Raw genomic sequence first — 121896 nt, 5'->3', positions numbered from 1 at the left:
ATACACAGTCTCTCCAATGTTGGAGCTGATTAATCTCCAGTTCAATCCCAAAACATAGCATGTGCTTTCTCTCAATAAGAGGTACAGACAATAGTACAGGCAATATTCTTTTTTGACCCCTTAGTGTTTCAGTAAAAGGAAAATATAAAATATAATAAATTAAATGAATGACAAATCCATATTTCATATCTGGAAGCCGGGTTAAGTGAGCAAACACTGTTTCTGCACTCCTGGCATGTTATGTGTAATGCCTCCAAAATCCAAACACACGACGCCTTCAAGTGTTTTAGTGACACATCACACATCTCTAGGCCAGACCCTCAGTCACTCCTCAGAGACCAAATACACACTTTAGAAAACAAGAAACAATCAGTGGTTCTCTTAGGCAAAATCATAACTGGAAAGAAGCATTATAATAATATAGGAAGGTAAATATTGATTAAGGCTTTGATTATGAATTTAATTAGGGTATATATATATATATTAGGGTATGTATATAGGTATATATATTTATTATATATATATATTTAATTAGGGTATATATACATACACACACACACACAGGTATATTGCATTTTTCAAAATACCCCCTTTTAATTCATAATCTTGTAAAACATAATATTGTACTTTTTACAGCACTACGTTCCATATTGAATATGATTTAATACTTAATGACATACAAAACGTAGTGCTGTATACTTTTACTCAAATTTAGAAAGTACTAGTTAACATTTTAACAAGTTAATTTTTATTTATGACATGTAGTGCAGTAAAAAGTATGCCATTGTGTATTATGCTTTGGAATGTAGAGAAGTAAACGTTTTCCAAAGAAAAACACGGATAAAGTATATACTTGAAAAATGTACTTGAGTAGAAAGTAAAAATACTCCACTACTGTCCACCTCTGTTCAGGAGTCTAGTGGAGTCCATGCCTCGACGGGTCAGGGCTGGCAGCAAAAGGATATATATCAAGTCATATATCCAACATATATGTTGCCAACACAATATTATGTCATAATGTTATGCCTGATTGGTATATTTTCTTATTCTTTTCATTCTCTTGGTTTCATCCCCTTATTTGTTATGTACAGTCTTGTTCAAAATAATAGCAGTACAATGTGACTAACCAGAATAATCAAGGTTTTTAGTATATTTTTTATTGCTACGTGGCAAACAAGTTACCAGTAGGTTCAGTAGATTGTCAGAAAACAAACAAGACCCAGCATTCATGATATGCACGCTCTTAAGGCTGTGCAATTGGGCAATTAGTTGAAAGGGGTGTGTTCAAAAAAATAGCAGTGTCTACCTTTGACTGTACAAACTCAAAACTATTTGTACAAACATTTTTTTTTTCTGGGATTTAGCAATTCTGTGAATCACTAAACTAATATTTAGTTGTATGACCACAGTTTTTTAAAACTGCTTGACATCTGTGTGGCATGGAGTCAACCAACTTGTGGCACCTCTCAGCTGTTATTCCACTCCATGATTCTTTAACAACATTCCACAATTCATTCACATTTCTTGGTTTTGCTTCAGAAACAGCATTTTTGATATCACCCCACAAGTTCTCAATTGGATTAAGGTCTGGAGATTGGGCTGGCCACTCCATAACATTAATTTTGTTGGTTTGGAACAAAGACTTTGCCCGTTTACTAGTGTGTTTTGGGTCATTGTCTTGTTGAAACAACCGTTTCAAGGGCATGTCCTCTTCAGCATAGGGCAACATGACCTCTTCAAGTATTTTAACATATGCAAACTGATCCATGATCCCTGGTATGCGATAAATAGGCCCAACACCATAGTAGGAGAAACATGCCCATATCATGATGCTTGCACCTCCATGCTTCACTGTCTTCACTGTGTACTGTGGCTTGAATTCAGAGTTTGGGGGTCGTCTCACAAACTGCCTGTGGCCCTTGGACCCAAAAAGAACAATTTTACTCTCATCAGTCCACAAAATGTTCCTCCATTTCTCTTTAGGCCAGTTGATGTGTTCTTTGGCAAATTGTAACCTCTTCTGCACATGCCTTTTTTTTAACAGAAGGACTTTGCGGGGGATTCTTAAAAATAGATTAGCTTCACACAGACGTCTTCTAACTGTCACAGTACTTACAGGTAACTCCAGACTGTCTTTGATCATCCTGGAGGTGATCATTGGCTGAGCCTTTGCCATTCTGGTTATTCTCCTATCCATTTTGATGGTTGTCTTCCGTTTTCTTCCACGTCTCTCTGGTTTTGCTCTCCATTTTAAGGCATTGGAGATCATTTTAGCTGAACAGCCTATCATTTTTTGCACCTCTTTATAGGTTTTCCCCTCTCTAATCAACTTTTTAATCAAAGTACGCTGTTCTTCTGAACAATGTCTTGAACAACCCATTTTCCTCAGCTTTCAAATGCATGTTCAACAAGTGTTGGCTTCATCCTTAAATAGGGGCCATCTGATTCACACCTGTTTCTTCACAAAATTGATGACCTCAGTGATTGAATGCCACACTGCTATTTTTTTGAACACACCCCTTTCAACTAATTCAACTAATTGCCCAATTGCACAGCCTTAGGAGCGTGCATATCATGAATGCTGGGTCTCATTTGTTTTCTGAGAATCTACTGAACCTACTGGTAACTTGTTTGCCACGTAGCAATAAAAAAATATACGAAAAACCTTGATTATTCTGGTTAGTCACATTGTACTGCTATTATTTTGACTGTATGTGTCGTGTATCATAAGCACTGATGAACAGACACTAGCAAGAATCAAAGGCTCAAAATTGTCTTTAATCTCATATGTACACATTTATAAAAGAAAACAGAAAATCCACATCCCATTAGCATTTTTACAGTAAGATACATTCAAGTAAATGACCCGATATTCAAATAACTTTCCCTCAACATCCTATAGATTGCATTGGATTGACCCAAATAAAGCTGAACCGTTCGTGGTGTAATAATGTAGCTTCTGCTCCCATGCAAATGAGCTTGTATCATATTTACTGTAAATGTATTAAGAAAAGATCTGTCTCAATACATTAATATTTATGACTTCTTGAATTAGGCTCAGCTTGATATCTGTACAGTTGTGGTTTATAATGATTCTCAAATAGTTTCTTCTCGGTTTTCTATTGATTATATCAGTAATCAGATTCATTTTCAATATTTGTTTACTTCACACAAATAAACAACAACAAACTTTTAAAAAAAAATGGCAAAATTATAGAAAGAGTGCTTCAATCTTTGGCAAAATTGTTTCCTTAAAACTGACTGTGACTGTGCACGGAGCGTTTCACGTTTTGTGGTTGTGAAAGATAAAAATCGTGTCTATATTCACATTTGCATTCTACAGTGTCACAGCGTAGTGTATATAAATGATGTTTCATTGCTCAGTGATTTATTGCAATGCACTAAGACTTATGGAAGCTTGTTTCCTCCACAGATTTTTTTTTTTAATGTTAATTTTGACATCTGACAATTCTGACTTCGAGTTTATATCTCTCAATTCGAACCGTATTTCTCAGATTTGAAACTTTATTTCTTGCAGTTGTGATATCTCGCAATTGCGAGGTTTAAAGTCAAAATTGGGGGGGGGGGGGGGGGTTCTCGTTTATATCTCGAAATTTTACAGAAATCCGCATATGACATGCAGTAAAAGTATTTGTTCCCTCGTTGTACTAAATTGTGGCCACATTTTAATTATATATTCCCTTGTTTCAGTAATAAATTAAAACGAGGGAACAAATTAGTACAACAATGTGAGCACGATTTACAAAAACGAGAGAAAAAATTATTAATCTGTGGCATATTTGTCCACATCATGTGCGAGGCTTCGTACAATTTTGACTTTAAAACTCATAATGTACAATATAAACTTATCTATACTTTTTTTTCCTCATAACTGCAAGTTAATATTCCTCAATCATAACTTTTTTTCTCATAATTGTGAAAAACTCCAATTAAATGATAAAGACAAGAGTTATAAAGTCCGAATTGAGACAGTAAAAAAATAATAATTTTACGTTATAATAATATATTCCATTGATTCAGTTACAAATTAGTACAATGTGCCCAAGATTCAGAGAACAAATTCCTAATGTCACCACTTTATTTCTCCATATTCGCCACCATATTTCTCAATTCGGACCGTATCGCAGTTTTGGCTTTTTCTTTATTGTGAGTTTTTATTCCCTGGCGGAAAACAATCTTCCATAGACTTCTACATCTACTTAAAGGAGTAGTTCACCTAAAATACTGTAAAACTTCTGTCTTCATTTACATATCCTCATTTTTGTTTTTCAGTGAAAAGCTTTCCCAACACAATTCACAGTGACCACATCGTTCCGGCTCCAACATTGACAAAGCGCAGTGTCTAAAGCACTCTATCCTAAGACTGTTGATGTCATATGAACATTTTCTGTGAGCATCCGATGGTAATTTAGGACAATTTAGGTAGCAGCTCACAAATCCCATTCCCTGTATTCAAACTGGCAAGTTGCGCTCGCTTACCAAACGAAAACCAATAGTGTTTGGACAAACCTCGTGCAAAGAAAGCGGCATCATTGAATCCTAAATTTAAATTTTAGAGGATTGTTCTGAGATGAAGCAAACGCATGGCCTGGGAAAACTTGAAATATAGTGCATGATTCGTGTGGAGCTATTATGTGACACTTTCATGCTTGTTTTAGGAGCTTTGATCACTATCTTTGTGGTGAAATGAACAGCACGGTTCTTATTGTGTTCCCCGAAACAATCAATAGCAAACCTGAGGGGTGAGTAAATCATGACAGAAGTTTCATTTTTGGGTGAATTGTGTCTTTAGTCACACTTGTTCAGTGTGGTTAAGAAAATGTTGACGATGAGACCATATATTGTAGATGGTCGTTGGCATTGCACGTAAAAGTGTGAACAAACTGTTTATTATTGCATTCCAGCACTTGACCCTTGATCCCATCTGGGGAGTAAACGTATTTTATGTGCAAGTAAAGAAACAAGTCTATAAAGTTGATGGGTTTGAAAAGGAGAATGGATACATGGTTTAGGTGCTCCCGCAGCTGAAGGTTTAGAAGGAAAAAAAAGAGCATTGCAGATGTGCTCACTGAGGCTGATGGCTGGAGATGAGACGCTAGTTCTGGCACTTCAGTCCTTCTGACCGCTCCTATCAGATACTGTCATAGTCTGAGTCCCGTCGACTGCTGATAGCAGCCCACTCCACCAGAAAGAAGGTCCCGGTGCCCAGGAAGCCCACCAGCACCATGATGAGCAGCTGCCACTGCAGGAGAAGGTAGTTGCTGTAGAAGAAGGCCACCGCAGCTGTGATGGACTGCAGAGACACCAGGAAGAAACACAACTTCACATTCCACACAAGACACAGATCTGAAGTCAATAAATGTGGGTTTTTGTTGACTAGTTCTTATACTAGGCCTACTACACATGCAAATATATTAAATATTTTTTAGGATGACGTAAATTAAAATGGCAAATTAAAATATAATCCTGCAATGGATATATTAATTTACTTTAGGCCCCGTTTACACGTACATGGCTATTTTTTTTAAACGGAGACATTTCCCTTTGTTTGCACCCTTCGTTGACACGCAAACGGAGAATTCACCTCTGAAAACGAGTCTTTCTAAAATCTCCGGCCAGAGTGGAGATTTTGAAAATCTTTGTTTGCACGTTTGTATGTAAACTGAGCTCGCACCTACGTCAAAAGTGCGACCTATGATCATGGAAGCGTTCAGAGTAGCAGTCACATTTATATTGGTGCAAACTCTTATTGTTTGTTTGCATTTGCAAATACAACTGCTCCATTATGTTGAGGAGCAGAGACGAATGAGTGCTCGGAGGTCAGCAATTTTGCAACAACTTCTGATTGTGTTTCTGATTCGCTTACATGGGGGCTTGAGCTTCTTGTTACACCGCCACCTACAGGTTTGGCAAGCTCTTGACCACATATATACACAGGTACGTGTGCACAATGCTATTATTTAAAAGGTTGAAAATGTCAGTTTATGAAAATAGCTGCCCAAGTGTAAACAAAGCTTTAATGATGGACTTAAAAAAGTTATTTTTAGAACCATTCTTTCCATGCCACAAAAAAAAAAAAAAATTATATATATATACATACATACACAAACACACCTAAAAGATTATTAGGAACACCATACTAATACTGTATTTGACCCCTTTTTCCTTTAGACCTGCCTTAATTCTATGTGGCATTGACTCAACAAGGTGCTGAAAGCTTTCTTTAGAAATGTTGGCCCATATTGATAGGATAGCATCTTGCAGTTGATGGAGATTTGTGGGATGCACATCCAGAGCACGAAGCTCCCGTTCCACCACATCCCAAAGATGCTCTATTGGGTTGAGATCTGGTGACTGTGGGGGCCATTTTAGTACAGTCAACTCATTGTTCACTGTACAAGAAACCAATTTGAAATCATTCAAGCTTTGTGACATGGTGGAAGTAGCCATCAGAGGATGGGTACATGGTGGTCATAAAGGGATGGACATGGTCAGAAACAATGCCCAACTGGCACTAAGGGGCCTAAAGTGTGCCAAGAAAACATCCCACACCATTACACCACCGCCACCAGCCTGCACAGTGGTAACAAGGCATGATGGATCCATGTTCTCATTCTGTTTATGCCAAATTCTGACTCTACCATCTGAATGTCTCAACAGAAATCGAGACTCATCAGACCAGGCAACATTTTTCCAGTCTTCAACTGTCCAATTTTAGTGATCTCAATTGTAGCCTCTTTTTCCTATTTGTAGTGGAGCGGAGTGGTACCCGGTGGGGTCTTCTGCTGCTGTAGCCCATCCGCCTCAAGGTTGTGCGTGTTGTGGCTTCACAAAAGCTTTGCTGCATACCTTGGTTGTAACGAGTGGTTATTTCAGTCAAAGTTGCTCTTCTATCAGCTTGAATCAGTCGGCCCATTCTCCTCTGACCTCTAGCATCAACAAGGCATTTTCGCCCACAGGACTGCTGCATACTGGATGTTTTTCCCTTTTCACACCATTCTTTGTTAACCCTAGAAATGGTTGTGTGTGAAAATCCCAGTAACTGAGCAGATTGTGAAATACTCAGACCGGCCCGTCTGGCACCAACAACCATGCCACGCTCAAAATTGCTTAAATCACCTTTCTTTCCCATTCTGACATTCAGTTTGGAGTTCAGGAGATTGTCTTGACCAAGACCACACCCCTAAATGCATTGAAGCAACTGCCATGTGATTGGTTGATTAGATAATTGCATTAATGAGAAACTGAACAGGTGTTCCTAATAATCCTTTAGGTGAGTGTGTATAGGTATATATACACACATTTTGTGGCATGGAAAAATGGCTCCAGTCGCTATCATTTAATCATATTATACTACCTTTAATTTATTCCGATTTTAATACTAAAATACCAAAGAAAAACATTTTACTGTTAAATGTAAAATGGAGAGCTAAATAAATATACATAACCATACGTTTTTTATATTGGGTTGACATATGACGCGGCTGTGTTTTCATAAGTTTTTACCCAAACATATAATTATTGCATTGTCTTTTTATATTAAACAATTTAATGACTTTACATATACATATAGAGTTGCATTATATATAGAGTTGATGGCTACACATTAGTACTTTAATAAAAGGAAGGCTCAAACCTGTACAAATTTAAAGACTGCAAACGCTGGGGCACTGTCGTCCCGGAACAACAGCCCCACAATGCTGATGAGCTGAGTGTTGAAGCAACTATCACCCAAACCCAGCAAGAAACTGCATATCAGCGCCACAGGCACACTGTCACAACACATGAACAATAAAATAAATCAATACAAAGTTGCGAGAAACATGTCTGCCTCAATTCTCAATCCCCATGCTTGTTGGACAGTCTAGTACTACAGTCGTCTCTTACCTGGGTTGGATAAAAGCCTGCATTTTTGTGCCTTCCTCTGGGGCCACAGGAGCATCATTGGCTATGTTGAGGAAGATGAGGTAGAATGCCACAATATGGGTAACCAGCCCCAAAAAGACTACCGGGTTTCTGCCAAAACGGTGACACTTATCCATGATCCCAAACACTCCCCCTCCTGGATAAACAAAGAAATCGTCTTATTACATTTGTTTTGCCATGTTCACCGAGAGGCACACTATTTGTAACGCACTTACCAAGTATTTCACCAACACCGATCAAAATTCCAGATAGGCCGATAAGACCCTTGGTGCCTTCTCCAAATTGAGTCATGGCCCCTAAACATGTCCCATACACCCCACTGTAAAATGTGAGCTCGAGACCTGTAGAGATAGGCAGCCACATCATCTCAACATCATACATCTGATATTCATTTACAGAACTGAGACAGCTCTCCAAAAGATAGTCAGTGGGGTGGACAGTAGGTCTGAAATCCTACATGACATTATGAATTCTTTTATATCACTGTAATGGTATAGAGTATATCACAATTTAGTTACTTTTTAATCCATGTGGTAATAACGGATTTTGGATAATCCAGTTTACAAAAGGAAAAGGTACTTATTATTTTGTATTTAGGGGTTTAAGTGCGTAGCTGGAGGCAGACCAAACCGTAAGTCGTAGAGACTTGAAACATTGTGGGCTGGTAGTACTCAACTACAACTTCACCAAGGCTCGCCCCGATCAGCCAGAGGGGCAGGGGTGGGTCAAAAGTACGAAATGGCTCATAACTCCTAAACCGTTAGGTGTAGGCTCAAGCGTCTTATATCGTTGGCTCAAGACGGATGAAATGCATTGATTCGATCCTCACCTTTTTCGTCACTAAATTTTCAGGTATCTTGGATTTTGTTGCAAACTAGTCCTAGAATTTTGGACCGACCGGAACAAAAAACCAGTGCAGCAAGATTCTCTAAAGTCTGATTGTCCATAATACAAAAAAAGTGACATTTCAATTCACGTCCCCTAAGGACCACCAGAACATTAGAAGAGGGCAAAAAAAAACTTTTTCTAAAATGGCTATAACTTGTGAACGGAATGAGATATTTTCATCAAACTTGGCACACATACACTATATTGCCAAAAGTTGTGGGACGCCTGCGTGTGCATGAATTTAAATGACATCCTATTCTTAATCTGTAGGGTTTAATGTGGAGTTGGCCCACCCTTTGCAGCGATAACAGCTTCAACTCTTCTGGGAAGGCTTTCCACAAGGTTTAGGAGTGTGTTTATGGGAAAATGGATAGGTGGGTGTTTCAGGTACTGATGTTGGACGAGAAGGCCTGGCTCGCAGTCTCTGCTCTAATTCATCCCAAAGGTGATCTATCGGGTTGAGGTCAGGACTCTGTGCAAGCCAGTCAAGTTCCACCACACCAAACTCGCTCATCCATGTCTTAATGGACCTTGCTTTGTGCACTGGTGCGCAGTCATGTTGGAACAGGAAAGGGCCATCCCCAAACTGTTCCCACAATGTTGGGAGCATGAATTTGTCCAAAATGTCTTGGTATACTGAAGCATTAAGAGTTTCTTTTAAACAGAACATGTTCAAACAGAAGACTCAAAACAGTAAAACATTACATATTATATCACCATTATATAGTACTATATGTTTAATTTTATTTTACAGAGTTGTTTACAGGCTCTGGTTCTATTACTGTTGGTTTTTCTTGTTTCCTTTTTTTCTCTAGTTCTAGTCCTAATCAAATCTGGCAAAGGTGCTATCAATAAAAACTAGTCTTCTAATTTGGATACATTTAACTATGAATCATGAACGTTGATTAATGTACACTGTCCCTTTTGGAAATAAATAAATAAATAAGTGCATTATTAGCATCCAATAGAACAAATCCCCCTGCTGCCAAAGGGGTCCCCCAGGGCTCTGTTTTGGGCTCGCTTCTTTTCATAATTTGCTTGCTTTATCATCATGGTCTGATCTACCACTGCTACCACACAGATTTACTTTTAGAGGACTGCACTTACCAGAGTATGCAAAGGGTATGCTCAATAAAAGCATCTCTTTAGTCATAGCCAGCTCTATGGATCTCTCTGTTGATGAGATAAGAGATCTTAGCACGTAACTTTAACAGAACACCATTTTAATTCTGCATACATTCTTAAATATTTTAGTGTTACTTACTGAATGCCTCCAGTGCCTGAGAGCACAGAGTCTGGGATGGACTTTAAAAGAGTAACAAGAATAGGAAGCAAGGCAAAGGAAAAAAGACACAATATGATATGATTAAACTTGTCCAGATTAAGGTCTTGATTTGCAGAAGTGCGTAAAAGTTATGTACTTACACCACCTCACTACTGTCAGAGATGTCTGTTGGCAGAAGTGACTCAGAGGCATCAGAAGGTTCTAGTGCAGGTTCTGGGTCTGGTCGCTGGATCAGGAAAAAGAGGAAGTTGCCCACCAGACTGATGACCGTGAGTGTGATGAAAACTGTCTGGCGGTCCTTATCTGACACCAGCAGAAGACGTTTTTCAGCTTTATTCAACTAGAGACCTCAATTATAATTCTGTCTAACCATTCAGAATTTATTTTGGTCCTTTTACAGTATGTTTTTGTTACATCAAATAAGCAACCGATGTCTTAATTTCAACCAAAATTATATTATGACTCTCCCCCAGTTATGGGGTGATTTCCACCAAAGTGGCCATAGTTGACCAATATTATATATATATATATATATATATATATATATATATATATATATATATATATATATATATATATATATATATATATATATATATATATATATATATATATATATATATATATATATATATAAAATGTACTCACCTGTTATGCGACTCTTGTTATGCCAGGCAAGGTATATGTAGAGATTTCCAAAGAACAGGCTGCAAAAGAGAATAAATAAATATTAGTACCTTATGTTCAATTTTTCCTTCTATACATGCTCAGTGTCAACAAGCAGGACGTACCTAAACTGCATCAACGCCCAAAATATTCCACTGTTCCTCCCAATGGTGGCATCTTTAGAGTTGATGGTGAGCAGATTCCCCTGGGCCGTCCAGAGCACTGCGAGAGACAAAAGTTAGCGGAAAGTTTTAGCGGATGTGTGGCTACTTAGTATGATTCCATAACCGAACAGATAATGATATCGAACCTGCAGCGGCAATTCCAAGCAACACAGATAAAGTGTAGAATGATGCAGTGTACGGATGAATGAAAACAGCAATATAAGCACTAAAAGAGACCAGAGAGCAAACCATGTAATCAAATTCAGTCGTTTTCTCCAGAATTTATGACTGAAAGCCCTTCAGGCACTTACCTGTAAAGAAGTCCACTAAAAAACAAAGACAGCTGAGGTCCAACGACAGCTATCACTGAGGGCGCTATGAGGTTAGAAGCAGAGAATACCGCGTAGATAATCGCCATGCTAGAAGAGAAGGATGGAAAAGACGTGTTACGGGTGGGATTATGCTGGTTAGGAGGATGATTACAGAATGCTAACACCAATATAATAATCATGGATTTCATATTTAATTAAAATAACTCCAATGCCAAAATTGTTATGATGTATTTGCTTTGATGACATTATTATTTATAGCCATTTCAATGCTTTCTATAGAAAAGGCAAAGTGAAAAATAATTATATTGGCTATTTATTTTTATTTACAGAAATCAAGCAAAATATATATATTCTTCCACCACAAGATTTTTGCACACGGTAAAGAGCCCGTGCTGAATAAGTGTCACGACTGTTGGGTCACATGCCACTGCATTCATTTCTCTGTTTCAAAGTTCTGTTTTCTTTGAGAACAGACAGTGCTTCTTCGTTACCTAATCATGGTCAATGTAATTACTGAGGTCAAGAGAGATTCGTTAGCTCACAGCACATGCTTTTCATCTTCGAATCGGTCATCATAAATCTCATTCAGAATGGGTGCAGAGGTCAAAACATGTCACATGATTTTAAGCACAACTGTGGGAATCTGGTAGTAAATGTCCCATCATATTATATGGGTTTTTACAATAAACTAAAAAGTATACGTTTTATGAACGGCCACTTCTTATGTCATGTGCAAAGTTTGTGAACAGTGTGAACAAAGAGACCAAGTACATAGTCTTATGACTTTGACACACACACACACACATATATATATATAAACCTTAATTTGTTTCAGATCAACATTTCTAATGTTGTGATTCATCTGGGAACTGGATGACTCTTTATTTAAGATCTGTCTTTAAAGCTTTTTTAATGGAATATTTAAGTATTTATTATGTGATTGATCCCATGCACATCATTATTTTATCTTAATTCATAATGTGCCTCATGATCTTTATTCAAAAAAGCTTCCCCTGCCTTTTGCACAGACATCTCTTCTCTACTCTGATGATGAGGGCGGTGCAACCTGTCACTCACAGAGATCCACCAATAGCAAACCACAACCATCCAATCACATTTTAGCCACGCCCACAACAGGGTAATGGGTGTGGGGGATCCAACGCTCTCCATTAATTTTTTTATTGCTTGAAGCGGTCACCTTGTCATTTCTGACTTATAACAAAAAACAGAACAATGTCAAAAAAATGATATGACAAGGTGTGCAGCAATCAAGCTAAAAAAAAAAAATAGAACTACGTTTTTATAAGCTGTTGACCCAAAAAAACGAGCGTTTAAGGAGATAAAATTGGATGCAAGGCAATACGTGAAGCTTCAGCAGGAAGAATGGGTCGATTTTGTAATCCTGACACTCAGTATGTCGACGTGTGCAGTAAACATTTTTTTTAATATCTATATATCAGTTTTATATAGTATATTTCCTTTCGCTGATTACGTTCCCCTCCAGGGGGCGTAGTTCTCAGTGTAATATAACATGTTGTGCTCGGTCTCAATTGTCCGTATCCACTGTTGTGTCCTTAAATGGTAATTTTTTGGGTCAACATCTTATAAAAACGTATGTTTTTTTTTGTTCGGAGTTTTAAGTGTTACATATCAGCTTTTAGACATTGTTCTGTTATTTGTTATAAGTCAGAAAAGACAAGGTCACTTCACGCAATAAAAAGTCAAAGGAGAGCGGTGGATTGTTTTTCAGATTATGAGGCATGTCGCTCTATCTTTAAGGGCAAACTCAAGCCCCTCCCTACATTTTTTCTTCTGTGAGAAGCCGTTTCACACAAACTGGAAGAGTGTGTGTGCTCTACAAAGAATGAAACAGAAAAGGAAGAAATTTAGAAAATGAATACCTGGTGTAGCCACTTCCATGAAACTCTGTACTGTTGAAACTCTTTATTACAGTTTGCTGGAGAAAAAAAAGGGATGCAGGTTTGATATTCATACTGGATATTTTCAGTGGGCTTCTACAAGCCTTGTTACATCTGATAATATTATAATATTCATCAAATTGTGGATTTCCAAGTATGAAAAAGTTCAAAACCTACTTCAATATTCCCACAGGTGCCAAAGGCAGTAAACATCACCATGAAGCCCAAGCCCAGGACGATGATGTTGAGCAGGGTCTTTCTCTCCGGAGTCATGTTGGCTTATAGTCTTTAGCTCGATGACAACCTGAGACTAGTGAACACACAAAAGCATGACACCTGGCACAGCACTGCTATTTTCCCCATATGCAGCATAACTGCTTCCTCATGACATCTAACCAAAGAAGCCATTGTGGGATATATGTGTAATGTGAACACATCATCTGATTCACTTAATTATGAGCTATTAATTAACGATTAATGCTATCATTTATTCTTGTGAGTAAATCACCGACTGTGATAATAACTGCGAGAAGTAAAACTTACCGAGTGCTGATGTAAACAGCTAATTCATAATGCAAAAAAAAAAAAAACACTGTTGATCACGACGATTTCCAAATGGATAGAAACATTGTGTACGCTGGAAAACGTAAATATATGTTAGTTTCCTGCTTCCCGATCAGTAGGATCTGCCTGTGCCTGTATGTCTGAAATCGAAAATGTATGTCATGTGACTTCTATCAGCTGACGGTGGCGTCACACTCATCATACACGAACGGATTTTTGGGTAGTGTAGTCATTTTTTAAAAATGTATAATAATAACTAATATTTGTGACCCTGGAGCACAAAACCAGTCATAAGTCTCACGGTTGTATTTGTGGCAATAGCATTACATTGTATTGGACAAAATTATAGATGTTTCCTTTATGCCAAAAATCATTAGAATATCCCTTATGAAAAGGGATATTACTACAAATAAAACCAATTACTACAAATAAAACCAAATAAAACATGGTTACTATACTTTTACTATGATAAAACCATGGTTAATAAGTAAAGATCATGTTCCATGAAGATATATTTATATTTCCTACCATAAATATAAATAAAAAATGTATTGTTAGTAGTGATATGCATTGCTAAGACTTCAGTTGGACAACATTAAAGGCGATTTACACTATATTTAGATTTCCCTTTACTTTCTTTTTTTCTTCCTTTTTTTGAACCCTCAGATTCCATATTTTTCAAGTTCTAGATGTATCTCGACCAAATATTTTCCAATCTAACAAACCATACTTATATTAAAGCTTATTACTATTAAAGCTTACAAAGCTTATTATTCAGCATTATTATACATAAATGAGTGTATATACATAATTATTCACAGTGCACACACTATTGTTGTTTTGCATGGGATTTAAAATATTTGAATCTTTATAGTAATTTTTGTTGTTGTTGTTGTTGTAATAACGTTATAATTTCCCATATCTGAATTTTGATGAAAGTACGTTTATTTTGATGCTAGTTGTCTTCCGGGTTTTAGAACTCGCCATTTTGAGAGCGTGCGCTGCGCATGCGCGAGCTCATTGTTGTTGTGTTCGCGGGGGGGCTAGAAGAGGATCAGGATGGTCGACGGCAACTAGTGTTGGTCTCATACCGACTCAGTTTGTGGACACCGAGCAAAGTAAATTCTGATAGTTTGTTGGAAACATCCATTGAAATGAGTTACGGCAGGCCTCCACCCGATGTAGAGGGCATGACATCGTTAAAAGTGGACAATTTAACGTATCGCACGTCGCCAGAGACGCTGCGGCGCGTCTTTGAAAAGTACGGCCGAGTTGGGGACGTTTATATTCCCCGAGATCGATACACGAAAGAGAGCCGGGGGTTCGCCTTCGTGCGATTTCACGACAAGAGGGATGCCGAGGATGCGATGGACGCGATGGATGGAGCGATTCTGGACGGGCGAGAGCTCCGGGTTCAGATGGCCCGCTATGGCAGGCCGCCCGACTCCTACTACGGCGGGCGTCGCGGCGGGGGAGCCGCTAGAAGACACGGTGGACACGGTCGCCGCAGCCGAAGGTAAACAACACACCAGACAGTTTTTGTTGTCTTTGTTGCGAGCGACTATTGTTTTGTTTTTTCTTTCTATTTTTATTATTATAATACATCAAACAATAACAGATAGAAAATACAGAACATATAGAAAGCTTTACGGGAATTAAATATCATCAAACATTCATGTAAAGTTTTACAAAACACATGAAAAAACAAAAACATTTATATTGTTTTTTCTTTTCATTTATGGTTTGTAAAACACTTACAGAGGAGAACATTATGCATCAGTGCATTACCAAAAAAACTCAAAATATTTTATTTAAGTAGTGGCGTATTAGGTGTCTTTATTAGTCCTGTCAAATCGATTGATTACATCCAAAATAAACGTTTGTGTTTACATAATATTCACTGATCAGATGTAAAATTTTACCAGGTGAAAAGTGAATAACACTGATTGTCTCTTCATCAAGGCACCTGTTAGTGGATGGGATATATTAGACAGTAGTTTTGTCCTCAAAGTTGGTCTGTTAGAATCAGGAAAATGGGCAAGTGTAAGGATTTGAGAGTTTGACAAGGGCAAGATTGTGATGCTAGATGACTGGGTCAGAGCATCTCCAAAACTGCAGCTCTTGTGAGGTGTTCCTGGTCTGCAGTGGTCAGTATCTAACTATCTATCAAAAGTGGCTATGGCTCATTGATGCATTTGGGGAGCGAAGGCTGGCCGTGTGGTCCGATCAAACACGAGATGATGTAGCTCAAACTACTCAAGAAGTTAATGCTGGTTCTGATAGAAAGGTGTCCAAATACACAGTGCATCACACAGTTTGTTGTCCACCGCCGAATGTGCCAACAGTGGCACGTGAGCATCAGAATGGACCATGGAGCAATGGAAGAGGGTGGCCTGGTCTGATTAATCCCATTTTCTTTTACATCACATGGATGGCGTTTATTGACAATATTATAGTTTTTTCTCAATAATTTCTTGGCCAATTGATCGTCCAGCAAAACTTATCGTCTGACGTCTACTTTATCGTTATCGTTCTTGGTGTGAATGTGAATTTTACCAAGTTGAGTGAAAGTGTAGGATTGAAATAATCCATGATTTTTCTTTACCTCCACCCACAGCCCGAGACGTCGAAGACGCAGCCGTTCCAGAAGCAGGAGCCGCTCCCGTTCCCGCAGCCGTTCCCGTTACAGCAGGTCGCGGTCCCGCTCCTATTCCCGCTCTCGCTCCAAGTCACACACTCCCCGCAAGAGGAAGTCCAAGTCTCCGTCCAGGTCTAGGTCACGCTCTCGATCCAAATCCAGGTCCCGTTCCAGAAGCCGCACACCTGCGTCGAACAGAGGGTCTAAGTCCCGCTCGAGGTCCAAAAGCCAGCCGAAGTCTGCTGGGGAGGAAGGGCCTGCATCCTCCTAAAACCCTTCAGTGGTAAGAACTCATCTGTGCTGCAGCGATGCACTGCACTGTAGTTCCTTATTCTTTGCAGATGCATCGCATTGGTAAAAATGTGACTTGCAGAGCAGGTTTTGGTTCTGCTTTGACAATGCTGTTGAACTCAATGTGGAATTGTTTCCTCCAAGCTGCTGAATCCAGTATGGCAATGTAAAAGCAGGGCTGTGTGGTGCAGTTTGAGCTGTTAGAGGTGTGCCTGCTCCTGTTGGGGTTGCTTTCAAGCAGATGGGTGTTTTGGTGGTGCTGAGGTACGTCTACGAGACAACGGAACAGACAGCGTCTCGCCAAATCAAACACAAACTCGCTGCCAGTTGCTTGCTTTAACCTGGAAGTGGGAATAAACAAGTTTATAAACTAGCACTGTTGGGCTGCCACTATTAAGGGAGGATGGCATGACCAAAGTCTTATCTAACCCGTTTGACTTTGAATGCAGAACAACATAGCAGATGAATCAGTGTTAAACCATTACGTAACATCAGTTAAAAACAAAAGTAAACAAACTAACTTTCTAATAAAAGAGGGCTGCACGATTATGAAAAAAATTATAATTGTCGATTATTCCCTTGAAATTGTAATTGCGATTTATTCATTATAATTATCACAATTTACATTGAATCATGTTTTGAATGGCTTTATGCCATTGTTTGAAGCAGCTGCATGCTATATTTTTATATGAAAATAAGCTGAAAAAAATCTTCCTGAAAAACGCATTGCTTTTCTACAGCAATATGCCTCAAATGTCAACTCTACATAGGTTTGATTTCTATTTTAAAGCCGCAATGTCATTTTTTACCACTAGAGGTCGCTTATTTAAAACAAAGGTGTAGCTTGATGCGTGGATTTTGGAGCTTTTATTATGCCTCAGACGACGCTTCCACTTCTTCCGCTCGTGTGTGTGGGGTAACGCAGCTCTGTTTATCATATTAGACTAATTTGAGTGTGTTGAAGGTTGTGTTATAATGCTACTCTGTGCGTTCACTCGGCGGCTGCTATGAGACGTGTTAACATTGCAGTGAGCGAGATAGATATTAGGCATGGTAAAACATGGTACTCACAGTAAATCAAGAAAACCAGATTTAAACAATAAGACTAACTGTGTTGAGCTATAAGACAATGATTAGTTTTCTGTCAATGAATTACCAAACAGTTGCTAACCTGTCTAATAAAACACATTATATATTAAAGCATGTTTGGTATTTCCATGGTTTTTACTAAATAAATGTAGGCGGGTTTGATGTCATTGATAGGCAACGCACGGACATGGTCCGTGTCCTGGTTAAAATTACTTATTTCTCTTGATATAAACATTGAGCACATTTACATGCACATCAGCAAGCTGATAACTCAAAAATATCAGCTTATTGAAATAACCAGTTTCCACGTTTACATGCAAACCAGTAGAATGACAAAGCAAGTAAACCGCGTTTACATGACTTCATTAATAAACCGGGTTATTTCCTTGTAGTGACGTCAAAAATAATAATGTCCATAGCTGACTCTTGTGTATTCCAAATGTTACGTCCATTGTGATGTTAAAAAAAGCGTGCACCATGTCAGCGGGAGATTTACGGCTCATATTATCCCTCACGCAGAGATGCAGTGTTTTTACTGAACCTCTTCTGCTTCTGCTGCATGAGATGAGAACACATCTTTACAATTTTCTGGGTCTTAAAGTCTGCGTTTTTGATATATGTCCTTTTTTTAATGCAAAACGCTCGCTCGCTCTGTCTGGATGCGTTTAAATCTGCTCTAAGTATGCGTTTTTGTCATCTATCAGACATGCGCACATGCCGTCAGAAAGCAGGTTAATGGGTTTACATGCTGCGCAAAATCGTTTTTTGGTTTAATAAATAGAAACAAAATTAGAAAAAAAATTTTTTATCTGAACCACATAAAAAATGTTTCAATGTGTCATCACATAAAACACACAATTATCCAATATGCTTACAAAACCTTTTAATAATATTTAAATAAAGGTTGTCGATTCTCAACCATGTTCATTGTATTAACTCAAATTTTTAAGTTCAATGAACTCAAAATTCAGGCAACCAGGTAAATTATTTTTTTACAGTGTAGTGTACACGAGTCAACAAAATATATAACATGGCTCTAGTGGCTTTTGGATATTTTAATCTAAAAATCTTACATATTGTGCCTTTAAATAAATAATGTAATGTAATGTAAGTTGACTTTTTTTGAAATTGCGCCTTTGAATAATTACATAATTGTGGCATCACGATTAGAAATCCGATTAATTGTGCAGCCCTATTATAAGACCAGTACTATCATTTTGATTGGATGAGACGCATTTTAAGCCATTGTAAAATTACTAATATGAGCACATGCGACCAGACATCATACTGCCCAGACAATACTGTCCGAAATCTAGTCTTTTGAATGGGATGTCATTAACACATCACACATTTTATAATTTTTTTGTGTGTGTATACACATTTATATATAAAATACACGCATTTCTGTACAGTATGTGTAATTTTTTTTAGTGTTACGGTTAACTGTCCATGTCATCTTGATTATTTCCCCACCTTTCATTTCAATGTGTAGGTGCGTTCACGCCATGTCGTAATTACGAGATTCGGCTTGTAAAAAGCGCTCGCGTCCTGGTAGAACTCGTAATTAAACCTTTCGAGAGCTCCGACATGACCGCCACATGTTATCTCGTAACTACGACATGGCGTGAACGCGGCATTTCTATGTGTTTCGCCACACGTCTGACCCCTCTTTTGTGTTCTCAGGTCCGTCTCATCATGGGGCGCTTCTAAAGGTGTGACCTCGGTTGGAGCCTGAGGAATTGAAACCCCCGGATTGAAAACCCTGAAATCTACACAAAGGCTACGTGGGCCTTAAGGTCATTATGACTGATTGGCATATTCAAAATGTTCAAGACTCATACAGCGCTTTTGTTCTTTGCATACATTGTTCCTGTTTTCAGTGAGGTTGTTTTAAATGTGTGTGTCCTTTTGAATTCGTTGAGTAGGACGAGCATCACAATTCTATTGGGCTTTAAGGTAAACCCGTTTCGGTGATGGTTCTGAGCGTGACCCTCACGTGTGTCACTTTTGTAAGACGCTGTTTAGAAATGAATTTAGATTTGGCTTCGTTGTTGTTAAAAATCTGCTTTAATCTGCAAATGCCTAGAAATATTTCTCTGCTTTATTTTGAAATGATTTGGAAAGTATGAATAGCTTTTACAGTGTATTTTAGTTTTTGTTAATAACTGATTTGGCTTTTTGTGTGTGGTTATTTGGATTCTAACCCAATGTCTTGTGTATTTTTTGTGCACTAGGCGCAGTTGTCTAGCTGTTGAGTTTTGCTGGTTAGCTGTTAAGATCCGGTGTTGCAGTGCTGAGTGCTTGGCTGTTTCCGGTTTTCTCCAGTTTGCTGCTGTTGCAGGTGTGGTCGAGGTCAAGCAGCATCTGAAAAAAATATATATAAAAAAATTGGGTGGCAAAAGCACTGTCATCTGTCAAATTGTGTTACACAGTTTGAAAAGTTGGAGTATCTTAACTATAATGATAAACTTTGTTCTGTCCTTTTGATTTTTGGATCTTCAATAAATCAATTATTAAATACTTTTGTCTTGTGTCATAGTAAATTGTGTTTTTGACTGGGTTATTATAGTAAAAAAAAAAATAACTTCACTTGAAATGTAAAAGAATCCTTGAAGGTAGTGTATGTAATATTGTGGCCAAAACTGGTACTGCAATCACTTTTAAATGATTGAAGAGCGGCGTATCCCTCTCCCCGAGGACTCGAGGTTGCCAGATAGGCTACAGGATCAGCAGGAATTAAGGCTGCTAAGAAGCTTCCAATGGCAAGAGAGTAACTAAATACCATTAACAATGGTCATACAGGTCAAGTTGCAGTTTGTGTTTTCCACTGTATGCGAAGAACGAATGAGGAATAATTTTTAAAGAGGCAACGTTAGGCTACCGTCTCAAATAGCCTAAGTTTTCACATTGCCATAATGGGCGTGTATTATGTTGTTTTCCTCAGCGTCTCACCATAATGATAGAGAAATGGGAACTGATAATGGATTACTAATGTTAGCAAGGACAACTCGCTGTTTTTATTTTCCAGACAATTCCTTAACGTTACCTTTTAAATTCAATGACCCACCTCCTCCAGATGCGCTAACCCAACGGTACTTTGCACAAACATGCATAACTTGAATATTTGAAACGTCCATTTACATTAAGTACAAGTAAGCCAAACATAGATGAACCTTACATGTACAGGAGAAAATTAGCAACGTTGACGTCTGTCTTCATTCTTCAAAGTTTTCAGCCGTCTCCATCTTTCAAAGGCATCTCCTATACAAATCCTTGTTTTATTTCAGGACATTGTCACAATGTTTTTCAGATTCATAACAAGGTCTTTTTGGTTTTGTAAAGTTAGAATTTTTTTAAAATCCAAAACATTTGCAGCTGTGGTAACTACAGCAGATCTGGCAACCTGGATGCCCAAACACTACTGACTTCATGAATGGTCGATAGGTGGAGGGCGGAGCTTCAGGCCAAAACACAACATGTCAACATCAGGTGAGGGCTGCAACTTTTAAATGACTATCCTGGCCGGACTACTGTTGTCAGTGATAGAAGTATTTGAAATGAACATGATTCCTTAATGTCTAGTGTAGTGACATATCAGGGCCATTTTATGATGAATTAAAATACATTTCTTACATATAGTTCCTTTAAAGGGATTGTTCACCCAAAAAAGAAAAGGACCCCATGATTTACTCGCCCTCAAGCCATCCTAGGTGTATATGACTTTTTTCTTTCAGACGAATACAATCAAGAGTTATATTAAATGTCCTGACTCTTCCAAGCTTTATAATGGCAGCCCAAAATTTGAAGCCAAAAAAAGTGTATCCATCCATTATAAAATTATTCCACACGACATTGGGGGTTAATAAAGGCCTTCTGAAATGGTTTGTGAGAGATAATATCCATATTTAACACATTTAAAAAAAAAAAAAAAATCTAGCTTCTGGTTCTGCCTTTCATAATCAACTAAAGGTTTTTGTGTGAGTGTGTGTGAACTCTCTTTAAAGGTGACTAGTTTCTGCAACACTAGTGGCACTAAGCGAAAAAAATACAGCATATTTAGTAAGCGTCCATTTTGCCCGTCACGACTCCCCCAAATAAAAATCACAATCTCTTGTGGTAAAATAATGCTTGTGGTAAAAGGGAAGGCAGAAAATAAACAATAAAATCCAGGAAAAACATATTTTATTAAGGTTATAAATGTATTTGCATTTTAGTAAAGGAAACAAATATTTGATCCCCAATCAAAATATGACTTGGTACTTAGTGGACAAACCCTTGTTGGCAAGCACAGAGGCAAGACTTTTCTTGCAGTTGGTCACCAGGTTTGCACACATCTCAGGAGGGATTTTAGTCTACTCCTATTTACGGATCCTTTCTAAATCCTTAAAGGGATACGCCACCGCTTTTTCATATTAAACTGTTATTCCCTTAACTAAGACGAGTTGATACATACCTCTCTCGTCTGAGTGCGTGCTCTTAATCTCTCCGACGCGCGGTGACGATCTGATAGCATTTAGCTTAACCCACTAAGCCCAGTTCATTCACTATGGCAGTGGTTCCCAACCACATTCCTGGAGCCCCCCTAACACTGCACATTTTGCATGTCTCCTCAATCAAACACACCTGATTCAGGTCATCAGCTCATTAGTAGTGACTCAAAGACCTGAAATGGGTGTGTCAGTCAAAGGAGATATGCAAAATGTGTAGTGTTAGGGGGGCTCCAGGAATGTGGTTGGGAACCACTGCACTATGGGACCAAATTTTTACATGTAAACGTGCCTTGTGTGTGTCTTTACAGGTATGTTTGGGCTTTATTTTAAGTCCATATAAGTTTAATTATATGAATAAAATAAGTAGCCTACAAACACTGTATATTTTTTATTTTATTTTATTTTTTTATCAGGGGTGAAAAGGAATAAGAATTCTTTGTGTATATTAATTCATTTTGTAATTAATTAATTGTTAGTGCATCAGTGTCATGACTTTACTTGAGGGGGCACATCATTACTAACTCATGGTTAACTAACCATACACTAACATCAACTCATGGCTTGTTAATGTATGACTATGTCATGACTACTTGAGGGGGCACATCATGATTAATTCATTATTAACTAGCCATGCATTAACATCAACTCATGGCTTGTTAATGCATCATATCATGACTTCATGATTAATTCATTATTAACTAGCCATGCATTAACATCAACTCATGGCTTGTTAATGCATCATATCATGACTTCATGATTAATTCATTATTAACGACCAAATTAAGCTCATGATTTATCATAAACGTATTATAGAATTCACATGTAACTAGTATTCAGCCCAGTTAAGAGAACAGAGGTACCGTATCATCATGGCCTATGTCTGGGTGGAGAGAGAACTGTACGGATCCCAGCAGACGTTCCCTCACTTCCGGACTTAACTGCTTGTTTCCTGTTTGGTTCTTTTTTGGGGACTGATTCCTCAGAAACCGTTATAAGTCACAGTAGGTTCAGTTTGATGGGAAAGAGATCACAAAACAGACTGAGACCTTTTGAGATAAAATATAGCAGATTTAGATGATCGGTGAAAGTAATGAAAAACTAATCTTGGCTTTCAGTAATATTTATGATGAAGCTTCTGATAAAAATGGTTTAAATTATGACAATAATTCATTTGAAAATGTATTTCAGTCAAAATATTTGTTATTCCTTCTTAGAGAGCCTGTTTAATTTAGTTTACCCATACATGTTAATTAATGCATTAATTACCAAACTAACAGGTATTAATACTGCTGTATTCATGCATGAATCATTATGAATCATGTCTTAGTTCAGGATAGCTCCTCATTTGTTCATGGTTAGTTCATATCTTAACTAATCATGAGTTCATGTTGAATTAACTATTAATTCATGTATTAATACATGATTATTCATGTCCTGTTATTGTAAAGTGTTACCGTAATTACTAATGTAGTTGTTAAATATTTGTTTAGTTTTCACCAAAGTGCACTCTATTTTGCTGTAGATCATTAAACTGTTACACTGCCTTAGAAGTCTGTCCAAAATCAGTTTTGTAAGGTGCCTTCATGCATAAAACGCTGCCTTCCAAACCATTCTCACATAAGGCAGCGAGGCAACGAGTCAGCACATACTTCACTTTGAAAAAGTAACTCCGATATTTTGTTGTAAATTTAAAAGTAATGTGTTACTTTTCTAGTAACTTGAAAAAAAGTAATCTGATTACATAACTCACGTTTATTGTAATGAGTGACCCCAAACACTGGTTCCACCTCACCAGCTAAACACCCTCTGGCTCCACGCTCCAAACTCTCGCTACTGGTTGAGCTGTAAAGTGACAGATCTGAGCAAACCACTGTTCAGATGGTGCCTGAGAGGCTCAAGTTTTGGGGGAGATAAACCCATGAATCGCATACTGATAGTAGTCAATGAACAAACTGGGTTAAGAGAATGTATTTTAACAAACATATTTTCATTTAGTTGAAGTTGTACTAAAAAAAGCTAACTGAAATCATTCATAAAAACTATATGGACAAAAAACAAAACAATACAAATCATACGGGTTTGTAATAAAACAGGTTCTTGGACTACAGTTTAGCATGATCTGTATTTATAAACTCATTTTATTTCTGTAATCTGACATTTTGTAAGGAAAGGAGTAAAATGATAGGCATATTATACATTATGTACAAGTTTATCAGTCACAGATATTTTAAAACACATTTCTTGTTATAATTATCATTTGTACAGTATGATTGCCAGGAAGTGTTGATCCAGCAAGATGGTTTTTGTTTGCATCAAATGTTTCTAGTGGAACATTAATGCACTTCAGATCCCACTTGTGTAACAAGGCATCTATGGACCAGTCCGCACTGCAATAAGAGAAATAAAAAGAGTATTCATTTTTAACTAGGCATCTTGGTTTGTGATTACTGAATAATATGAATATTAAATTCAGAACCCTATTTATTCTACATTTGTAATGAGTATGCTGTTCCTAATTGTTGGGGACTAATTTGACAAGATTGCTTTTGGCGGGTTTCCTACAGTTATGAAAATTTTAGAGTATATAAAATAAAATAAAAATCTAATATTAAAGGGTTAGTTCACCCAAAAATGTAAATTTATGTAATTAATGACTCACCCTAATGTCGTTTCACACCCGTAAGACCTCCGTTCATCTTCAGAACACAGTTTAAGATATTTGATATTTAGTCCGAGAGCGTATGGAAGTGTATGCACACTATACTGTCCATGTCCAGAAAGGGAAAAAAAACATCATCAAAGTAGTCCATATGTGACTTCAGTTAGTTAGTTAACATCTCCTGAAGCATCGAAAATACATTTTGGTCCAAAAATGACAAAAACTTTATTCAACATTGTCTTCTCTTCCGTGTTTGTTTTCAATCCTCACATAAAGATTCGAATGGTTATGAATCAGCGGATTGATTAATAATTCAGATAACCAATGTCACATGATTTCAGCAGTTTGACACACGATCCGAATTATGAATCAATTGTCATTTTCGGGTGAACTAACCCTTTAAGGTTGTGGGAATTTCTATAATTTATTGTTTTCTTATGTTCATATTTGTGCTTCAAATTGCTCTTTGTCATCTCTAGCAAACTAATTATAAAACCCTTATCCAAGAATCACACATGTATGGAATTTTGTTTCCGCCATGGAATAAAAAAATGAAAAAAGGTAATTAAAACATTTTATCTCAAAATAAGATTTTTTTTTGTTGTTGCTTTTTAAATTAACATTTTCCTCGCAATAACTCGATTTATATCTCGCAATTCTGAGTTTTCATAGAATCATCAGATATATACTAGCAATTGCAAGAAAATAGTTAACTTTTTTTAATTGCAAATCTATTCTTGCAATAACTCTACATTTATAACTTGCAATTCGGACTTTTCATAGAATTGTCAGACATATACGTGTAATTGCGATAAAAAAGTAAGAATTGCAAGAAAATTGCAATTAACTTTTTCATTTACCGGTATATCTCCCAACTTTATTCTTGCAGTTGCGAGTTTTATTCGCAGTTCTGACTATTTCTCATAATTACGAGATTATAACTTGCAATTCTGACTTTTTTCCTAAAATGATCAGATATACACTCGTAATAGCAGAAAAAGTCGCAATAAACTATTTAAATTGCAAATCTTTCAACTATTCTTGTAATATCTCTAAATTTATAACTCGCAATTCTGACTTTTCTTATAATCGCCAGACATATACTTGCCATTGCAAGAAAAAGGTCAGATTTGTGAGTCACAATTACCTTTTTAATTGCAAGCGACTGATTTTATTCTTACAGTTACTTGCAATTGCAAGTTTATAACTCATTATTCTGACTTTTTTCTTACAATCATCAGATATATACCTGTAATTGCAAGATACTAATTTGAATTAGCTGTTTAATTACAATTTCATATTTCACAGTTCTTGCAATTGCAGGTATACATCTGATTGTTCTAAGAACAATGTCAGAATTACCCTTTTTTTATTCCGTTGCTGAAACAATCTTTCAAACAAATGGACAAGAACTCAGTTAATGGGATTTAAATGTATAGCTGCTTGCTGCATAAGTAATGCATGCTTTTAGATCACCTTCTCTCCTGGTATGTAGTCCAGAATTGAGCATGAGGGTTTCTCCTTACAAGAAAGGAGATGGTCACAAGCACGTCTTCAAAATCTGTCCAAAGCAGTGTTTTGATTAATATTTAGAAACCTGTGTAGCAGTTAAGCATAAGATCAACCCTGGAAACTATCCTCACCTTCCGGTTCATAGAATACGTCTGATCCCAGGATAATATCTACAGGTGGCAGAGAGAGGAGCTCCGGCGATACCCGTCCCCAGGTGAGTCCGACCACAGGCACGCTGGGGAGGTTATTGACATCGCAGGAGCGCCTGCAATTCCTTAGGCAGAGGGGGAGTTCAGCACTGTCTGACAAAATCACATGAGCTCCACACTTGGCAGCCACCACACCAGGCAAACTCACCCCGGCACCGAGCTGCAACACAAGCGGATGTAGTTTAACACCATTCTATTGTTTTGCTATCAGCATGTAATTTTCATCATATGTACACTTCAACTATGAGAGAAAAAAAATCCAGAAAATCACATTGTCTGATCTTTAAATAATTTATTTGCAAATTATGGTGGAAAATAAGTATTTGGTCAGCTAAAAAAGGTTAATCTGTTCTCCACTCATTCCCTGTATCAATTGCACCTGTTTGAACTTGTTATCAGTATAAAAGACACCTGTTCACAACCTCAAACTGTCAGATTCCAAACTCCACTATGGCCAAGACCAAAAAGCTCCCAAAGGACACCAGAAACAAAATTGTAGACCTGCAACATGCTGGGAAGACTAAATCTGCAATAGGTAAGCAGCTTGATGTGAAGAAATCAACTGTGGGAGCAATTATTAGAAAATGGAAGACATACAAGACCACTGATGGTCTCCCTTGATCTGGGGCTCCATGCAAGATCTCATCCCATGGGGTCAAAATTATTACAAGAACGGTGGGCAAAAATCCCAGAACCACACGGGGGACCTAGTGAATGACCTGAAGAGAGCTGAGACCAAAGTAACAAAGGCTACCATCCATAACATACTACGCCGCCAGGGACTCAAATCCTGCAGTGCCAGACGTGTCCCCCTGCTTAAGCCAGTACATGTCCAGGCCCGTCTGAAGTTTGCTAGAGAGCATTTGGATGATCGAGAAGAGGATTGGGAGAATGTCATATGGTCAGATGAAACCATAAAATAACTTTTTGGTAAAGACTCAACTTCTCATGTTTGGAGGAGAAAGAATGCTGAGTTGCACCATGCCTACTGTGAAGCATTGGGGTGGAAACATCATGCTTTGGGGGTTTTCTGCAAAGGGACCAGGATGACTGATCCGTGTAAAGGAAAGAATGAATGGGGCCATTTATCGTGACATTTAGAGTAAAAACCTCCTTCCATCAGCAAGGGCATTGAAGATGAAATGTGGCTGGGTCTTTCAGCATGACAATGATCCCAAACACAGCACCCAGGCAATGAAGGAGTGGCTTCTTAAGAAGCATTTCAAGGTCCTGGAGTGGCCTAGCCTGTCTTCAGATCTCAAACCCATATACAAATTTTGAAAATCTGTGTTGCGTCACCCCCGAAACATCACTGCTCTAGAGGAGATCTGCATGAAGGAATGGGCCAAATTAAGCAACAGTGTGTAAAAACCTTGTGGCGACTTACAGAAATAATTTGACCTCTGTCATTACAAACAAAGGGTATAACAAAGTATTGAGATGAACTTTTGTTATTGACCAAATACTAAATAATAAAATTATTTAAAAATCAAAAAATGTTCCTTCTCATTCTGTCTCTCAAAGTTGAAGTGTACCTATGATGAAAATTACAGACCTCTCTCATCATTTTAAGTGGGAGAACCTCTACAATTGGTGGCGGACTAAATACTTTTTTGCCCCACTGTAATGTTTATTAACATGAACTAACAATGAGCAATATATTTCTTAAAGGAAGTGTATGTAAGATTGTGGCCAAAACTGGTACTGCAATCACTTTCAAATGACATCCCCCCCCCCTCCCCCGCAGGAACGTTAACATGATTTCTTAATGTCTAGTGACATATCAGGGCCATTTTATTATTAATTGAAATAAATTTCTTACATACAGTTCCTGTAAAGTATTTATTATTCTTTGTTAATATTAGTTTATAAAAATACAGTTGTTTGTTGTTTGTTAACAAATACAACATTTGATTTTAATAATGTTTAACAATGGACTGCATTATGCTATGGAAGTGTTGTCCATTCTTTGTTCATGTTAACTAAATTTGTTTACTAATGAAACCTTTTTGTAAAGTGCAAATTATGAGATGCCAAATGCTCTGTATGGCGGTATGACTTTACAGTCCCTGACAAAAGTCTTGTCGCTTATCTATTCTCTAGAAATACCTGATATTAACCTGATTTTAATTAATTCATTGGTGTTAGAAATAGCTCATATGAAAAGCTAAAACCCTCCCAAATGATGTTTAATGCACTGAAATAAATAATTTTCACAGAAAAAATATTTATCATTTAATCAAGACAGAAAGGTCAAATTTTGGCAAGACAAAAGTTTTGTCGCCTATACAGAAATTGAACAAATTTACTGCAAATACAAAAATATGTCAGCAAATTAAGTTGTGGTGCTGTGAGATCCAAATTTAATATCTTGTATGACTTCCATGAGCTTGAAGGACTGCATCCATGCGGTTTGGCAAGGATTCATACAATTTATTGATGAAGTCATCAGGAATAGCTAAGAAAGCAGTCTTGCATGACTCCCAGAGTTCATCAATATTCTTTGGTTTCGTCTTCCATGCGTCCTCTTTCATCCTACCCCACATATGCTCAATGATGTTCATGTCTGGTGACTGGGCTGGCCAATCCTGGAGCATCTTGATCTTCTTTGCCTTGAGGAACTTTGATGTGGAGATGGAAGTATGCGATGGAGCACCGTCCTGCTGCAGAATTTGGCCTCTTTTATGGTTGGGAATAAGAGGTAGCTAAGATTTCTTGGTATTTTAAACTATTGTTGTTGCCTTCCACCCTGCAGATCTCTCGCACACCCCCATACTGGATGTAACCCCAGACCATGATTTTTCCGCCACCAAACTTCACTGTTTTCTGGGTGAATCTCGGATCCATTCAGGCACCAGTAGGTCTCCTGCAATATTTGCGGCGACTGTGGTGTAATTCAACAAAAGATTCATCTGAAAAATCCACCTTCTGCCACTTTTCCTGCGTCCATCCTTTTAGCAGGCTGTGGGCCTTGGCGAATGCCACACGGTTTTTCAATTGTCTTTTGTTTAGTGCTGGCTTCTGGGCACTGATTCGACCATGGAGGCCATTTCGAGACAGAATCCGATAAACTGTTCTGGTTGACACAGGGACTTCAGGTGACCAGGTCTCGTGGAGCTCTGCTGCAGTGGAAAATGGGCTGGCCTTGGATTTTCGAGCCAAACAAACGGTCCTCTCGAGCAGTTGTCTTGCGGGGTCTGCCTGACCTGGGCTTGTCAAAAACGTCTCCAGTCTCTTCAAATCTTTTTTTTATCCTCTATACTTGACGCTGAGACACATTGAAGGTGTCTGCCACATCAGCAGTGGATCTGGTCTTCAGCCTCATGATAATCAAAACTTTAGTCTCAGGGTGAATCTTAGGCATGTTTGCAGAGGTCTAGCTGCAGTTGATGTGAAGGTCCAGCGCAGTGGGGTTCTTTTTATACACACTTGAGACCTAACTGATCCATTATTAGTCACAGGTGAAGCTCATATGACAAGGTGACAACACTTATGTCTTTGCAAAAATTGACTCAATGGGCTATACCAAGCTGTGAATATTAGAATACTTTTTGAAAGTTTAGTTTTTCACTGAAACATCATCACAAAAGCTGGTGGGATTAATATGAGCCATTTCTTGTAAAAAAATCTTGATTAGAAATATATTTCAGCGGCACTTTAGGTCAATTTGTACACAAGCGACAAGACTTTTGTCAGGGACTGTATAGTTTCCCCTATGGTACTGGAAATGGTATCAAATATCAATATGTTTCCATGCATCAAAGCTGGACATTCCAGTATCATGACACTAGAGAACTTACTTTTTCTGCCGAAGGTCATTTTGATTAAACATTGCCAAAATAATAATAATGAATAATAATGAATAAATAAAAAAAGAAACATGCATTGTTCACAAGAAGATCTATAATAAGCAATTAGAAAATAGATTAATTTCATGCCAATTTCAACACAGTAGGACTTGGTTGATTTGCATATCTAATGCATTGGGATCGTGTGACCCATTCAACTCATGAATGTGAACACGAATTGGCCACACTGAGTCAATATACAACAGATCATATGTGTGTATCATGAGTGGGATGCGGTACCTCAAGAACAGCCTTGTTTTGTAGTTCCTCTCTTGCCATCCACACATACTGTGACAGCACCACCGCACAGGGCCACACATACATGCCATATTGTGGATCAAGAACCTGGAATAAATCACAATGTTTACTGTCAAATTATTGACTCGTTAATTATAAGGTGTTACAAACTTTGCTGTACCTCAGGGATAGACACAGTTAGGGACTGCGTGTCTTCACAGTCCTGAAATGTGAATGACTTCTCTATTAATGTGTGAGAAGATTCATTCATTGTCTTTGTTTATGTCTTACCTTGAAGTTACCATATTTTTAGCTTTCCAAAAAAATTCCGGGCATTAAAACAATTTAGCCAACCATACTAGCACATTTAGGCGGTCTATTTCTCTGGTGATGTTCTATTGGATCTTAGTTTGCGCGGACAGTGACTCGCACACTCGACAGCCAATCGGCATTCTAATCGAATGTACAATATGAAACAGACAGCCAATCAGATTCTTAGAAACGCTTACGGGGCGGGATATCAGCTACACAGTTAGATTGCGCCATACGGCGTGAAAGAAGCTTGCTGCTGCCAGGTTATCTAACTTTAGTTTATTACCGAACCCTTCAGTATATCAGACCTCCAGTCTCTCTGAAATAAACACAACTTGATTCCGGTCTCGCGTACACTACTGTCGGCAGCAAAATAATTGCACACACATCTACAAGGCCTACAGCGACTGACTAGCCTCTCCATAGACATCCATTGCGTTTGGACGTAGCAATAGCACGCGGGCTAAAAGCGTCGCCCGAAGACAAGACGTGTCGAAACGCTGAAGAATGAACCATAAGAGTAAGAAACGGATCAAAGAAGCGAAGCGGAGCGCCAGACCCGAGCTGAAGGACTCGAGCGACTGGACCAAGCACGATTACTGCGAGAGCTTTGATCTGTCGCACAGGACCGTGAAGGTAACGCTGCGGTTTATGCTGAGTAACGAGTAGCGCAGGCGTTACAAGTCGCAGACACCACGTCGGTGTTGTCGTTTAGTGTGTTTTTCAAGTTACACACGCATGTGGTCGTATCGCGTGCTTGTATGACGACTGCCAGTGTCTACGTTGGTCGCCGCACGTACACACTTCCTCGTGTAGAAAAGGACACTTTACAAGTTTATTGTTGCTTACATACACAATAAATTACAACGGTATTACCATGTGATACTATTACTGTATTCGCACTGTATCTAGATAGCTATGTTTTAAATATTACAAATTATAACGTTAGTCTGCTTTCATAGTTCACCCAAAAATGAAAACTATCCCACGATTTACTTGCCCCCAATCCATGCTAGGTGTACATGATGACATTCTTCTTTCAGACAAATACAATCAGAGTTATACTTAAATAATATCCTGACTCTTCCAGGCTTTACAATGGAAGTGAATTGAGGATTGGATTTAATTTTAAAGCCCCCCAAAAAAGTGTCTCCATTCTTAAAGTACTCCACACGGTTCTGGGGGTAAATTAAGTACTTTTGAAGCAAAGCCATGCGTTTGTGTAAGAAAAATATATCCATATTTTCAACTTTATAAACTATAATCACTGGCTACCAGTAACGGCCGTACATGAGTCGGTTCCTGACCCGAGGGGCCTCAGCAAACTGTCAAGCAGGGCCTTAAGATGACTTAACAACAATTTTAGTCAAAACAATCTGAGTCTTGAACTGCCTCACAAATCCAGCTTTTCCCATTTTGAAAGTTTCATTTCTAGACCTGTCAATTGTTTAGTATTCGTAAAATACCATAGGAATTTTTATAAAGAATAAAAAAAAATTATAATGATGTCAAGCTCTAAATATCCTTATCCAGTGAAAAGTTGTGTAAATTCATTAGTTAAAAAAGGGTGAACCTTGATGAATGTTCAGTTCTTAAAATGTCAGAAATCCTGAAATCCTCATAATTATTTTAGTTACTCATTTCTATCCATAGGCTCATCTAGTTTCTGTTAAATAAAACCAAAATATCAAAAAGAAAACAAATCAAATGACTTGGAGTCAAAACATCTGAGAACTGTTAAATTTGTTTTACAAGAACATACACTATTGTCTTCATGTAGCCGTTTTCCATGCAACAGTAGTTCAAGTGACCACAGGAAGGAGTCGCTAACAATAATCTCACCAGTTAGACCATCATCATAGATGATAATGAGAGACCCTGTCATCATAGAGACCCTGTAAGGCAAACTGCGTACCGTTTTAGAAACCCGGCCTGGTGCGTGTTTTCTGTAATGAGTTTTGTCAGTAAACATTTTTAGTAAACCTTTCTATGTCATTGATTTGACCCTCTTTTTAATCTGAAGGACATTCAGGAACACCTTTTTCATGCTAGTCTACAGGCCTTCAACTTCACTTTATAAAGAAATATTTCACACAAAAAGGAAAATTAGCCCTTGATTTACTCGCCCTCATGTCATTCTAGGTGTACATGACGGTCTTCTTTCAGATGAACACAATCAGAGTTATATTAATACATGTCCTGGCTCTTCCAAGCTTTATAATGGCAGTGAATTGTTTAGTTTATGAAGTCCATAAAAGTGTATCTATCCATCATATAACTGCTCCACACGGCTCTCGGGGGTTAATAAAGGCCTTCTGAAGCGAAGTGACTCAAGATATCAAAATCCTTCACTATTTGTCTTTAAAAAATCTTGTTTTTGAACATAATTCATGATTCACTATAAAGTGTTAAATATGGATAATTTTCTTACACAAACGTGCCACTTCGCATCAGAAGTTCTGTATTAACCCCTGGAGCTGTGTGGAGCAGTTATATGATGGATAGATGCACTTTTATGGACTTCAAAAATGAGCCAACGATTCACTCGCACTATAAAGCTCGGATGGGCCAGGACACTTTTTTTAATGTAACACTATAATATATCATTAAAAAAAATTTGTCTGAAAGAAGAAAGTTATATACACCTAGGATGGCTTGAGGGTGAGTAAATCATAGGGTCATTTTCATTTTTTGGTGAACTAACCCTTTAAATGCTCTGACATTAATTTATGGTGTTCTGTAAAGCTGCTTTGAAATGACATTTGATAGCGAAGGCTCTATAGAAAATATAACTGACTCGACTGTCTTTGTCCAGGACAACGTGGAGCGAGTGGACACCCAGCGCCTTAGTCCAGAGGAGTTCATCCAGCGCTTTGAGAAGCCATATAAGCCTGTCGTTCTGCTCAACTGCCAGGAGTCGTGGCCCGCGCGAGAAAAATGGACCTTGGAGAGGCTCAAGCGCAAATACCGCAACCAGAAGTTCAAATGCGGCGAGGACAACGATGGCTACTCTGTCAAGATGAAAATGAAGTACTACGTGGAGTATTTGGAATCGACCCGTGATGACAGCCCCCTCTACATCTTTGATAGCAGTTATGGCGAGCACGCCAAGCGCCGCAAGCTTCTGGAGGACTACCAGGTGCCCGTTTTCTTTAGGGACGACCTCTTTCAGTTTGCGGGGGAAAAGAGACGCCCACCATACAGGTAACGCATCCTTTTTATCCATCACTTTTCAGTTTCATCTTTGCTGATTTAATAAAAATGGAAGTTAAACAAGCTGCTAATGGCCACAAATGAGATACACTGTGGTAGCCTGGTTTTACCAGACTCTCGTACATTTCATTTGTACATAGAGTCTGGCCACTCTCCATTGACAAGGGTTTATTTCCACGAAGGCGGGCAACCTGTTGAGGTTTAAAACTATTGGATCTGCCCTGAGCCACTCTGGATCTGCCATAACCAATCGCTAATGTTTGGTCGTGACGTATGTCATGCGCCCTTCGCGTGTTTCACTCACGGAAATCCGACAAAATAAAAGTGCATATGTGCATGCCACCTGAGTAATAAAACTATAGGATAAAACCTAAAACTTGTGCATTCGGATTGTGATTTATTCATTGGAGAGGAGAGTTTTGTTATCGGGAACGCAACGCTCACGTGGTCCGTAACATTGTATGCTGTAAATAAAATGTCATATGCTTGGTATGATAATAAATGCTGCAATAAATAACGGACCAATTCAAATGGTTAAGTGCTTTTATTTTAATTTGTTTGAGCGGTGATGAAATATATTGCTCTTCTAAATACTTGCCAGCATTTTAAGGAAATACAAGTCTATAAATGCATCAAAATAACAGCAAAGCAACCGTATGGTGCTCTGCAGTGGTCAAAAATGATTACAAACAGTGAAGTTTGAAGTGATATATTGTTGAAAACTCAGATGTGGATTTGGACAGCTGTTACATCAACATGACCTTGCGTTTGTCAAAAGCAGTAGGTAACTCGGCTGGGGATTTTTCCGCGGGTGGTGAGAGACAGACGGCAATAAAATCACTGACCAGTCCCTGTAACTTAAATGATGGCAATACCTTCCGACCCCACGAGAAACAGTTACCGTCCGAATTGCTTCAGCCAACTCCTTCATTACTAACGAAGCGATCTGGACAATCAAACTTTTCCCGAATTTACCCTGTTGGAGGGCCACAACGTCATGGCCACAAACAAACCCCAGCAAAGACTGTTATTGCTCCGGCTTTAACTTCTGGATATTCGGCAGCGGTGCCACAATGCAATGAATGGTTTAGTTCGCATCTTTCTCCGCCGCCATTACTGAACTACATCTCAAACTAGCGCTCGACATCAACTTCATCGTTCTCAGCCACTCCCTCTGTTCGCTGATTGGACCGGTAAAAATTTCTTCGGAGAAAACCTAGGAATACACCGCAGTCCCAGACGTAGTACTGAAAGGGATCCCATGGTGTTGAGACTTGTATGTCTTAATATAACATAAACAATGTCTCATAAACAAAGCCCATGAAAGATCTACGTTATTTAAAAAATCGATTTTATATTTGGACCATGGGCGGCGCCAGCTTGTTTGCGTTCTAGGTTGATGACGTAGAATGGTTGCACTACTCAATCAGCTGCCGTTACCCGTAGCTATTTTTAACACAACGCAACTCGAAAATTGTTTCAGAGTTAAACAAAAGCAATGAATTGCTTTGTAATTGTACTTAAAACACACTCAAACATACATGTGCACACAAACTCACCTACACAAGTCACAAACAGATCGACGGGCGCGCGCACACACCTGACAGACTGCGTTGTCTCAATCGAGATGTTGGGCTGCTCAGTCTCCACGACAGGGGCTGAATCTGAAATCAACCCCCTATACCCTGAAATAGGGCATTATTTGAAGGGACGGCCATTTGTAGTGTTGTCCGACACCATAGGGACATGTTCAAGTGCATTCATTCAGTCTCACGTTTCACCGCAATAACGAGTGTACAGCCGATTTACAAACAGCTTTCCGACTTCACGCACTCGTCTTCATTAAATCCTTCAAGTTGTATTAGTGAACAAAAGTAAGGAATGTTATTTGTGTCTTAAAAATGAAAGTTTAAAGATTGAAGTTAATTCACTGAGCTTGTCCTCAAACTATAATGCACAAACCAATCCCATGCATCATCACCAAAACATCCTGCCTCTCTTCCTCACGTTACCCTATCCCATCGTCCTACCTAGATATTTCCCTCTGCTAGTTACATTAGGCATTACAGTTAATCTACTGCATATCAACAGTCTATCTATGATATCAACACAGGGAATAGTGATTGAGGGTTATGTATGCGCGCACGCAGTGCGTGTGTGTGTGTGTTCGCGCCGATCTGTTTGGGGTGTATGTGAGTCTGTGAGAGAGAGAGTTTGTGTGCACATGTTTGAGTGTGTTTTAAGTACAATTACAAAGCAATTCATTGGTTTTGTTTAACGCCCGTTTCACACATACTCCGTCTGCAGTGCGTGTGCGGTGCGTATTTTTGCGTAGGATGACAGCTTTGACACTGCACGCAGATGCGGTCCGTCAGTCCGTTCCAGGTGCGTTGCGTCTGCAGCAGTGCACGGATCGTTTTCGTACCGAGTCTATTTTTTGCTGCGCTGCGTTGCTGCATTAAAGCGACAGAAGATTGTTCGCATTAAAATAAACATGTACTGACGCGAAAATCTAGTCATTTCACCACAGATGCACACGGAACGCAACACGCACCGCACACGCACTGCAGACGGAGTATGTGTGAAACGGGCGTTACTCTGAAACAATTTTCGAGTTGCGTTGTGGTAAAAATAGCTACGGGTAACGGCAGCTGATTGAGGAGTGCAACCATTCTACGTCATCAACCTAGAACGCAAACAAAATGGCGCCGTCCATGGTCCAATTATAAAATCTGTAAATATATAAAATACATAATTCAGTAAGAGACATCATTTATGTTATATTAAGCCATACAAGTCTCAACACCAGGGGATCCCTTGAAGGAAAATGAAAATTGAGCGGAAGTACGTAGGAGGGCAGAGCCAGGGTAACACTGTGGTGTCCAATTCATTTAAAAAACATAAGAGGCACAAATCCTAAGTTTTTTTGTTAGTTTTTCTTTTTTGGGTATTAGAAATTAAATAATTACTTAGAACAACATAACATAGCATAGAAAAATGGTAGTTTAAACATATCAAGTCATATCAAGTTTTTCCTAGAAAATAATTACAATTAATACTCTTTTTAGACCTATTCTTATAATATAATTAGATAAACCTTATTGATCCCCAAAGTGGAAGTTCAAAATAATATAATGTTTGTATTGCACTTGTTGAAAAGGGGAAAACAATATATCATATAGAGTTCGACCAATATTGGATTTTACTGATACCAATTACGAAGTTGGGCAGTAACTTTTTAAAACTTAGGTAGACAGTTATTGGATTTAACAATAACTGATTAATAAACTGAAACTTTTTAAAACTTATACTAAAGGTAGACAGAACTTAACAATAACTATTTGATAAACTGAAACTTTTTAAAACCGAGATTAGAGCTTGACCGATGTTGGATTTTATGATAACCGATTAATTAAGTGATACTTGATTATGATGCATAAAATTAGATGTATCCAAAATGAATCAAAATCACATTACGAACAATCCAAAACATGTTTTAATAATTATTGGCACCCTTTTATTAAATACTTTTTGCCAAGTTAAGGGCTCTGAGTCGTCTTCTCTAATGTCTGATAAGTTTGTTGGAGAACATCTGATCAGAGATCATTCCTCCATACAGACCCTCTCCAGATCCTTCAGATTCTCAGATCCATGTTGGCGCTTCTTCTCTTCAGTTCATCACTCATTCTCTAAAGGGTTCAGGTCAGGGACTGGGACGGCCATGGCAGAAGCTTCATTTTGTGCTCAGTGACAGATTTGTGTGTTGATTTTGATTAGGGATGCACCGAATGTTCGGCAACCGAAATTATTCGGCCGAAAATAGCCAAAAAAAGCACTTTCGGCATTCGGCCGAATAAGTAAAAAGGCCGAATAATTTTGGCCGAACAATGACGTTTTTAATGACGCGATCAAAAAGTAACCCACGTAGAGTGAGAGGGGCGCGCTTTATGCAGCAAGCATGTCAGCAGTGTGGAAGCACTGTTTAGTGCTGGATCTCATGTCATCGATGAGAAGAGGAACTGACTTTCATGTGAGAAAGCAGAGAAGCTACTTTTCATAAAGAAGAACCTGCCACTTTTCCTGAAGAAGTAGGCTAAGTAGGCTTATGTCTAGGACAGTTATTTATTTGTTGTGGGTTCATCCACATTTTTTGCACTATTCAATGCACATTAGTTGTTGTAGACATACAGAGTTACATTCTTTCAGCAGTCAGTTATAGGCCTAACATAGGCTATTCAAGAAGGGGGGCTTCTAAGATGGCCAAATAAAAATATATTTTTTATTGTACTAATTATTTATTTTAAGTTATGTTGTGCTTAGTTTGTATAATATCTGCTGGAATGTTAAAAAAAAATTCAGTGTTAAATAAATATTTTGAAATTGTATTTTTGTTATTTGATTTATTTCTCTGAAAAGCAACACAAAATAGTAAAAAGCAAATTTTTACTATTTAATTATTGTAATGGTAAAAAAAAATTGCCAAATAAATGGAAAAAATGCGAAACACCGCGTTCGGTATTCGGCCTTCGGTCTTCGGCCAAGCATTTCATTATTATTCGGTTTCGACTTCGGCCAAGAATTTCATTTCGGTGCATCCCTAATTTTGATGTTTGTTTTGGATCATTGTCCCGTTGGGAGATCCAGCCACGGCCCATTGTAAGATTTCTAGCAGAAGTTGTCAGGTTTAGATGTTTTATCTGCTGGTATTTGCTAGAATCCATGACACCATGAATGTCCAGGACCTCCAGCAAAAAAACAGACCCAAAACATTAAAGATCCAGCTGTGTTTTTAACCGTGGACATGGGGGACTGATTAAGAGAATGTGGCCTTTGTGGTTCCTCATATTTATACTCCTGATTTATACTTATCATGGCTGGATAGTTTCATGTTCCTTGTCACCCTGGTGTTACTCCAAAACTCCAAACACATCTTCCCTTCTTAAGAATGACTTCAGTGCCGTTCTTTGTTCTTTTCTCAGAGAAAAGCTTAACTCCAAGTTTTTCAGAGTCGCAGTCAAAGCTGATTCGAAAGACCGCCGTTTGCCAGTTTCTGTGTTTACTAGAAGCACGCAAGCGCAACTCTGGCGTCATTATGTTAAGCCCCGCCCACCAACTCTATACACGATGTTATTGGCCCGGCAAGAGGTAGGCGTTTACAGTTCAGAAGGGTATTGAGAATTGCTAGGCAACACTCGCGGGCAGATTAGATTTGCTGCCGCTAGGGTGCGTCTAGATTTCTAGCACTGCATAACAAGAATAGCAATACAAAGTGAGAGATTAACAAGATTATTTACAAGTCATTCCTTTTACTATTAATTTTAACAGCATACATTTAAAAGATGTAAATGAAATTACATATCAGTCGACCTCTAATATAATGTCAAATAATATAATTATTTTTTATATTTATAACATTTGTTGAACAGAGGAAAAACCAAACAAAATAATCAGAATAGGATTTGATAAATTTGATCCCTTAAAGAGGAAAATATAATGTTGTAGTAATAATAATAATAGGCTTTATTACCCTTCCCCCAAAAGAGGAAATGTATTGATAATATTATAATATAATGTAATTAAAAGGTATAATATAATTATTTTTACAACTACATGTGTTGAATAAAGGTAAAAATAATAGAATGGAAGATCAATGTGACTGAGCCCACAAATATGAAATTCACAACAATGTAATATAATTTTTTTTATTTATTATATTTGTTGAAAAGGGAAAATTTATTTTTTGTTTTATATGCGTTTCAGACCCTGATTGTACCCTAATGGTTGACAGTAGCTAACGGTTCATGTGTTTTCAGTCCATTTAGGCTATTTTTCACTGTTCACCCAGGTGGTTTGTGATGGGTCCTTCCCGCTCTGGAACAGGCATCCACATCGACCCGCTCGGCACGAGTGCGTGGAACGCCCTGGTTCAAGGCCACAAGCGCTGGTGCCTGTTCCCCACCCACACGCCCCGTGAGCTTATCAAGGTGACGCGAGAGGATGGGGGCAACCAGCAGGACGAGGCCATCACCTGGTTCAACGTCATCTATCCCCGCACACAGCAGCCCACCTGGCCAGCCGAATTCAGACCCCTGGAGGTGCTGCAGCACCCTGGAGAGACTGTGTTTGTGCCTGGTCAGTTTCTGCATTCAGCACCTACAATGGTCTTTACTAGGAACAATGACTAGTTTTCGCCAATCAGGCATAACATTATGACCTTCCTAATATTTCCTAGACTCTGCTAGACTTTAGCATTAAAGGGTTAGTTCGCTCAAAAATGAAACGTATGTTATTCATGACTCACCCTAATGTCGTTCAACACCCGTAAGACCTCCGTTCATCTTCAGACACAGTTTAAGATATTTTATATTTAGTCCGACAACGTATGCAAGTGTATGCACACTATACTGTTTATGTCCAGAAAGGGAATAAAAACATCATCAAAGTAGTCCATATGTGACATCAGTTAGTTCATTAGAATCTCTTGAAGCATCGAAAATACATTTTGGTCCAAAAATAACAAAAACTACGACTTTATTCAGCACTGTCTTCTCTTCCAGATTTGTTTCAATCCTCAAATAAAGATTCAAACGGTCATGAATCAGCGGATTGATTCATTATTCAGATCACCAATGTCATGTGATTTCAGCAGTTTGGCAGTTTGACACGCAATCCAAATCATGAATCAATCTGCTGATTCATGACCGTTTGAATCTTTATTTAAGGAATCTTTTTTTTTTTTCATTGCTAAATTTGACCAATTTAAGCTACAGTAGCTTGTCTGTTTAATCGGACCACACGGGTCAGCCTTCGCTCCCCACGTGCATTAATGAGCCTTGGCTGGCCATAACCCTGTCACCGGTTCACCACTGTTCCTTCTTTGGTTCACTTTTGATCGATACTGACAACTGCAGACGGGAACACCCCACAAGAGCTGTAGTTTTTGGAGATGCTCTGAACCAGTCTTGCCCTAAATATAAGAAGGGAGTCAAATTGTAAATATTACAGTGTTTAAATTAAAAAGTGTGTTATATAAAACGGTTTATTCAGTTCACTTCTGTAGCTATAGCGGTAAAAGCAGAAATAAAACAAGTAAATATTGGTTCTATATATATCTGTTACCGGGCAAATAATGGGTATCGGTTATAAAAAGTGGAAAGACGTGTCTTTCTTCTGAGCAATGCCTCTACATAAGCCTAAACCACATGGTATTTATCAGTCTGGAAAGGAGCCCATGCCAGCTATTCAGGCTTTGCTAGATTTGTAAAATTAATTAAGGAATTTCACAGACTCCATCAGAGTGCAATTTAGCTGCTAATTTTATTGTAAAACTGAAATTATTAGTGTAAAAGTGGGTGAAGTATAGAAGCCTTCTACTCTTGAGCTATGTTCATTAAAGAGATGGATGAAAATGCAAAAACGACTCAATTGAATGTGACGCCCCATCTGAACAAAACCGATCATTCAGAGGAACACAAAAACCATCTGACAAATGCAAACTTGACTTTCAAAAGTTCAAACTTGCTTAAAATGTTCACATGCCTTTATTTACATTTAGCAGATGCTTTTATCCAAAGGTAGCCATTTTAGAGTCTGGATTACTTTCTACAATATGTAACAGGTTATCAGTGCAAATCATGTAATTTTGCAAATTGCAGTACTAATTATATTATAAAGTTCTAGCTTTTTGATGTTTTTTTTCTTTCATAATTATACCCAGGCAGTAGAGATTTGAAACAGAAATGCTGTTAAAATCCACAGTTTTCACTAAGTTTCAACCACAATTCAGTCATAATTATGTTGTGCCCAATCATGCAGCCCTAATTGGGATTGTTTTGTGTTTTAATAGGTGGATGGTGGCATGTAGTCCTGAACTTGGACACCACTATTGCTGTGACCCAGAATTTTGCAAGCACCACCAACTTCCCCATCGTGTGGCACAAGACAGTACGAGGTCGGCCCAAACTCTCCAGGAAGTGGTACCGGTAAGTAGGGATTGACTAATATCATTTTTTGATATTTTTTTTTTTTAGCTGATGACCAATACGGGCTGCTAATTTTCTTGAGCCAATATTTGGAGCCGATACTGCTTTTTTTTCTCCCTCGATTTATATCATCAAAATGATCATGACAACAACAAATGTCTCAAATTAAAAAAAGGAAAATGTAATATATATTTTCATATATAAGCATTGATAACTTTCCATCACAGTATGGCACATATTTGCCAACTCAATGATTTTAGTTTTTTTCTGTTGTTTTTAACAATGGGTTAATTTTGTTGCAATAGCATATAGCACAAGGAAGCTTGGTTTCAAATGTTAAATTGAATTTAATAAAGACAAGTAAAATGTAGTAAAATAAGAACAAAAACAAAATGACTAGCTATAGTACAAATTAATACAATATAAGAAAGATACAAATCAAATAGACTGTCTTTATTTTTTTAGGTATTGAGGTAAGAAACTAAATAAAGAAACAAGTAATCAAATTTAAAATAACATTGGATAATCTTCATTGTAAAAATGAAATGCAGAATAATAAGTTAATCAGTGAAGAGCAGTAAGTGATTTTCTCCTTGGCTTTTGTTATTTGAGTAACATTACCAACATTAGGAGAGTGGCACGTTTATTAGGCTGCCTGTCCCTTTAAGACCTGATGCACTCACTGATCCAAAACACTGTTCCTGTTGCACATTCTTCCTGAACGGTTTACGACTGTGTTTACGTTAATACTGAAGATGGCCATTGTGACATTGTTTCAGTGTATTTGACCATAAATGAGCTGCGAAAAACCAAATTTGGCTCTTATATTTCGACAGCGGATTTATTATGTGTGAGCGTGACGTCTGCATGAATGACTGGAATTCTGTGTCAAAATTCAGACCCGGTCACACAAGCACACTAGACTGCGTAAACCCAGCCTGATCTGCCGGCGATTTGATTTCGCCAGGCAACCTGTACATGAATGTTGTCTACTGCTTCTGTTATATTTTTGTGGGAACCAATCACGGACTGGCTTATCCACCTGGCGCACTATTGGCGGGTTTAACACGATGATGAATAGATAAGGTGGTTCATCGTTGATCACGCCTCTTGTGCAGTAGGAAAATAAAATGGACTCCCCAGACCAACGTTCAATCTTAAATTGAGCTTGATCTGGTGATCGCCAGACAAACGAGCACTATCTAACCGATGTGAATGAGCAGAGGTGTCAAGTAACGAAGTACAAATACTTCGTTACCTTACTTAAGTAGAAATTTTGGGTATCTATACTTTACTGGAGTAATTATTTTTCGGCCTACTTTTTACTTCTACTCCTTACATTTTCACGCAATTATCTGTACTTTCTACTCCTTACTTTTTAAAAATAGCCTCGTTACTCCTCTTTCATTTCATCTTGTTAAAAAAAAAAAAAAACTATACAGATAAATCGCGTCATCCGGATAGTGTGAATTTGATTGTGGTTGGATGAGAAGTGTAAACATATACCATTCCAACACCCTATTGGTTACTACGCGATCCATCGAGCTTGCACATGACTCAAAGCACAAATCACACACGGTGTTGCCAGATTGGGCGGGTTCCAGCGGACGAGCACGCACTTTCAGTCAGTCAGCGATCAGCAGCAGAGTAGACGCGCTCATTCAAGACAGCCAGTAGTAGTGGGAAGTTCGGATCATTTTACTGACTCGGATCTTTGAGTCTCGTTCAGCAAAATGAACGAATCTTTTTTCGAGTCATTTCGAGTCATTTCGTTCATTTCACCAAAATGACATGTTAAATAGCCCAACACATCTAGTACTTATGAAAATGTTGATTACATTTAAAACTACATACAAATAAACTATAGGGTACAGCAACCAAAGCCAAATTATAAGAAACTGAAATGTTTAATTAATTGATTAGTTGTTGGGTCAGGCTATTGCAGTTTCTCTGTTAGTTCACCTCACCTCCTGATCCAAAACATTCTTTCTCTTGCAACTTCATATTTATCACGTTTGTTTTCCGCCTCTCGTGTCTTCGAGCTCCTCGAGACGTTAGCTGTCGACTCGTCTGTGTCTGACTCTGATCAGATCTGGGGGCTGGGCCGCCCGGACCGTGCGTGACACAGGTCCGGAAACAAAAATGATTAGTTCTTACGAGTCTTTCGGGTTTGAGTCTTTCGTTCTTCCTGTTAGTCCCATAGAGTCTATGCTTTCAATAACGGAAACAGAAAAGATTAGTTCTTTTGATCGAGTCTCGGGTTTGAGTCGTTCGTTCTTTTGTCACGTGACTTGTCACCGTAGAACACAAGTTCACAACCTTTTTAGTAAAAAGCACGTAGTTATTTATTTTATTTTTTATATTATTCTCAGTGAATATCAGACATATACAAATATGGGAAATATATTGACTATTCAAGTCTAACATCACAAATTCAATTAGACTAATTTTGAATATATATATATATATATATATATATATATATACATACATATACACACACACACACACACACACAGCATGTGACTGACAGCAAGAACGAAAGACTCAAACTCGAGACTCAAAAGAACTAATCTTTTCTGTTTCCGTTACTGACAGCATAGACTCTACGGGACTAACAGGAAGAACGAAAGACTCAAACTCGAGACTCAAAAGAACTAATCTTTTCTGTTTCCGTTACTGACAGCATAGACTCTACGGGACTAACAGGAAGAACGAAAGACTCAAACCCGAGACTCGATCAAAAGAACTAATCTTTTCTGTTTCCGTTACTGACAGCATAGACTCTATGGGACTAACAGGAAGAACGAAAGACTCAAACCCGAGACTCAAAAGAACTAATCATTCGGAGATTCAGAGCTGATTCAGAGGCCATATGTTGCGTAATGCGCATGCGCGGTCAACACAAAATGAACAAATCACTATCTGAGACAACTCGGTAGTCCCGAGTCATAATAAAGATTCGTTCAAAATGAACGAATCGTTCATGAACGACACATCACTAACAGCCAGGTTTTTAGCGGGATAACTCGTCGTAGATGTACTACATATTCAAGTGATCGCTATGCTAAAGTGGCATACCGGTACATACAGTATATATATACACAAGCCGTTTCTACAGTAAGGAGTGGGAGAGTGAACCAACTCTCAAACGTGGATTACACCTGTGACTCGAAGACTCTTTATAAGTATAATCATGATTCCTGTCCATCATAATACACACACTCAGGACATCTGCAAGCAACCCCAACAGCTGCTGAAAGAGGTTTGAATCAATGATGAATCAGTTTTGACAGGGCTAAGTGCATGTTCTATGAACTTCACAAGTGTACTGTAGTTTTGTCAGCAAAGCTAAGCGCATTGTTGTTATTTTTTTTGTCGGCGGATTATTGTACAGTATCAATGAATTACGCATTGTGGCAGTGGTGTGCATGGGCATAGATTACGGGACGTGTCCCCCTCACTTTTAATAAAATGTATTTTCGTCCCCCGCACTTTTACTTGGTCTCACCGATCCTAGTCGACCCGCTCCGAGCGGGATTCGTACCAGCGTTACCCTGCGCGGTGGCGGGCAAGTTAACAGTGACGCTAAAAACAACCTTCTCTAATCTCGGTTGATAGCGCGCTTCACGCGTCACGGTCAAATGTATTTACATAGAAACCAACGTGAATACATCAAGATTTAAATTCAGAGACAAAAAATAATCTATGCATGACCTGTCATTTTATTCGCATCTAAATATGAGGAGGCGCTCTCATAGAAAGTCCAAAAGCGGATTCGTAGAAGTAATAGCTACTGTCACGCTGGATCTGCAGCTGAAGGAAAACAATCGTTATGAGAAATGAAACGTGACGACGACAATCAGACGATTGCGACAATATATGCTTTATGTGTGTTTTTCAAGCCATCTCAATGTAGCCTATTTATTGACAATAAAGTATCATATGAATAATGCAGCTTTTTAATGTTTAGTAGGCTATCTTCTGCTCACCACGGCTGCATTTATTTAATCAAAAATAGTTAAACAGTAATATTGTGAAATATTATTACCAATTAAAACAGCTTTTTTCCTATGTGAATATATAGTAATGTATTCCTGTGATCAAAGCTGAATTTATCATTACTCCAGTCTTCAGTGTCACATGATCCTTCACTAATCTCATATGATGATTTTATAATCAAGAAACATTTATGATTATTATCTGTGTTGAAAACAGTTGTGCTGCTTAAAAATGTTGTGGAAACCATGATACATTTTATTTTTCAGGATTCTTTGATGAATAGAAAGTTCAATTGACAGCTTTTATTTGCATTTATTAAATAAATTATCTTTTATAACATAAAAAATATCACTTGTGATCAATTGAATGCATGTCTGATGAATAAAAGTATTCATTTATCTCTTTTTTAAATTGTACCACAAATGTTTAGATGGCTTCCACAAATATTAAGCAGCACCATGAGCAGCACAACTGATAATAATCATAACTGTGTTGATCATCAAATGCTCATATGAGAATGATCAGTGAAGGATCATGTGACACTGAAGACTGGAGTAATGATGATAAATTCAGGAATAAATTACACTTTACTATATATTCACATAGAGAACAGCTGGTTTATATATATTATATAAATATCATATATATATATATATATATATATATATATATATATATATATATATATATATATATATATATATATATATTTTACTTTGCATAAAATCTATGGAGACTTAATGCACAAGTGTTTGTAGTAAACCAATCATAAAATTGGCATAAAATATAGGAGAAAAATATTATAGATATTTGAGGTTATTGTTCAGCAGTGTATTTGATATTTTACCAAATTAAAAGCAAGAGATGCGATAAATTATATCGGTCAAAAAAATGGTATTACGACATTTCTGTCCCCCTCACTCCTGAAAAGATGGCTACGCCCCAGGTGGTGTGTTTTAACATATGAAATGCCTGTTAATTATGTGCTTTTTCTGAACTCTTATATTGGGCACTGTTTGCACTTAAAGTGGCTTATTCAATAAAATGTCATCACATTATTTTTGTAGTTAAAGTTTTGGCCGTGTTTTTTTTTCCGGGGGAGTGGGCTGGTTTTGTTGAGCTTTGAGCCCTGCACAGGCCCTGCACAATCCTATGACACACTCCTGCAGTCATTAAAATAGTTCAGCTTTGTTTCTAATGTCCAAGTAGTTATATTTCGTTTAGTTTCTTTATTAAAGTTAATTTAGAAAAATGTTTGGATCATTTGTTTGTCTGTTAATTTTTTTTAAAGTGACAACCAAGCAGTCAGCGGCCGACAGTGGGTATGAGGTTAGGGGTGTAAAAGTCAGGGCCCGTAGGGCTCTAAAGCGTCGACCCAATCTGGCAACACTGATCACACATGTAGCCTACATTTACATTCCAATAAAGGTTATTGATAAAATTACTTATAGGCAACTAGTCATCATATCTTCCGCTTCAGGAAACATGTTAATGCTCAGCAGTACACATAATGGTATATTTCCATTGTACTAAAATGCATTAATTTTCAATGGGTATATATGCGGCTGAAACAGGTAGCCAGTGCATCCCAAATTTTTCAACATTAACATTTTAATATAACATTATAGTCATTATGGCCTTTAGAAAAATATTTTTGAGGTGGGGTAGTGCGCTATAGGCCCCTGTGGTGTGGCCTAAGCTTTTGTCTTTAATGGAATTTTTTTTCCTTACATTACTTTTACTTTTATACTTTAAGTAGTTTTGAAAACCAGTACTTTTACACTTTTACTTAAGTAAAAAGCCTGAGTTGATACTTCAACTTTTACAGAAGTATTTTTAAACCCTAGTATCTATACTTCCACTTGAGTAATGAATGTGAGTACTTTTGACACCTCTGTGAATGAGAGGAGACGTTGCATGTCCCTGCCGGACAGGAGAGCAAGAAAGTGCAGCTGGGATACTGCAAAAAGGAGTAGTGGAATCGTTTTAAGATATTTCAGTATCGATATATTTTTGACAACACTAGTTTCCACTTAGACAGACACAGGCGAATCATTTTTGTCATTTTCAGTCAAGCTGTAAGTGTGAAAGGATGTCTTTGTAAATGTGATTGATTATTTGAATGGGTTCCTCCTGACGTTGTTTCTCTGTTTGTCTCAGGATACTGAAACAGGAAAGGCCAGATATTGCTGCTCTTGCAGATAAAGTGGATCTGCAGGAATCAACTGGCATCGCTTCGGATAGCTCCAGTGACTCCTCGTCCTCTTCCTCTTCCAGCTCCTCCGACTCCGGTTCAGAGGTACATCATGTTCCTCTAGATCCACACACACAATTATACACTGACTTGAGCTGTTAATGAGCTTTTTTTTTTTCATTAATGTTAATAATTTAATTTTTTTTTTTTTTTTTTTTTAAATGCTTATGAAGTAACCATGCAAGAAGATGGTTAAAACACTGGCTGTACAGTCAGAATACACTAGAGCAGAGGTACTCAACAGGCGGCCCGCGGGCCGCATCCGGCCCGTCGGTATTAATTTTGTGGCCCGCATTATGCTGAAGATGAATGCAATTTAAAAAAAATAAAAAAAAATAAACTCAAATGTTGCACGAATATTAGACAGTTTTACTTATAGGCTATGATAATACCACGGACGCTGCGGAAAATCCACATGTCGGGCAGGTTAAGTAGGCTAATAAAAAAAGAACACTTGTTTTCAGTTTTCAGCTCATTTCACGATCAAAGACCATAATAGGAGAAAGATCGAGCTTGAGCGGAATCAGCACATTTTAGTCTCTCTCTCTCTCTTTTTATGAAGACAGCTGTGTGTTTAACTTCTGGATGCGACACTGAACATTTAAGTTAATAATATTTAATTTTTTTTTTTCATTATCATGAGGTGCGGCGCTCCTCCAAACAAGTTCACGGAATGGAAACCCACGACGGAAAGCAAATCGTGTTTTCTTTATTTTACAATTGCACAATGCAAGTAAACACTTTGCAGTTTTGAACAATGTATTTCTCTTATTATCTGTATGACCAAAATGACAGATTTTATTTGTTTCCTCTGCTCGTTCGCGCGGCCGCCTCGCGCTCGCACATATTCCAGCACTGCAAACATCGCAGTCAGTTCATTATCAAAATAAAATTGCCAACCTAATATATAAGAAGTTACACAGCTCAGTTTAAATAGTCAGTAATAGCCAACATTTCGTGCCATTCAGCGTGAGCACTGCACCACTGTGGTGTTTCCAAGTAGAGACCTGCGTGGGACGGATTTTATGTTATACCTTCTCTTAACCTTCTCCCGCTCCCGCCCGCAACATTCATGTTTTGTCCCGCTCCCGTCCGCATAAAAGTATAAATAGTTTTTCTCTGTACGTCCATGACACTATTTCAAGTAATTTAATGTAAAAGCAAGCGTGTGCATGCGTGGGTTGGCGTGGCAGAATACGGGCAAAGGGTGCCCCCTTCATAATTCCAAAAAAGATATCTCAGTTTATTGCGATCTCACAAAGCTCTGTTATCAATAGAAATGACTGCACAATGAATCTTCCAAAATGTCAACACTTTCTTTGCTATAATCAGACGATTTGTCAGCATATAGAATTCAGCACTGCGCAAAAAACTCCTTTGAGTGGATTCTATCTTAAATACATCTGTTTGGCCATAACGTTCCAGAAATAAACACATATTGGTTCCATTGCACAATGCAGCAAAAACGTGTTATACTCTGCCTGCGTGCGCCTGTAAATCTTTTTTTTTTCGTTTTAGTTGTTCTTTTTGGTTTTGTGCAATAGATGAATAACAATTTATTTGTTTCTAGATGTTTTATTTTTAGATATTTCTATTTTGCGGGAGTCCCGCAAATAGTTTTATTCACCCGCAATCCGCACACACGCGAGTAGCACACACACCTTAACGCCCGCGCTCAGCCAAATCTAGTTAAAAGCATTTATTTCACACTGGTTTTAGTTTTCTTTTTTATAAATCATTACTATGAATTTTATAATTAAATGAAAAGATATATGGATTTTTGTATACATTTTTATTAAATTACATTAGTAAGCTACAGGACATCGTCTTTCAATCCAGCTCAGACATTTATCTGTAGCTTACTTTGTTGTTGCCATTAAACAATGTGTTTTTTCCATCATATTTATGTTTAAATATTATAATATTATTTTTACATTTCATCTGATTATGATGAGTGAAAAGATGCGAGTGGGTCAGAAATGATTTTGGAGGTTATATTTAGTTTAATATTAAGTTTTGTTTTGTAGAAAGCATTCTTTCGTTTTGTTTAAATTGTATCTTAATTTTAAAAAAGGTTTCTAAAGCCAATTGCCTGGATTTAATAAATAAAAAGCAAATAGCAGACTATAATCGTGAGGTGAAGTCGTGGGAGTGATCGCTTTCATTGCTCATGAACTGGAGCGCGCGTCTCATAAATAAACCCAAACTCAGCAGCTACTCGCCTCACAGACATGAGAAATAGAAAGCTTGAAATGTCCAGTTTTAAACGAAACGATTCAAAGATATTTAATTAAGCAAAGTGCAGTGTTCGCGAGCAGCTCTTGACACAGCGTTTCTGTTTATAATGCTGCGCTCCATCAGTGCTCCAGCTGTGAGTTTAACACGCATTTTTACACTAACCCTGACTTGTGCAACTTTGTAGCTTACACATTTGTTTCTTAGTTGTTGTATTAGTTCTTACTTTGCTTGTGTGTACAATTTTTATATATTTTAATATTTTTAATACTCTGAGTATGAGCTCTTTTTTGCATTAATATTGCAAAAAATTGTTAATCCACTTTTTATTCCAGATTTAAATTTACATTTTCATGTTCAGTATTAATTTAAATAGGACAAATACTAGCAAGACTTACATAGCAAGATAAACTGCATTTCTAAAGTAAAAACTGTAAATATTGTTTTAAATAAAGTCGTACGATGCAAATTTGTGGCCCTTCACATTTTGTATGATTTAAATGTGGCCCCCTTGGCCTTTGAACTTGAGTACCCCTGCACTAGAGCATTGGTTCCCAACCTGGGGAGCAGATATGCTTTAAGGTAGTGCTTAGATCGGGATCAAAAAAATCAAGCCCGACCCTACCCGAGCCTGTGCACGTTGGGTCCGAGCCCGGCCCGACACATTAACTGTAATTATGAGCCCCAGAACGATTTAAACCTGACCATTTTTAATACGTGGGCGTTCTGACGAGAACGGGCCTGTAATGAGCCGAGCGCAACGCAGCGGACCGGTGAGAGTCATGTTAAAACTAACATTGATTAACTGAAATTAGTTGAGACATCGCTGTTTTCTCCAGAGCGACTGTACAGCCTAATCAAATTTTGTTGCAATATTTTCCTGTTTAACACTGTTTAGCTGCTTTGAAACAATCTTCATTGAAAAAGCGCTATATAAACAAAGTTGACTTGTCTAAGCTCAGTAATCCGCAGGCGTACGCTCATGAACCGCTCACTGATAAAAAGATGTTCGCTCAAATCCAGCTCAGACATTTATCTGTAGCTTACTTTATTGTAGCCATTAAACAATGTTTTTTTTTCATATTTATGTCTAAATATTATAATATTATTTTTACATTTCATCTGATTATAAGTGCAAAGATGCGAGTCAGTCAGAAATGATTTTGGTGGTTATATTTAGTTTAATATTAAGTTTTGTTTTGTAGAAAGCATTTCTTTCGTTTTGTTTAAATTGTATCTTAATTTTAATAAAGGTTTCTTTGGCCAATTTCCTGGATTTAATAAATAAGTGTATAATAAAAGACTATAATCGTGACGTGAAGGAAGGAAAAAAGGAAAAAGGTTGGGAACCACTGCACTAGAGGGCGCACTCAAATCACATTGTGAACTGTACAGTTCATTATGTAGTTATTATTTGGCAAATTCAGTCAGATATGACACAAAAAGTATAGTATTAATGATTCTGTATCTGTTTTCTTTACACATTGTTATTAATGGTAATAATTGAATACTTATTAAACAGCCTAAGTGTACAAAAGCATTCCAAAAATTTAAAGTTTCTAAAGAAATTAATACTTTTATTCAGCAAGGACACAGTTTTCAACATTGATAATACTCATAAATGTTTCTTGAGGAGCAAATCATCATATTAGAATGATTTCTGAAGGATCATGTGACACTGGAGACTGCAGTAATGATGCTGAAAATTCGAGCCCTGACCACACTATGAAAGTAACTCAGCCAGGCCTCATCCCTTTATTTAGCGTATGCCTTAAAAATGGCAAGGAGGATATTTTCATGTTTTCATGAGATTTTGCCATTTTTTTGTGACCACATTTGTCTTTCGTCCTGAAGGCTGACTCAGGCTCTGAGGCCGACGCCATGACCCATCGCAGAAAGAAGAGGAGAACCTGTAGCCTGATGGGAAACGGAGACATCACAAGCCAGGACGACTGCGTGAGCAAAGAGCGCAGCTCGTCCCGGTGACGTCTCGCGATCAACACCATCGTCATCTCCCGGGCCGTGAAACGTCCGTCACCCTCATGACAACATACTCAGCCTTAGTGCGTTTTTTGAGATAAACGAGAACAAACCATCCAAATATGTGCTTGCTGGAGGAAAGAAGGAAAACCCTTCTCGTGTTGCCTTTGCTGATGTCAGACTCTGGACAGGAAACTTGACGTCCCCTCTTGTCCCAGTGCCAAATTATGCCGTTTTTATATTTCACAAGGGTTATGCTCAGATTCGTATGTCATCTGAGGTAAAACGGTTGGACCTGATGTGTAATGCTGCCTTTAGCTCTTTGAACATAGAAAAGAGATTATTTTATTACTGATTCTAATGTACGTAAACGTGGCTTTCTCTCTCTTGATTAGCAGAAGACTTGCCCGTATGGCTGTGATTTATCCTCCCTTTCTTCACTAAATCATTAAGCCACACAAATTTAGATCCGAATGGTTTCAAATCCTCTAGCTTTCTTCTGTCGTAACTACTATGATTGCGGTGTTTGGCCCGGTTAGACCTGGTTTAGCACTTCACACAGTCCATTAGCGGTGAGTTCAGTGGTTAAGTTAGCACATTTGTGGCATTTGACTGAAATACGAGGTGTTTTTTCTTATATTATAACCCTTCTGCGTATGTGAAACACTTGAGGGCGCTAATGCTTATTTATTATACAGTGCACTATGAGCCACACAGAAGAGGGGAATTTCCTGTGGAAAGGAAAAAAGTGACTAGCCTGTAATGTCTTAAAGTTTTGAATTCATTTTTTAACAGAAGGTTCATGCGTACCATGTTGTGACCTAAATTTGTTTCAGGGCTACAATAATGGACTTTTGTTGTGATGGGCGTGAGGCGTTTAATGGTCTGAGTGAGTGTTGTTGAAATGTTTGTGACCGTAACCACGTATAACGCATCAAGAAGCAAGATGTGGTTTAAAAAGTGCCTATTTTTACCTGATGTTGGTTGTTTTGAGCACTCCTATTTCTCATTCTCATATCTGATTTCTCAGTGCTGCGGTTTTGAATGGCAAATATTACGCTTTAAAACAATGGACTGTACTCTTACATGTCGCTCCAGATCTTCTCATTTCAGCTCCTCATGTTCTGTCTTCAGCACTGGCACGGTCATGTGACGCCTCGATGTTGCTGAGATCAAAACTACATGAATACTGATGATTGTTTAATAAAAGTTTCTATGTATTTGACCTGGTGGAGTGTCTTTGCATGCTGCATATTGTCCAGGGTGTGATCACGTTACCATGGCTGATTGATTACTTTCGAGCCTTACATAATCTTTATTGCTCTTAATGCGTCATTGCGGTTATTTATGAGAAGGTAAATTCAAAAGAAGTGACGCACCAACCATGAAAACAAGTGGAAAATCCACACACTATTACGGTAATATATTTTTCAATAAAATGTATTTTAAAACTTAAAGATTTAAGAAGAAATTATTCATACATTAAAGTGTGCATTTGTGACAGCTTCCATTAAGGATATGACTTTATGTTAAGGATATTAACTTCCACAAGGATGTATTTAGTCACTGTGAAATTAAAATACTTTTTTTTAAAGGTGCAGTGTGTAATATTTATGTGGTTATATTGATGGAAATGCAATATAATATCACCATGTTTTCAGTAGTGTATAAACACCTTTCGTTAGGAACTGTTATGAATGAGCCATTTCTAGCTTTATACACCGCGGGCCCCCTTACATTGAAGTCGCCATTTTGTGCCGTCATGTTTCTACAGTAGTCCTAAAGGGACAAACTGCTCTACAGAGCGCTAGCTACACTTTGCTGTCCCAGACGGCTTCATCTTTGTCCTGTGACGGCCACCGGTGCTTCGAAAGAGAGGGGTGAGCACGACTAGATGCCATTAAAATTTACACACTGCACCTTTAAATTCATGTTTTGTCATAGTCTTTCTATCAAAATATTTTCCCCTCCCTGGGCCTATTGCACAAAACTAGGATAAGGGATTAAGCCGGGATATCTTGGTGATCTTGTCATCTGTATGCAAAATTTAGTACACCGCTGTCGTGTGTCGTGTGTCCTGAAGGCTCACCCACACCAAGAACGATAACAAAAAATAACTGTATATTAGATGATAGTTTTGTGCAATAGATTGCAACTTTTTTTCTATTGCAGCTACATTATATTTGATGATGTGTTTACTGGTGGGTGTGAGGGCGGGGCAACCTGTCACTCACATGAGATCAACCAATAACAAAACATTGTTATTGGTTGATCTCATACAATCCAATCAATTCCTTTTAGACAATCAAGCCCCGCCCTACATTTGTTCTTGTTCAAAAAGCGGTTTCACTCGGATATATGTAGGCCTACGGCATAATAATAGAGATCACTACTTCTGTTTCATGCCAACATTGACTGATTATTAATCACAATTTGAAAACTTGTAAGACAAAACTTTTGTTGAAAAGTTCAGTGGGGAGCATTTATTGGGAATAACAGTTTTTTTTGTCAAGAAAATATAAAATTGTTTATATTAAGATAATCCATGCATGTTAAAGTGACTTATGCAGGTTTAATTATGCAGTTAAAACAATTGTAATAAAATTATCAGTAGAAATATATGCATTAAGTGACTAATGTCCTAGACGTATATAAATATATATTCCTATAGTGTTGTTACATCGTCATGTTCTTTTTCCAAATATAAGAGAAAAGAAGAGCCCAATTTTCTGCCTGGGACTGTAAGTGTTTCGTCAATGCTCCTTTAAAAAGGTGGGCTAGTCTGTCCTGTAGGGAGTGACGCATGAGAGTCATTGGCAGTGTCTCAAATCCCAATAACCTTCCCAAATAGCATTTTTGGCTATCAGCCAGATATTAGAATCTATGATTAAATGTAAATAGCTACTATTAAGTTAATGCCCACTTTTGTTTATTAGCACTATTATATTATACACAAATATTAATGTAACAGTTTCCATGAAAAAAAAAGTTTGAAAATGCATGAAATTGCATTTGTTTTGAGCGTTCGGAACGCTCGGTCGTAATTTAAGGAGCCTCTTGTTCATAGGCTATCCGCCGCAGAATGCTGTCTGTAGGCAGCTCAGCTAGGTTTGAGAACACGGCCATTCTGGCAAGCGTCTTTCGCACATGGGCTTTTTGAGCTCGCTCGCTCAGACGAGCTCTAACGGGACGAGCTGAGGCGGTCACTAATCTGTCCGCTTTACATGCCACAATAAACCGTTCAAAGTTAAATTTTCACCTTAATAACAACACCAGGAGCAAGCAATCATGACTATAGACGCACCCGTTATTTTGTCCGCACTTTTCTTCACGATTATTGCCATTATAGTTGCATCGACGCTCCTGGCGAAGAAACCTGCGCAGAAAAAAGAGCAGAAACAGAAACAACACGAGGAGAGATCAGAGCGGGTTACTGCGTATCAGCAGCCCAGAGTGGAGCATCCTGTCCCGGCTCCAGCTCCTGCTCCTCCAGCTCCCGTACAACAGGAGGTGGTTATTGACAAGAAAAGTGAAGAGCCCGTTCCACTCGCTCCTGTTTTAGAAGCTGAAGTCACTGCAGTGCAACAAACACCTGTACAGGTGAGGTGACGGTGTCTTGTCATTCTTCTGCGCTTTATTTGATTGATTTTATGTAGGTTTAGGTGCACATCTTGGCCTCGAGTCATGACACGGCGTCTTGTCAGCTAACCGAACGTTCCCACAACGCTAACCTTTTGTAAGATAAACCGTTCTTTAAATAACATTTATAGCCTAACGTTCATGCAACTTGATTCATATTTGAAATTAGCTTTAGCTTACGTTGTGGAAAGGAACAAACATTCTTTTATAAAATATTCTTTTATCTTTTATAACACCCTTTAATAAAAAAAATTGCGTTCAAACTTATCTGGTCTTTAATAATGTTCTCAAGAAAATATAGCACCAAACAATTCAGAAATGGGAATGCTCGCAAAACATTCTTAGAACATTTGTTAGCTGGGCTCATGATGTTGAAAAACCGTTCTTAGAACAACTTTATTGAAATGTCTATGGTGTTGTTTGACTTGAGTGTTCTCATAATGTTGAGAGAACGTTCTGAGAATAACATTTTCGAGCGAAACATCCCCTGTTCAATGATTATAATAACTTTTTGGAATGTTTGCAAAATTTTAAAATGGAACGCCCCCTTAACACAATTAAACATTTAAGTGAACATTCTGAAATTCGTAGAACATTTGGCTGGGCTCATAATGTAGGCTAGAGAGAAACGTTCTTAGAACTACGTTCTTGTAGTGTCTTTATGATGTTGTTTTTACTTGAGCTTTAATAATGTCGAGAAAACGTTCTGAGAATACCGGAACATCCTTAGGCCCTGGGCCTATATGTTATTGTTACCAGTTTGTTTACATTAACCTTTTTTGGAATAGTATGAATAAATGTAATGTACAGCACATACTGTAGCATCCATCCATCCATATATCCATCCATCCTGCCATCCATTCACCTATATAGCCATCTATTAATATCTACCCATCCATCCATCCATCCATCCATATCCAACCACCCACCCGTCCTTCCGTCCGTCTGTCTGTCCAGCCAGAAAATTTACTAGTTACATCTTACCATGCACTAACATTAAAATGAAAGCGTCATGTTGAATTTCGCACACTTCTTCTGTGAATGTTAAGCCCGCCTCCTTCTATGCTTTGATTGGACATCTCAGTCATTTTGACAGAAGTGGGGCATGACTTGTCCCCCTCAATGTCTATGGTGGTTGCAGTACAGAATGTTTCTTGTGCTCAACCTCTAAAACATCACACTAGTGGACATTATGGAGTTCAGGAGGGCTTCATGTGAGCATGCGTTTGGTCTCGACTTAGAATGTGCCCACCACTGCAGTAACCAGAGCTTTGGACATGTCGAGCTTCACAGCTCTTCTATATATGGATTCGAACTTATATCCACTATATTTAAGTGTGTATTGTGTAACATGGCTGCTGTCGCGAGCTCAAGGAGTCTTGATCACAGGTGTGTGTGACACACATGATCTTCAGAGAATACTCTTGAGGAACTGACTAAAATGAGCTTCGCGCCTCAGCTGAACCGTTAGTTTACCGTTAATGCAATGTTGACGTTTCTCATTTTGGTGGAATACTTGATGGTCTTTAATGCATTCTTAGATTTATACAATAACCATGTTTACATGGAGTTAATTTTCCAATTAAAGTCCAAACTCTGACTGTAGCTTTATTTTAGCTGCAAAATTGTTTTTCATCAATAGCTTCAATTTTCACCACCTGTCTGTTATTTAATATCACCCATAATTACCGTAGATTGGTCATGCGCATGTGCAACTTAATATTTATGAATAAGGTGTTTATATGACCCAACATTTCTGAATAATACAGGCATATGAGAGATTTCGAAAAAAACATAATATTTGTTTTAAATGGTTTTGGCTGGTTCATGTATTTGCATGACATTACTGGAATATGAACAAATTCTGATTAATACTGGAATATTCTGGTTTGGAGTTTGGTTCCATGTTACTTTTCTCAGAGGTTCAAGCCAAACGGATATAACTCCAGAACAACGGGAGATATTTTTACCAAACTCGGTACACATGAAAAAAAAGTGTGCTAATTGAACACTTGGTGGCGCTATAACATTTAAAAAAAACATAAAAAAATACCTATAATAACCACCAGAAAGTTAGTCCAATTGACTTGAAAATTGACATATTGTCTTTGTCCAAGGTGCCATGATCTTGTATGAGGACATTTCCGTATATCTAAAAAAAACATGGCCGGCATTGGCCAATAAAGTTTGAGCACCTATTAGGCAACGTTATCGGAGGCCGAGCAGAACGAAACTCGGTGGGCATGTTCGACTCATGACTCTAGAGGTCTGTAAGAATTTCGAAAGAAATCAGACTAACAAATTGTATGCCTCTGTAATCAAGGGGTGTTTCACACATCCACACTATATTTATATTATTTGATAGATCTCCTCATACTGAACAACTTTGTCTCAAGAACCACTGCTGAGTCCTGGGTTTTTCACTCAAAACCAGTGCAGTACAATTTTCTGGACTCTCTAGATCAATAATGATAAAAAAAAGTTGAACTTTGCCCTTTGGGTGGCAATAAAGGTGCCATTGACACATAGGGCGTGGCAAAATATAAGCTTATAAACCCTAAATGAAAACTCAGAATATCACGGAAATGGGTGAGCAAATGTGGCATCACATTCTAAACAAGCATGCAAACTTATTTGGAGATCGGTCCATATGTGGCACTATAACTGTAGCTTGTCTGGATGGGCTGTGAATGGTCTTTTCCTTCTATAATTTAAGTGGTGACATACTTTCTAAAGACAACATAATATATTTTTATACATATGTGCTTAAAGGCCATAAATCACTTGAACTATGATAATTGCTGCTCGCAGCTATATTTTAATTTTAATTTTAAAATAATTTAATTTTAATTTAATTTTTTTTTAGTTAAATATTATGGAGTCCCCAATGGGACATGGTGGTAGAGAAAATATATTTCAATAGTTTTGTTCTCTCGCAAAACTTTTATGTGAGAATGCAAAGGTTTTGCATGCGAGCGCAAAGTTTCTTGGGGGAATGCAAAAGCATTGACTTCTATTTTTCCTCCCATCCCTTTAAAGGGTTACTTCAGCGATTTAGCCATTTTTTAAGGATATTTTTTTGTTTTAATGTTTGAAGGAATAAATCCAGGTTTATTATTATATAATTTATTAGGCTATACTATATACATTTACCCGCGGGATTTTGCGGGCGGGAGCGGGACGGAACTTGTAGAAAAATATATACATTAATAATGACCCAGTTTAAATTCAAAGCTTAATGTTAAATCACTGAAGTAACCCTTTAAGGGGCTCCATAAAATGGAACCATTTTTCGGTTCTCTAGTCATGTCATTTGTAACCCGTATGCCACTTTTAATATTAAGTTAGGTACTCATATGCTCCCATAGTGGCTACAGTGTGTATCTATTTTCTGAGCTTCATTCTCTTTGCTCAAATAGGCAGAGATAAAGGCAGAGGAGGAGGCAGCCGTTGAGCCGAAAAAGGAAGAGCCCGCTGCAGTCGCCCCTGTAATTGAGGAAGTTGGGGTCGTAGAGGAACAGCCTGCAGTCGATCCTGAGGTCACCCCTGCTCTGGTCCAGGTAAGATGTGGGATATGATGGATTAGTTTCATGATGCTGTACCATCCAAGATTTATCAGATTTAGGGATAGTTTGCCCTAAAATGAGGATTAAATAAACATGTACTAACCCAAGTGTTGTTCTAATGTCGTATGCCCTTTCTTATATTGACCACAATTTTTACGGACCGCCATTTTTAAAAAGCCATATACACCCACACACAGATTATAGGCTATATATTTACTCTACGAACATAGAAATCCGTGATAGATAGACCTCTCAATTTTTACGCTTAAGATAAAATCCAATGCAACTTTGAGGGGACGAAGTGAAACATGATTATGCATTTCTGCTAAGCTAGAGACATTGGCCATCAACAGCTAACGCTAATACTTTTTCATATTCTGTCTACTTTCTTTGTATAAGAGTTACAGTGAGGAAAATAAGTATTTGAACACCCTTCTATTTTGCAAGTCATCGTAGTTGCATGTCCACTGTGAGAGACATAATCAAAAAAAAAAAATCCAGAAATCACAATATATGATTTTTTAACTATTTATTTGTATGATACAGCTGCAAATACGTATTTGAACACCTGAGAAAATCAATGTTAATATTTGGTACATTAGCCTTTGTTTGCAATTACAGAGGTCAAACATTTTCTGTAGTTTTTCCCCAGGTTTGCACACACTGCAGGAGGGATTTTGGCCCACTCCTCCACACAGATCTTCTCTAGATCAGTCAGGTTTCTGGCCTGTCGCTGAGAAACACAGAGTTTGAGATCCCTCCAAAGATTCTCAATTGGGTTTAGGTCTGGAGACTGGCTAGTTTTCTAAATGGGAGAACTTGCAAAATAGCAGCGTTTTCGAATACTTATTTTCCTCACTGTATATCTAATAACTCATTAGACAGGACTGTTAAACAGATCGTAAACTAGATGAAGACGGAGAATGTGAACGCTGTGTGCTCAGACGCAGGCGTTCTCTGCGCCGTCAAAACAACTGTCCGCCACAGTGTCAAAATAAAAGTCACAACAAGAAGTGCGGCTTGCGTCACTTCAGAGTTCCTACTGGTGGTGTGAATGCAACCAGGAAAATTATCCCAGGGAAACATAAAGTCCCCATTTACACTGCATGGTTCAAGTGACCCAAATCCGATTTATTTATTTTTTTTCCCCGCTCGTGTGGCACAGATCGGATTTGACGTGAACGTGTAAGCAGGAAAAAAACGCATGGATTCCGATATCCTCAAATTGGATTCAGGCCTCGCTCATGTGGTAATAAATCCGATATGAATTGGATAAGTGCATTTGCGTCTGCCATGTAACCGGTCGAATTGGATATTCCCCAGTAAATGCAAGTCAATCGTCATTGAAAAATTGACGGAGGCGAATGACATCAACTCAGGTGGACACGAACTGTGATCAAAGGCTTTCTTCGCCTTACAAGAGCAATGTTTTGATGACTTTTAATAAAGGTTAGAGGGATACTTCACCTCTTTTTCATATTAAACTATGTTATTGACACATACCTCTCTCGTCTCAGTGTGGGCACTTAATCTCTGACGCGCGGTGATTAAGCATTTAGCTTAGCCCACTAAGCCCAGTTCATTCATTATGGTACCAAACAGAGATCAAGTTAGAAGCGACCAAACACCTCCACGTTTTCCCTATTTAAATACAGTTACACGAATAGGTGAACGATCAAGTATGATGACACAAAATAAAATGTGGAGCTTTTCTAAGCGGGTTAAAAAGGAGAACTATAATGTATGGCAGAATAGCACTTCTGAGAGTACTTCGAGTACTTTGTGAGTAAAAGTCACGCCTGAAAAATCCTCTCACATCTCACCCTCTCATTTCTGTCAAAAGGGGGAGAGGATCTTTAATAAAATAAAATAAAAAGATGTGTGGAAAAGAGCGGAAAGCATAACGTTGAATAATCATTTTGTCTGCGTCCATTGCATATCGCGCCGTTTTACTTCCTTTTCTGGTTAAGAACGTCTGGCCTGTTTCGCCAGTGTACAGTGTAAATGCAAATATCAGATACGTATCGCTTTTAAAAGATGATGTAAGCGGGTCGTCCAAAAAATTGGACATATTTACCAAATCGGAATTGTGCATCAAGACCTGCAGTCTAAATGCGGCCTTGGTTCTCGAGGAACCACTCTGGTGGCCAGTTCCTAGAACTATGTTCCCGAAATTACCCAGGAGCTACGTTCCCAGAACTAGTTGGTGTGAAAGCCCCTTTTATTTATATCTGATATAATTTGGTGGATGAGTACAAACTTTCTTTTTCTTTTTGAAATAATGTACATATAAGACCAGTAACATGTATTAAAGGGGTCATGATATGAGAGAAACAATTTTTGTTTTGTTTTTGGATCTTTTGACACTTGGTCTACACAACAATGGTATTTGGTTATAGCACAAATTACTCTTCAACTGAAAAACAGCATTTGTTTATACCAAGCTCAAGCTGATCTTTTTATTTGGAACTTTATGGGTGTGAACCAAGAAGTACTTTATATATGCACATGTAGCTTAATAAAGGCAGTACTAGCATGCCAGTAATGTGTTTCTGTTGATTGCTGTGAAGTTCCACACATGAGAAACATTAGACGTGCTGTCACACCCACTGATCCAATCCCGTCCATTCAGTTCAGCGGGAGACCCTTTGGGATCCATTACATAGTCATGTAACACTACTTTTTCTGCCTCCACTACAGTCTGGCTAATTAACCATGAGAGTGAAACCATTACAGGGAGAGCCAAGCCAGATTTCGACTAACTGCATTTAATCTGGTTCGCATTGCAGCTCGTTCTGGCCAAGAACCATCTGCCAAAAACGACAAGGGGGGCGTTTGTTTACAAGCAAACAATTACTGTTCATTTGGGTTTATCTGAAATGGAGATGCCAAATAAGCACACTATCGGTTTTTGGGATTTATCTCCGCATTTGTTGCAATGTCCCGTTCACACAGCATCTTCAATACCGTCTGTATGAATGCTCAACACAAGTCAAGCGTGTATTCTCTGACCAGAAGTAATAGAAATATTAAAGATGGTGACGGCCATAAAACTGACAATATATCAGAGTTGTATTAAAAATTTTGGCAGGCCAAATTTTGAAGCCCAAAAAAAGCACCAAAGTGAAGTGGGTTTGTGTAAGAAAAATATCCATAGTAGTGGGTGTGTTCTAACAGACCAATCAGAGCGCTTGCGGTCCGCGTAGAATCGACGCGTTGTCACATTTTTGGAGAGTTGGAGGTCAGGCTACGCCACAGGCTACTCGTACAACACACAGCTTACGATGCAGAGGTATAAATCAGCCTTTAATGCGTAAACATTATAGGAAGCACGCTAGCCAGACAGGATTAAACTTTGTCGGCTGGAGACCCAAGTTTGAAGAAGACAAACAGACCAAGCACAATGTTCTCTCATCATTCCTGATTTCTAACACACTCACAGCGTTTGGCTGGTCTTGAGACTGTCAGAGCAGAAACGAAAGCTGCTACTCTGTGTTTTTCCATCGTCTCCGGGCTCGTTCATATGAAAATTGTGTGCGCTTATTTCGTCCATTAGATGGAAAGATCTGAAAAAAACCATCGATTTACCAACCCATAGACCTTCCACTCAAAGAAATCAGGATAGAAGTGGTCTAAAGTTGACAAAAGAGACGGATTAAAATACCAGGTGTAAACGGGAATGTCTCCCTCGTCTACTTGTGATCCGATCGACCGATGCGCATTTTAATACCAGCTGTAAACAGGGCCATAGTTAGTAGAATATGTAAAGTAAACCATCAAAATAGTGTTACCAGTAACCGTGTGTGAACGTAACCATAAAGAAATAATTACAGAACTGACCATCGTATTCATGATTGTACAGAAAACAAGAAATTAGTATCGTGGATTCTTCAACGGTTTTCACTGCATTTGGTGCGTTGATCAGCAGATGTCTTCCATGCAGAAGCTTGGATAATATATAGCTCATTTACTGAGGCTATAAAGCATATTTACATAACCTGGTTCCTCCTGCTGAGTTTTATTTTCAACTCTGATCAAACACCAGGCTGTAATTTTTCAAAGGACCCCCAAGAGCTTGACTGAGACCCAGTTTGGATACTCTCACTGCACACACTGTGCTGTAATCTGTATTTGAAAGGGATGAGCACCTTTGACTTGAGATTAACTAATCTTTAACATGTATTATGCATGTTTATTATTGGGATTGAGGCCTTGATTAGCTGGATCAGGTGTGTTTGGTTGGAGGTGAAACTAAAGTCTTGACGCTGATCTCCTGGGACAAGATTGAGACTTAGGTGTTGATTGGTTTCTAGAGAATAAATGAACTATTGCTGTGTTTGTAACCCCTGGGGCAGTTCTCTGATAGACGTGTGACTTTAGAAGAGCGCTGGAAGATGGATGAACTCCAGCAGGACTTTACATTTCTATAAATAAGTACTTTTTCTCAAAAGGGTGCTATGTTTTATATTGTATACATCATCCATTTCAGATAAACTCATGCTTATGTGACATGTAAAAACGGTTTAGTTTCTCGACATGTTTCTCATCAAACTGTTTCTCTTGCTTTACTTGGACGTTTGCCACGACATTTGCCGTGGAAATAAAATGGGCTGAGCGTGTCGTTTCACGTTGACTTTACACTCAGTAACCCCTGTGGTCCCCCATGACCTTTGGCTCTGTGACCTTTAGACGTGCTGATGTGGCACAGTTCCTTCTTTGGCGCTTTGCGACCCCCCTCTCTCCCTGAAGACATGAGTTAGCATCTGGAAAGAAGGGCTCGAATTTCACCATTCTTTGCACTGATACTTTTGGATCGACTTCAGGTTTAGTGAGTGAGGAATTGGTTCCTAGTGTCAATTGTATAGGGATTTGCATAGATTAATCATAAGCATGCGAATGATGAGTGTGTTTCTGTTATATTTGCATAAACGTAATCAAGATTTAAGAATCTAGACCAGTTAAAGGAATTAAAAAGTAATAATTTATCCAAAATTGCTTTCAATACAACCAAGGGTATACAAAGTGACGCATATGACCTAAATCACAAAGATTAATTTCATCGTCTATAGGTTTATCTTTCTGCCCAGTTCCTGTTCTGGCCCTTTCTCCCACAATCCCAGCTCCCAGCTCCTCAAGTTTCCTTTGTTCGGGGTGTTTTACCTTCCTTACATGGCAATGTGTATTCAGAGGTAAAAACCTCAAAGAGGAAAGCTGCACCAATCTGCTCTGAGGTGCCGCCAACAAGAATTCAACAGTGGATGATGTCAGCGAACAATTGTCCTCCAACTCTGAGCTTGTTGCTGTTATTTCGGCGGGATTTCTGGACGCATAACATGTCTAAAGTGTGAGAGTGGCTGAACGGCAGGGCTTATTTAAACTTGAAGACGTCAGTGTTGAATGTGCAGACCACGAGCGCTGAAGAACATTCCTCAACACTTTGTTTCTGTCTCCAGGCCAGTCGGTGTCCGAACAGCAGTCTGCTGTGGAATCTGTGCGTCTGGCTGCTGATTGGTCGGCTTTTCTCTGACTTTGCTGGTTTGGAATTTCAGCCTGTTCCCGTTAACTTCCTTTTTCAGTTTGATCAGTTTAGCCGATATCAGTGCAGTCTCCTAAGACTGTCCTAAGGTTTTATGTGCTCTGTGGTCTCTTTGGGCCATGATATTTATTATGCTATTTACAGGTTCCTGATTTTGTTTTGGAGTCTTCTACAATAGGTTTACATGCATCGAAGTTCAAAAGCAATTTATCACCTTTTTTCTCACAGTGTCTGAAATGGGTTGACAAAGGATTCAGTCTCTCTAGTCCCCTCCTTTCCAAGAGCCTTAATTGTCTGATTGGTCAGATGACACACAATTTCTTGTGATTTGATGATCTCTGCTCTGATTGGTCAGATGGCCCAGTCTGTTCGGGTTGGTCTACTCTGCTCTGATTGGTCAGATGGCCCAGTCTGTTGTGATTGGTCTACTCTGCTCTGATTGGTCAGATGACCCAGTCTGTTGTGATTGGTCTACTCTGCTCTGATTGGTCAGATGACCCAGTCTGTTGGGATTGGTCTACTCTGCTCTGATTGGTCAGGTGGCCCAGTCTGTTGGGATTGGTCTACTCTGCTCTGATTGGTCAGGTGGCCCAGTCTGTTGGGATTGGTCTACTCTGCTCTGATTGGTCAGGTGGCCCAGTCTGTTGGGATTGGTCTACTCTGCTCTGATTGGTCAGATGACCCAGTCTGTTGGGATTGGTCTACTCTGCTCTGATTGGTCAGATGACCCAGTCTGTTGGGATTGGTCTACTCTGCTCTGATTGGTCAGATGACCCAGTCTGTTGGGATTGGTCTACTCTGCTCTGATTGGTCAGGTGGCCCAGTCTGTTGGGATTGGTCTACTCTGCTCTGATTGGTCAGATGGTCCAGTCTGTTGGGATTGACCTGCTCTGATTGGTCAGATTGCCCAGTCTGTTGGGATTGGTCTACTCTGCTCTGATTGGTCAAATGGTCCAGTCTGTTGTGATTGGTCTACTCTGCTCTGATAGGTCAAATGACCCAGTCTGTTGGGATTGGTCTACTCTGCTCTGATTGGTCAGATGGTCCAGTCTGTTGGGATTGACCTGCTCTGATTGGTCAGGTGGCCCAGTCTGTTGGGATTGGTCTACTCTGCTCTGATTGGTCAGTTGGCTCAGTCTGTTGTGATTGGTCTACTCTGCTCTGATTGGTGCACACAGAAGGCTTCTCGAATTTGAGTATTCCATGTTCAAGACATTGCTGTCTGAAATGAGGAAAGTTAAGACCAACTGATCAACACGATTGACTTAAAATAGGAAGTAAGTTCTGCTTTTCTTATATTTTGTATATCTTTATTTCGGAATCTCTTTTTGAAAGACGAATACAGACCACTGCCACCGGCTGGTATGGAGAGTTGTTTCTTCTCATGCAGGCACAGAACTGTAGTCTTAGTCACTGGCTGTAGTTTTGCAGTGTGTTCAAACACACGTCTTTGAGTCACAAGTGGTGATGTCCCTAATCTAAACAATGGTGCAATGCAGTACAGTATGCTAGTAGGCAGACACTGACTGTACATGACGACTATTGGCCTTATGAGACAATGGCCTTTTTTATAAGAATTCAAGGGTTTTGTGGAGAATTTATTTTGTGCAAATGCTTTCCATAAATGAATGAAACAAATGAGAGCTTATTCGAGATGCTTTGGCCCACTGCCTTAAACAAGATTCAAAAGTTATAAAATCATTACTTACTTTCTAGAAATAAGGATGTGAATAATATTTAAATAAGATCTTTACATTAATAACTGACATTTAAAGGGGAAAAAGTGTTTATTTGAAGAATATCTTGACAATCTTGCCCATCACTGTCGCTCTCAATTTATATATATATATATATAATATATATAATGTGTGTGTATGTATGTATGTATGTATGTATGTATGTATGTATGTATGTTACTCCAGGGACAAGTAAAAAAAGCATGGGCTTCACATATATTCTCAGCCAGACCTCTCCCATATGGTTGTGGCAGTATGTAGATTTTCCCGAGGATCTGAGATGACAGTTAAGCCTAAAATGACATCCTATGCCATCTGACATCCTCACAGGTTGTTCACGCCTCCTAAGAGCATCAGGTCTAATGGACTGTTGGCAGTCATCACCGTGAGGGAGAATCCGTCTCAAGCTGCCCTAATTCCCTCACTGCCTTTCATGTGTTGGAACAGACTGGGACAGAGTGCTGTGGGACATTAGTTTACTTTATTTTGGTGTTGGATGAAAAGGAAGAAACATTGTGAGATATTCATAGCATATTGTAAAATAGACAGTTCTGGCTCCTAAACATATCAACTGAAATTTCTGTTATCTCTAGTGTCAGAATTCGTTATGCTCTTAAATACAACAACAGATAATATCCCACCATATCTATAAAAAACAAAACAAGAAAAAGTTTTCAATTGTATATTTTAGTGTATATCCATAGACTTTCTGATTGTTTCCTGAAACTTGCTTACTGTAGTAATCAACAGCATGTCTTTAATGCTGACGCTAGAGCTTAGCTTGAACCTGGAATGTTCCTTTTAATGTGCCAAGTTCCTACGTTGCTTGTCAACAATAAACAATCTACCGTTGATCTAATGAACTATATCACTTGGCAGATTTATTATTACCTTCTTATGGCTAATTGCTTTAGTATCCCATCATTTAAAAACGGCACTAAAATGTGTTTTTAAAGGTGCAATTCACACTCTTTATCACATTCTCATAAACAATGTGGGATTTTTTTCAACCAATGTTTGGGTCAAGTATGGACAACAGTTAATAAAATGCAGTAAAAAAACAAAAAAGTCTATTGAAATTAGAGCTACCTGAGTTCAAGTTCAAGAGTTTTTTTGTCACATACACAGTTATACAGAATACAACCGGCAGTGAAATGTAAACAGGTCCGCTCCATGGACAGCAAATAACGTGACAGCGTTCAGGAGTCTGATGGCCTGTGGGAAGAAACTCCTCCTGAGTCTCTCAGGTTTGGCCATCAGGCTATGGAAGCGCTTACCAGAAGGCAGCCGGGTGAAGTGGGGGTTGGCCGGGTGATTAATGTCCTTGATGATTTTTGTAGCTCTACCTCTGCATCGTTTGATGTAGATGTCCTGCAGAGACGGGAGAGCTGACCCTGAGATGCGCTCGGACAAGCGCACCACTCTTTGCAGGGCTTTGCAGTCGTGACTGGTGCTGTTACCATACCACGCTGTGATGCACTGAGTCAGTAAACTTTCTATGAAAAGAGTCAAAGAAGTCAAAGAGTTGACTTCTCTTTTGCTAAATAAACATGGATTCCTGGTCCAGTTAACAGAGAAAGACACTGTTCATTTACATATACTAGCCACATTTTAACAATACAAAACGGGTTGAGAATCAGTGAACTCACGCTGAGTATTGTTAACAAAGTTTAATGAATGGCCTTTTCGATTTGATTCTGCTGTGTTCGGTGCATTTGACTAATTTCTCTGCTCTGGAATCTGGTAGCAGACTAAAAGATCTCTATTTCAGCAGTTTGTCAGTGGGATTTGAGGGTTTACCCTCACACATGAGAAATAATTTTGTGCGAGATGGAATGCACCATCTGCTGGTGGGTCAGTGGATGCCCAAAATTCTTGAAGCGATAAAGTTTGGTTTCAAGGAGGGAATAGGGTTGCTATTCTGGTAGCAGCTGTCTTGTCATGTTTAGTCATGCATTATTTTCATTTGGTCCACAATGAAATTCACAAAAACAATCCCTCAGACTTAAATCTGAAGGAGGGACCAGTCATATCTACAACACTCAATATACCTCAACAATGCATAGCAACACCCTGGCAACCTCTCAAAACACACTAGCAACAGCATGGTGTTGCTAATCTTAACTTAGAATACCTTAGCAATGCATAGCAACACCCTGGCAATCACTCAAAACACACTAGCAACAGCATGGTGTTGCTAGAATATCTCAACTTAGAATACCTTAGCAATACATAGCAACACCCTGGCAACCACTCAGAACACCCTAGCAACTTTGCAGCAGTACTAATGATCACTTAAAATTCCTTAATGCATAGCAACACCCTGGCAACCACTCAGAACAATCTAGCAACTGTGCAACAGCGCTATCTACAACTCAAAATACCTCAACAATGCATAGCAACACCCTGGTAACCACTCAGAACACCCTAGCAACTTTGCAGAAGTACTAATGATCACTTTAAATTCCTTAATGCATAGCAACACCCTGGCAACCTCTCAGAACACCCTAGCAACTGTGCAGCAGCACTATCTACAACTCAAAATACCTCAACAATGCATAGCGACACCCTGGCAACCACTCAAAACACACTAGCAACTGTACATCAGCACTATTGTTCACTCAAAATACCTTAACAATGCGTAGCAACACCATAACAATGCATAGCAACAGCCTGGCAACCACTCAGAACACCCTAGCAACAGCATGGTGTTGCTAGAATATCTTAACTTGAAATACCTTAGCAATGCATAGCAACACTCTGGCAACCACTCAAAACACCCTAGCAACTGTGCAGCAGCACTATCAACCACTTAAAATACCGTAATGCATATCAACACCCTGAAACATTCACTCAGAACACTAGCAATTACTCGGGTATACACCACTCAAAATACCTTAACAGTGCATAGCAATGCCTTGGCAACCAGTCAGAATACCCTAGCAACTGCAGAGCAAAACTAATGACCACTCTGGTTATTTTTGCAATTGCATAGTATCACCCTGGCAACCACTCAGAACAACATAGCAACTGCATGGTGTTGCTAGAATGCCTTAACAATGCATAGCAACACCCTGGCAGCCAAGTAGGACAACCTAGCAGTCGCGCAGCAGCACTATCAACCTCTCAAAATACATTAGCAATGTCATAGCAATGCCTTGGCAACCAGCCAGAATACCCTAGCAACTGCATATCATCACTAATGACCATTCAGAATATCTTTGCAATTGCATTGCAATGCCCTTGCAACCTCTTAGAACACCCTAGCAACATTATTGTAACCCAAGAGCAGTGCATCATTCAGAATGCCTCAGCAAATGTACAGCAAGGCCTAGGCAACTACCAAAAAAACTAAGCATTTTGAAGAGCAAAAAGTTTATTTTTTAGAAAATCTCAATGTGGTTTTCTGTTAGCATTACTTTCATTCTTATTGTCATTCTCTTTCATCAGCTTGTTGTTGACATTCTGAATCACCTAATCTAATAATGGCACAAATCTACAGTTAATCCTAAATCGAACCTCTCTGGATAACCTTAATCCCTACAGACTCCAATTCAATCCAGTATTCACTTGGCTCTTGTATGGTGTAAAATGGTGCTAGGGTACGATTGAGGCCATGTTACAGAGCATGGTAGTATTAGTATTGGTTTCAAATCCTTAGTAAGTTTAAATTAACCACAGTAGGTGTGTGCTGGGGCTGAAAAGTAGGACTGAGTAAAGTCTGTGATTTCTACCAAAACTAGCGACACGCCTGTGTTCTGTGACTGTATGCATGTCCACACTTAATCTGCAGTTGTAGCAGCCTTAAATGTCCACTTAAATATTTGTGCTTTGATTATGCTTTCAGAAACACTTTATCAACATATATTATGATTGAAATCCAGTCTGCTGCCTTTTACAGTCTGAAAAGTGAAGAAAATACAAAAATATAAGGGATGGTATGGCTACTAAAAGAACTAATAAACAAATAGTTCCCAAGCTATGACGTTCTTTCTGCCCTCAGATCTTCAATTCCTAAGCACTGTGAATGGTCAAGTAGTCACTTAGTAGTTGGAAAGCTTGTGCAGCTGTTTCTTGCAGGTTTAATGTGTGTGTAAGCAGTTGAGTTCATGGCCTGCCGAAGCAGTGCAGTGGGTTTGGGCAAGGGTTAGTCAGAAGTAGGCGCTTTGTCCCCTTGTCATGGACAGGTGTGTGTTAATGCTGGGGCAACTGCAGATGACAGCTGTCACACAGGCACTCTGTGAAGCTCTGCAGAATGTGCTGTTGGCTACAGAGAGATGAATGTTTGAATTCAGTGGCTTTGTGAAGTTGTGACGTATTCTGTATGTATGGATAGGATTTGGTTACAACATGTATGTTGTTGTGTTTTTTTTTGGGGGGGGGGGGGGGGGATTGGTGGTTTTGGAATTTGTTTGGCTTTCTTTTCAGGTTTTTTTTGGGGGGGGGGTTGTTTTGCTTGCTTTTTTATTTTTATTTGTGTTATTTGGTGTTTTGAATGGTTTTTTTGGGTTTTTTTTTTTACGTTTAGTTATGATTTGGTGGTTGTTTGGCTTTCTTTTTGTATGTTTTGGGGGGGTTGCCTTTTTTGGTGGATTGAGTTTTTTGAATATTTATTTTTTATTTTTTCATTTTGTTGGGGTTTATTTTTGTTTGGGGTTGTTTTTGCTTGCTTTAGCGTTTTTGTTTGGTTTGGGGCTTTAGTTTTGTTTGGATTTTGGTTGGCTTTTTGGTATTTGATTTGTTTTGTTTGTTTGTTTTTTATTTGTCTCACATAATAACAGGTTTTTCTACATTAAAATTATCCAAAGATTTTCTCTGATTTAAAAAAAAAGTGATTTAAAATAAAATAATGAATGAGCATACCTTATGCATTATCAGATGTGTTTGACAGAGATGCATATTAATTAGATCAAATTACTGATATTACATCGCTCTACCTCTGATTTCTTTAGGCAGTAGAATCTGCACCCGTGGGAGAGCCCATCCCAGTGCCAGAGCCAGTGCCTGAGCAGGTACCATCCAAGTCGCCTGAACCAGTGGCTGCACCAGTAGAAGAGCCAGTGCTTGAACCAGTGAAGGAGTCTGTCCCAGCACCAGAACCAGTGAAGAAGTCTGTCCCAGCACCAGAACCAGTGAAGAAGTCTGTCCCAGCACCAGAACCAGTGAAGAAGTCTGTCCCAGCACCAGAACCAGTGAAGAAGTCTGTCCCAGAACCAGCACCAGAACCAGTGAAGAAGTCTGTCCCAGAACCAGTGAAGAAGTCTGCCCCTGCACCAGAACCAGTGCCTGAACCAGTGAAGGAGTCTGTGCCTGAACCAGTCCCAGAGGTGCCCATCCCTGAACCGGCATCTGAGCCTACCCCTGAACCAGTATCAGTGCCCACCCCAGAAATACCGCCTGCACCAAGATCAGAAGCTGTTTCTGTGCCAACCCCTGAACCAGCGCCTGCACCCGTCCCAGAGCCAGCATCCACACCCGCCCCTGAGATCTCACCAGTGGCCGAATCCCTTCCAGAGTTCCTAGAGAATAATGGTATGGATGCATAAGTGCTCTTAGGACGTGCTCACATGTGTAGTTTATTCCAGACTAGTATACAAAACAAACAGCTTCTAAGATGTATAATTTGCATTGGAACTTACTGAACATTCAAAACGGTGCAATGTGTTGGGCTATGATGGTGATTTTATAATTTAAGAGCTTATAAAATGTGTAAAGGGGTCAGAACAGGGGCAGGAATCCCTCCGTCACACATGCAATCAAAGGAGACCCCTGTATCGGGAAGTCTAAAAAACAGGAATGCTTGACAATTCTGTCCTTTTTAGTTACATTTTGTGACATCACATACTTTTATTTATAAAAAAAAATTAAAGATATATTTGGTCCGCGTTGTTCATATTTCAGTCAAACCTTTTCAAAGGTCTTGCTCCGCTTGTTTGAGGCGCACCAGGGTTCGTGGCGGAAGTACCGCTTTTTTGATGTTCGCATCGCAGTAACTGGGAACCATTTTAGTTTTAGGAACTCCTTTTGAGTAACTAGTTTAGCTCCTACTTCTCCTAAAAGTTAGGGTCTAACCCAGCACAATAGGATCTACCAATGACGTAAGTGTATTTCTTCCATGACCCAGTCAAAATAAAAGTCTTCTGCGGTGTCAAAATTAAAGTCCCACACAACAACCAGAGCGGCAGGTCGTTAGTGGCGGCTAGAATCACTTCAGAGTTCCAACTGCTTTTGCGAATGTAACCAGGAAAATGGTCCTAGTTGGAAATTTAGCTCTTGGGAGACTGGTGACGCAGCATCTCCTTCCCTACTCGGGGAACAGGGGTAATGCACATAACCTGCTACGTTTTTTTTAAATAGGTTTTATTTTGTTTAGGGTGTAGTTTTGTTTTGGGGTTTGTCTTGCTTTCTTTTGAGTTTTCTTTTTGTGTAGGGTTTTGGTTTTGCTTGTTTGGGGTTTTTGTTTTGATTCCTTTTGTTTTGGGGTTTGTTTGTTTTAAGGTTTGTGTTGCATTTTATGTTTTTGTTATGAATGCTATTATTTTGGGGGTTGTTTTGCTGCTTTTGGAGTTTTGTTTTGGGGGTTTGTTCTTTGTGGTAAAAAAAATGTAGGATTTGTTTTTTTATTTTTTTCATTCCTTTTTGTTTTAGGGTTTATTGTTTTTTTTGTTTTATGCGTTTTGTCAAATTATGGGCAGGGCCGTAGACAGGGTTTTATAATCACATGATTTTATAATCTGAGCTAGGAGGTTTAAAATAATTAATTTCTCAGATATACATATGTGCATTTTAAGATGCTTGAAGGCCAAAAAAATTGATAACAAACTTTAAAATCATGTTGTTGGGCAGTAGATTATTTAATACCTGCTGTCTCCTCATCTCCATCACTCTTTCTTCGAGCATTCAGCAGAGCGTTGAATGATAGTCTTTTAATTTTCGTCTGCATTAGTAAAGAAAGTATGGGCTCAACTGATAATTGTTTTATGAATAATTTTCTTAGAAGTGAATTTACTGAAGTCTACCAGGAAAGCTACTTAGCTAAGTTTATTAAGTTAATTTTTGTAACATGTAAACCTTGATAAATAATCTTATGCCTAATACAATGAAAGTGGCTTTGTTAATGATCCCCCCCCCCACACACACACACACACACACAATTACATTACATAAATCATGTTATGTAAATTTGGCCTATTTTCAATTAGACAAAAGTTTATTAGTTTGTTTTATCTTTTTTTTCTCCCTTTGTGACCATTAACTGAAGCGCCGCTCTGATTCGCGCTCAGCGGCTTCTGTGAACATAAGTCCCGCCTACTTTGATTTGCTTGGTCATCTCAAACATGTTGACATTTTCGAGCTGTGACCGACCACCGAGCTCAGATGAGAAGATCTTGGTGCTTGGACATTATTCAAATTGAAAGTAGCATTTATTAACATTAGTTAATGCTCTGTGAACTAACATTAACAATTAGATTTTTACTAACTCACAGATAAAGTTTTAAAAATACTTTTTAAAAATGCATTAACTAACATTAATAAATGAGACCTTATTGTAAAGTTTTACCAAAAATCTGATTACAAATGAGATGCATTAGAGAACTAGCCTAGAAATCTAGACGCACCCTAGCGGCAGCAAATTTAATCTGCCCGCAAGTGTCGTCTAGCAACTCTCAATACCCTTCTGAGCTGTATTCCTCACAATCTGGACGGGCCAATCACATCGTGTATAGAGTCGGCGGGCGGGGCCATAATGACAACGGCCGAGTTGCGTGCGCGTGCTTCTAGTAAACACAGAAACTGGCGAACGCCGGCGGTCTTTCGAATCAGCTTTGACCGTGACTCCGGAAGACTTGGAGTTAAGCTTTTCTCTGAGAAAAGAACAAAGAACGGCACTGAAGTCATTCTTAAAAAGGGAAGATGTGTTCGGAGTTTAGCCGACCGGATACGGCGAATGTTTAATCAGTCAGCGAGCTCTGCTTCACCTTCGTTGCTCTGGTTGGTGTAGCGCTATCCTATCGCGTGCAGAGGGAGTTTGAAAGACAACTGTTTATCCCGCTCCTCGGATTGAGCCCTGTCTATGGTGAGTTTCCAGACCAAACATCTTGATGTGGGTCTGGCTTGTCAGGCTATTAGAGAACATTTTATAAGATAAAATGTAATTTCTATTTTGACAAGGAGCCATTTCCTCTAAAAAAAAAAAGTATATTCTGGAGGGGAAAGTGTTTATATTTATCCTTTTTCTTTCTGCAGTCTTTCGTTTTCTTCTGGTCATGTCTGCCCATGGCTCTGTGAGCAGCGGGTCTCATTATACTCCATGAGAGCGAGTGTTTTCAGAGCACGGCTGTGAGTGCTGGCAGAGATAAACACTCATAGGGCGACCCACTCAAACACACTGCCGCTTTGTGCTCTGAGGCTGTAAACTGACGCCAATGTGTAACTGGGTCCCGCTCACACACTTCCTTTGTTCTCCCAGCGGTACATTGGCCTCTAGGTTGCGGATTCTGCTGCGTTACATCCAGACATCAGTGGGTGTGCTCAGATATAACCCTGGTTTGCAAAGGAGCAGTGTTTCTACTGTTATTATAACCGCAACCAAAGCAGTTTCAGCAGCTGGTACTGCAGGTATGAGGTGCGTGTGAGAAACAGGCTTCAGCCGTCAACAGCCTTTATCCTTGAATTAAAATAAGACTTCCTAGCTGCCAGCGCCAATGACTTGACAGGCCTGCAAGTGGATTAGGCTGGTAGATTGATAATCTGGGTTAGGAACCGGGCACAGTCACATAAGAGTTTCTACGCTTCCCGTTTTGTCGCTTGATCTGTCAGGGCAATAAGATGCTTTTAATACCTGCCTTTTAAGATATTAAGGGGGGCAAAGCTTTTTTTTTTTTTTTTCAAAACTGTCTTTACTGTGTAAAGTTGCTGTTTGAGTATGAAAGTCTGCAAAGTCACTCCAGAGGGAGTTCTTCTTTATATCTTTGACCCCGTCTCTGAACTCCCTGAAACGGCTTTATTGTCAGGGCTCAAGACTAACATGTGACTGCATCTACAGACGGTGGCACCAGCTCCTGATCTGGTAGCACTGGGGGATTTTTAATCATAAAGTTAACTTAATCATGAAATGACTATTGTTTTGCATTAATAAGTGCAACTACTAATAATATCACTTGTTTGTTTGTTTATTTATAGGGACATAAAAAAATTCTACTATTATTAAAGGCTAAGTTCATCCAAAAAATGAAAATTACCCCATGATTTATGGTGCGTTCACACTTGTCATGTTTGGTTCGATTAAAACAAACCCCGCTGCGATTGCTCGGTTAGTGCGGTTCATTTGAACAAATGTGAACGCTGCCATCAGAACCCCGGTGCGCACCAAACAAGCGGACCGGGATCGCTAAAAAGATGGGTATCGGTCCGCTTCCAAACGAACTCTGGTGCGGTTCTATTGATAAATGAACGCAACACGGAACAAAGACATGTAAACGGACCAAAAAACAGACCACTGAGCCACTGGGGCGGCAGTGGCTCAGTGGTTCATGTAGGTTGTCTACAAACCAGAAGGTTGGTGGTTCGATCCCCGGTTCCACCTGACCAAGTGTCGAAGTGTCCATGAGCAAGACACCTAACCCCAGCTGCTCCCGACGAGCTGGATGGCGCCTTACATGGCTGACATCGCCGTCGGTGTATGAATGGGTGAATGTGAGGCAAAAATGTAAAGCGCTTTGGATAAAAGCGCTATATAAATGCAGTCCATTTACCAAAAACCGGACGTAATGTCACAAGATGTGACGCATAGTCAGCTGATTTGACGACGCGGAAAGATCGGCGTATCCAAAAGGAGTAACGTTAACGTTAGAGGGCAAACGTGGAGCAACGAGGAAGTGCCTCATCAATATTTGGTCCGACGAGCATGTTTCGAAAATGCTAGACAAAACGCACAAAAAGCATACCTGGTTCTTCTCATCTAAGGACCTGTGTTGCCCATTATTAGCAGGTACAGACGACAGAACGGCCGTCTCTTTTCTGCACAACGGAGGAAATCCTAGTGCTGTTTTGATTGTTTTGAACATTTTATGAGCTCTTCATGAGTTCTCAGCTGGTAAAAATAATGCCATGTGTACACGCATAAAATGATGCTGTTTAATCCGCACACAGCATTGTTTTGAATGTACAGTAAGCAAGCTCCTACGTCATATAAGCCGACGAATCAGGTTGTGACCGTCTCCCTGTGCCTTTGGTTCGGTAACTTTAGGTGTGCTGTTAAAACTGCCAGTGTGAATGCTAAGCGGACCAGGACTATATGTTTTGTTTTTGTTTTTTGGTCCGGACCAAACTAACCGAACCACAAGTGTGAACGCAACACACCCTTACTCATCCTAGGTGTATATGACATTCTTCTTTCAGACGAATTCAATCAGATTTACATTAAAAATGTCCTGGCTCTTCCAAGCTTTATTATGGGAATGAATTGTTGTTTCTGAAGTCCACAAAAAAAGCATGTATTCATCATAAAACTGCTCCACATGGCTCCTGGGGTTAATAAAGGCCTTCTAAAGTGAAGTGTCAGAAGGCCTGACTCAAGGCTTTGAAAATATTCTCCTCTTGAATACTTTATTAAAAACTGTTAGTTTTATCAGTCAGTTGGATGTTAAATGTGCCGTCCTCTCTTTTAGATGTTGCAGCTGCTTTAGGGGCAGAGGAGGGCGAGACCGCAGCAGTCGTGCCTGGTAAGAAGAGGACCGCCAAGTTTGAGAAGAGAATGACGAAGGAAGAGATGGAAGAGGAGCAAAGGTCAGTATTTCCCTTCTCCCTCAATCCAGCCACAGAAACAATAGCATCTCATAAACCAACATTTCATGTATTGAACTTCATTTAATGTATATCTAGAAAGGCTTCAATCTAACAGAATTTCAAGTGTGTGAAGCGTGTATGTGAAGCATCCCTTCTGAAGTATGCGGAATGACACATTTTAGTTACTCTACAGTGTTGAAGTTTTTGGGTGTTTTAATATGAATATGCCAGCAGTGTGTGCAGTATATTTGGTCTAAAACAGAGGACTACAGTAAAGGACTTGTATCAGGTTTCCTCAGTTGAGTTCCTGGGACAGTATGTTGCTTTTAACAAAAACAGTCTACATTAATAGTGGTAGTAGTAATAATGGTAGTTTTATTATTATTATTATTATTAATTGTAAAAATTATTATTTTAAACCAAGGTCCAATTTATTAATGCTAGCCAATACATAAACAATGAACAATACATTTGTTAATTTGTTAATCAGTATTTATTCATATCCTTTATTAACGTTAATAAAATCACTGTTGGTTCATGTTAGCTCGGGTCCGTTTATTAATAAATTACTACGGTCTGTCTGAATACTTGATTCTGATTGGCTGGAAGGTGATCGTTAGTTTAATCACCGTTTTATATTAGTGCGCTGCTTTTACACACATACACACACGTCAATTATGTGTGTGTGTACAATTGAAGTAAATGTTGAAATTTTCATTGTCTAAGATTATTAAATGTTTTCGATTTGTTTGTTCATAACTAATGTTAACAAATGGAACCTTATTTAAGTCTTACCATTATTATTATTATTATAAAAAATTTTTGTCAACCAATTAATTTAGATGCTTTGGAATCGATTCGTTTCATTAAATCCAGCAATGGATGTGGTAGTTTGGTTCGTGTCAAGTATAGAGCTGTTGTGTGTGGAAAGTTTGTGTTCCTCCCCCTCCTTTGGACCGTTTGTAGCAGTGTTGCACACAGCCCGCCTCCGGTCACCCCGCGACTCGCTGTGGGTGTTTGGATAAGGGGGGTGAGATGTTACACACGTTAAACACTCACGTTATCTGCAGCAGCCTCTCAGGGGCGCCTGCTGGGGCTCAAGGTTTGTCTGGAGGTTCAGGCACACGCTGCCTTCGGTGGGTGCGGTTTGTTTGCTTGATAAAACATGCCGATTGAGGAGTGGGAGATGTGAACTAAAAGGCAGATAAGTGAATGTAGAGTATCATGCAAAACTAGCACATTTCAATTGTATTAAGCAAAAACTCTACTGAAATCAACCGAGGTCAAATCTAGTGCTTTTCACATGAGTGCTAATTGTCCAACTTGAAGGTTTAATTTCAGTTATTCTCAGATAGCACAGATGCTAATGTAGGCGAACCCTTTATGCCCTTTATCTTTGCAGGATAGAGTTGACAAATGACTTTACCGCTCTTTAAACAACACCAGGCAGTATGCCTGTGTCAGACCTCCGGTAAGGTATCATTTACTTCAGTTTGACCCCCTGACACCCCCACAGTCTCACCCCTCGGCCCTCCCCCTTCACCTTGTGCTAATGCTCAGGGTGTAACACGAATATCTTCCCTTCCACTCACTTTCCTTATTCAGTGACCTCAGTGCCACTGACAACTCATGTCCTGACATTCTGAGTTACTGAAAGAGTTCACCCAGAAATGACATTCTGCAATGTCCTCGCCCTTGTGCTTATGTACTCACTCTTTGTTTGCTTGCTTGTTTGTAAAGTCATTATTTATTTCGTCCCCATTTTATTTTATTTGTAAAATCACAATTTATGTATTTACGTTGCTTGTTTTTTAAAGTCATTATTTATTTCGTCCCCATTTTATTTTATTTGTAAAATCACAATTTATGTATTTACGTTGCTTGTTTGTAAAGTCATTATTTCGTCCCCATTTTATTTTATTTGTAAAATCACAATTTATGCATTTACGTTATTTATTTGTAAAGTCACAATTTGGATTAATTATTTATTTACACAATTCCTGTTTATTCATTTGTAAGGTCACATTTATTTATGTATACATTAGGGCCGGGACTTTAACGCGTTAATTAAGATTAATTAATTACGTGACTTTAACGCGTTAATTAATTACGCAAAAAAATAAAAATAAAAAAATTAACCACACTTATTTTTGCACCGTGGAACGTTTTTCAATGAATGAGTTTCGACGGACCGATTATACTGGAACACCAACTAGCGCTCGCTCCGGAGTCACGACAACAACAAACCATGGGTGCGTCTCAATCAGCTCCCTAGTTTAGTTGTCAGGGCACTGATCAGGGAGTCAGCCCATTGACTTATGTCCTGATCAGTGCCCTGACTAGTGAACTAGGGAGCTGATTGAGGCGCAGGGCATGAGCGAACATGACCGAAGAAGCTGATGAGACTGCTTTGCTTGGCCCCGTGGATGGGAAATTGTGTTTTAAAAAACGAAAGAATGGAAGCGTCGTCAAGAGCATGGTTGTGTGCAAGCTATACAACAAGGAATTTGCATATCACCGCAGCACATCGAGCCTCAAATATCACAAATATGCTTTTGCTACACTTAATGGCAAACATTGCACTGGTCTGCTGGACTGAAATAAATAAACAATATTTTGTTGATTAAGCTTATGTGTTCAGTCATTATTCAATGGTATACTAAAAATACATGTGAAAAATTACTTCTCATTGTTCTCAGGTCAAATATTTATATGCAATTAAAATGCGATTAATTTCGATTAATTAATTACAAAGCCTCTAATTAATTAGATTATTTTTTTTAATCGAGTCCCGGCCCTAGTATACATACATTAACTAATTTGTGTTTAGTAATTTATTTATTTGTAAAGTTGCTATTTATTTATAAGTCATTGTTATTTGTTTGTAAAGTGACTATTTGTTATGTTTATTTGTAAAGTAACTTTGTTTGTTTGTTTGTAAAGATTGTTTAGTTGTAAAGTTATATGTCTGTTTGTAAACTCACTGCTTGTAATGTCAGTTTATTTGTTTTTTTAAGTAACTTTGTTTGTAAAGTCGCTGTTGATTTGTTTGTTGGTAACTGTTTGTAAAGTCATTATATTAATTTGTAAAGTCAGTGTTTATTCTTTTATTTGTTTGTAAAGTCGCTATTTATTTGTTTGTAAATTCACTGTTTATAATTTGTAAAGTGATTATTTGTTTATTTTTGTTTATACTCACTATTAGTTTACTTATCTGTTTGTAAATTCAGTTTGTTTAAGTCACTGTTATCTTTTTTGTAAAGTAATATTTTGATTATTTTTGTAAAGTCACCGTTATATTTTTTGTAAAGTAACTGCTTTTTTGAAGTCACTATGTTTGTAAAGTCACTTTTTTTTCTAAAGTCACTTTTTACTTATGTTTGTTTGCAAAGTCAAGGTTTGTTTGTTTGTTTGTTTGTCACATTTTAGTTTTTTACATATTTATTTATTAAGTATTTATTTGTCATAAGTATAAGTCATTTTAGATCTGCATACCTTGCCTGGAAAAGAGAAGCTTTAACATTCTCCCAAACATTACCTTTTCAGTTCCATGAATGAAAGACAATGTGTTCATCGTGTAACGAGAGTGGGTAAATGATGTCAGAATGATCATTTTTGGGTGAACTGTCCCTTTATCACTGATTCAGCAGGTTCATAGTGTTTAAGATCACTGTGTCTTCTGCCTACATTGACCGGTGGACTGTCCAGTAGTCTCCACATAGGCTCCTGGTCTCCTCCTGGTCAAATAATGGGCTGTGTTCACAAAGCAGAGTGGCTGCATGTGTTCTGCATCTGTCTGAAAGCATACGCAGAGAAACAGAGGACCTGCCTGGAGCTCAGGGGATTCATTAATGTGACACACACATTACTAGGAAAAAGCTCACAAATGCAGGTCACTGAACACTCATGAAGGCCTGTGTATTATGAGCGGGGCAGAGCATTATGGGTATTAATAGTCATCCTTGCCGGAGAACGTGCTTTTGATGGAGAACACATGATGCTACTTGGAATGTTTAGCAAAATATTAACTGAATCAAAATAATTCACTTTTTTTTCTATACATAACTATATTAATGGAGTGTATTAATAATCATGCTGTGGGTCCCAAAATGTATTTGGACACTTAAGCCTGCACACTTAATGTCTGAATGTCATTTGTTGCATTAACAGTAAAAGTGTCTGTTCAAAAGAATGATTTTGAAGATATAGTTGATTACAGTTCATGCAACAACAAAAAAAGAAAAAAGAAAAGTGAAGCTCACATGGCATTTTAACGCAAATTTTCTTATCAAGATGATTTAAGATGGTGCAATGGCTTGCATGCATTTGTATATGTAGCTTGGGTGTCCAAATATGTTTTGCATTACTTTGCATTTACTTCCATCCATTCCAAAATGAAGTGGATAATGCTGTAAATAAAATGTCATGCAATGAATTGATACTTACCATTTTAATTGATACATACATATCAGTGTGATGCAAAATTCATATTTTAAGAATAGTCCCTTTAAATTGAACGTTGGGAACTTGATTTGAATCTGACACAGCACACAGAACGTTGAACATTGAAATTCAAGAGCCTCAACACTTTTGCATAAATTACACAATTATTGAATTGTGTAATTTTTTTCCCTCATATGTAGATCATCCCCCCCCCCCCCCTACTGATTAGTCACATACACTCTAAAAACTAATACTATGATTTACTCAATTTTTTTGGTGAAACATTTTTACACTAAAAAAATTGAGTAAATTTTAAAGCAGTGAAATCAATTATAGATACCATATGAACTGAGTAAATGTAAGTAAAAAAATTAAGTAGATCTGAGTAACTGCATTTGTTACATTAACAAATTCAATTGTGTAGAAAAAATTGGGTAAAAAGCATTTTAAAAACCAATATTTATGACTAATATGAACTGTTTTTACTTATGAGTATTACTAACTTGTATAGTATAACTTTAATTTCCTCTAAACCTTTGTAAAATACTCCACAGTCCACACAAACACACTTATAAGTTACATGACATGGCCTTTATTGTCGACGAGTACAGCAATAATGTTACAGCAGCATATATTACTGTTTTGACATGTAAAGAATAACAGTTATTTTACAACATTTAAACTCATGTAACAGACATTTTAGAAGTAAAAATGAAACATTTAAAAGTAATTCAAGTGTAATCAACCGCTCTGTTATCCCATTTCCACCGTATCAGCGCTGTTTCTCGAGCCTTAGATGGACTAACGTTAGCGGTCTCCGGGTGGACTTTGAACTTGAGACCTGTTTCATTCGTAGCTGAAAGATGCTGCGAGGCGCCAGACTCCATAACCTGACAATAAACAAACAGTGCCCAGTTTAAATAAGATTTTATCGTCCAAATTCATTATATTCGTTATCTTTACGAATAAAGTTGTGTTTTGAGCAACACAGCAGGCGTTTCAAAGACCAAAGGTGACTCACACTGCGTCCCTAGATGTTGTTTTGAATTAAACAAAATGCCTTTTAGCACAGTAATGATTATATAGATAAAACAAAACATACAAACCTGAATTTCACAGAGGAAATGCCCAAATTCTGCGACGCTGAGAAGGAGAAACTGCTCTGGTGACTGAGGAGAATTCAAATATCCACCGTCGAGCTGTCGTCACGTCAGAGGGTGGGGGAGGGGTGCATTGTTTTAATCGAGTAAACTTACTCAATTTATTCAGTGTGTGTTAAATATTAATAATCTTGATTTTAATTAAGTAATATTTGTGGTTCTTAAAACATATCGGTTTAATTCTCCATTCTCAAATATTTTGAAATAAATTTCACAAATGTATTAAGTATATTTAAAATAAATAATTGGTTATTTGAATACTAAATAATTTTACTGAAAAAAACTTAAATATAACTATAAATTTTAGACAAAATTAACTGTTGGATTTTTAGTCAATTATTTTGGTATGTTTAACTAAAACCATCAAGTAAATGATATTGAGAGATTTTATTAAGTTAATAAAGTTAATTATTACTGTGATTTTTACTAAGCCACTGAATTATTTTTTAGAGTGTATAAACTAAGTACTGTCAAAATAATAAACGGCCATTAAAACAGATTTCAATTTAGTAATACCATAAAAAAACATCTGCTTCCCACTTTTCCAGTGATTTACTATGTTTCCATCCACCTATTTCCATGTGCATTTTGGGAAATCGCATACATGGATGGAAAGGCCAAGCGTGTAAATCCTAAAAATGCGCTTTAAAAAGCGCATGTACTTTTGTAGATAAAATATATATATATATATATATATATATATATATATATATATATATATATATATATATATATATATATATATATATATATATATATATATATATATATATATATATATTCAAAAAAAAAGAGACTCATGCCATATGCACATAAACTAAGATGGCAATGTTTACTGAATGAATCCCTCAACAGAGGATGTCATTGGATAACTGGACTAAACAGTGGACCAATCGCATCGCAGCATCTCAAATGTTGGTTTGACAGCCGTGTTTATTGCATTTTGTCTGCGCTCCAGAAGCAACTCATTAATGTTGGAGGAAAAAATAGCCACACTTTCTTCCCTGATTGTAGCAACTTCTATTTTAATACTGATAGTATGCGCCAATTTCACAGGAAGTGACAATATTGTTCTCTTGAACGCGTTGGGATGACATTGACATTTTAAATGGAAACATAGCTAGTGATTTTAAGTATTTTTTTAACGCAAGTCATGATGTTTGTGGGCATTTCATTACCACATTAATAAAACCTACATGAATTTAATTCCATTTTCATTCTACGGCCTTAAAGATGCTGGCCATAAGTTTTACCTCTTTGTCACCATCTCTGTTTGAACCCGCAATTGCAGTTATTAGCAGCATTATCATCTTTATGTGGGTTGTGCATCGCATGACGACTCGGCGCGGATGAATCAAATGTTTTGAGGAGTATGTGCTAGGGGTTGCACAGACTAGTCAACTAATCGACTAGTCGACTTTAATGCTCTGCCATGACGCTTTAAGCTTGATGTCGACTAGTCGCTGGCCTATAGAGGGCGCAACAGGATAAGCAATTTCCTGACGCAGGCTCTGTTTTCAACAGTTAAAAATGACAAATATATGCATACTCCGAGAGCTCTCCACAAGACAATTTTGATTACCATCTGGATGCTCAAAATTGATCGGGAGAATGCACGCTTATTGTATACGTAGGTTAATCATCGCGCTAAACTAATGCGTGCTGCATTGCAACACACACACATAGCCGATCGCACATAACGCGGAGATCACGCGCCTTACACAAAACCATTCAGTAGCGCAGAAATGTATTGTCAACACTGTTCTGTGATTTATCAGTAAAATAGCTTAGGAACTGAAAAGTTCTAACATATATTTCTTCACTATTAATAATAATAATAATAAAACAATTTTAATTTACATAGCGTCTTTCCTAAGCTCAAGGACGCTTCACAATAACAGTAATTAACAAGCAGTTTATACATAGACGGACAGTGGACATTTGTCCAGTCCAAGTAATGAGGGATTGCAGTTGCAGATCACACTAGATTTACAATACAACATGAAAAACATGGGAACATACAGTAGTCGATGCGAGATGTAATAAACGCGTGGACTAGTGCTTCAGCGTCTTTTGAGCCGACAAGTTTGTCAATACGGCGCAGATGGAAAAAAGGACGCTTTACAAAGTTGACTAATGTAAGCGTCGAATGTCAGTGCAGGATCAAGAATGATACCCACATTTTTGACAGTGGCAGACGGAAATATTGAAGTAGCTTCAAGGTCAAGTCTGGGAATATTACTTGCATTCTTTGTTAGTGATGGAGGACCAACGATTAATATTTCTGTTTTAGTCATTTTCAGACTGAGAAAATTGGAGTTGAGCCTGGTCTTTCATTCATTAACACATGATGATAGTGATGTGGTCTGGTAAATGGAATCCGGTCGGCAAGCAGTATATATCTGGATATTGTTTGGCGTAGCAGTGGTATTGAAATCATGGCAGCGAATAATCATTCCGAGAGGCAACATGTAAATTATGAATAGCAACGGGCCAAGAACTGATCCTTGTGGTACACCTTGTTTGAGAATGACAGTGGGAGATTTGTAATTGTGCGTAGTTATTAGGGATGCAACAATACAGTTAGTCCACGGTTCAATACACACCACGGTTTTTCGTTTTTTTTTTTTTTAGCTATTCTATTCTTAGGCGACAGGAACAGAAAAAGGTTAAGGAGAAAATGTTTTATTGTAATACTCTTTCTATATTTTACTTAAAAGACTTGAAAACCCTCACTTAAACTTAAAACTTTACCTAAAAAACCCTTGTACACATTCCCAGTGTATTGTATAATATAAAATAAATATATATAAAGATTTACAGTGGCAGCTCAGAGAGCATACAGTAGCATTTAAGTATGAAATTGAATGCTTAAATTAAAACTACATAGTCTTCAGTATGCAACATTTATTGAAAGCTACTGTATTAAAGGTCTTTTTTTATTAACATCATTTTAGAGGTGAACTGTCCTTTTAAGGACACGTGTGTTCACTAGGCTGCTGCTGTCAATTTAAGACCTGCTCTCATCTAATATTCCCTGCGTCTCAATCAGCTCCCTAGTTCACTAGTCAGGGCATTTAAAGGGGTACTTCAGCGCTGGGAAGATGAATCGGTATTTAAACTGGGTCATCAATGCAGTAGAAATGTGAAATTACTTTTGAATTTGGTGTCTTCTAGACTGAGAAAAGACAGAAAATGTATTTTTGTCCCATGGGGATGAAAGACTACAATTCCTAGAATGCTTCGCTGCCCTGTGAGGCCATTCCCAACACCACCAACTTCATTACTGTGACTGAGTTAGAGACACTACAATTAAAAACTGAACGTGTCTGTTCAATATAATGAGTGAGTCACCGCGCGAGTCTCACAGCACTGAGCACTGACTGCAGGAGTGATGAGAGCTGAGGTAATCGCGACTACATTCGCGGCATACATTCACACAGGAGTTCAGTCTGGCACGCGTTTCAGTTCATGCCTTTGCAAGCTTAACTTTCATAGAAATGAATTTGAGAAGTTAAAAGACTTACATTGCTCACCATAGCTCCGTTTAAATGATCCTGTCTGCCAGCTGAGCTCTCCCTGCCAGCTGAGTGTAATCTCCCATCCCCCATGCGCAGATTCAAAACATGCGGGAATGGCTCCCTCTGCTGGCTGTAGTCTTTAGCCTCTGGGCAAACATTCCTCCTATGATGCAAAAATCGTCATTTTGCATCATAGGAGGAATTTTTCCAGAAATAAAATGCATAAATCTCTTGTCTCAGGGAGATATGAGGGGGGAAAGCACAATAATTTGAATATTCTCCAGGGTTTCTACTGATACAAAGCCATATGCTAATCGCTGAAGTAACCCTTTAATTCGCGTCCATGTTTAACTGGCAAGGCTTTAAAACGCAGGTAAAACACCCCCGAACTTTAGTGCATATGATTGGATATTTGCTCATATCAGCGCGTAGACTCACAGGCACACTCAAACAGAAACTGAGAGGAATATTTCATACGGAGGGAAATGGAAATAATTAATTAAATGCAAAACCGTATTGAACCACGAATGCCGTACCGAATGGTTCAATATTATATTGAGTATTGTGACATCCCTAATAGTTATGTAAAATGTCCTATCTGTTAGATAGGAGTAAAATCAGGGTAACGCGGCTCCTGAGATGCCAAACTCTGATAGGCGCGTGAGTAGGACTGTATGACAGATAGTATCGAAAGCTGAGCTGAGGTCAAGTAATAGAAGTAAGGAAATGTTTCCTGAGTCACCAGCGAGTAAGAAGCCGTTGATAACCCTTGCTAATGTAGTTTCAGTGCTGTGGTTTTGGTGAAAACCAGACTGAAATAAATCAAAACTGTTGTTGAGAGATAGATATTACTGCAATTGAGTGGCGACAACCTTTTCCATGATTTTTGAGACATACGGTAAATTGGAGATTGGGCAATAGTCAGTTGGGTCCAGGTTAAAAAATTTAAGAATAGGAGAAACTGCAGCCAGCTTTAGTGAGACTGGAACAGTGGCAGAGAGAAGAGACATGTTTACAAGATGTGAGATAAGTGCAGAAAAGACAGAGGAACAGTGTTTCAAAAGGGTTGTAAGTTCAGGATCCAGCCGGCAAGAAAAAGAATTTGATTTATTTATCATTTCACAAATCAAGGTGGAACTGGTCAACAAAAAGTGTATGTATCTGAGCTTGCTCACAACTAGAAGTGATCGGTTCCCCACTAAAAGTCCCACATAAAGCATCCAGCTTCCCCTGAAAGTGGTCTCTCTATTAGTAGAGAGATACTGGCAGGTAGAATTAATTCACACGCAATCACTCACTAATGCATTTATATGTAGTCTTTATTGTACTTTATCTGGATCTTATTAGGAACGAGCAGAAATCTGTGAGAAATATAATGACCAAGACAAAATAACTGATATAAAAAAAGCTGTTATGTAGGTCCAATAACCTTATGAACAGTGCTGTCATATGCCATAGCTGTCCTGTGCACAAGTTAAATCCGTTTTTGAGTCTCAGCTCGAGGTTCAGGCTTATTTGTTTATTATTGACGTCATCAGCGGCTAGTCGACGTCGACTCTGCTTTCATCACATAAATGTCGATTTAAAAAAATTGGAAGTCGTTCAACCCCTAGCATGTGGGTTGTCTATTAACGCACCAGTCGGATTACCACTTTCTGGGTTACAGTCCACTATCAAAATGACAAGTTTAATTACATTCCAGCTGCTGTAAGAAGAGGCAAAAAAAATGATCCACCACCTGCAGCATCCACACATGCGATATCGTCTGCTAGCTGGACTCCTTTATACTATACAGATGTAATGACACAAAGATGAATGATGGAAGCTCGTATTTCATGCGGACGGCTACCAGTACCACTCAAATTATAACACTTTATTACACATTTACCGTTGTGAATCGGGCTAAGTTAAGGAGATACTTTTGAACACTGGCTGATTATGTACTTCTGCAAATAGATTTTGGATCATTTTTAACTAAAAAAGTTACGGATTGCAGCTTTAAATTTAAATTATAGTTTTGTATACAGTTTTGTTTACAAACTAAATTCATAATCTGACGCTCATAATTTCTGAACGATGCACGACCCTGGTGAGGTTGGGCTCGATTATAAGTGTTCCATCCTTACGACTTACCAAAGATCCAGTAATTCATAAATATTGACATGGAATCGTGTTTATCAGTGTCATACTTTTCTGTTGATCGAGTAATACATACATAATCACATGCTTCGTTGTATTTAATAATAGATTGTCCCAGTCAGAGGTATATTTAGAAGAGATTTAATGTACCTTAAACAAATAACATTATATTATTCAAAGTAGACCAAAGGAAGGCGAGAAGTGCCAAAAATACTTCCTTAGCAAAGTGAAATCATACTGAAATAGCTCTAGCATACTTCCTCACTTGTTTTCTGACTGTAGACTTCCGTGTCTTTGCATGTGTTTTTGTACCATTCTTGAGCTCTGCATTGGAAACAATGGCACATTCAGAAAATATTAATGGGACTTTTAATTTTGTTTTGTACCCTGAGGTTTTTCATGACCATTGTCCAGCCTCTGTGATCCTTTGAAATAAACGGTGTGTTTCTGGCGTCATTGTGTAAATGTGGGCAGTCATGTGTTGATTGTACAGTTTTTCATTGAACACCAGGCTCCTTTATCTCAAAAGATCAAGGACAATTGATTCCTCATGATATGATGCCTTTGTGGCTCATGGTAGCACATGCTTCAAAACGTTTGGATATGCCGTAATAAACAAAATTTGTCTATCAACTAAATATGATTGCATGACAACAAATGTGTTTGTCAGGACACTTTACTAACACGACTACAAGCGTGTCTCCTGAATGTTTCCACCGCCTCCAACCGCTGCACGACTAACATGCTCTGCCAAGCCTTAACCAGTAACATCACAACACCAGCTGCCAACGGTGAGTGACATGCTCCTTCATCTCTCATAACACAGTCTTTATGATTTTCAGTGAAATCAATGGCTCGTCACATAGGTGCTAGAGATTAGATACACTATGTAACTTTTGGCCATCTAGCGAAAAAAAAAAAAAAAAAAAGGATTTTGCAGAAGAACATTGTTTTGGCTGTGTGTGACTGTGGATGAATATGATTATTATACTTTTCATAAAACGAGATATAAGCAGTTTAGATGGAAAGGACCTCAAGCTGACTAGCTGAAGATGTTACTGTAGCTTTACCCATTAACAGACATGCTACTTTCTTTAAAAATACATTCCAGCGCAACAACAAAGAAATGAAATGACCCTTCAGTAGATAATGCTTTACCATGAACTGTGTTAGAGAGCTACATATGGCAAATGCCATCATCTCTTGGTCGCTTTTACAATATTTAAAATCCCTCAGTTCTCACCATCTCCGAAAAGCGGAGCCAATGTTGGTTCTTGTTTTATTACAAGCTCTGTCGCACTCTCATTTTGCCAGCAGACTCTCCTCTGTTTGGCATTTGTTTAAAACGGTTGATTTCCCAGAGGTTTGGAGATTTAGTGGCTCTATGTCTAGCTTTCTTACTCTTTTTGTCAAATAACCTCTGGCTCTCTGACACCAGACACACGTCAAAGTAGACGGAGCAACTTTTCTTTATTTGTGGATATGGCGAGACCCCGGGCGAGTGACATTTGTATGCAATTTCCCGCAAAAAACAAAAACAAAACAAAAACATCTTGACAGGTCTAAAATACTTATAATGGGCTTGCCATAGTGAATTAGAGTAAGACAAAACATGCTTTGGACGAGGCATTGATGTATTGGCTCACTTAAATTGTTAAAGGGGTCATGAACTGTATTTTTTTTTTTAATGTTTCCTGAGGTGCACTTATAATGTTAATGATTATTACAACAAACATTTTTCCCAATTTAGAAATAATGGCTATTTTCTATCCTGATTTTAGTTTTGAATGCTCTTGCTGTTTGAAGGGGTGTGTCTGCTGTGAGACTTAAGTGTGCGCCCACTGCTGTGATTGACTAATATCTTTGCATATGAAATAAGTGGAACCACCTCAAAAAAAAAAATGATGTTGCAGTGATCTCATTGATTTCTGCACTCTCACAAATGCTTTCACCATTAATAGCAATTCAAACACAATGTAAATACAGTAAGAGCACCGTTGTGCCGTGTAAAAGCATTATTGATTACATAATGGGAGCTTTGAAAAGTGTCCAGATAAACTTGCGCTGTGACCGCTTCAGTGATTGAAAGGAGCCTTCTTTGATTGCTTTCTATATAATCTTAGGCAGCGGCTATTTACACTGTGCAAATAGCATAATTTTTTAGTGATAGGTCCTATTTTGTACTAATTGAAAATAGTGATATATTCTATTTACACCATGTAAAATGAGCAGTTCTTTGCAATATGTGTAAATGGTAATTAAATGCTATTTATACTATTTTTGTAGATGCATACTATTTGCACCTGAGTATTGTTGTACATTAACAGGATGCAATAATAACAGTGTAAATTATTATATTTATTAAATTGATGTCACCTTAATGGGACAATTAAGGCCTACTTTTATTATTATTATTATTATTATTGTTATTAAATATTATAAAACATTTCGTTAGGCACATTTTATTTCCACTTTTAGTGCTAAATGCCTTTCCGATGTGATACGTGATTGGAAAAGATAGAAGAGTGAGCTCTGCAAAAGGCAGACTTGAACCATCTTCTTAGTGGCTTCTTATGGTCCTGCACTGTGCGATTTTTCAAAATCCTTTGCGAATGTCCCTTGTCAGACTGTACGAACATGATCCCCGATGTAAGCCATGTCACACTGTAAGATCTCAGTTGGCATTAATGGCATTAATTTCGTCTGAGGTAAAATTTGATCGCTGCGCTCATTAATCGGCTGCCGGTGAACATGTCAAACTAATGACCAAAAACGTCAGATTTTAGCCTAGGATCCGAGGAATCTTTTAGGATTTGATAAATTTGTCTCAGACGGCCAAATCTTGGTAACTTTGTGGCATGAGCGTTACACTCTACTTACTACACCAATGAAAACACTACAACACGTGTCTTTTTTAATCTTGTGTGGCCCAAAAAGGCATTGATGGGTGGAGCTAGTGTGAATAGCACTTGCAAACACGGTTATTTTCTACCCTGGTTTCTCTTGAAATGCTCTGTTTTTATGGGCATGCTCACCGTGCTAAATTGAAGACTAAGAAGTAAACACCCACTGCTATGATTGGATAACAGTACGGGTGGGCGGTATTTAAAATATATCTCGATATTTTTTAAACTCAATATAGATTTTGACATATCGTATATCAGGGAGGTTTTTTTATGTCACAAAAGCACTTTGTTCCTTCATGAACTGACCTCTTTGCACTTCAATAAAAAAAAATAATTTGTGGTATTTGGCATATTTGTTTTTTGCTGTAGTTTTTTTTTTTTTTGGGGGGGGGGATCTTTATCCTGTAAAGATATCTAGAGATATATCGTATATTGAGATATATTTTTTGCTCCATATCGCCCAGCTCTAGATAACAGTTTTGTATATTATAATGAAGTTTGGCTCCCTTACACAATTGTTTTGAAATCTTCAATGTGGAGAAACGGCAACGGGAATGATTCGCCCACAGAGCTCGCAAAATGTCTTTATCAAACAAACCCAATAATTTATCTCTCATCAACCCGCAATTGATTGGAATGGTATTTTTTATTACTTGGCCATCCGCGATTGGTGGATATAACCACAAACCGTGCCACTCTGGATCAGCCATAACCAACCGCTAACGTTAGGTCGTGACGTGTGTCATGCATAGGGCTGGGACAACGCGTCGACGTCATCGATGACGTCGACGCAAAAAATACGTCGACGCAAAATATGCGCGTCGATTCGTCACTCAAAATAAAGATGGCGGCGCCGGAGAGTAGTAGCAACCATAGATGTACATAATAAAGTATATTATGTAATTAAGTATATTATTTATTATGTATATATATGGTAGCAACACGAGTGGCTCCTCAGACTTTCAGAAGTGCAAGGCTTGCGGGTTGGCCACAGTCTATGGGGTTGGCGCGCGGTGCGCACGGAGCATCACAGGGATGCGCGCACGCGTTTTGTTGTCACGGCTACATAAACAAATTTTTGCAAACAGGAAGACAGATGTTTTGGTAATATTTGATGTATTTTAATCACAAAAACAAACGTTTGCATCAAGTGAAAGCATCAGACACATTGGCTAGGTTACCTACATAATAAGCTGTTTTAAATTTAAAATGTTCAATGTCTAATCGCGCTGATGTGACCGAGGGTATCCATCCTCTAAGTGAGCAGTTTCATCCCAGGACTATTCCGGTTTTAAACGGAGTATTGGCGCCCATAATGCACTCTACATGTAACTTTTTTCACTGTCATGCCGCGGATGCGCGTGGCGTTTCTGTTGCGGGTCAGCCACGGGGCTGCGTGGCGTTTTCTCTGCCTTTGCACACTAGAAGCGTGTCTGACGCGGCGCTGCTGCTGCTATTGATGCGGAGGGAAGCCCTATTCCTAATGTTAAACATAAATAGCCTACTGATACAGCAAAGAAAACGTCGGGAGCAGCCACATATCTATGGTTTTGACGGCAAAATAGGCTACAGAATATTTCGTTGTGTATTGACAGTTGCAATATTTCAAAATCGATAATTGACGTTTTTTATTATTACAATTAGGCCTATATCTGCATTTATGTAAACCTACAGACTTTCAAACATGAAAATGTAATTTAATAATATGTATTCGTGTCAAAATGATATATAAACATCTTTTCCTATTCTATTTTGCCTGGAGACGCTCCCAACACACGTGAAAAATAGGCGCTCTTCTATTTCCAGCATGCACGCGTTTTCCGCGCGTCACAGGCAGTGTGCAAACTCCAACCTGTTAACATGGGAGCCGAAACAAAAACGGACACGCCACGCAGCCGAGACGCTCACGCTTGCAGTGTGTCCCCGGATTTGATTAACCAACTTGTTGATATTTAATCGATGGGCATAGCCTGTAGGCTGAGCTGCATACATAGAAAAATCGTATAATATGTTTCTTTGTTGTAGGTTAATACTTATTTATTTGTGTGTGTGTGTGTGTGTGTGTGTGTGTGTGTGTGTGTGTGTGTGTGTGTGTGTGTGTGTGTGTGTGTGTGTGTGTGTGTCTGTGTCTGTGTGTGTAGCCTACTTTATGTTTTCAAGGTTTTATTGAATGCATTGTATAGTCTTACTTTGGAATTTTAAGAGCAATAAACATATATTGCAATGTTAAGGAATTTGTTTTTTTCATTCAGATAATTAAATCAACATGTATAAATTGCTATTAGGCAATTAATGGGGAGATAATCGGTAATCGAATCGAATCGTAACCGAATCGGACAGGAAAAATTAATCGTTAGATTAATCGATGCATCGAAAAAATAATCGCTAGATTAATCGTTTAAAAAATAATCGTTTATCCCAGCCCTAGTCATGCAACCTTTGCCTGTTTCACTCATGGGAATCCGACATCATAAAATGTGGACTTGTGCAGGCCACCTCAGTAATAAAACTATAGGATAAAACCTAAAACTCAGGCATTCGAATTTTAATTTATTCACGCCATGGTGGAGGAGAGTTTTGTGATCGGGAACCCGGCGCTCACGTGGTCCGTAACATGATTGTATGCTGTAAATAAAATGTCATATGCTTGGTATGATAATAAATGCTGCTATAAATAACAGACCAATTTAAATGTTTATGTGCTTTCATTTTAATTAGTTTGAGCGGTGATGAAATATATTGCTCTTCTAAATGCTTACCAGCATTTTAAAGAGATACAAGTCTAGAAATGCATCAAAATAACAGCAAAGCAACCGTATGGTGCTCTGCGGTGGTCAAAAAACGATTACAAACAGTGAATTTTGAAGTGATATATTCTTGAAAACTCTATTTTCTATTACATCAGCACAACCTTGCGTTTGTCAAAAGCAGAAGGTAACTCGGCCGGGGATTTTTACGCGGGTGGTGAGAAACGGACGGCAATAAAATAACTGACCAGTCCCTGTAACTTAAATGATGGCAATACCTTCTGACCCCACGAGAAACAGTTACCGTCCGAATAGCTTCAGCCAACTCCTTCATCACTAACAGAGCGATCTGGAAAATCAAACTTTTCTCGAATTTACCCTGTTGGAGGGCCATAACATCATGGCCACCAACAAACCCCAGCAAAGACTGTTATGCTCCGGCTTTAACTTCTGGATATTCGGCAGCGGTGCCACAACAGACTGAATGGTTTAGTTTGCATCTTTCTCCGCCGCCATTACTGAACTACAACTCAAACTAGCACACGACATCAACGTCATCATTCTCAGCCACTCCCTCTGTTCGCTGATTGGACCGGGGAAAAATTTGTTCGGAGAAAACCTAAGACTACACCGCAGTCCCAGACGTATTACTGAAGGAAAATGAAAATTGAGCGGAAGTACGTAAGAGGGCAGAGCCAGGCTACACGCGAGCTGGATCTTCACTAAAAATAAAGTTAAGCCATGCATTGGAATCCAAAGGAAGCTTATGGCATGTTTCTAATTGCTTGGAAGTTCGATGTGGTTTAGCTCCACGTAGGCCTATGTTATTTAGCTAACATGCCAGGCACGAGTCGGTGGGCGGGGCTAACAGAATTAGACGTTCGCCATTTTCAGTTAAAGCGCCGTTTCACCGAGCACTCACGGGAATGCACATTCGCGCATCGATTGTTTGCTGGGCCTGGTGTCAATAAAATATTTTATTTGACTAACAAGAAAGTTTTCAGCTCTGAAACGTACAGGATATTCTTATATTACCATGACCTTTTATATATCAAAAGCTCAAGGGAAAGTTGATATCATGACCCCTTTAATGTACTGTGATCAGTCAACCGGGTGAAATATATTTGTTACAATTTTTACCCTATTGACCTGAAGTGTCTCACTAATTAAGTTAGTTTCGCTAGGAGGAGAAAAGGGTTCTGGTGGGGTTCTATATAAAACTCTGAATTGGGTTCATGACTCAATTTTAAAGAACCCTTTATGCCAAAAAGGTTGTATAAGGAGAAATGTCTTCAATGATGGCCTAATACTTTAATGTTTAAAGACTTTTTTGTTGTTGTTTGTGATAAACATCTTTACAGGCTGCTTAATAATCAAATTTACTTAAAATTTAATATGAATTCAAACTAAAACCATAGAATCTATAGAATCTATTCTGCTAAGCGTTCAGTTACTGGTTAGTGTGTGAGATGGTTCTGTTTTGGCCTATAGTCTGTTTCTCTGAGGTTATGCTAGTTTGAATTCATGTGCATGTGTTTGTACAGCATATGGAGAACACCTCAAGAAGATTGTATCTTTTTGATTCTGAATATTCTTGTATTTTTTCTTTTTTACAGAATTGCTGAGTAAGCTGAAGTCAAAGCGTGTGGAAAAGTGTCCCCTTGAGGACCGTTGTGGACTGACTTCTTCATTGGACTGTCTCTGAAATGTGTTGTGATGGAAACTTCGTTTTTTCTGTTTTCTGTACATGCCACTTTGCATTTCTGCCTGTGAATAGCACGCTTCTTAAAGCAAAACACCAAAGAACAATAACGTGATAGGAATATGTTCCTGCTTTTGTTAAATACCATCGCGCCCCCTTGTGGGGACACAAACACACACACACACACACACACACACACACACACGCACACACACGCACGCGCACACACACAGTTATGACCGTCACAGGCTGATGGGAAATAATGTGCTCACATTGCAGAGTCAGACATCTGTATGATGAAATAGAAACCATATAGACTTTTTTCCGCTGTTGTAGGTAATGTTTAAAAAGAAATAAAAAAAATAAAAATAGGTGAATCTCCTTTACAAAATACGTTTCTGTCCAGGTGACATTTCACCCCAGAATCAAAGAGATTGGATAAATTATCATTTGCATAACGAAAATCAAGCTTCTTTTTTTTCTTTTTCTTTTTTTAAGAACCATTTTTTTTGCATTATTTTACAGTAATATGTACAAGTATTACCATGTAAGAATGTTTTTTTTCTGCATTTTAATGAGATTGAGGATATAATTTAGATTTTGCAGTAAAATGTGACTTTGACAGAGTTTCGTGCGATACACCTCATGGCTTTTGTAATATCAATAAAGAGCCAAATGTGATTGATTGTCTGTTGTAGCATCATTTCTTCTGATACATCGTAACTCCAAACAAAAATTATATATAACCTAATGTTTCAAATGAATTTTTTTCAGTTTAGCCCTTTTTGAGCTGAGATGAAGCCTTGGTGAATGATCAAGACTGCAGATAGCTGTGTGTGTGCTTGTTGTTTATGCTGTTGTGTTGTGTGTCGTAGGGTTCAGCAGGAGCAGCTGGCTGCCATCTTCAAACTGCTCCGAGAAAACCAGGACACGTTCGGAGAGATGACGGAAGGAGATATGGAGGAACAGCTCAAACTTTACTCTCTTTAGTCTGGCCACACGGACACAGTTTCATATAGGGACAGAATATGGGCTTGTCTCACACCGCGCTTTCCCCTGAGTTCACATCTGTAGCGCTCCTGTTCTGTTTAAATTGATATACTTTTATGTGTAGGGACACTATGGAAGCTTTTCTCCGCCATGGAAAAAAAAACGTTTTAAAAGATCCCAGACAGCAGCAGCATGGTGTGGGCCCAGATCTGGCCCACTTGGATTCCATGCGTACCAGATCTGGGCCGACATCATGTTGCTGTCTGGGGAATTTATGATAATCAAGATCATTTTTATCTTTGAATTGTAGGTTTATCTCGCAATTCTGAGTAATTTTGCAATTGCGAGTTATAAATCTAGTCAGAATTGTGAGTTATGAAGTTGGAATTAAGAGATATAAAGTCAGAATTGCGGGACATAAAGTCTGAATTGCGGGACAGAAAGTCAGAATTGCAGGACGTAAAGTCAGAATTGCAGGACAGAAAGTCAGAATTGCGGGACGTAAAGTCTGAATTGCGGGACAGAAAGTCTGAATTGCGGGACATAAAGTCTGAATTGCGGGACATAAAGTCTGAATTGCGGGACGTAAAGTCTGAATTGCGGGACGTAAAGTCTGAATTGCGGGACGTAAAGTCTGAATTGCGGGACGTAAAGTCTGAATTGCGGGACGTAAAGTCAGAATTGCGGGACAGAAAGTCTGAATTGCGGGACAGAAAGTCTGAATTGCGGGACAGAAAGTCTGAATTGCAGGACAGAAAGTCTGAATTGCAGGACGTAAAGAAGTCTGAATGAAAAAAAGTCAGAATGGCAAGACAGAAACTTACAATTCTGACTTTATAGCTCATAATTCTGATATATTTTTCTGAGAATTGTAAACTCAAAAAAACCAAAAAAATAAAATAACTTTTTTTTTTAAATTCTGTGTCAGAAATGAGCTTCCGTAGGGTCACAGACAGAATAATATGGGTTGAGGGTTAAAAGGTGTTTAACTCTTGTAAAGCTCACGTCATTTGAAAAGGGGTTCACTTTCAACCAAACAAAAAGGATAGTGTGAAAACTTCAGCTTGACTGAAACAAGATCAATGTTTAAAATTCTTGCTGTATGATACCACTAACTTTTTAATCTTTTCTAGTATTTCAGTGCAGGGGAAATGTAAATAATCTGCATTTAATTCTGGTTTTTTTTTTGGTGTTGAATTTAATTAATGCTTCATAATAATTCAAATCCATTTTATAGAATGCAAATGGAAAATTCAGATTATTTTACTAAAGTAGATTATAACTTTTGTTTGTTTACTGGATTTGATTTGATATATATATATATATATATATATATATATATATATATATATATATATATATATATATATATATATATATATATATATATATATATATATATATGTTGCAGGACATAGTGTATATTATATGTATGTATATATGTATGTATGTATGTATGTATATATATATATGTGTATATATGTGTGTATATATATATATATATATATATATATATATATACACACATACATATATGTATGTGTATGTGTATATATATGTATGTGTGTATATATATATATATATATGTATATGTGTGTATATATGTGTGTGTATATATATATATATATATATATATATATATATATATATATATATATATATATATATACACACACACATATATACATGTGTATATATATATATATATATATATATATATATATATATATACTTTAAAGGAACACTCAATAGTAGTAATAGGATTCACCTTATGACAAAAAAAATATTAATGGCTTTGACCTTTTTAACTTCCGGGGTTAGGGTCGTGGGGGATTCCGGTATAATATATAATGTTTTGACAGATGGCTTTATCCTTTGAACTGGGTATGATATATGATGTTTTGAAGTCGTTAATAATAATAATAATTCATGTTTAAGACAGAAAGTTTTGTTTTTTGAAGTTGGGGGTATCAGGACCCTCCTCCTCATTCCATATTATCAGGCTGTCCTGTGAAAAACTGTGAAGTGTATCTCACACAAACATTCTGTTCTTTTAAAATAATATAAACGAAAATCTGCCTCACAAAAGTTGAATGTTTTATAAAATAGTTTAATAAAAAACAATAATGATTAAAAAAAAAAAACCTGAACCAACCCTTTCAGTTTTTAATAAAATGGAGTCACAAAACTAGCACACAGTTAAATGTTTATAGAGTTGAAGAAAAAACACCGTTATAAAGCAATACAACGTATGAAAGGGTTCACAAAAATCATCTTACATCTAGCATGCCAAATCTTTTTAAAATAAATCAAGTCTCTATACCATGCCTGCATTATATATTTCCTGAATGTCTCCCAAAGCAGAGTCTCCGACCCATGGGGGTGTGTATGTGCGTGTATTCCCGACAGGTGGTTGCGATAAATAACTATTCCACATCAGATCTCTCCTAATATATGGCACAATTCACCCCTTTTGATACGTAACTCATCTGCCGGTTTGGACACGCGTGAAATAGCCTACACTATAGGGCCTCACAGGTCACGACACGCTAGTGACCTGTGAGACCACAATTCATACAGTAGTGCAATGTAGTTCAATTCTGCACTATGAATTTTTCATAGTGCACACAACTGTAAGATACACTACATAAAATCAAACACTGTATTACACAACTACACTTTTCCAAAAGATAATCAGGCTTTATAATTTGAAGAAAATGTTCAGGGTACCAAATGCATCTTCATATCGGTTGTATTCTGACACAAAGCCGTTAATTGGTACGTTTTGTTTTATAAAATGTACTTTTCTTTTTTCTGCAACGTTTCATGCTACGTTTACTAGCCTGATAAATATGTAGTTAATACATTATGAAACAAAACAATCACACTACCAAATACATTTGGTGCATTTTATTTTAAAATACAACTAAACCAGATTATTTTCTCTTTTGATAAACTATTAGAACAAATATTTTCTCTGTGGTGTTGGAATAGGCCCAGGTCTTTTTTAAAGTATCACATCAGTCATGTTACAATCATGCGGTACAATGATCCAGATGAAGCTTCTTATCAAACAAAGAAAATTATTTATTTTTCACTTGTGAGTATGTTTCAACATGAGTTATACAATATTTGAACACTAGTATCACACTTGCCATTTTTAATATTCTTTACTATTGCCTTACGCATCCCAATCCAGCTCAGTGATCGGTTGTTTCACCTGTTTATGTCTTTTTCCTTTATTATTTTTGGCTCAATTAAAAAGATATCGATTATAGCTTATCGTCATTGCTTGTTCCCTATACAGATACAATCCAAACATGTTCTTTATAGGAATTATGTGGGACACAAAACTCTGCGTAAATTCAAGAGGCCTAGAGTAAGAAAGCAGTGACATCGTATAAGAAAAAGGGTCCGCTTTATTGTGATACGCATTTTTTCCCCCATTGCCTATTCTTAGTTCTATTGATCAAGATTACTGTTCACATTTTATTTGTCCGGCTGTATTAGTTTTAAGGTAAAGAGTCCTATCTGGACGTTGTCAGTGCAAGTTTGTGCAAATCATTTTAAGCATTTTTATTAAATGTATGACTAAACTTATTTATTTTCTTTCGACAAACCTACATTTCAAACGATTCACCTCCAATGTTCCACAACCACAGGAAAAACATTTTGTTTTGCAACACTCCTGAAACCTAATCTTGGCCAATTTTTCTCACCTAGAACACAACTTGTTACTTGTCATACCAAATAAGTACGTTTTACACATGTTAACTATTTAACTATTTATTTTTGTAGGTATCATGACATTTTAGTGGTATTACTAAAAGATTAAAACACCAGAATCACAATGTTTGCAGATGATGTGATTTAGTCAGATTTAGTTAAATTTCAGATGACCGTTTTGTTTGTTGAAATTTTTTGGCTCTTCTTTGAGCACCACCAGCAGGGCCGGCCCAAGGCATAAGCGAACTAAGCGGCTGCTTAGGGCCCCCTTGGCAACCAGGGCCCCCAAGAGCACTTGAAATTACTTCCTGCTGCCGCTGTATGTTCCTTTATGTTTGAAATCGCCTTTATGGCCTTAAAACAATTACTAAATAAACTGCAAAATGTTCCGTTTTTTAATATATGCACGGATTGATTCTGACAGCGCTGCACGAGCTCGCGGTGCCATCGACTGGACTGAAGCTTGTTCGTCAGGGTTCAAAGTCCACAGTGCGAGAAAAAAAATCGGCGCTGAAACGGCGCTACTCGTCAGTTGCCCGGTAACCTTTTTATGAATGGATGGATTTGAGAATGGCTTTGGTTTAGTGAAAATATCTTATTTGACATGCTGTATGTTTTGGACGGAGTACAGCACAGCTTCCAGTTTCTGTGCACAGTAAATGCTTCTCTGCAAGTGCAAGTCGAGTCGCTCAAAATTATCTTTTTATTTTATTTTATTTTTTTAGGAATGCAAATTCGTTCTTCCCAAAAAAGCCTTCCCAAATTTGTAATGAGAATCATTTATAAATATGCTGTTGTCAACAAATAGAAGTACTAATGTCTTTCTGTGTGAATTTCCGCCAAAATAAAAGCTTTGCATAATGTTTGAAAGAAATCCACCATTTCTTGTTTTAAAAGAAGTCTCTGCTCACCAAAGGCTTTTTCAGCATCATTACACCAGTCTTCACTGTCACATGATCCTTCACAGATTATTCTCATGATGATTTGCTGCTCAAGAAACATTTATTTTTTATTATCATGTTGAAACAGTTGTGTAAACGGCTTTTTTAAGATTCTTTGAAGGCTTTCTATTTTCGATAAATCCTGTTCTTCTGAACTTTCTATTCATCAAAGAGTCCTGGGGTAACGAATTGTGAGCATATTTAGCATGAGACTTCTTTAAAAAAAAAAAAGTTTAAATCGTACATATCCCAGTCTAAACCGTACTGTAAGACTTTGAATATTAAAGTGCAAATGAACATCTGAGCACTCTTGTGGGTTTGCAACAATTAAAAACCGTATAAGGGTAAAAACATGACAGACAGACATGATGTAAGCAACACAGCTACAACTAATACAATTGATAATGGGTGTGCGATTATTATCAAGAATTGACAATAGTCAATCGGTACCCAGGGGGCCCCAAATAAAATTCTGCTTAGGGCCCCATGAAGGCTTGGGCTGGCTCTGACCACCAGCATTATAGGAATAAATGAAAATTAAGAAATTACACGACAGTCTTTCTATTTGAAAGTGTTTGACTAAAGTGATATTTCTTTTACTGTCATTAGCCTTCAGTCTCAGTCTCATCTACGATGAGGAATCGCATGAACCGTCAACGTGAAAAGTAAGTCTTGCTGTTCTACAGCTGAAACATGTACGCCTGTTGCATTCATTAAAGTTTGCGCTTGTTAAACAAAGTTACACTCCTCTTATAAAGGTTATATACACATTTTGAATATTAGGCTTATACGCATTTTATCCATGCACAAATCTCTATGTAATTCGAGAAGTACATTTATGAAAGTACCATTTTATAATTACTACTCCACCGGATAGGCATGAGGTTTAGATGATTTTAAATGTAGGACCAAACTCTTCTTTTAAAAAACCAACATCTCAAATTATGTAACTAATCGTTTCTTTGAACATCCCACTTGACATTAAAGATTGTGATATGTCGTCAACTATCATCGACATCTGATCCTGACGTACGACACATCGGTTGTAATAAACAATGTGCTAAAACTTCTGTCCGATTTGTTAGCGGGATAATACCGCATCAACATAACCTGTTCCTGTTTTAGGTTATAGGTCAATTCAAGCATAATCTTTATGCAACAATTAGTACTTGTGCACAATTTACTACAAATGTTTACCGCGGATAAGATAAGAGACATTTAGCTATATTGAAATCATAATACAGAAATCCTCTCTTCTGATCTATTTTAAAAGTTTGTAATGTAGATTTTTCCCTGCCAGTAGATGACCGTTTTACATTTTGTTTCGAAGACTACTCTTTGAGCTTAATAAAGAGAAAAGACATAAACAGGTGAAACAACTGATCACTGAGCTGGATTGGGATGCGGAAGGCAATAGTAAAGAATATCAAAAATGGCAAGTGTGATTCTAGTGTTCAAATATTGTATAACTCATGTTGAAACATACTCACAAGTGAAAAATAAATACAATTTTCTTTGTTTGATAAGAAGCTTCATCTGGATCATTGTACCGCATGATTGTAACATGACTGATGTGATACTTTAAAAAAGACCTGGGCCTATTCCAACACCACAGAGAAAATATTTGTTCTAATAGTTTATCAAAAGAGAAAATATTTTGGTTTAGTTGTATTTTAAAACATCGCTTTTTCTTAAAATCAAAAATATTTGGCAGCGTGATTTTGTTTCATAATGTATTAACTACATATTTATCAGGCTAGTAAACGTAGCATGAAACGTTGCAGAAATAAGAAAAGTACATTTTATAAAACAAAACGTACCAATTAACGGCTTTGTGTCAGAATACAACCGATATGAAGATGCATTTGGTACCCTGAACGTTTTCTTCAACTTTTAAAGCCTGATTATCTTTTGGAAAAGTGTAATACAGTGTTTTATTTTGCTATCTTACATATTTAGTGTAGCCTATCTTACAGTTGTGTGCATTGCAGCAAACATTATTGTCAACTAGGAGTTTAATTGATATTGAAGCTTTGTAAAACTAAGAAAAGTAAAATATAGATCCATGGGACATTAAAAATGTAAGTTTAATTGTAAGGTTTTTAAGCACAATTTTAAATGTTAAAGATTCACCCTGCACTGTCAGAAAAAAAGGTACATTGCTGTCACTGGGGCAGTACAAGGTACAAAACCGAAAAGGTACTAATATGTACCTTTAAGGTACTACTTTGCACTCTTAAAGTACTGACTTGTGCCTTTTAAGGTACTCATATGTAACATTTAGGGGTGAGTAAGGTACAAAGATGTGCCTTTTCACTTTTGTACCTTAGGGTGCCACCCCAGTGACAGCACTGTACCTTTCTTTCTGAGAGTGTGTGCTGTTTTGTGAATAAACATTGAAATTAATGACTACCTTTTAGGGTCTTTAAAGGAACACTCCACTTGTTTTTTTTTTTTTTTTTTTAAAAATAGGCTTATTTTCCAACTCCCCTAGAGTTTTCTCACTCAAAAATGACCAAAGACTTTCAATATTTTTCCTATTTAATACTTGACACTTCTGTAGTTACATTGTATACGAAGACCGACGGAAAATGAAAAGTTGTGATTTTTCTAGACTGATATGCCTAGGAAATATACTCTCATTCCTGCGTAATAATCAGGGAATTGCTGCCGTACCACAGGTGCAGCGCAATGATATTACGCAGCATCTGAAAATAGTCCCCAGCACGCTCCCTGTGCAGTCAGGTTGTCACATTGGTTAGGTTGACAGAAGTTTGCTTATTTTCAGGTGCTGCGTAATATCATTGCGCCGCTGCACCCATGGTATGGCAGCAGTTTCTTGATCATTATGCAGGAAGGAGAGTGTAGTTCCTAGTCATATTGGCCTAGAAAATCACAACGTCCGTCGGTCTTAGTTCACGATGTAACTACAAAAGTGTATATCAAGTATTAAATAGGAAAATTATCCTTTGGTCTTTGGTCATTTGGTCATTTTTGAGTGCGATGCTAACGGTCTAATCAGAATCAATGATCTATGCTAAGCTATGCTAAAAGTGCTACCCCCAGACCAGGAGATCGGCTGAATGGATTTGAAAACAGTCAAACACAACTGTTTAACTCTAGGGGAGTTGGAAAATTAGCCTATTTTCAAAAAAAGTGGAGTGTTCCTTTAACACCCTGCAAAATCATTGGGGTCAAAGGGCAATCGCCCTGCTAGCGTCATCCGCTCTCTCCAAAGTCTGTTCATGCTGACCAACAGACAAACTGTCTCAACAACATACATGAACATTACATTTTCAAAATTCTATGCATTTTGAGCAGATAACTGATAGTCTATTTTATGTAAAGGGTATGTTTCCACACTGATGAAGGCCAGTTTGGAAGACACAAGAAAATAAAAATCATATGCTACAATCCTAGATCACGGCTAATGCCTGACTATTGTAGTAGTATAAGATATGACCAGTTATTATTTAAAATTTAAAGTAAGATCGTGCTTAGACATAAGAAGAGTAAAATTAAATATTCTTTTAAATTAAACTTTACTTATGCTGTGTCTTTGACAACGGAGGAGGACAAACTTTGTCAATGTGTTTCATAGCATGGGGTTCATACAAGGTTAATAGCTTAAGACCTGCTTTAATATTTGTAAAAATAAGATTTAAATTTTAAAATAGAATATACTTTAGGTTGAATTTAAGGAAAATCATTCCTACAATGTGGCATCAGATGTTATACTGATCTCTTATAGCAAGATAAAGAAGATACAACTTTATTTAAACTTTAAAGATTGGATTTAGATCTCATTTAAACTTTAAAGATTATACTTTTGAAAGAAAATTAGTACAAACAAAATATTGGCTCTGGAAAGGCATTGGCAGACAAACTTAACATGTGCTGTGACATGATGGACAGAGTCTCAGCGTTTTGGCTTAAACTATTTGCTTTTTATCTTCTTCGACTCTCTAAAAATGAAAGGTATTTTTATATTTATTTATGTTTTATATTTATTATATTTAGCTAAAACTATAATTAAAAGTGTTCAAATAATTTTAGTAACATATTTGTTATTATTCATTTAAAATAGAGAAAAGTTAATTTTATAGAACCAATTACTGTGTGTGTGTGTGTTCCTTGTTTGGCAATACTTGTGAGGACACAAATGTCCTCACTTATATAGTAAAACATGAAAATGACCCACTAGTGAGGACATTGGACTGGTCCTCACTAGTTTAAAAGGCTTATAAATCGGCCAAAACAAGTTTTTATTTAAATCTGTTGATCTGCACATGTTTCTGTGATGGGTAGGTTTAGGGATAGGGGTTGGGTTAGTGGATAGAAAATACCATTAACCTGATATAAAATCAATGGAAGTCTATGTAATGTCCTCACTAATATAGTGAAACAAACCTGTGTGTGTGTGTGTGTGTGTGTGTGTGTGTGTGTGTGTTTCAGGTATTCCACTGATCAAAATTTGACCCATGAGCAAAACAGCTTATAAATTATATTAATTAATTTATTATTGAATTATTTTTTTTAAAGATGTGGAAAGTTAGATGCAGACTCTCTAAAGATGTAAGATGATTTTTGTGAACCGTTTCAGACATTGAATTGCTTCATAAACAGTATGTTTTTTCTTCAACTCTATAAAAAAATGTATTTGCAATTTGCAATTTTTTTGTGACTCCATTTTATTTAAACTGAAATGGTTGGTTCAGTGTTTTTGTTTGTTTGTTTGTTTGTTTGTTTGTTTTAAACAATTTTATAAACATTCAACTTTCACAGATCCCTAGCGTGTCGTGACCTGTGAGGCCCTATAGCGTATTTCACGGCATTTGTCGCGCGTGTCCAACCACCTGTCGGGAATACACGCACATACACACCCCCATGGGTCGGAGACTCTGCTTTGGGAGACATTCAGGAAATATATAATGCAGGCATGGTATGGAGACTTGATTTATTTTAAAAAGATGATTTTTTGTGAACTGTTTTATTTAAAACTGAAATGGTTGGTTCAGTGGGATTTTAATTAAACTATTTTATTAAACTATTTTATAAAACATTAAACTTTTGTGAGGCAGATTTTCGTTTATATTATTTCAAAAGAACAGAATGTTTGTGTGAGATACACTTCACTTCTTAATATGGAATGAGGAGGAGGGTCCTGATACCCCCACCTTCAAAAGACAAAACTTTCTGTCTTAAACATGAATTATTATTATTATTAACGACTTCAAAACATCTTATATCATACCCGCTTCAAAGGATAAAACCATCTCGCAAAATATATAATACCCACTTCAAAGGATAAAACCATCTGGCAAAACATTATATATTATACCGGTAAACCCCGATGACCCTAACCCCAGAAGTTCAAAAGGTCAAAAAGGTCAAAGCCATTAATCATTTTTTGACATAAGGTGAATCCTATTACTACTTATTTACTTCGCTTTCTGTTTGCTTGCGAGTCGAGTTTTCCTTTGCAAAGCAGATCGTGTTTGCTAAATGCTGGATTTGTTTGTTTAATCCATAAACAAAAGATTTGTAAATGCTTTGAAGCATGAAGCAGTCTTTTAAAAGCGGCCATCACTTAATTCTGAATCACAAGAATATGCAGCAGAAGAAAGTTCAACACTTACTTCAGCAATAAAAGAATTATATATATATATATATATATATATATATATATATATATATATATATATATATATATATATATATATATGTATGTATATATATATATATATATATATATATATATATATATATATATATATATATATATATATATATATATATATATATTATACTTTTGCTTATTGGTATGGTTATTTGGGTCAGCAAAAGACATTGCTTAATAAAGTGAGATTAACCCTTGTGCATTCATTTAACAAAGTTACACATAGGTTCATAGAGGACAAAAATGTCCATGTCGAAAAACCCTCATAAATGTTTTTTTCTTGGCACAGACCTCATTTTAAAGAAGACTCTTGGCAGATTATTGTTGAAGTCAAAAAAGTTTAAAAAGTGAAACCATAAAAAATGTATAGAAGGTTAAGTTTATGAAAATGATTTATGAATAATATTTAATAAAACTATATATATATATATATATATATATATATATATATATATATATATATATATATATATATATATATATATATATATATATATATATATATATATTGTTCTAACACATTTTTAAAACTAGAAAATCAAAGCCATACATCTAAAAAAAAAAACAAGCTGTGTTTCAAATTTGAGGTTGATATCTCAAAAATTGAGCTCTCAGCATGATTTTGTTTGGGCGCAGTGTCAACTTTTCCCCGTTAGATGCCAGCAAAACTCCACCGGTGCACAGCGCCTGGATTTGTGATTTGCAGTTAAGTTTTCTCTCTCAAATATTACAAGCACACACATGCACACCTACACAGATTTATTTATTACATACATACACACACACCACACTCTAACATCCATACCAACACACCCACACGGTTATAGCTGCATAATTTATCAAATTGGCTTTATAATATGCATAAACAAAAACAGGAATAAAGTAATTATTTGCTTTGTACGCCAAACCTGAAAAAATGGCACCATCTAGTAAAAAAATAGTAAAACAATTAAATTTTGAAGGCTTGCCAACAAAATAAAAGCCTATTAACAAAGACTTCATTTTTTTAGTTAAATGGCAACAGGATTAAAAATGGCAGTTTTAATGGGTTTCAATGTGGTAATTTTTTGTCCTTAAGGCTCTAAGTGTGAGTATTTTGTGCACCTAATGCAAAATTAATTTTTTAAAGGAAATGGGGTGAAATAGTAAAATTCTAATAAAAATACACACCTGTGGTACATTTTATGCAGTTAGCATTACCATAAGCAAAGTTATCAAAAAAAACAAAAAAAAAAACTGAAAAGGACAAAAATGTCCATAAGGATGCACAAAGTATATTCTTATTATTTAACATTTAAATTATTGCAGGTTTGCATAATCTTTTTTTTATTCCTTTTGAGGAATACTGAATCTGAGTAAATTCAAGCTCACATTAGTCTAGAACTACAATAAACATCATGTCTGATCTGCACCTCGTAATGTTTGCTAAAAAAAAAAAAAGTGTATCTGATTACAGAACTTACAATACGTAACGCGTTACCCCAACACTGCTTATAAATTCACAGAATACCAACATCTGTCTAGATGAGGAGGTCAGTGAGGGGTGACCACCTTACTTACTATTAATTTACGACATAGTGATGGGCCTGGGTTCAGGACAGGGAGTCTGGACAGCAAAGATAACAGCACTAAACCAGCTGGTGCTTTATTTTAGAATTACAGTGAAGTGTAGCTCCTAAAATGATTATAGAATTAAGTCGATCTCTAAAATATAATTGTATGGTCTAGACTTCACTGGAATACTGTAAGGGGGGAGTAGGTAAATGGCCAGGCTGTTAATTGAAGCATTCTGGTGTAAAGAGATAATTCACCAAAGAATGAAAATCCAACGATTTACCCTCAAGCCATTATAGGTGTGTATGACATAATCTTCCAGAAGAACACAATCAGTAAAAAAAAAAAAAAGTCTTGGCCAATCCATGAGCATATAAAGTGCATCCATGCAGTCAATGCAGACCTGGATGTGGTTCGATGCTCTTAATTTTTAACTCTTAAAGTGCACCAGATTAATACTTTTTGTATACTGTATACTTTCAATTTTAAATTTCTGTGGAGGAGCTTGTGTGTGTGTGTGTGTGTGTGTGTGTGTGTGTGTCTTTTAGGTTTCAGGATTTTTTACATTTATCTAATATTATATATTTAATAACTAATTTGATGTAATGTCTTTCCCCATTCACTTGTCTCCCAAAATGCTTAATAAACACGATTTAATTCCAGTCCTCTGCATGAAATTAATGCCCTGTTTTGTAACAAAAAGTCATATTTTGATTTGAAACCACGTGCCATTTTTTAAATATGTTGATTTATGACAAACAACTTAAAATATTAGTCTGATTTCAATTATAATTACAAAATAGCTATTATAATATTTCCATAATATTGTATTTGATCACTAATGTCATTTTTAAAGTCCAAGGAGAGGCAGTTGTCTATATGTGAAACTTCCAAACATCGGAAACATCTTGGAAAAGCCCTGGCTGCATGTAGGCTATTTTTACAGGACATCCAGGTTTAAAACTGCTGTCAGAGGAATTCACTAAAATATAATGTCCACTTCAAAGGATAAAAGTATACTCCTGTGTCCCAGGAGGATATAAAACATGTTTAGAGGTTGCTGTTTTTTTTTAACAGTTTTAGCTAGTGTTTCGGACTTTTGGTAGGACGTCCCCTCTGACACCCCCCACTTCCCGCAACGCATGCCTTGAATCGCCCAAATGGTTAAAGATTACTTGTTGCGGGAGCAGCACATCTGAACGCATCGCATTAGCCTACCTTCTGCGACCTGTAAATTACCATCGCTAAAATGGCGGACAAACAAAACGGTAAGCGTTGAGTTTTAACATGATTTAGACGTAGGCTATGACAATTAATTTATGAAAAGTTCGACAGCAGACTAGAAAAGAATCCGCTGTTTAATACACAATATGCTAAACTAGAGTTTTATTTTCATTCTCAGGTGATGAAGCTCGTCTTCCAAACTGCGAAGACGCTGCAACTTGTGGTAAGAGATTTAATGCACATTTGTTTTCTCGTAGCTTGTGTTAAACATAACGCACTCTCTCTCATTCTCCGTGTATTGACGCTGTCCCACAAAACTTAATTACAATGTGGTAAATGGGCGTGGGATGCTGTGCTGTTAAAAGAAGAAGAAGCGAAAACTTGTTCAAGTAAAGTTGTTTCACTGGCTGTGAAAACCGAAGACTATCTTTTAAGCTTTAAAAGTTGGTTTCAGAGTTGGTTTCATAATGGCTGCAAGAAAGGGAAAATATGTTCATAAATACTATAGTGTTTTGAACCATACCATACTATAGTAAATATACTATTAAATTGTAGTAGGCTAGCCTAGCTACCTCGTTTTAGTTTAACAATTGACTATATTAATTTATAATACAGCACACTATAGTAACTAAAGTGTAGGAAATACTATATATATATATATATATATATATATATATATATATATATATATATATATATATATATATATATATATATATATATATATAGCCTACTACTATTTACAGTAGTAGCATTTACTATGTGGTTCAAAAACACTAGGATTTACTAATTAACTTTATTATAATATACTATTTTCTGTTTTTCATAAGCAATAGTTTCACACACGCATATCAAACAGATTAAGACTGATCAAACTAAATTACCTACATTATAATGATCAGTTACATCGATTAGCTTATGTGGAAATAAATGATGTGACGTTAAAACTGGAGAAAGCATGATGAATTCTTGATATGAAAAAAAAAAAATTCACTCTCTAAAATAATAATCCTCTATTAGTAATTAGAGTTCCACTAGTAAAAATTTAAATTCTTGATATCAGGAATTAGATTTCCACTAGTAAAAATGTTAATTCTTGATATCAACAATGTCATCACTTGCAGATATAAATTCTTCATAACAATAGTTACACTTCAATTATAGTAAAACTGTAATTCTTGATATCTGTAATTTAAATGTAACCATAGGCTGCCATTCAAATTCAGTTGCTGATATCAATAATTAGTATCTTATAGTTAAAATGTCAAATTTCACATAACAGAAATACAATTCTAACTAGTTAAAGGAAAACGTACTAAGAACTTTAGAAAACTCAATTTTCTCTAGTTGAAATGTTAATTATTGATATCTGAAAATCAATTTCTGATATCAGTATAATTTCATACATCTAAAATAGCTTTCTTATTAGTAACAATCAAATTATTGATATCAAAAATATAAATTTGCACTAATTGCAATTTAATTGTTGATATCAAGAACAGACGTGGACTAGTAATCGCGTATTTGTCGACACACAAAATAGTTTTTTCTACTAAGAATGGTATTTCTGATATGTGAAATTGGAATTTCAATTAGTTAGAAACAAATTGATATCAGAAATTGAATTTGAATGGCAACCTATGCTCACATTTAAGTGAAACATCTAATGAATAAAAGTCCAAACGGCTTGCCATATGCAACAAGTGTGATCGTGTTCTGAAAATCTACACCTAAGGTCTACCATGAAACTGAGCGATGTCTTTAATATCTACAACATGGATGAGAAATATCTAAACAGGGGTGCCCTCTAACTCTTAACACCCACACACCCGCACACACACAGACAGAGAGAGCACTTTAACTTTACGGCATCAAACAGGACATTTCATGCTGTGCTCGAAAACGAGTTGGGGTGTCTGGTGGAGATTCACTGGCTCTTTGAAGTCAATGATCCTTCATTCCTAATTATTTAACACCTAATGCCTGGTAGAATTTGCTTCACCTTGTGGGGGAGGGGATCTCAAATGAAGAGCTGTGAGGGGGAAAACCCTTTAATATTACTCAAAAACTGTTTTATTTATCTTGTTTCACTGGGTGTATAGAAGATTGTGTCTGTGCTCAAATACATGCAGTTTTGTATTCACAGAAGGCCTGTGAAACACAATTTTAATAATACATAAAAGAGATTCTTCTCTATCAAAATACATGAGATGGTGTTTCTAGATTAAATAATTGGGGAGGGGAACAAGGAGTAGCTTATAAAACTAGGCTACTGTTTTGTGTTTACAATTGATAGAGGTCATAAACCTGTGTCCAGGCTGCATCTTTATATATATATATATATATATATGTAATGTAATGTGTGTGTATATATATATATATATATATATATATATATATATATATATATATAAAAGATATTAATCAAAACTCAAATTCTTGATTTTTTATATATATATATATATATATATATATATATATATATATATATATATATAATATATATAATCAAGAATTTGAGTTTTTACTTGAAATTCATCTGCTGATATCAATAATTCATATCAAGTGAATAAACAGCTTGCCATACTGGTGATCATCACCCCCTAGTGGCGATCCATTCATACTTGTTCAAAACCATTACTTTAGTTTTTTAAAATTATTTTATTAAAAGAAAAAAACTAAAGTAATTGTTTTGAACAAGTATGAATGGATCGCCACTAGGGGGTGATGATCACCAGTATGGCAAGCTGTTTATTCACTTGATATGAATTATTGATATCAGCAGATGAATTTCAAGTAAAAACTCAAATTCTTGATTTTATTATATATATATATATATATATATATATATATATATATATATATATATATATATATATATATATATATATATATATATATATATATATATATATATATATATATCAATATATATATATCAATCATATACTGCCATTAATATAGAAATATATTTTTAAAATTACAGAAACAAAATGATTTTTAAAAGATTCTGAAAGCATTTAATGAGATCCCATAATTATTTAATATAGGCTAGACTTACAATATTAGTAACAATAAATTGTATTTTATTATATGATTCATATAAATATGGTGATTTAAGTGGACAGGGGACACCCAACTTAATATATAATATTTACCATCTGAATCTAACTGTCATGTCAACAAATGGAAAAGTACCCCAAAAACCATTTTACACATTCTTCCGTTATTGAAAAACTGGTGCTTTAATTACCTTGAACAAAACTGAAAATCATTAAGACATTTGTCTCAAAATATGTGCATTCATTGTATTGATTCTCAATTGCTACTTAAATCTATAACATTTTTAAAAACATCAAATATTAGATCAAATGAGTGCAGAATCAAGTTTGCGTTACTGTCAGTGTTCACGTCAAGGATCAGACAAATTCCCACGTGCATCTTGAAAAGCGGAGGTTTTGGAAAGTGCTGAGGCACGTTTTTGTGCCATCTAGCGGTTTGGAGGAAAATAAAATCAAAGGAGCCTTTTACCAGTGGAGCCTTTAGCCCTGTTGTACCCTAGTCAAAAGCAGGGGTCTTACCGTAAAGCTTTAAACGGAGCCATATGATTGGCTGAAGGCACTCTTTCTATGTCAGCATCTTCATTCTTTTGTTCACACACCGCATAATACCGATAATTTACTGCTAATCTTGCAACTTCTCTTTGGTATTTTTTGAAAAAAGTCCTGTTCACACATGATCTCTTAATGGTAATTTGACAGTAAAGGAGATATTGGAAGAATTGTTCTTGTACCTTTTTAATAGGCTACACAAAATGCTAAACAAGCTTTTCTGTTTTTAAGTTGACGCTGCTGGTCTTTTAACAGATGACAATGAGAACACATCTCAAGGTAAGCTTGTTACACCATCAGGTGTCCCTGGGTTGTATGTACCTGATAAAGCAGCAGCCCCGAATAACCTCATAACCGAGGTATCGGTACCTTTGAGTGGTGAGTCCACACCTTGTGACGGAGGTGTTGAAGTAATGCCACAGGATTCTACACGGGCTACAACTGCTCCTGAGTCCAATGGATGCAAAGCGGCCACTTTGAAATCTGGGGAAAAACGGGAGAGGGAGTCGGACTCGGACAACGCTTCTGAGATTCCGGTCAAACGCCGTTTGACACTATCAGAGGACACAGAGGAAGAAAGTATGTGTTAATAATTCGAGTGCATCACCTCTAATCGCTGCGAATTTAAAGAGTTGTATTCTGAAACAAATGTATCTCTTTATTGTTTCACAGCTGTTCAAGACTACGATGCGAGATGTGCCGAGCTATGGATCGATGCTGAAATAGCAGCGTGTGAAGCGTACGAATTCTCTCAAGTCAACAGACCCCGACAGGTGCCCAGGGACCCAAGACGCAATAAAAGCTCTCCGGCTCAGCCTGTCACCCAGAGGACGGATGATGCAAAAACCGCAATAACCGCCTGTTTTCAAGAGTTCATCAAGGTTTTTCGTCAGACTGAGGTGCTGCGGAGAGCGGATTTCTCAGGGATGATCAATGCGGTTCGTGGAATGCGAAGAGATTTCACTGCGTTGTCAAATGAAATCCATAATATTCGGGCGGAGCAAAGGCAGACGTTAGATGTGCTCTCTCTTATGGCTGAAAGAATGAATGTCATTCAAATGTATGTGACCGACATGCACAAAAATGACTGACAAAAGATGATGTGTCTGTTTAGACTAGAGCATGTTGTTGCTAGTTCTCAGATTTTTTTTATAATCACAAATGATTTTTATGTCACGCGCTTGTTCGTAAGATCAGGGTGTTCATAAGATGATGCATGTCGTTTTTTAAATAAATCACTTCAAAATGGCCGCTAAAAGATGTTGTGTACTGATTTACTGTACATAACAGCCAGACAGATACTGGGATATGCCTTATTCCTGACCTGGTGACTCCCTTAACTGCTTCTGATTGGTTCATGCACTGGGCAGGCTGTGACCTGATTGATCCCTGTATCTGAAGCCTACGCTTTCACCATAAAGTCAGAAGGGCCCTATCACTAATGCAGCAGCCATATCACCCTGTAGCCCAAGACTGGTTTCCCACTGAAGCTAAGCAGGGCTGAGCCTGGTCAGTACCTGGATGGGAGACCAACTGGGAAAACCAGGTTGCTGCTGGTAGAGGTGTTAGTGAGGCCAGCAGGGGGTGCTCAACCTGTGGTCTGTGTGGGTCCTAATGCCCCAGTATAGTGATGGGTAAACGATACTGTCAAAGAGCACCGTCTTTCGGATGAGACGTTAAACTGGTCCCGACTCTCTGTGGTCATTAAAAATCCCAGGATGTCCTTCGATAAAGAGTAGGGGTGCAACCCCGGCATCCTTGCCAAATTTGCCCATTGGCCTCTGTCCATCATGGCCTCCTAATAATCCCCATATCCTGATTGGCTTCATTACTCGGTCTCCTCTCCACCAATCAGCTGGTGTGTGGTGGGCATTCTGGCGCAAAATGGCTGCCGTCGCATCATCCAGGTGGGTGCTGCACATTGGTGGTGGCTGAGCTCAGGAGATTCCCCCCATCTATATGTAAAGCGCTTTGGGTGTCTAGAAAAGCGCTATATAAATGTAATGAATTATTTTATTATTATTATGCAATGCGATGCAAGTGTTTTTTGCTAGTTTGAGCCTGACAGATCTCGTTTTCACATCCAGCGCCACGTTGTTTAAAATTTAGTATACACAAATTTAGTATACACCTTTATGTTGTTCTCCGCTAGAGGGCGATGATCTCTGAACCCATGAATCATCAGGATTCACTGAGAATCATTGAACCAGTCTATGGGTTTTACCTGATCAGTTTTATACACTGGTTTTAATAAGACATTTGTATTATTTAAAATTAATAATTGGTAGTTAAGTCACTTATTAGCCTGTTTACTTGATACAGTGAAAAATTGATAAAAGAACACGCATTATACAGACACTTGATATGAGTGCACTTTTTTGTGTACTCTTTTCATGAGTACTGTAAATTCAGACTACTGAATTTAGAGTACTGTACATTTTAATATATAGTATTTAAAAAAATCTGTATCAAAAAGTAGTATTACTTTTTGATACTGTTTTTTAATACTATATATTAGGGAAGTGTGCAATAATCGTGGATGCAGCCATAAACTCGTGAACTTCCCTAAGCACTTCTCCTCGAGTGAATCCCCCCCACCATTTTGAAGTATATGTTTTTTTCTGCACAACTATAATTGAATTTTCGATGACTGAATAAGTGCACTTCCTCTTTATTTCTCAAGGTGTACATGTCTGAAACCAAATGATGAAGTGCATTTAAACTAGTTTAAAATTATATTGCTCAACTGAATCATGAATTCAAAATTATCTGCTCTTATTTAAATTGTTTGTATGCATGTGCTCTTTTCTCCTTTGCTCTTGTTTTCACATTCTGGGCTTGCGTTTCCAAATGTTGCAGTTAGAGTTTCATGTAAATCAGGGCCTTAGCATCACCATTGGTCCACTAATTCTAGATTGACAGATCACCGTAGCCAATCAATCGAAGAGGGAAGTTGACGTCACAAAGCGACTCATGCCGCTCAGTTCAGCCAGCCGCTGTTGACTTGAGCTTCGAGTTAAATGCGCTCTCGATCACTATCGACAAAGAAATACATTATTTTTTATTGTTATGAATATAATCTTAGGAATCTATTTTTTGTATGATAGACATTTTAAGGGGGTTTCTCACAATTAAAGCAGTCAAATGAATGTGATCACGACTGGGTGCTTACAGACGCTAGTTCAGCCAGCCGAGTCCTCTTAACAGTGGTGGAGGAAGTGTCACAGGGAAAAATTAACAAAATCTACATCTAAATTAATAGCCTGACAAGCCAGACCCACATCAAGATGTTTGGTCTGGAAACTCACTGACAGGGCTCAATCCGAGGGGCGGGATAAACGGTTGTCTTTCAAACTCCCTCTGCATGCGATAGGATACGGTACAACCAACCAGAGCAACAAAGGTGAAACGGAGCTTGTTGATAGATTAAACATTCGCCGTATCCGGTCAGCAAAACTCCGAACACATCTTCCCTTCTTAAGAATGACTTCAGTGCCGTTCTTTGTTCTTTTCTCAGAGAAAAGCTTAACTCCAAGTCTTCCAGAGTCGCGGTCAAAGCTGATTCGAAAGACTGCCGTTCGCCAGTTTCTGTGTTTACTAGAAGCACGCAAACGCAACTCGGCCGTCGTCATTATGGCCCCGCCCACCGACTCTATACACGATGTGATTGGCCCGGCAAGAGTTTAGTGATTACAGCTCAGCAGTGTATTGAGAGTAGCTAGACGACACTCGCGGCGGATTAGATTTGCTGCCGCTAGGGTGCGTCTAGATTTCTAGACTACTAAATTAATATAATTTTTGTTTAAATTCTGAGTAATGACTTTAAATAGGCTAATTTCAGGGCATGATGCCATTAATGAAACTGGGATATTAATTTAAATGTGTATATCAAAATGAAAACAAGAGTTTAAACTTGTTTTGACTTCATTAATTTTCTCACTTTTTGCGTTCATTTTTATTTCCTGTAGCTGTGCATACTCGTTTACTGTATATTACAGTGTAAACAGCTCAATATCCAGTTTATTTAAAGGTTTAAATAGGTTTAAGAGAATGCTTTTTATACTTGTTGAACTATGCGGCCAGCCAAGCGTCGGTAAGCACCATATAGTCGTGATAACATTTACATTTTCCTTATGTTGTTTTGGAGGTCTCCAACAATGGGTTTACTTGCAGCAAATTTCAATTTCAATTCTCAAATGACTCAATGGATGAATCGGTCGCTCTAAACCCCTTCTTTCCACAAGCTATTCTGCTCTGATTGGCCAGACAGCCCAGTCTGTTGTGATTGGTCTACAGCTGGGGTGGCGAACTCTGGTCCTGTAGAGCCTCCAGTCCTGCAGAATTCAGCTCCAGCCTTGATAAAACTCAACTACCTAGCTCCCTAGTAACCCTTCAGACCTTGATTAACTTGTTCAGATATGTTTGATTAGGGTTGAAGCAAAACTGCAGGATGGTGGCTCTCCAGGACCGGAGTTTACCACCCCTGGTCTACAGCTTACAGCGCCTGTCCTAAGCAAAACGCCCATCATGATAACTTCCTCAGTCCTCAGTGACTGCACACACTGTAATGACTGTAACGATGATGCCAATTGTCCCATTTCAATTTGAGTGCGAGTCCGATGGCAATACGTTAGCCGTAAGCCGCATGTGTTAGCCGAAAACTAACGTGAATGACTGACATAATTAAGTTTGTAAACCAAATCAAAAGTTTAAGTGTTAGAAGCAGGAAAAATGAGCAAGCTTAAGAACTTGAATGACTTTGACAAGGGCCAAATTGTGATGGCTAGACAACTGCATCAGAGCATCTCCAAAACTGCAGCTCTTGTGGGGTGTTCTCGTTCTGCAGTGGTCAGTATTTATCAAAAGTGCTCCAAGGAAGGAACAGTGGTAAACCAGCCAGGGTCACGGGTGGCCAAGGCTCATTGAAGCACGTGGGGAGCGAAGACTGACCCGTTTGGTCTGAGCAAAAAGCGCAACTTACAGGACTTAAATGATCTGCTGCTTACATCTTGGTGCCAGATACCACAGCACACCTTAAGGGGTCTAGTGGAGTCTATATCTCAATGGGTCAGGGCTGTTTTGGCAGCAAAAGGGGGGACAAACACAATATTAGGTCATAATGCCTGATCGGTGTATTTTAAACACCCGGTATTATCAATAATTATACATACTTACAGGTTGTGATTCTGAGGAGCAAGTTGGTCTAAATGAACCGTGTAGTGACCTATCTTTCTAGAGCAAGCGTTTTGTGAATCCCATGTTGACCTCAGAGATTTGAGATGCAGTCGTCAGTAAAATTACGTTTTAGGGCTGTTTGTTCACTGGTGGACAACATAGTCAAGAAGTCAACTTTATTTATATAGCGCTTTTTACAATGCTGATTGTTGCAAAGGTAAAATGTCCTGTGCCCCAAATCATACCACAAAAACTTTAGGATTCGCTCGTTCTACAGTCCTGTCAGATTGCTTTCATTCGGCTGTGGAGGTGAAGATGATAAATCACATGATTGTTCACCACGCCATCAAGCTACACCTTTGTTTTGAATAAGCGACCTTAATAGCAGCAAACATTCTGATTTAATTTTAAAGTTTGAAATATGAACTGTGCAGATAAACTATTTCTCATAACTATCACACAGAATTCTCTCTATGGCATGTGACTGCCACGTTTGTGTCTTATAAGGGTAATAAATGCATTGTCATGTTATTTGCATGGTTTCTGTCACTGAGTTAGCTTTTTTCATTTGTTGCCATGGTTTCAGATTGAGTTACGGACCTCTTTGTCCATTATTTCCATCTATTTAAGCCATCAGTTCTTTGTGTTCACTGTTTGGCGTTGTTAATGATTTATGTGTGCAGAGTTTCTCACTGTTTATTAGTAGTTATCCTTGCATTGTTCATTCTGCGTCATGCATTCTGACTTTAGGATTTACACACGCAGCCACCGTGGCAGCAGTCATTGTACGCACACTCACACTGAGATTAAGGTGATTAAGGAGAACCTGACTCTCAAAGTGCAAATGCTTTTCATGTCACTCCAATAGTTGATAACTTTGCATCACTGTCATGTAAAATCCGAGTATTTATAGCTCAGCCTCAGAGGTAGCCTAACGTAAAGTTTCCTGTTTGTTTCCCACAAATTCCCTGTGTTGTAAAACTGGTTGTACAACAGTTCAGAAGCTTCAAATCTTGGTTGGGGGGTTTAAAAGCATTTAATATGAAAAGCTCTTCTGCTTGTCCAAACAGGACGTGTGCTGTCTTTCCGTGCATTTATTGCGGGCTCTGCGGTCGCGACATGAAATCGTGGTTCGTTAGATCTTTTATGGCTGTATGTGTTTGCTTTATCTACTGGAATTTGCTGGGACTGATGTCATCTGGAGACTGGAGCACATTTGAGGGGTAAAGTACAGATACATTTTTTTGTCTTGAGCGCTAAACGATTGATTTGAAAACATCATTTTGTCAATTTAAATTCTTACTAGTAAAGTATGGAAGTCATTTTCTGCCAATTTTAAATAAATCAATGAAATGATAAATTAAAATGAAAACAAGATTAACAATTTAATTATAGAAACTGTATGCAAAATATGACAAAATTTAAATTAAATTAAATTTCATTTTTGACAGTGACAATGTATCATCCCCGTCAAATTGCAAAATTAACTGGTGATTTCACATTTCATTTTCACTAAAATCTTGAGGCAAGACTGCCGATATTAAAATAAAAAGGCAAACGTGGAAAAAAAACATGCAAATACAGTATTTGCACAGCTTTTTCTTAATTCTCATGCAATAATAGTGACAGTTCAAATTAAAAGTTATAGTGTTCATTTTATTTTGGGGCTTATTCAATTCACAGTGTCTGAGGGTGAAAGAGGATCACAACACTATAGTTTCAATAACTTGTACACTTTAAAAAATTTTGGTTGGTTTTTGTTGGTTTAACTTAAAAAAGTAAGTTACCTGGTTGCCTTAATTTTGAGTTTATTGAAATTAAAAATTTGAGTTGATACAATGAAGGAGATGTGTTTAATACTTTTTGTATCTGAACCACATAAAAAAATTGATAAATCATGAAAATAGTATTGGCATGTTTCACTGCATCATCAGAAATAAAGCACACACAGTTACCCAATATGCTTACAAAATCTTTTAATAATCTTTTAATAAAGGTTGTCGAATCTCAAAAAATTGTCATTGTATTAACTCAAAATTTTAATTTCAATGATCTCAATTTTAAGGCAACAGGTAACTTTTTTTCTAAATATATTTTTTACAGTGTACGCACTATGCGCTTCACACTCAATATTGTATTCGAGGTGAGCCACAGTATTGAAATCTGTCCACTAAACTGTTAAAATGTGCATTTTTGCTAGTAAGAATTGTATTTCTGATAAATGTGAAATTGGAATTTAACTATTGAAAATATAATTACAGATATCAAGAATTATACAATGTATCCAACAGTACTAGCTAGCTAAATAACTAACAAACAAACAAACACTTTTTTAGTTAACTTTACCTATTGTCTTCTAGTAATCTGTACTATTCACATACGTTGTTCACTCAGAA

At 37.7% G+C, this 121896-nt stretch overlaps 6 protein-coding genes across 16 annotated transcripts; 4 read left to right on the top strand and 2 right to left on the bottom strand.

Moving 5' to 3' along the window:
- Positions 1 to 2759: 2759 nt before the first annotated feature.
- mfsd11 (major facilitator superfamily domain containing 11) lies at positions 2760 to 13909 on the bottom strand. The gene is made up of 14 exons (XM_067457682.1): positions 13745 to 13909; positions 13379 to 13511; positions 13184 to 13239; positions 11262 to 11369; positions 11097 to 11176; positions 10912 to 11008; positions 10769 to 10827; positions 10261 to 10423; positions 10100 to 10140; positions 9943 to 10008; positions 8163 to 8288; positions 7909 to 8083; positions 7658 to 7793; positions 2760 to 5314 (listed from the first exon to the last, which is right to left on the bottom strand). Exons 2-14 carry the CDS (start codon positions 13472 to 13474, stop codon positions 5153 to 5155), a joined length of 1365 nt encoding a protein of 454 aa, XP_067313783.1. The 5' UTR covers positions 13475 to 13511; positions 13745 to 13909; the 3' UTR covers positions 2760 to 5152.
- A 913-nt stretch (positions 13910 to 14822) lies between these two features.
- On the top strand, positions 14823 to 20303 carry srsf2b (serine and arginine rich splicing factor 2b). Of its 4 annotated transcripts, XR_010908388.1 has the most exons (5): positions 14823 to 15281; positions 16383 to 16686; positions 16839 to 16958; positions 19467 to 19579; positions 20018 to 20303. XR_010908388.1 is itself a non-coding variant. In XM_067457694.1 (3 exons), the coding sequence occupies exons 1-2, from the start codon at positions 14920 to 14922 to the stop codon at positions 16672 to 16674; spliced, it is 654 nt and encodes a 217-aa protein (XP_067313795.1). In that variant the 5' UTR covers positions 14823 to 14919; the 3' UTR covers positions 16675 to 16686; positions 19467 to 20303. The 4 variants fall into 4 exon arrangements, 1 of the variants encoding a protein (XP_067313795.1); XR_010908387.1 differs by lacking the exon at positions 16839 to 16958; XR_010908386.1 differs by having other exon boundaries at positions 19467 to 20303.
- Positions 20304 to 22688: 2385 nt separating this feature from the next.
- Positions 22689 to 31058, bottom strand: mettl23 (methyltransferase 23, arginine). Of its 3 annotated transcripts, none has more exons than XM_067457652.1 (5): positions 30920 to 31058; positions 30742 to 30846; positions 26576 to 26813; positions 26409 to 26493; positions 22689 to 24660 (listed from the first exon to the last, which is right to left on the bottom strand). In XM_067457652.1, exons 1-5 carry the CDS (start codon positions 31007 to 31009, stop codon positions 24501 to 24503), a joined length of 678 nt encoding a protein of 225 aa, XP_067313753.1. In that variant the 5' UTR covers positions 31010 to 31058; the 3' UTR covers positions 22689 to 24500. The 3 variants fall into 3 exon arrangements, with proteins under 3 accessions (XP_067313753.1, XP_067313770.1, XP_067313762.1); XM_067457669.1 differs by lacking the exon at positions 22689 to 24660 and adding an exon at positions 24724 to 25036; XM_067457661.1 differs by lacking the exon at positions 22689 to 24660 and adding an exon at positions 24724 to 25031.
- A 23-nt stretch (positions 31059 to 31081) lies between these two features.
- On the top strand, positions 31082 to 53941 carry jmjd6 (jumonji domain containing 6, arginine demethylase and lysine hydroxylase). The gene is made up of 6 exons (XM_067457638.1): positions 31082 to 31686; positions 33866 to 34254; positions 40109 to 40395; positions 42110 to 42245; positions 48408 to 48546; positions 52591 to 53941. Exons 1-6 carry the CDS (start codon positions 31558 to 31560, stop codon positions 52720 to 52722), a joined length of 1212 nt encoding a protein of 403 aa, XP_067313739.1. The 5' UTR covers positions 31082 to 31557; the 3' UTR covers positions 52723 to 53941.
- A 1844-nt stretch (positions 53942 to 55785) lies between these two features.
- On the top strand, positions 55786 to 98764 carry si:ch73-366l1.5 (FILIA-N KH-like domain-containing protein). Of its 4 annotated transcripts, none has more exons than XM_067457619.1 (6): positions 55787 to 56316; positions 59775 to 59915; positions 72146 to 72725; positions 77864 to 77981; positions 79384 to 79452; positions 97475 to 97539. In XM_067457619.1, the coding sequence occupies exons 1-5, from the start codon at positions 56005 to 56007 to the stop codon at positions 79415 to 79417; spliced, it is 1185 nt and encodes a 394-aa protein (XP_067313720.1). In that variant the 5' UTR covers positions 55787 to 56004; the 3' UTR covers positions 79418 to 79452; positions 97475 to 97539. The 4 variants fall into 4 exon arrangements, with proteins under 4 accessions (XP_067313706.1, XP_067313720.1, XP_067313714.1 ...); XM_067457613.1 differs by lacking the exon at positions 97475 to 97539 and adding an exon at positions 96514 to 97280 and having other exon boundaries at positions 55788 to 56316; XM_067457605.1 differs by lacking the exon at positions 79384 to 79452 and having other exon boundaries at positions 55786 to 56316; positions 97475 to 98764.
- Positions 98765 to 110581: 11817 nt separating this feature from the next.
- On the top strand, positions 110582 to 115459 carry wu:fb97g03 (uncharacterized). Of its 3 annotated transcripts, none has more exons than XM_067428797.1 (4): positions 110582 to 110758; positions 110893 to 110937; positions 114626 to 114904; positions 114998 to 115459. In XM_067428797.1, the coding sequence occupies exons 1-4, from the start codon at positions 110740 to 110742 to the stop codon at positions 115414 to 115416; spliced, it is 762 nt and encodes a 253-aa protein (XP_067284898.1). In that variant the 5' UTR covers positions 110582 to 110739; the 3' UTR covers positions 115417 to 115459. The 3 variants fall into 3 exon arrangements, with proteins under 3 accessions (XP_067284898.1, XP_067284896.1, XP_067284897.1); XM_067428795.1 differs by having other exon boundaries at positions 114557 to 114904; XM_067428796.1 differs by having other exon boundaries at positions 110585 to 110758; positions 114581 to 114904.
- The last annotated feature ends 6437 nt before the right edge of the window (positions 115460 to 121896 follow it).

Source organism: Pseudorasbora parva, chromosome 2 (assembly GCF_024679245.1).
Source record: "Pseudorasbora parva isolate DD20220531a chromosome 2, ASM2467924v1, whole genome shotgun sequence".
Classification (NCBI taxonomy): Eukaryota; Metazoa; Chordata; class Actinopteri; order Cypriniformes; family Gobionidae; genus Pseudorasbora; species Pseudorasbora parva.
This window is presented reverse-complemented; position numbering and strand designations above follow the sequence as displayed.

What these genes read in the sequence shown, in the direction of transcription:
- wu:fb97g03 (XM_067428795.1), top strand. An exon ending in CGAAGACGCTGCAACTTGTG is followed by an intron (nt 110,938 to 114,556) that starts GTAAGAGATTTA and finishes TCTGTTTTTAAG; the next exon opens with TTGACGCTGCTGGTCTTTTA. An exon ending in AGAGGACACAGAGGAAGAAA is followed by an intron (nt 114,905 to 114,997) that starts GTATGTGTTAAT and finishes ATTGTTTCACAG; the next exon opens with CTGTTCAAGACTACGATGCG.
- mettl23 (XM_067457652.1), bottom strand. Translation starts at nt 31,009, where the DNA reads ATGAATGAATCTTCTCACACATTAATAGAGAAGTCATTCACATTTCAG. An exon ending in CGTATTCTATGAACCGGAAG is followed by an intron (nt 26,494 to 26,575) that starts GTGAGGATAGTT and finishes TGCTTTGGACAG; the next exon opens with ATTTTGAAGACGTGCTTGTG. An exon ending in ACTACATACCAGGAGAGAAG is followed by an intron (nt 24,661 to 26,408) that starts GTGATCTAAAAG and finishes CTCTTATTGCAG; the next exon opens with TGCGGACTGGTCCATAGATG.
- jmjd6 (XM_067457638.1), top strand. Translation starts at nt 31,558, where the DNA reads ATGAACCATAAGAGTAAGAAACGGATCAAAGAAGCGAAGCGGAGCGCC. An exon ending in TGTCGCACAGGACCGTGAAG is followed by an intron (nt 31,687 to 33,865) that starts GTAACGCTGCGG and finishes GTCTTTGTCCAG; the next exon opens with GACAACGTGGAGCGAGTGGA. An exon ending in AAGAGACGCCCACCATACAG is followed by an intron (nt 34,255 to 40,108) that starts GTAACGCATCCT and finishes CTGTTCACCCAG; the next exon opens with GTGGTTTGTGATGGGTCCTT.
- mfsd11 (XM_067457682.1), bottom strand. Translation starts at nt 13,474, where the DNA reads ATGACTCCGGAGAGAAAGACCCTGCTCAACATCATCGTCCTGGGCTTG. An exon ending in TGGGCGTTGATGCAGTTTAG is followed by an intron (nt 10,828 to 10,911) that starts GTACGTCCTGCT and finishes TCTCTTTTGCAG; the next exon opens with CCTGTTCTTTGGAAATCTCT. An exon ending in TCAGGCACTGGAGGCATTCA is followed by an intron (nt 10,009 to 10,099) that starts GTAAGTAACACT and finishes TCTCATCAACAG; the next exon opens with AGAGATCCATAGAGCTGGCT.
- si:ch73-366l1.5 (XM_067457605.1), top strand. Translation starts at nt 56,005, where the DNA reads ATGACTATAGACGCACCCGTTATTTTGTCCGCACTTTTCTTCACGATT. An exon ending in TCACCCCTGCTCTGGTCCAG is followed by an intron (nt 59,916 to 72,145) that starts GTAAGATGTGGG and finishes TGATTTCTTTAG; the next exon opens with GCAGTAGAATCTGCACCCGT. An exon ending in GAGATGGAAGAGGAGCAAAG is followed by an intron (nt 77,982 to 97,474) that starts GTCAGTATTTCC and finishes TGTGTGTCGTAG; the next exon opens with GGTTCAGCAGGAGCAGCTGG.
- srsf2b (XM_067457694.1), top strand. Translation starts at nt 14,920, where the DNA reads ATGAGTTACGGCAGGCCTCCACCCGATGTAGAGGGCATGACATCGTTA. An exon ending in CACGGTCGCCGCAGCCGAAG is followed by an intron (nt 15,282 to 16,382) that starts GTAAACAACACA and finishes CTCCACCCACAG; the next exon opens with CCCGAGACGTCGAAGACGCA.